Here is a 144,179-nt window from a genome sequence, read left to right on the forward strand (position 1 = left end):
GTTTGGGTTTCTTTGATTTCTTTTCTGGGTTACCTACCCTCCTATATATCTTTCCCATTTCAGCTAGTTTCATTGTTTGATTTCCTTTCCATAAAAATCTTATAAAGATATTATTTGAAAGTTTTGGTAGTAGCCATTTTCTGATTCTAGTTTACTTCAAAACCCAAACCCTAAACAATTATTACTCGACCAAAAAGGTTAAAAGAAGTGAAAACGAAGGAGAATATATAGATAACAAAAAGAAAGGAGTTATTAAGTTTAGAACTCTCACATTTATATTATCGAATTCATACTCTTCCTAATATTATTATTAAGTTTTCATCAATTTTTTTGTTCACAATTTTATTCATATATATATATATATTGATTGATTGTTTCTAATTTATATACAAGGTAGCAATGCATCAATGAACAGTGAAATTTATTTATACCATACCGAGTACGAAAATTTTAGAAGTTTGAAGGTTATATAGTAAAATTTTAGGAGATGTTGGGGGGTACATATGAAAATTTGAAAAGTCTAGCCCCCCTACGTTCTATGCGTGGTTGTATTTAACCTTTTGGAATTAATGCTTTGTAGATCACCATGTCATATTCGTGGTGACACTATCATTTGTAGAGTAAGTGTACAAAAATTCATGTCACTAGCTAGCTAGCTAGCCTGCCTGGTTGAACCCACGCTGCATGGTCCCCACCTCACGTTGAGATGAGCGTTAGTTATGAACCCTATTTTATGGATTATAACATTAATTTTTTATTTCATTAATAATATTTAGAAAATTAACAAAATTATATAAAATAAAATGTTATGTCATCAAAGTCTCTTAGAAGTCAAAAAAAATAAAAAAACTGGTCAACTCATGGATGAATGCCAATTACAACAACTAATCTAAATCCTTAAGTAAATTATGCATCTGAATTATTCGAAGAAGGGCTAGTTGAAAGAACCTAATCCAAATCAAATATTAGGAGTATGTAATTGATTATAATCGAAACGAATCAATTAAAAATACTAACTAAGTCGAATCGAGGCATATAACTAAATCGAATTGACCGAATCATTTAAACTAACCGAATTTTGAACTATTGTAATCGAACTGAAAACTAAACCAAAATTCTTATCAAAAAAATCGAACCGAACCTAATAAAAGAAGGTTGAGTTGTCAATTCGATTTATTTTTTCGGTTAATAATACCAAAAAAATCAAACTAAATAACCAAAATTTTTGAAGGAAATAACTGAACCGAACCGAACTAAATAACCAAAAATTTTGAGAGAAATAACAGAGTCAAACTGCTACCGGTGAAAAATCGAACCAATTGAAAATTTTGATCGGTTAGTTCGATTTACTCAAACTCTTGCTCACCTTTATCAAAGATGGATAACAAAGTATATTTTAGGTCGGGATATTCTTTACAGAACATAATTCAAGTAGAAGAATATCTTGAAGCACTTATCCATTAAACCCTCTTCCAAAGGCAAATTTTATAGGATAACCCATGAACACGAAACAATTCCTATAATATAGAGAATAGATAAATTTAAGTTTGATAGGGAAAAATATAAGAAATAATTTTAAATATTCTTCATGTCACATGTTCTAATTTTCACAAACTTAGGAGACAATATTCTACACTTATTTGACAATTTCAATCCAAATCACTCACAGATCTCGAAACCAACTAATCTTCCACGACGTAGGCGAGGCCAACTAATTCTCATCGTTATTCTTATCATGTAGCTTAACCCAGAAAATAGGGGTAAGATAAAAGTATAACATTTAACATTACTCTTATAATTTTTTACTAACTTAAATATCAAAGTGACATTATCATGATATAGCCTTGAAGTAGTTACTTTTATCTTACATATGCAAAAATTTTAAAGTCAAATCATTTTAGGACGTGGTTCAAATCTCCCCCCCCCACCCCCCACCCCCAAAAAAAAAAAAAAAAAACTTACAAATTCAATTGATCAGTTTCTGTGTCATCACTTATTTAATCTCAATTTATTTGTCTATGTGTGATTGTATCTGATTTAATTTAACAAATGGTGTTAGATTCGTGGTTGTAATTAATAATTGTAATTTGTGTGTAAATTAATATGAATAAGAAACTAACAAGGGAGATTGTTGCCTGCATTGTCACATAGAAAAAAGGTCAAGAGAGGTTCACCATTAATATGTACATGTACTCATAATAGCTATTAATTGTTAATTACCTAAAGCTATATCATGTAACAGTCCACTTTCCAAGTGTGTTGTAATCTTGAAATTTTAAGATTTCTTTAATAATTACATTTTCACTTCAAAGTTTTTTAAAATTTTATTTTTACCACTTAATATAACAATCCCAATAAAATAAAATTAAGTCAAATAATCAAAGCCTAACACGTACCGAGTTTAGTCTAAATTGAACAAAATGAAGTATAAAACTTCAAATAATTAAGCAATATACATATACATTCAAGTTGACTTCAAATAATAATCTAAATTTGTTCAAGATATAACAAAATAAGAATACAAAGACCCACTGCAACGTAAGCTTTCAGTTAAGCTTCAAAGTTTCTAAGAATCACACTAAAATCATGATAATCTTTGAAAATTACACTAAGGCTCCACACTTTGAGAAGTTACATCAAATAAAACCTCTTGAAAAATTATCAAAATATCCCTAATCCAACATAAAAAGGGTCCCAGGCCTTTGCAATATTATGAATATTATGCCCTTAAATAATAAGGAATCATCATTTAAGCGTTTTTTGTTTTTTTTGAAAAATAATAATTCTTATTTTCTAAATTATATTAAGCGGCTCAAGTATTACATATTACCTGAAAAAAGATGTCACCATGACGATCAATATGTTGAATGAGTGACACTAAAAAGTTTGTCCATCATGTATGTTATTAAGAAAGAAAAATCTTAATTACCTATTATATGTTGTTGATCGGTGAAGAAGCAAAGCTTTTGCCTTCTCGACCAAATGGTTGAACCACTTATATGTTGTGCAACGAAATTCGCAAGTGAAAGGTGGAACCAAGCCAACATTAGAGAATAAGCTTGTTGGAGTGCTTGAAAATGAATCCAACTAATGATGAAATTCCCAAGTGAAAATGGAACCAAGCCAACATTAGAACATTAGAGAATAAGCTTGTTGGAATGGTTGAAAAAGGGATCCGGCCAACTAATGATGAAGAGTTGATTGAGTCAACATAATTTGCTTTGGAAATGCGTCTTGACTTATTTTTGGCTTGCATAAATTTGTCATGTGTGATTATGGCGATCTAGAGTTTGATTGACATATAAATTTGGTATGATAAAGAATTTGACTTGGGAAATGGATTGTTAAACAACTCGTTAAATTCAAGTTTGATGCATATCGAGTTTTTTATAAGAAATTTAATCTCGTTGTGTATAAGAAATGTAGATAGGCGTATGAAACTTAATTCAATTAAACTGCTCGCCGATAAACATCTCTTTAGTTTATAAGTTATAGACATCTTTAATATGATACCAATTAGTTATCTAGACTAATGAACATTGAAATAGTTCTCAATTCTGTTCAAGCAAAAATTGCACTGCCAGAAGGTTTTTTAGTTTCACCGTGTAAAAGTACTATAAATTTAATCATTTATCCCTTTTTATTGTGAGATCACGAACATATATAGACATAAAAGTCAAATTATATTAATTTTTTGTGTCTTACTTTTTTAAAAAAGAAAAATTTGTCTGATATGTGTGATCCAATCCTCTCATATATATATATACCCACAAACCATATAAGTCAAATAATCACAAAGAAAAATCTAGCCAACACACACACACACACACACACACATATATATATGTATATATTGCATGAGCCTCGAGTGGGATGTGTGTACGAAGACAGCTTGTGGGTTGTGGTTGTGAACCGCTAACTAGTAGGAAAACAAACCTAGCTAGATGGGGGACCTTAAAATTAATTGGACCATATATAACGTTGCCTTAACAGCCACTCATTCCATTGGCCGGTTCTCCCCATTTCCATTATTCAGGCACCCACTGGTCCAAACTCCGCCTTGACAATATTAGCCAGCAACCTCCCAAATGTCCAAAATCATATCGCTTTGCCTTAATTAATTGGTCCAAGTGGTCCTTAATTAGTATTCATCCATCCAACACGTGGGACGGATCAGATTGGACTAATCATATGCTGCCCATGACCAACATTTTGCTCCAATGCACGTGGCATCTTGTGCTAACCGTGCGGGTTATATATGGTCCATATATAGGCTTGTCCCCTCTGAGAAATCCTCGTCAACTCCACGTGATTGCCGTAGGTCCATCTTGTTAGAAATTCACTAAATATAGAGAAAAATATTTAATGTAATTGTGATATATATGATGCTATTTTATTAATATTATCAAACAAAAATGGTACAAATTACTAGGCTGTGATACAATGTTAACAAGCTAGCTAGCTTCACCTATTGCCTAGAAAACACTTGGAGACACCCATTAATTTAGCATTATCATTAGTATGATCTTTATATGTTTGTGGCTCCGTGTGCTTGACATTATTAAAAGACCCAACATGGGGAAGACAAGACACAACATAGGAAACATATATATATATATATATATGTCCTCCAAGTCCATTGTTGTTTAGGTGAAGACATAAGCAACGCCAACCTCTCTCTCTCTCTCTCTCTCTATGTTCTGCATTGGTTTAAAATAAAAGAAGATACCCAATACAATGCATCATGCAACCAAGAGATGATAATCTGTGAATCTTTGCATGAAATCTTGGCAGCATGGGAGCGAGGAGTAGCCAAAAGCAACCCAAATTGGTGTCAGAATTCAGGAGTCCCAAGGCAATGTCCCATGCTTTGAGTACAATCAGTAGAGGTGGGTTGGGTGGGCCCTCGTAGCTCATTGTGTTTGAGCTTTAAATCAGATGCGCCCGCAGCAGTTAGGTTTGGATGCACTCCCACGCTCTGCGAGTGGCACGTGCCAATGCATCCCTTCTCCGACGGAGTCTGTCCGGTCGTTTTGTCAAGGCTGTTGGTCATCCTTCTTCCTATTATAATAATAAGAAATATGAATAAAAAAAATATTGATATATTGGACGAAAGTGAGGCGTCCACTGAATTAATTAAGAGGTAAAAGGACAATTTTGTCCATACATCACAGCTCAGACGAATAGCAAAAAGGCAAACAATAACAAATAGAAAAATTCTACTTGCTGTCGTATTTTGCTTGTCACAATCATATTTTAATATGATTAAAATAATTTGAGTAAAAATCTATTTTTGCCCTTTACATCCTCTTCTCCTTTCATCGCTCATCCTCTTCTCTTCTTCATTCATCATTGTTATCGATTTATTTTCTTAACAATGGTCATAAAAATTGTCAATCATTAAAAAAAAAAGAGAGAAGATCAACGACCCCATCCTCACAGCCACCCATCATCGCAAAGCTCTCATCAACAATCCCGAGAAATGCAGTTGCCCATCCTCGCACTACCAGCTACTGCATTCCTTGTAACTGCTCATCGTCACAAAGCTTACATTGACGAGTGCGACAAACACGACATCCATCATTGCACTCGAATCCTAGGGTTTTGGGGCTATAAAAGCACTGGACAACTCATCATCGCACCTCGAACGTTGGGGTTTAAGGAGTTTTGCGTTCTTCACAACTACGAGTGCGATAATAGGGACGTCGATCTCCTTCCTTCCTTGAACTTTGTCGTTCATCGTTGTTATGACCGTCAATCTTCTTTTCTCCTTCTTTCTTGACGACAAATAGTCTTTATGATTGTTATTAAGAAAGCAAGTCGATAGTGATAATGAATAAAGAAAATGACGAGACGACTAGTGATTAGAGAAGAAAAGGCTACATAGGGTAAAAAATGTTTTTTTTTTTAAAAAAATATTTTAATTATATTAAAACATACTTGTGAAGAGTAAAATATTAACATGCAAATAGAATTTTCCAAACAAATAAGGGTAAGAATGTGCTGTATGTATAAGATTTTTTTTTTTTAAATAAATGTATGAAGATAAACCTTTTCTGGAGACTCGGTACAATTGACGTGAAAGATTAAATTGCAGAGCGGTGTGCAAAAGGAGCCTTCTTCCCACATGGATGGATAGTTACCCTTTCTTTTTTCTTTTTTGTGATAAAATTATATCTCACTATTATTATTATATCATTATAATGAGGTGTTTTAAGGGGGGAAAAAATTCATAATTAGAGAAGCGTACGTCAGACGCCGCAGACGCGGTAATTGAGTGCAAGGATTAAGGAGAGAGAGTGGGGAGCGTGAATTAAAGGAGGAGTAATCAGCCGACTAAGGGAACAAGTGGGACAAGCTGGTCCGCTGAAAGCCTGGCACTCTCTCATCAAAATCCGGTACGCCCCAACCATCCGAACACACACTCTCCTTCTTGTCCCCTTCCCACGTCCCTGCTCTAGGCTCTATCTCTATATATACCAAAGGCTTCGGACAACATGCCCAGATCCCTTAATCCCTACGCACGCCTCTACAATCTCTCTCTCTCTCTTCCCCAATTAAGCTGGGAATTAACTCTTGTATTGTTGCTGTTGTGTTGTTGAATCAATTCTAGCTAGCTAGCTAGCATGGAGCTGCAACTGGGACTCGCACTTTCAACTAACTATCCCGCAAAGAGATTCGACCTCAATGCCTACGCGTTTAATGAGTCGAGCGAGCCTCGACACAGTCCTTGTTTGTCCAGTGAGAGCAGCACCGACTCCTTGCTTTTCTTGAAGAAGACGAAGAATAAGAAGAAGAAACGCTGTTTTCAGCAAGCCTTTGATGAGCAGCAGCAGGAGGAAGTGGATGCCATTCCCCCCACTTTGCCTCTCTTTTGGATCAATACCAACCAGCCCAATGAAGAAGACGATCCTGGCGAGCTTGACAACAACGATTCCTCCATTCCCAAGTACTCTTATCTATCTATCTATCTTAAAATATTTTTTAAGTTTCTGCGTGGATAGGGACGTTTAATCCTGTCATTTATCATTTATAATAGCTTTGAATCGAAATCTACCTGAATCTGAAATGATATGATTAGAATCCCTACTTTATATTGAGTTGGAAAATATTACTTTACATTAATTGCGCTGTACATACGAAATTGAATGACAATTGAATTGACTGAAATATTGATGCAATTGAAGCAATGGAGACGAAGAAGGCGTTGTAGGGTGGCCACCGATCAAGGCCTGGAGGAGGAAGTTTTGCCACCGGAATCGCAGCGGCCGCCCTGCCGGGAACGAAGCATTCATGGTGGTAAACGTCCATGGAGGCGGCGGCGGCGGCGGAGGATTCATGTCCAGGTACGTGAAGGTGAAGATGGAGGGAGTGGGAATCGCAAGAAAGGTGGACGTTCGACGCCATGATTCCTATGAAATGCTCATGGATACCTTGGTGGCCATGTTTGGGAGAGGTAACAGGCTATATCGTCTTAATTATTCCAATTTGGTCCTTCCTGAATCCTGATTGTTGTTTGGAAATTGGTCACAGGTCAGGAAAATAGGAATAATGCTTACAAACTCATTTACCAGGACAGGGAAGGCCACTGGCTGCACGCCGGAGATGTACCTTGGAGGTTAATTGGAAAATAATTTATCATTTGTTGTTCAGTAACAAAAAATCACTTCTTATAAAATTTTAAAAAAAAAAAAAAGAACTATTTAATTTACAATAATCACTACTTTCAAATAATAATGATTTAACATTAATCAGATCATTACCAAAATACGCCCAGGCTGAAATGGTGGGCTTTTTTTATTTAATAATTTAAAATATGTGTTGGATGATCCAATCCAAGCATTCATATATAAATAACAAATATTGTTATGGTGATGGTTGTGCAGTTGCTTCATCGGGTGCGTGCAACGCCTAAAACTAGAACGGAGGAAGCGCTGAAGATCTATGCACAGACGCCACGCCACGCCACGCCATGCATGCAGACTTATATAATTTGGACGCCTAGCTAGCTATATATCTCTGTTGGAATCTAGCTTAAAAGATTTATTTATAGATTACACCTTTTGTGTTGTGTATGTAGAGAAAGTACGTAGTACGAGTTAACATTTGTTTCAGAAGAAATTAGAGCATCTTAATTAGCCTAATCAAGGTTTTTCTAATTTTCCAGACACGGTCCTCCCCCACTCCCAGTGTGGAATTCTTTATAATATTCATGGGACAAACTTTACGATTACGCACTTTGTTAAAGAAAATCGTGTATAAATTGGGAGAAATTGTTTAATATATTCCTATGAATATACAAGTATATGAATGCTAAAATTTAATTATGTCAAATACAAAAACTTTACAAGTTCTAACTATCTAATCTAGGGTTATATAGTACAATTTTACAAGGTTGGGGGCACTTGTTTTGTTATTTGAATTGAAACTTTATCTATTTATTTAATTTTTACAAACATAGTCAAGAAGACGCCACATTTTTCATTAGCAAAATTTGGACTTAAAAGAGTGAATTAGGTTAGGCAGTGACTAATAGATATGAAATTATAAATTTAAATATCCTTGCATTTTTGTGCGGTTGACATTTACAATTTTAAATCTGTTGAAAAAATTGAGTTTTTTTTTTTTTAATTTAACTTCATCGTAAATAGTATTGTATAAATAAATAGTACCCGTATATGTGAATAGTTCTTGAATAATTGTACAAAAAAATTGCACTAGAAAAATTTTAAGAAAAATTGGAAGGGATACAAGCGATCTCACTTAAAATTCACTTAATAACATAATATATCATTAATGCCACTACAAATATACTTGACAAAAATGATTGAATATAGTAATAAATAGAACATCAGAAGTTAACGAGATTCGGCTAATTTAGCCTACGTCTTCAAACATCACAAAAAAATGCTTCACTAATTTCTAAAATGAGAAACACAAATGAGATAAAAAAAAAATACAATTTAAGATGATTTAGATAAGATGGGAAGGGCTCCTTTTATAATAAAAGGAAATCCTCCCAAACCCACAGCCAATGATGTGAGATTTGGGAGAGTCTCAACAAAATTGAATCATTATTATATTAACAAAAATTAGATAGAGCAAAATCTAGATAATTGAAGTTTTTTTTTTTATTTTGAACAGGCCCACTTTTAAAATTGTTTGTGAGAGTGTAATTCGGGCCTTCCAGTTTGGTTTGTAACCGAAATTGGGTCAAAAATGGGGCAACGCTTGGTTGGAGCAGATCCATTTCAATATAAGCAGCCCAATTCAGACATGGGTGCCATTGGGTTTATGGATTGGGTCTCTTGGTTCATTTCATTTTCCTAAAGCCCAAAGGCTGTATTGTATTGATTAGGTCTAAATTGCCCACTCAGTTGGGTTGAACAAAGAAATCGTTGGGGATGCTTTCTACTTCCAGCAGCAGCAGCAGCAGCAGCAGATGGAATATCTCAATCAAAGCTTCTTGGATTTTGTCTCTATTTTCTTCTATATATACATATATATATATATAACCAACATACTACGTGACTCTACAAAGTTACAATCATAAGGTATGAATAACCGAAAAATATATGTCCCTAATCTAATTATCAGATGGTCTTTCTGGGCACAGCCTCTGAAAATTTCTTTCTCTGTGATTTTGGGTCGTGATTTGCAAATGATAACAGTGAATGAGTATTGCTGCTGATCATAGTCAAGTCTTTTAAGTATATTTTTTCAAACGTAAAAGAACAACCAAACATAATTTTCTGTCTTCTTGTGTGTTCCAATATTAGGTTTCTGCAAATGGTAACCTTGGAGGGCAAAGTGGGTATTTAATCACTCCATTCCTGTAGTTTGCCCTTTGTTAATAATAATCACAAAAGTAAGCTCCAATTTATTTTTCTCAATGAAAACAACTTGCGAAGCAGATGGTTCTAAAATAGAAATTAACCTAAAGAAAATCATAGTCTTATCATTTTTGTTCTAAAATTACAAGAAACCGGCAATTCTATTATTTACATATATAAAGTTCTTAATTAAAGGTTATATTGGACCTGATTTCTTATTTTATTTATTTATTTTATTATCATTACTCTTATTATTAGAGAAATTGAAGATTCTAATAACCAGAACTTTTAGGAATACCATTTTCTATCTTTGTTCCTGCATTTTATCTTTATCATCCTTATATGCAACAGATACTTATATCCAATACTCACTATTTCATTCATTTATATAAAAGTTTGGGTTAATTAAATAAAACACACTAATCTTTTCTTGTGTTTTTAATTTTAGAATAATCTTTTTATTTTGTTAATTTTAGTATTCAACTTTAAACTATTATTAATACGGTTAGATTTCAATCGTTAACTGCTTATGTGATAAATATTCATTCACATTATTATCACATCAATCTCATTTTTTCTCTCTCTTTATACTAAAAACGACAACTATAGCTGAATGTATGGATTTATATATGAATATTCTTTAACTTTTTGTTCTTTTTTTTTTTTTTTACACGTGCCAAAAAAATGATAGTCGTGGCCCAACTAATGGGTTTGGCCAGACTTCCATTTTTCCACAAATGCAAAAGAAAGGTAGAAAATAAGACAAAAACTACAAGGAAAAAAAGAAAAGAAAAAGGAGAAGTAGAGCCAAGTATGGCCAAACTAATGTGTTTGTCCATGGCTACCCTCTTCCGAGAGACAGAGATCAAGAAGGGGGGTAGCATATATAGCATGGCAATCATATGGATAAATATTTGCCACTTTAGCTTGTCATTTTAACAGTTAAAGGTAAAGAAGCAACAGTGTAAACAATAGTCTAAAATTAAAATTAAGTGTAAAGATGAACATTATAATTAAAAAGAATTTATTTTATATTTTTTTATTTTAATTTACTATTAAACATTTTTAAGAAATAAGGCAAATAAAAAATTGACAGGTAAAGGAATAATTTGAATGTTCAAAAATAAAATTTAAAACTAAAAATTAAAACATAATAGAAAATAAATAAATCATCGAGAGAATAATTAATTTTATGCTTATAAACAAACAAAAAAAAAATCTATCAAATAAAATAAAAATCAATTTAAAAATATGTAGGAACAGAATATCCTTCCTAATGTAATGTTTCTTTCATCCCTTTTTCTATTGTCCACTCATTTACTACCTTTTCATCTTTATCTTTTATAAATTTCACTTTAATCTTCTTTATCTTTCTCTTACTTTATCTAACTTTATATACATATATACTGTGTTCTGTGAATTATATAATTTTAAGTATCAAAGAGTCCCCCAAATACAATTCAATTTGATGACTTTATTTGATAGTTATAATTAGCTTGACCATGACTTGTCACATAACACAAGACACAATTAAAATTTCCACCAATTGAATTCCGTCAACACTTTTCTGGTTTATATCATGTTATATTTACTACTTAGTCTTTAACTATTTATTATTTTTCTATGCCTCCTCACCTATAATCATTGACTTTTATATCCATATTCAATACCCTAGCCAGCCACACACACACACACACAAAGAAGGAACAGAGAAATAAATATTTAATAATAATTTATATATATACAATGATGAGAAAATATTTGATCTTATGGTAAATCCCTATACCTATAATACTTTAAATTTAATCTAAAACCCAATGAGATGAGGTTTGAAGAATTAAGTTTGCTCGAAAACTTGATCCGAACTTATTTAAGGAAGAGGTAAAAAGAAGGGTCCAGGCTCAAATGACTAGCTCACTTAATCCATGCAAATGATCAAATCTAATTATTTATGTAGTATCATTCTAACTTATACTAACCTTTCAATTAGCTTATATAGAGGTTTGGTCTCTTAATAGTAATGTATGAAATTTATTATATTGTTGTTGTGTCATAATAACCGATTTGAGTGTCAAAATACTTATTGGAAAACTAGGCACCCTCGGTCTTCATTTGGGAAGTAGTCGAGAGTTGATAATTTGCTCCCACATTAATACCTCGTGCAAGTTTTTTGATCTACTTGTAGAGAGGTTTTATAAATTAACGATTATTAATTCTACATGATTATTTTAGTAAGTATTTCGGGATTGGCTGCATAATAGTAAATTTTGGATGACTAAAGCTAACATAATCCTTAGGGCTTTTATTACTTTATTGTTTGTAGTTGGTACTCGTTTTTTAGGTTAGGGGTATTCGTCGTCTTGTTAATTATTTTTTGGCATTTGCTTGTGACCGTTATATATTCCTGTTTTGTGATTTTTTTTATTTTTTTTTAATCCTCGGTGCTAAGAATTTCTTTAGTTGTTTGGTAGTTTTGCCTCTTTGTTTTGTTGTGAGGCCAATGATATATTTCGGTTAAAGTTGTAAAGTATTTTATGATTTTTTCATTTAATACAATTCTTATTTACACATACAAAAAAAAAAAAAAAGAAAGAAGAGTTAGGTTCTACTTTTCTTTTGTAGGAAAAATCAATCCAAATAGACTGGTAGTAGAAAGTTATTAGAATTAGTAGCAAAAAAGTCATAATTATTACTCAAATTAAGTAATAATAAGCCCCAAAACCCTCGGCACACCTAAATAAAGTATATAAAGAAGGATTTTAACGTACAGAGCTCTGATTGACAGCTTGTTTAATGGATTGGCATGAAAATGCTGTAGAAGAATGAATAGAATAGAGTCGTTGGTAAGATGGGTGACAACACAAATTTGAAGTTTAAAAGAAAGAAATAGATAAAGATGAATGAAATGGGGAGGGAAGAAGTGATGAAGATGAAGCAACACAAGCCACGAGCCACAGGGCCAACACAAGCCACGAGCCACAGGGCGGGGGGGGGGGGGGGGGGCCTCAGGCGAATCCTTTCCTTTCCTTGCCTTTGCTTTAGATGATGATGATGATGAAAATGTCTTTTGGCAATTCCCGCCAATTATCACCGCCTTCTTCCCCAATCACTTACATTACATCTGTGAATTGTCCACCAACAATGAATCATCATTCATGATCATATATGCTCGCCTCTTCAATATTTTCTCCAACGATCAACAATGAATGCTATTTGGTGTGTCCTCTCCCTCCCTCCCTCCCAATGGTAGTAAGTCTAATAAAATGTTTTTATCTTATTTAATTCTTTTATTTAGCTTGATGGGTCAACCAACGAAGGATAGGATACACACACACATATATATATCATATATGATGAGTGAAATTTACATTATATTAGCCCATCTTAATCTTCATTTCTTTGTTTTTTTAACAAATCTTAATCACCATTTTCATAGTCAAAGCAATAGGGTGGGTGCTTCATTAAATAAGCACAAAAGCCATGTAATGACAAATTATCTACCTCAACTCTCTATCTATTATTGGCACTTCTTTTTACCATTAATGTTTATATCGCTTAGTGTTTTTTATTTTATTTTATTATTATTTCCGACTAAGTGAATAGGGAGTTGGCTTTAAATTCAAGTAAGTGTGATGATAATATATAGCTATATGACTTTAAAATAATACGAATTTGTTGGATTTCAGTTTAGAGTAATTGGATTTGCGTTAAAATAAGTTAATATGAAATTTAATTGTGTTAAACTCATGTTAAAAATATTAAATAATTAAAATAGTATTATAGGATAATTAATAATTTGACTGATAATACCATTAGTCTCTTTATTGAAATTTATAAACTTTATAACATGTGATTAAAAATCAAACTCACAACCCGTCGACTTTCAGAATCAATCGACCATGATTCGTATGTCCGCAGTGAGAAGAGTAGCTCAAATACAAAGAGGAAGAACATATAGAGAAAAAGACAAATGGTACGCAAAGAAATTTTTACGTGGTTAAGCCAGGATGATACTTACTTTATGACTGTTCTCTGGATATTTCGACAGAATAACAGTATATCATTTTTGTTCTCCATTTATAATAATATTTTGATCCCTATTTATAGTGAGGGGTGTCTACAATTGTATAAAATGCCAAAGTAAAAGATGACATTATGGAGACAAGACATCCTTATCAATTCCATAAAATTGGGAGTGAGTTCCGTATTATCAGGGATCTGGTTTACTTTAGATAAAGTAAGTGGGTCCATGTTTTTGGTTGTTCCGCAACTTTGTTGTTATGCAAGTTGAAGAATTAGGCCAGCGAACTAGAAGTATTGTTAGGAGCTCACTTGTTCCGTGGCATGAATTTGGGTTTCAGGGCTGTGCGACCTTGTTCTGGCGAACTTGGCTTTGGGCTTATTAAATTTTTAGGACTAGGTCAATCTGCTGGATCATGTTCAACCCATAAGACATGATGCCAGAAATACCATAACACAAGTTACTTAAGATTTGATTAATTGCCACTAAATAATTAACTCAACTCAATATTACCTTATTAGGGAATAAAATATTAAGAAAATCATATTCTGCTTTCCATTACTTAAATCAGTCTCCGATCATCTTTAAGACTGACTTTTCCACCCGTCTCCAAACTTTACCCGACTATATATAAATAAGAGTGAGCATGAAGCCCAAACCACAATTTATACAATTTTTTATTTCAGGAAAAAAAATACAACAAAATGAAGTGGTGGGCACGTGCCACACTATTAGTAGTTGCTGGGGTCGTAGGCATTCATGGTAGGCTAGCTTGCACTAGATCAGCACCTCCCTTGAAAAGTACAAAAGTTTGTATAGAGACGTTAAAAATATGTCCAGCGTCACACCGACTTGACATGTGCCTGTTGAGAGGACGCGAGAAATTCAGAATGAGACGATACGATAAGCTCCTCTGATTACGATATATTGTATGAGAATTGAGATATTATTCCACTCTCGAAATAACCAAATCTCTTCCCTCTCTACTTTACCCATTTAATACGACACAGTCACACCGCACGACTTATTTAATAAACCACGAGACAGAGAGCCCCGCTCCCTTCAACCAATTACTCGGTTAATTATTACGTACATATCACAATAATTATGTGAACTTATAAAATAAAGTTATTATTATTATTATTCTTTTAGATAAATTACCAAAAAAAAAAAAAAAAAACTTGGCTTCCATCCACCTTACTTTTAAGGTAAATTTCGAGTTTTTTTTTTATAATTTACTTTATTATTTTTACTTCCTGTAATAATTATTTTGTTACTAATGGAGTCGTGTAATTTTTTTTTAATTTAATACTATAGGGTTGGTCCGTATTGTATATATATAATAAAAAATAAATAAAAGTAACTTTTAATGAGTATTGGCCTTTATTTTTTAAATAACTCATAATTGATGAAAAGTTTAAAGAAAATTGTAAGGTTTTTATTTTCTATCATATATCAACCGTATTTTGAAAATTAAATTAAATAATAAAGTAAAAAAAATAGATAAATAAGTGAGATGTAACTATTGCAACCACACCCAAAATGATAGGAGCGGTCATTGGAATTTTTCAAAAGGGTAAATTACTCAAAATGATAAACTTTTGCTTTTCTTTCAATTTTATAACTTTCAAAATTTTCAATTGTATATTGAGTTTCAATTTTAATAATATACTAAATTTTGTATTTTGTTTCAATCTGTAACATTTTATATATGAATTATATATGTGCATCTCTATATTTAACGATAAAATAAAAAATTATATTATTATAAAATTAAAACTAAATAAAATACGGTACGCTGTTATAAAATTGAAATAAATAAAAATGTCAAAAAAAATTTCTTTCAATAATTTATCCTTTTCAAAATAGATGGAAAATTTCTGAATTTTACAAACCTGGCGGGGTGGTAGTGTAATTGATCCTAAACCCAAAGTGAAATTTATTTTATACCAACCGCTTGGCTCTAATAATATCTATAAAGATTTTCATAAAATGGGTAAAACAGTAAAATCAAGACAAATTTTGATTTTTTGAAAAATTTAAGTGAAGTATTATTCTTGTTTTAATTTTAAAAACAGTAAAAATAGAAAATTAGAAAAGCAAAGTGGATATCGAAATTAAAAAAAAAAACATGTATTTAATTATTATTCTTAATAATAATTAGCAGCATTGCGAAGGCAATTTAATTCCGAAGGAAGCAAGCAGGTGTGGTGTGGGTGTGGGTATGGCAGTCCCCCAAAAAGGGCGAGGGCATAATATAATTCCCCAAGTAACCTCTCCTCGTAGTCCCCGCAAAACCAGCCGAATATAGATGCTTATTATATGCTTATAAGTCCGTGTACTTATCTGAATTGCAAATGGGAATCTTTACTTATCAGTGATAAGCCACTGTACTTATTACATCCTCAAAATTTCAAGCCGCTTAAATATCTCATCTCGTTTTCGCTTCGAACTGGTATTATTATTGTTTTTGTCTCTCACATCTCTCTTCAAATCCCTAGAGAGAGAGAAACTTCGGGTTATATATATATATATAGAGAGAGAGAGAGAGAGAGTCTCTCTCCGTCTTCGTTCTCCCTTTCGGATCTGCTTCTTTCTCTCTCATTCAGTCGAGGTTTGAGCTCTCCCTCTTCTCAATTTTTGCACCTACAAACTCACACAGATATGCATATAATAGATGTGGGCATATAGACGGATATGCAGTTGATTTGTAGGTTTATTATTCGCTTGATGGGCTTGGTGGCAGATTAGGGGTTGTCGCTGAAGGGGTTTGATTTTATTTTTGCAGTTGGGGGTTGTTTGAAGAGGAACGATGTCGTCTCTGAGTAGGGAACTCGTGTTTCTTATACTTCAGTTTCTTGATGAAGAGAAATTCAAAAGCACTGTTCACAAGTAAGAATTTAATTTTCCGCAATCTTTTCGTTTTCTTTTGTGTATTTAGCCATATTTGTGTTTTCTACGTTTGCTGCGAGAAGGAACGGAAGTGGAAGACATTATAATTTGTTTTTTTCATTTTCGATATTGACTTCACCCAAAGTGAATTCAGAGCAGCTGAATTAGCTTGGTCATTGAGGGGAAACAAAAATCCAGATAGTTAGATTGATGGATGAATTGCATTCTGTCAATTTCCAGAGTTTTTTGTGTATATATCTTCATATGTTATAATTTGGATTGAGCGAAATTAGTTATTAATTTTATCATTCTTTCATGTTGTAGACTGGAGCAAGAGTCGGGGTTCTTCTTTAACATGAGATATTTCGAGGAATTGGTTACAAATGGGGATTGGGATGAGGTGGAGAAGTATTTATCCGGGTTCACGAAGGTTGATGATAACAGATACTCCATGAAGATCTTCTTTGAGATCCGAAAACAAAAGTACCTGGAAGCCCTAGACAAGTAAGTTCTAAATTGATCATACTAGAAAGATGTTATACGTCTTTTGGATTAGTGAACTGATCATATGAGAAGTATCTCTCAGAACATTTCTTTTTCTAATTTTGTTTTGCTTAGTTCTTTTGCAACGTATTTTGACTTAACGGCTTTTGTATTTTCTTTGATTGTAGGACGGATCGGCCTAAAGCTGTGGATATTCTGGTGAACGATTTGAAAGTTTTTTCAGCTTTCAATGAGGACCTCTTCAAGGAAATAACACACCTTTTGACTTTGGAGAACTTTAGGTATAGAGGAAAGTCCTACTGAATTGCTTTTGTCCCTGTCTGCTCCTACATACCTTATTTGTTGAACTTATTTTTTGTTAAGTTATTTGCTGAACTTAAGTCATACTGTTTATGGTTTCTAAAATTAATATATTACTTCCAGACAGAATGAGCAGCTATCTAAATATGAGGATACAAAGTCTGCAAGAAATATAATGCTTGCTGAACTTAAAAAGCTGATTGAAGCAAACCCCCTGTTTCGGGACAAGTTAACTTTTCCCAACTTGAAGAACTCAAGACTGCGGACTCTAATTAACCAAAGGTAATATGCTTGTGCTCCTGCAGACTTGAGTTTATCTTCCAAGTAAGATATTCATCTAGAGCTGACACTCTGCTGCTTTATTTTGCAGTTTAAATTGGCAACATCAGCTTTGCAAGAATCCGAAGCCTAACCCTGACATAAAAACCCTGTTTGTAGATCACTCTTGTGGACAGTCACAGCCAAATGGTGCTCATGCTCCATCACCCGTAACTCATCCACTAATGGGCGCTGTTCCTAAAGCTGGGGGTTTTCCTCCTCTTGGTGCTCATGGTGTAAGTGTAAGTGGAAGTTCAAAGGACTCCTTTATCTGATGTTTTTAACCTTTTAATTTCTAGATGTTTGACTTAATGTGTTTTCTATATTTAAGCCATTCCAGCCAGCACCAGCTCCCATGCCAACATCTCTTGCAGGATGGATGGCTAATCCATCTCCTGTTGCTCATCCATCAGCTTCTGCTGGACCCATTGGTTTCCCTACACCCAATAATGCTGGTACATACATATATAGATTAAAGAGTTTCTGTTAATACTTAGGGGTTATTGATTGGTATAATTTGTTGTCGTACACTCAACAATAAGTAATGCTTGAAGATATTACCTATTATTTACTTTGCAGCAGCCATCCTCAAGCGCCCCAGGACTCCTCCTACAGCTGTGGACTATCAGACAGCAGATTCTGAACATGTACTGAAGAGATCAAGACCTTTTGGAATGTCAGATGAAGTACTGCATAATATATCCTTCATATTTTCTACAAATTTCAGGAAATTATTTTTTCCTGATAAGATATGGAGCCATGTTACTTGGATTTTTGGAGTGTATACTAGAAATGATATACCTCTGCTTGTCTAGTTTGTTTATTTATCATCCGTTAATTGGTTTGATAGGGAGATTGCAGTTGCATTTGGTAGCTTGGATGGCATAACTGATAATACTATTCTTTCTGAAACTGTTTATCATTGGTGATGCTTTCTTGGAATTGGTATTCTTTTTTTTCTTTTAATCTCTAAATGTATGTGTTATGTGTGTCAAAAAATAAAAAGAAGTATATTTATCAATAAGGGTGAAAATTTTAACCTTGTTGCGTCATCTATTATGTCCTTGATTGATCATTTTAACCTGAAATTCGATGCTCACCAGGATGCTTATTGGTTATCGTGCCTGACAAAATGGGATTGCAGTGATGACCTTCACACAGTTTAAATATTTGAGTTCTCATTTTACCATTGATTAATAGTTTTAGTTTGCCTTTAGGAAATTTTGATCACTTATCTAATTGTGTTTTGGCGCTGAGAATGTGGAATCTCTTTCATAGTTGAACTAGAAAGAAGAATATGTTTATTTAAGAATATATAGATAAGCAGCAGATATGACATGCTAGTCTTAGGAAACTTCTTGAACAATTTCTTTAGGAAGAGCATCCATTTTCTATCTACGTTAGCCTCTGCTTTGCAGATGGCTGATTGCATGATATTTCTGGAATTTCCAGTAGGAGGTTAAAGCAATTAAATTAGAGAATGCAAAATGATACAAGTTGATTGAATTGAGGCGTAAAAATAGAAAACAAAGTGAGGGTGAAAGGAACTTGCAGCTGTTTTCTTTTATCTTCATCAGCTTATAAACAGATTTAAGGATTCTCTTTCTAAGGCTGTCTCTCATACTTGCAGCCCAGTTTTCGTCTGGCCTGCTTTCTTTCTTGTGAAATGAGGGTGGCCATCTAAATATGTTATGCCTGTGTGCCTGACTTAATGTTTTTTGTTTTTTCCAAACTTATTTATTTTTGAATTCTATGCATTTGTCTATTGGAAGAGGGTCTAAGTACCCTTTACTCCAATTGGAAGATGAACTTAATTAAATTCACTTGATTTGCTCAGGTAAATAATCTGCCTGTTAATATTCTGCCTGTTGGATATGCTGCTCAGAGCCATGGTCAGAGTTCTTACTCTTCTGATGATTTGCCAAAGGATGTTCTTATGACTTTAAATCAGAGTTCAGCTGTGAGGAGTATGGATTTCCATCCAGTTCAGCAAATTATATTACTTGGTTAGCTCTCACTATTCTGTTTCCAACTTTTTGTTTGTTAATTTGTGTTGGAGGTTTTGGAACAACTAATCCTTGTAATTTTCTTCTCTTTCTTTCTATGTTTTGAAACCAATAACTAATTGTAGTTGGAACAACTGCTGGAGATATCAATGTATGGGATCTTGGTAGTCGGGACAAGGTTGCCTTTAGGAATTTCAAGGTCTGGGACCATGGTGCACGCTCAATGCCTCTACAAGTATGGCCACCAATACAAAAATGATTTGAGTGACTGTAAGTACAAATTTGTTGCTTCTCATAGTCTTGATGTCATTTTTGTTCTTTTGTATCAGCCATCACTGGCCAATGATTACTCTGCATCAATCAACCGTGTCATTTGGAGCCCTGATGGCACCCTGTTTGGTACGTTGAAGAAAAAGTTCTCATATTTTATTCTCAGCATTGTTATTCTTTCCTCTTTTTTTTTTTTTCCTCATGTTGATGATTCAATGAATTAAGAATGTTGATAATGGAGATGAAATAATGGTAGTTTTAACTATACATTTTCCTTCAGGTGTTGCATACTCCAAGCAGATTGTACACATATATTCCTATCATGGTGGTGGCGATGTGAGAAACCACCTAGAGGTTTGTGCCATCCATCAATCATCTGGGATGCCATTGATTTTCTTTTTTGTTGTTCCCTCTATGTCTGCATTGCTTAGAGCTTGTTTTAGATCTCTGCACACTTACTCAAAAGTGAGAGAGACAAAAAAGCTTTCTTGTTATATATACATTTTTTGGCTATCCAGATTGATGCTCACGCTGGTAGTGTTAATGATCTTGCATTCTCTTACCCAAACAAACAACTTTCTGTCGTCACATGTGGGGAGGATCGGCTCATTAAGGTCTGCTTTCTGTTTCAATGCATTATAAGTTATGCAAAAGTTTGGACTGTAGTCGTGAAGGATTCATCTGTGTACAGGTATGGGATGCAGTCACAGGGGCTAAGCAGTACGTTTTTGAGGGTCATGACGCACCTGTTTATTCTGTATGTCCACATCACAAGGAAAACATTCAGGTATTTTCTATCCAGTGTAATATATTAAGCAATCATACAATTGCAAGCTTTATTTCTGCTTTCTTATTTGCAGAAAGATGATGAGGATTTAGGTATTAGGAACAAGCAATGTATACTAATTAATTATGTCATGCATAGCTTCGATCTTGTACCTTTGGATCTTTAAGGGAGATTACAAATTGCAATATTTCCAACTGGATGTCATTATAATTGATTTAGGGTGCTTAAAAATGAAGATTTAGACATTATCATAAAGAATGAAAATGTCTGTTGTAGGGGTGTTCGCGGTTCGGTCTGGCCAGTTTTGAGCCGGTTTAATGCGCTGAACCGCAAGCTCGGTTTTCTACCAAATCAAACCGAGCGGTACAAAAAACTGAACCAAACCGCACTACATTTTGCGGTTTGGTGCAGTTTGGTTTTTGCGGTTTTAGAAAGTGAGAGAGAACATACCAACGACCGGTGATCGGCGATTGGAATGGGAGGAGGAAGAAAATGGGGCGACGGGCGTCGGAGAAGAGAGGTGCTAACTGCTGCGAGCCTGCAATGGTGTGGGGGCTGCCGATGGGTTAGTGCTGATCGGCGATCGTCCGAGGGAAAGGGGAGAGAAAGAGGGTGCAACGGGCGTGGGTGGCTGCAAATGGCTTAGGGTTTGGTTGGGGGGAAAGGGGAGAGAAAGAGGGTGCGGCGTCCGCCCGCCCCTTTATATTTATAATATATAAATTATATATATATTTTTTAAAATTATTTATCATCTATGCGAGCGGTTCGGTTTTGAACCGAACCGTTGGTTTGCCAAATCGCGAACCGTGCGGTTTGGCAGTTTTCCAAACCAAACCGGACTGCCAGTTCAAAAAAACCGGCCGGTTCCGTTTTGAACCGAACCGCCAGTCTGCCAAACCGTGAACCGCGCAGTTCGGTAGTTTTCCAAACCAAACCGGACCGTCAGTTCAAAAAAATCATTCGGTTCGGTTCAGTTCAGCCGGAAACCGCGGTCTAGCGCCTTTTTTGAACACTCCTAGTCTGTTGTCTCATTGAATAGTTACACTTTTGGTTCACCTTTCTCTTCTATTATTTGGGAATATATATGCCTTGGACAAATTCCAATTTTATGTGATAATGGGTCACTCTCACCAGTGTTTAAAAAAGTGTGCTTAAGTGCAGCATGCTTAGCACTTTTTTTATGTGAAGCTCAGGTGACTTTAGTTCAGTGTGATTAAAGCACACTTAAGTTGCTCTTTTACCTAAGCTTTGAAGCACTATAAACCGCGCTTCAAAAACACGCCTTTTTTTTTTTTTTTAATCTGACAGATTGGATGGTTGAATTTATTTAAATTTTTGCGATGGTGTGGCTGCTTTTATGGAATCCTTACCCAAAAAAAGCTGTTATCAGATCTTAATCTGAATAAATCAGATATACATTTAAAGAAAAAAGCTCAGCTTTATTTACTGAGCAAAAAATATTGAAGGAAACATGTGTATTATGAGTAAATGAGGGATTGCTGGGAATTAGGGATTGATGATTGATTCTTGATTGCTGTAAATTAGGGATTGCTGATTAATTGTAAATTAGGGATTGATTGATTGGGTATTGCGGTAAATTAGGGGTTGCCTGATTGGGAGTTGTTGTAAATTAGGGATAATTTTTGTTTTCCTTGTGCTTTTTTGCTATGATTGCATAAACTTGTAAATGGTTGTCAATATAAATGAAAAATGGTATCTATCTTTTGTTAAATTTGTAGCCCTTATTCTTTATCTAGTTTTTTTTTAAACGATTGCTTTTAATAGTTTACATTTTTTTATACTTATAAAAGTTTATACTCTTTATTTAATTTATATGCTCTTTACTTTCTTCGCTTTGCAACTTAAATCTTTGTAGGCCTACTGTGCTTAGGTGCGTATAGCACTTTTGAAAACACTGACTCTCATGATACACTGGATTCAAGTTCATTTAAAATCCAAGATTGGACCAACTTGCCAATTTACTTACGCCATCTAAAGATGAATGGAAATTGACTCTCTTGAGCACCTTTCGTTCACTTGGAGACAGTACACAAATATGTCAAAACTACTGAATACTTTTCCTATTTTTGGTCTATTTGACATGATTTATATTTATATTCAATGCTTAGAATATAGCCACATGTTCCACCTTCATAATTGAAAGGTTATGAAGATATGTTTTAGACAAGGTATGAATGCTGCTTTATTCTATAATTCCCATAATAAGAACCACATTTTAAAATGATTCTTTCTGAATCTAGGTCTAAGCTGACTACATGAGATTTGTCATTGATTTGTAGCTAAACTTTCTGATAACCCATTGGGTTTGTGGGATAGTCCCAATTAGCAAATCTAGCCATAATAGTTGACTTTCTTCTGTCCATATAAGTATTTACAAACTTGAAGATTCTGAACGTTGATCCTTAATCTAAGTGGTTTATGATTTATCCAACCCTGATATGAGTATTGAAATCCAATATGTTTTGAGTATGATGAGCCCCGAAGTTGTTTTGGGTTTTGTTTCAATTATTATTAGTTTTTGAGGTTGTTTTGGGATTTGTTTCAATTATTATTAGTTTTTGCAATTTGTAGGCTATCTGGTACAACACAATGATTATCTTCAACAATTGAACAAGTTTTAACCTTTGTATTCCAGTTTATCTTTTCGACTGCAATTGATGGAAAAATAAAGGCATGGTTGTATGATAACGCCGGCTCTAGAGTTGACTATGATGCTCCAGGTCATTCATCCACCACAATGTCATATAGTGCTGATGGGACCAGGTTGAAATGATAATTTCTATACCATTTTTCTGTTCTTATTTTGTGAGGAAGCAGACGTCTTGGATTAATATTTTGTTATCTTCGGTGTTGTCCAACTAAAGTATTGGTTTCATAATCTAATTGGTACTCCATAGATTGTTCTCCTGTGGGACTAGTAAAGAAGGAGATTCATACCTTGTGGAATGGAATGAAAGTGAGGGGGCTGTCAAGCGTACATATCATGGTCTTGGGAAGCGATCTCCAGGGGTTGTACACTTTGATACTACAAAGAACCGGTTCTTAGCTGCTGGTGATGAGTTTAGAATCAAATTTTGGGACATGGACAATGTTAACTTATTGACAGCTATTGATGCTGAGGGTGGATTACTGGTAATTGGACTTGATGCTTAATGCAGATTTCCTGACACTTTCCTTCTTACTAAAGATTTATCCACATTTTAACTATATCTCTAGGCTTCTCCCTGTATCCGATTCAACAAGGAAGGTGCATTATTGGCTGTTTCAACAAATGAGAATGGCGTCAAAATACTAGCAAATACAGATGGGATCAGGCTACTACGGACGGTCGAAAGCCGTTCATTTGACGCTCTTAGAGTTGGACCTGCAGCTGTTGTGAAGGTAAATTGATTTTTAAGTTTCGCAGTTTTTGGGTAAATATATTGAAGTACTTTTGATATTTGGATTAGGCCCCAACAGTAGGAACCATCGGTGCTGTAAATGTGCCTGTTGGATCAAGCATAGTTGATCGCACTGCTCCAATAGCATCAATAGTTGCAATGGTAAGTCTAATTGTGAGGAACCAGGTTTTGGCTGAGCATTATTATTTTGGTTTTATGTATTTCAATCTTGCATAATATTTTCTGTCTGTGCATCACATACTTGTCTCTGTCTGCTAGAACACCTGTTCATTACTGATCAACATTTCCTTTGTATTTCATGTAGAATGGTGATCGAAACTTGGCAGATGTAAAGCCCAGAATCACTGATGAGTCAATGGACAAATCCAGGATCTGGAAACTGACAGAAATCAATGAACCATCACAATGCCGATCTTTGAGGCTTCCAGATAATATGACTGCAATGAGGGTGTGGATCTACTCTGTTCATACCTATTAGAAATTATTGGACTGACCTTTGTCTCTTTATGATCTTCTCCATATTTCAAAGGATACTTTTGGTTGTTGATGTTATTGATAGCTCTCTCTCTCTCTCTCTCTCTCTTGTAGCGGCTATAACCTTTTTGGTTCATCATATTTAGTGTTTACTGTGTTGCTTCAGTTTATGTGACATGATTGACGTTTGTAGCCTGAGGGAAATATCTTTGAATAACATATCATATAAATCCTTTATTTTGTTTGAATAGATCTTTTGGAAATTTTGATTGGACTTGAATGTAAAATAAATGAGGATTATTCAGGAAGTGATGATTAAACTAGATGATGCATGGACAGACACTTAAAAAATGGCCCGATTATGTCTGACATTATATGACGTGTACTATTAGACATGTCAAAATAGTTTTTAAACATGCCATGTGGCCTGTCTAATGGAGAAAACTTGTAAGCACACCAAAATATGTAACCATAAATGACTCGGCTAATGATGATGACTTGGTTGAGATTAGACCTACTTGAACATTGAAAATTGGGATATTTTTCTTTTTGTATGGTGTATGTTATATATTAATTGGTGTATTTTCTGTCTCATGAACTTTATCTATTTTTGATGGACATTTTATTAACTGGTAAATTGAAATGTTTCCCTTATGTTTGTGGTACAACAGTGCATAATTCTAGAAATAGTAGTAGATGTTTTTATGGTGAATAGTCTTGAAATTTATGAATTGAATTGCATTGCTTTCAGTAAGTTTTGGTGTAAGCTTCCTCATTTTTTCCAGACTATGATGTGTCCATGTTTGTTCCATTTTGTACCCATACTTAGATTGAACTTCTTAAATTTTACAATTTGGATGCAAAAATGGGAATTCAGAAAGAAAAAAGGGAAAAGAAATAAGAATAGAAAACACTAGAAAAGGGTTGAATCCTTTTTGTCACTGGAGCATCTGTTATAGGATTAATTTAAAATGTTTTTCTTTTTGCCTTTAATGTACCAAAATAGGACAATTTAGAGTCCATTGATTCCCTGACATTGTTTGAAAGATCATTACAAAGAAACCTTCCCTGCTATTTCCTGCATCATCCAAGAGGGTATTTCCTGCATTCATGTTCCAGTGTATGTGCAAATGGAATCAATTGTTATTATCACTATCCCTATGCTTCTACATCCCATACCCTGATCTTTATGCTGGACATTTGTTTATTGGTCAGACTTTACTCTTTTTTGCATGCTTCCAAAATAATATAGGAGGTGGAGAGGGTGAGAGGGTGACCTGCACATATTTTCCTATTGTTAGCAAATGTTTAAAGCAATGCCAAATGGTGGATATATGTGAAGGCTTGACGAGTTTCTATAAACCCTCAACCTCATTGACTACATCCATACTTAACCAACTGGCTTACCTAACAAGTCAATGACATATTCATGTTACATGATAGTAGCCTTGACTGAAAGAACTGTTCTGCCTAGCCCATTTACTACATGTCAATGGACCACCTGATTCATCAGTTGAATCAAGGGCATAATAATCAGAATGCATTACAACATCATTAACCAAATGAACTGGTGCAAATACCTTAGTAGGCTCCTCTTTGAAAAGGGTTTGTTGACTGCCATCCGATGAACTGGAATTGAACCAATGACAAATAGATTTTGAGCGGGTCTATTGCTGTTGTCATTTGGGATTCATATATTCATTGGATTTGATCATCGCTGCTATATCTACTGATGTGCTGAAATGACACCTGCACCATAGAAAATCATGATGGGTAAATTCTATCTTTATAGCTTAAGAACAGGCTAGCTAGAGAGTTCTTGGATGTTCCTGTGACCAAAGATAGAATTTTGTTTCTGCAAAACAAATGCAGAATTAGCTAAAAGTAGTGTAAGATTCGAGCTTGAAAGAACAAATAAAATTTAGGGTTTAAGAATACCTCAACATTGAACTGGAAAGGTAAGGCTGCCTGCAAAGTGTCTTAAGATACTTTTTTAACTAGGATTATATGCAGTCATAACCCAGCTGGTAATCACAAATGATGCCTTCCAATATATTAAAAAGTCACATGATAGTCAGATGACTACTTACAAAAGCTAATAATATAAATATTAATCATAAGCTAAACAAATAAGAAGAATAGAAACACTAATAAATTAAAGAATTTGCTCCATCACTCTCTTTTAGTTGGTCTTGCTCAGAGTGTTGTATGGAGATTTAATTATTTATTTTTGGATAAATAAACCTGTCTGTATCTAATCTTCAGTTCCCTAAATGGAAGCCTCATATAGAGATTTATTTATTTATTTTTGGATAAGTAAACGTGTTTACATTTCTCTCTCTCTCTCTAAACCTCCAGGTTTCTAGGTTGATCTATACAAATTCAGGATTTGCCATTTTGGCACTATCAGCTAATTCAGTGCACAAACTCTGGAAATGGCAGAGAAATGATCGAAACTTGACTGCCAAGGTATTGAGTCCTCTGTGCTAGAACCTTGCATTGCCCTTTTGAGCTAGTACTATGCATAAAGTTACAACATTACACTGATTTGCTGGTCTGTTGCAGGCAACTGCTAGTGTTGCACCACAACTGTGGCATCCTTCAAGTGGAATATTGATGACAAATGACATTAGTGACACGAACCCTGAAGATGCTGTTCCATGCTTTGCACTGTCAAAGAATGACTCTTATGTTATGTCAGCTTCAGGAGGGAAAATCTCCTTATTTAATATGATGACGTTCAAGGTAAATGGAAAATGGCTTTATTGAGTGTGTATATTTTCTCAAATAATATCCTAATTGGTTGATTAATTTATTGCCAACTGCTCAAAAGGCATTGTGTTCAAACTTTGATTCTTATAATTTTTTTTTTGCTTGTCCTTATAAGTCTTTCTTTGAAACATAAATTTGGTATGTGTAAAGGAAATGCCAAGTCAAAAGCAAACCATTTCCCCTCATGCTTCATTTTTGTTGTAAAACAAAAGATAATGTTTGTTCTAAAAACACTACGAAATGGTAGTTTCTCATGAAAAGATTAATAAACATTATTTAGAAGTGCCAAAAAAAAAAAAAAAGAAAACAAATACTCTCGTTCTATTTTCTTGTCCTCATTGTTTCCCATGATAACCAAATAAGAAATATTGTTTCCTTTTCTGCACTTTATTCCCATTTTTACTGGCTTTCAAGTCCGAACCACACACCGCCTCAAAAATTTCACCAAGCTCTGTGCAAATTAATTTATTCAAATATTTAGGGCCTGTTCAGTTATGGAAAATATTTTCCAATTTTTCAACTTCAAGTTTGCATTGAATTGTTGAATTTTCAATTAGAAAATAGAAAACTCAATTTTCTAACTTTTTACTTTATATTATGAACTGGAAAACATCAAAAAAGATGTTTTTCTAATTTTTTTAAAAGTGAAAGCTATTCCTTTTTGGAACATAAAATGTTAGAGCATGTTTAGTTGTAAAATTAGGTTGAAAATTAAAAAAAAAAATGTTTTCTAGAACTGAAGGCGCCCATACTTTCTCCAAGAAAAAACATTGGTGCAATGTATTTACTTTCTTCTCAGCAGCTTTTATCATTCATATGAAAATAAACTGTATACGTGGATTATAAAAAGTATAGTACTTGAAGTAATCGCGCAATCCTTTGAATAATAAATAATGAAAAATGGAGAAATAGTGAAAAATAATTAAAAAGTGTGTTTGACTTGCAAACTTTATTTTTGGAATTTCTGTATCTTTTCTTACATTTATTATTCTGTTTTTGTTAATGCAGACAATGACGACATTCATGCCCCCTCCACCTGCAGCAACGTTTTTAGCTTTTCATCCCCAGGACAACAATATCATTGCAATAGGCATGGAGGATTCTACTATCCAAATATATAATGTCAGGGTTGATGAGGTTGTAATTTACTCATTTCCACTTAATTTTCTGAGTTAATTTTGTGTTGTTAAGATGATGCAAATCAGTTCGCTAGTTCAACCTTGACATTGTGTATCAAGTGGCAATGCTTCATAAACTCATATTCAGTTTGCATTAAATTCGTTGTTAAATGAACCTGTGATGTTACATACCCCATGTTCTTTTTTTACAGGTCAAAACAAAGCTCAAAGGCCATGAGAAAAGAATAACAGGGCTTGCCTTCTCTAATATTCTCAACATTCTGGTATCTTCAGGTGCTGATTCTCAGGTATGAAATTGGGCCAAAATGACAAGAAGTACTGAATTATAATCAAGCATATGAGAACTACACCTAATTAGGGATAGTAAGACCGGTAAACTGAACCATGAAATATATGCTAAAATTTTGTCCTGGAGTGCTCATCTTGATCTTTAGTTATTTGGTTCTACATGAGTAGCAGACAGTTGTTGTAACTTTGCTATTTGTTTTTGTGCCATCATTCATAAATTGGCAATTGTGACATGTTGGAATATCCGGTTAACAAGGCCATTTTTATCCACAGCTGTGTGTTTGGAGCACAGATGGATGGGAGAAGCAAACAAGTAAATATGTGCAGATTCCAAGTGGGCGAACACCGACTCCTCTTGCAGATACCCGTGTACAATTTCACCAAGATCAGATTCATTTATTGACAACCCATGAAACTCAGATAGCTATATATGAAGCACCCAAGCTAGAATGTGTTAAGCAGGTGAAGCACATAATATATTTTTTTATTTGATCTTCATAGTCAATATCTTGGCTCCCCAGTAAATTCATGCTATCAATTAAGGCAATATAGTACTCATACTTGGAAGTTTTGAAACTTGGATTTCACTTTTTGGCATTTGGCAAGACATATGCTGAATGTACTAAATTCCCTATGCATGTTTTTTCTTCTAAATTATCAAGCCTATGTACAAATGCTGATATGATCTGATATTGTTAGATAATGCATTAGTTTTTTTTAACTATGTTCTCAAGTATCAAAAGTTGGACTCTGGGATTTTTTTTTGGGGGGCCATGTATTGAAGGACTGATGGTTTGCAAACATATTCTTACCTTCATCATATAGCATATGAGCTACTTGTGTCGACATTGTTTGGTAAATAATTTTGAAACAAACAAAATTTTCTATGTTTTGCTGCACTTGTGTTACCACCTCAGCCTGTAATTTGTGCTAGTCCTAGTTTCTGATATTTCTTAGAACTTTCTCAAACAGTGGGTTCCTCGAGAAGGAAACGGTTCAATTACACATGCAACATATTCCTGCGATAGCCAATCAATATATGTCAGTTTTGAAGATGGAAGTGTTGGTGTTCTCACTGCTTCAACACTAAGATTGAGATGCCGAATTAATCGTTCATCTTATCTATCTGCAAATCCAAGGTCAGTACTTTAATTATTCAGAAGGTGATATTTGATGCCCTTTTCTTTACCATCATTTACAAGTCCCTGCATTTAACATTACAGCTTGAGGGTATATCCTCTCGTCGTTGCCTCACATCCATCAGAACCTAATCAGTTTGCATTGGGACTTACTGATGGTGGAGTCTGTGTCCTTGAACCACTAGAAGCAGAAGGGAAATGGGGCACCTCCCCCCCACATGAAAATGATGCTGGGCCTAGCACCATCTCTGGTGCAGCTAATTCAGATCAACCCCAAAGATAAAAGAACCCAGTACATACATATGCAGTTGATAAAGATGTGGATGGTTGTTTGCACTTTCTTGTGGTTTTACTCCCTGGCCCGGCCCAGCTATGTTTTTCTTTTGAAGGGGAAGCTGAAGGATTATTCTCAAGGGAAAGCTGCTGCAATAGACGTAGGATACCCGATCAAACTTGTTAACAGTTAAGCTTCAGGGGTATGAATATGTTTTTAACTGAAATGGCAGATATAATATGTTTAATTCTCTTTATGATGTTAACTTGTGTAACTTTGTCAGAGGAATGGGGGGCTTCGCAGATGGGGGGGGCGGCGTTTTCTCTTGATTTATAAGTAACTTTGGAAAATGAAATGCTCGGTTTCTTTTATCTCATCAGCTACTCAGAAATGTTCTGGTTCTGGATCTTCTGTTAATTAAGTTCTTTAATTTGTTCTCAACGGGATGCCATTACTATAATTTTGCTTTGCTATGTTGTCATTTAGCCTCTCATCCATCCAAATGTGGGCTATAAGACCACCGCTAATTGGGCACAAAAGGAAGCAACCAAATTAGGCTCATTTTCCTTGTATTTTTCTTTTTTAAAGTGTTGTAGACGTCATCTTTGAAGAAGATGGAACAACTTTCTGGATTTGTTTATGTAATGGTGAAGATGGAAACATCTGGGCTTCTGCTTCTCAGTATATCCTGTTAGTGATTTCAAAACCCATTGTCTATAGAGGGAAAATGGATATTTCCTTAAATTGTAAAAAGCAGTTTTTACGGTGGTTGAGCTCTGAGAACAACGTAAAGTGACTCCAGAATTGGCATGCACATTGCATCATCATCAGATTGTTTAGACAGAGAGAGAGGGAAATAGGTGTATCTGTACGATGGTGGGAAGGCCAAATGTAATCTACCCTAGCAGTCTACTGGGCCACTTGAAGCAATTTGCAATTTGTGCATGGACTAGTTACGTTTTCGACCACCCGGTCTTGCTCGCCTTTTGGACCCGCCAGGAGAGGGAGGACTGGATTGTACTGGTAGAAGTGTTCCTCCTTTGACACCATCTACATCTGTCATGGTAGCAAGCTTTCTCTGGGCTTCAATGTACACCTTTAAATCTCTAATCTGTATTCAACATTTCCTTGTCACCGAGACGAAAGAAATATTTAGGAACAAGAGATGCACACAGCAGTCCCGGTTATAGCTTATACCTGTTCTTCGAGATCCAGTATCGTTTCATCTCTTGACCTCAGGGTCAAAATTTCCCTGTTTTGCTCGGACATACAATTTGAAAAGAAAGAAAATAAGTGATCGGTTGCAAGGGGATAATATATTTTATTTCTCAAACTATAAGACTACTACATTACTGTCCAGCTCAAGTCATTATTACCATAATAATAACAAATCATCTACACAAGAAAGGGGGTGGGGAGAAAAAGATTGTACCTCTCCTCAATTTCCTTAACCAATTTACGCAGGACATCTTGTCTTTTCATAAGATCTTCATTTATCTGAGGAAAAAGTGAATTTATTGGCAGGGAGATCAAGGATCAGAGTCTAGTGAACAAAGGAAACAAAAACTGGGGCGGGCGTCAATTGGGGGAGGGGGAGCTGAGATGGGAAACTTACACTTGCAACAACCTTCTTTTCATGAAGACAGATTTCCAGTTTCTGTTGGATATCCTGCATCCTTGAAGCCAATTCCTTCTCCACTGCTTCAGCTATGGAACTCTCCATTTTGCTTTTCGCCTCTATGAGTAGTGATTCAAAATGCTTAAGGAAAATATGGGTAAAAATGTATTACAAACAATATGGTAAGACCAAATTAACCAACTTGAATAATGAGAACCCCTACAACAACATGCAGCATAAAGATGCAAGCGTGTACATACTTGTCTTTGAGTCTCCATCTGGGTCGCCAGAAGATGGTTATATTCATCCATAATCTGATATAAGGTATATGGATCAAACAATTGTTGCATTCACATCAGAAAATTAGTTACGATATGGATCTAAGACAGAGTAGTTAAATTTCGGGTTAGCCTGCAAGGGTCAAATGATTTTCAGAATGATGATCTGTAACAGTAATATAACCACATATTCTGAGACAATTGAATAGACACGTGGATGTTAAACTTGTTAATAATATTAATATAAACATTTTCTAGTATTTTCTAATGAATATTATAATGTTAGTATTAAATACATTATCAATATGAACAATACTAAAATTACTACAAATAATGTTCTTATACTATCAACATTATGAATATTACGTTGATATATTTATTTCTAAATATAATATTTAAGATATTACAATTATTTTAATATTATTAAAAATTTTAATATTACATTATTAGTAAATTACTATTGCTATATTAATGTTAAATCATAATATTATTTTAACAACTAATATACCAGTCATTAACATTATAATATTAGTGTATGATTATTTCTTTTCCATTTGTTATATCTGTATGAAAATATCTTTGCTTTGTTCCCATCATGTTTGTGGTAAAAAATTTCCATGTCACCATAATCATATTATGCCTTATTATTACCTAGTCCCGTCTTTGTATCCATCTCTCTACTTAATACTGCTTAGATTAATAATTGCATGTGGATTACAACACAACTATAGATATATGCCCATGAATAAAAGTGAACGTAAAGGTAAATGTACCGCTTCAACTTTGCTGCCAAAAAGTGCCCCACTAACTCCAGAATCCTCACTGCATCCACAAGTACCACAATCTCCATGAACTGACATACAGTCAGAGTTCGTCATTGTCAATGATTTGCCATCATTTTTTGATTGGTTCAATCGGTGAACATAGCTGTCACCAACATAATCCCAAACCTGCTGCGTTTCTAACTCAAGAGAGTAGCAATGCTGTGTGTCCTTCCAATGTCTGATAGCATGTCTCTCTTGATACCTAGATATGGGGAAAAAGTTATTTCAATATCTAGAAATCCATCATAAAAGAAATTACCTGATAAAAAACCATACCCACCCAAAAAATGAAAATCTTAAAAGGAATTGACTAAAATATCTGACACAAATGGAGAATAATTTACCTTCCACAACCAACAAAACCACATATCACACAAACCCACAAATTCTTCAATGTTCCACAAATAGCGCAGCTTGGTCTCTCATCCTGCTGCTGACAAAGCCGACAGACCTAGTAGCATACATAACAATGTAATAAATTTTCTCCACAGAATAGTTGCAAGCTCCGTACCTTTTGCTCCATAACATTACCTTCGCATACCATTCATCTACCAGAAACTGAACTATAACAAGATACAACATGGTTGCTTCTAAGGTGATGTCCTCCTATGGCTAAATTGATTCCCTAATGAAATAAAATATTGCACATGGTTTGTAACTGCAAACATGTGAAAAAGATGATCACACAAGTAACATACACTTTCCTTATCATAGTAGATCCAAACTGACAAAGATATCCAATAAAAGTAAAGATACAGAAGTGTCTCTCTTACTTAATAATGTTCACGGGAAATTAAAGTGAGTTACTAGCATAGGTAAACTCAATGAGAATTTGATATGATTTCCATCCATAAATGAGCTATGTGGTTATCCTGCTGCATTGCTTTCAGCCTTTCAGCTTTGCCAACATTTCCCAGTGGTAAATGAGCATTTGCACATGAAAATTAGTCCACTTGCAGCATGTCATACTTCACATCCAACAAGCAACTGATATTACCATTATCAGAGGATGTCATATACATCCTCTTTCAATTTTGACAAGTTAAAAACTTTTACATGCTACAACAAGAAGCCTTAATTACATGGATTCTATTTGGCCAACCATATCAATCCGTGGGCATATCTATAAAGGCAATTATATTTTATGCCATGTCTTAAGAATTCTTCACCTAGTTTTCTTTCATCTTCCTCTCCTTTAACTATTTTCATCGTATCTCTTGCATATATTTTTAATAAGGGACTCCATTCATATTACGGGTAATATAATTTCTAATTATGTCCTCTCTTATATGACCACATTCATCCTAAATCCTTCTCTATTATACTCATATTTTATGCATACTAGTACTTGACTAATAGCTGCAACAAAACTGGTCTTATGGTCATCCGGAAAAACTTTCCTATTAACTTTGAAGGAATTTTACAATCCACTTTAACCACGCCCACATTCATTATCTAATAACATCCTTATTAATCTTCCTTGCTTTGATAATTATTGATTTGAGTACTTAAACTAATTTGTTCTTAGAATAATTTGATTTTTTTATTATCACCCGCGACATTATTTATGTATCTATTTTTGCATAACTTTTTTTTTTTGGATGAGTTATTTTTCCTAAACTTGCATTCCATGTATTTGGTTATTGACCTGCTCAGCTTGAAGCCTTACAATCTTAGGTGTCCCCTCCATAACTTATATGTCATGGTATAAGTCACAAGCAAGGGAATAAGTCATGCAAGTGACGAGTGTCACACGCACATGGGTAGATAGTTATGTAGTTAATTCTAGAAAGGGGGCACTCATGTAAATAAACTCTCCTTGGTGGGAATAGACACACGGTATCCTCTCTATATAAAGGACCGTGCAAACTGTATAGAGTCATGTTAAATTTTTGAATCAAACTCATCTTGAATTCTTCCTCAATTCTCTCCCTCTCAAATCTTTCTTCCCTCTCTTTCTCGGATTCTATCTCCCTTACTCTAGAGAATTCTCCGAATTCTCTGGAATTCACTATCAGATCCGTTAAGGTCTAACAAATCTGGTATCAAAGCTCATTCTAGGTTGAAGACATAAATGGCAGAAGGAACTCGAATAAAGAATTTCGAGTCTTAGGTGCAGCAATTCCATGCGACGGTGACCAATTTGCAAGCTTTGGTGGAACCATTGGAAATTGGATCCAACCGCAACCACGAAGCAATCACGACGATGGACAAAAGGGTCGTGCATCTCTAGGCAATTTGGAGAGGAAGTTGGATGGAATCAGGGATGAAGTGGGAAACCATATACGCGAGCAGTTGCAGAGCTTCATGGTGATGTTTACGCGCTAGAACCAGGTAAGCCTATCACTTGATTTTTTGCCAAGGGAAAGGACGGAACTGGTCCTTACTGGTGTCGAAGAAAGGAATGGAAATACCAGGGCCGAGATTGAGGTAGCACCTAGAGTAGAAGAGGATGTAGACGTAGAATTTAGGCAAGGAGGACCAGTTATCCACAATCAACCGGGGTTCCCTATGCCTAAGATGGAGATTTCCATATTTGATGGGAGTAACCTGCGGTGGTGGGTTAGAAGATGTGAAAGAATGTTTGAGTGGTACAATATACCAAGGGAACGAAGGGCATCCCTGGTAGCCGCATACCTCAATGATGCGGGAGATACCTAGTACCAAGGTTGGTCACAGAGTAGGGGAGAGTTTCAGTGGGGGGAATTCGTGGACAAATTATGCGAAAGGTTCGGGGACAGAAATATGAAGGATGTAGTAGAAGACTTCAACAAATTAAGACAAGAAGGAAGTGTGCAGGCTTATCAAACACGATTCAAAGAGCTGAGATCGATTGTGGTCACCCTGAACCCCCATATGTCCGAAGCATATTTTGTCTTGAGTTTCGTAAGCGGGTTGAACGAAGAGCTTCGACATATAGTCAAGATGTTGAGGTCGGAAACCGTCAAGGAGGCAGTAGAGAATGCAAGGCTACAGGAGGTCATGGTAGAAGCGATCAGGAAGAAATAAAGGCAACAAAACAGGGGAGCTAATGGGGGACCCGTGATGCCAATGATGAGAGGATATGGAAGAGAGTTGGGCAAGGGGGTGACAGTGATTGCACTTGGCAGCCACTCGGTAGGCCAGAGTGGCAATGTGTTAGAACAAAGGAGGCAAGCTAGGCTATGTTTTAAATGTGGTGATCAGTACCACCCGAGACACCAATGCAAGAGGCAATTACTCTTGCTAGAAGGTGAAGAAGAAGCTGTGGGAAACGAAGAGGAGATAATGGAAGAAGAAAGAAGAAGAAGATAACAGAGAAATTTCGTAACATGCACTTAAGGGGTTAACCAACAACAAGATTATCAAAGTGGAAGGTAGGGTATCGGATGGCAGCCTGATGATCTTAATCGATAGTGGCTCTACACACAATTTCTTGGATGAGGGCACTGCTAAGAAGCTCCACTGAAGGATGACAAGGACCCAACCCCTGTCAGTGACCTTTGCCAATGGTCACAAGGTGCTAAGCAAGTTAGCTTGCACTGAGTTTTGTTGGGAAATGCAGGGTGAACTGTTTGAGGCAGATTTGAGACTACTCAAGCTAGGAGGCTGTGATGTAGTGCTGGGAATGGACGGGATGAAACAAGTGAGCCCTATTAGCTTTGATTTTAACCGAATGAAAGTGACTTTTGAAAAGGGGGCAAGAAAATGACTCTCACAGGCAACAAGGAGATCGAGGCTTGTAAGATGATCACATGAAGGAAGCTGCAGAAGTTGCTCAAAAGCAAGTGGGCTCAAGTGACCCAATTGTTCTCAATCCAGGCTATTGAGGAGGCAGAGGAAGGAAATGAGTAGCAAGGAGAATCTTACTTAACAACTCTCAGCCAAGATCAAAATCGAATAGAGGTACAACAACTAGACTGTCTTAATATACTTTTGGCTGAGTATGAGGAATTGTTTGTAGAACCTAACTCCTTGCCACCCCAAAGATCCCTTGACCACTCAATCAACCTGAAACCTAACTCCGAACCTGTTAACATTCGATCATATACCAATACCCCCCCTCACCAGAAAACCGAAATTGAAAAGATGGTGAAGGGAATGTTACAGCAGTCCCTAATTCGACCAAGCCAAAGCTCATATGCATCCCCTGTCCTACTTGTTAAAAAAATAGATGGTGCATGGCGTTTCTGTGTTGACTATCGTCAACTTAATGCTTTGACCATCAAAGATAAGTTTCTAATTCCTTATCATCGAAGATTTACTTGATGAACTAAGGAATGCTTCAATTTTTTCCAAACTAGATTTACATTCAGGTTACTATTAGATTCGCATGAAACCTGATGACATCCATAAGACCACTTTTCGAACCCATCATGGCCACTACGAGTTCTGGGTGATGCCATTTGGGCTCACCAATGCTCCCGCTATCTTCCAATCACTTATGAACCAAGTCTTTGAGCCTTTCCTACGTAAATTCATCTTAGTTTCTTCGATGACATCTTAATTTACAGCCAAACTTACACCCAACATTTGCAACACCTAAGGACTACATTCGACATCCTCAAGTCTAGCCAATTGTATATTAAGTGGTCTAAATGTGCCTTTGGCCAGAAGCAGGTGGAGTACTTGGGCCACGTTATTTCAGGGGCTGGGGTGAGTATTGATCCCAGGAAGGTAGCTGCCATGGTGAATTGGCCAAGACCTACCAACTTAAAAGGCTTTAAGGGGTTTCTTGGGACTCACAGGCTATTTCAGGCATTTTATCAGAAATTATGGCCTCATAAGTCGGCCATTAACAAAACTCCTGAAGAAAGATGGGTTTAAGTGGGGACTGGAGGCAAAGAGAGCATTTGGGCAATTGAAGGATGCCATGTCCAAGGTGCCGGTGCTGAGATTACTGAATTTCAGTAAGCCATTCATCCTTGAGACGGATGCTTGTGGAACGGGTATTGGGGCAATATTAATGCAAGAGGGCAGACCTCTAGCTTATCTCAGTCAATCCTTATCTCCCATACATGCAAGACTGAGCATATATGAGAAGCAGTTATTAGCAATAGTGATGTCTGTGGAAAGGTGGAGATACTATTTAGAAGGCAGTCATTTCATTATACGCACTGACCACGAAAGTTTTAAGTTTCTTCTCTAACAAAAACTACGGACACATCTTCAGCGGAAAGGGATGGCCAAAATTATGGGTTTGGATTACACCATACAATATAAGAAAGGAAGGTAGAATGTGGCTATTGATGCCCTTTCTAGGTGCTTTGAAGAAGGGGCACACTGCCGCCCTCACGATGGTAACCCTGGATTGGTACAAGGAAGTAGAGGAAAGTTATGAAGAAGATCAAAAGATGCAAGAGCTTAAGGAACAGTTAATACTAAGCCCCAACAGCAAGCCTGTATATAGGCCGAGTCATGGAATAATGAGACATAAGGGGAGATTGCTGATCGGGAACAATGAGATCTTAAAGAAGAAGATATTGAGCTCCATACATGAGTCACCAGTGGGGGGCCACTCAAGAATCTAGAACACTTATCACAAAGTGAAACAACTCTTCTATTGGCCCCAGATGAAAAGGTATATAACGGAGTTTGTGATGGCCTGTGATACTTGCAGCCGATGTAAACATGAAACAATAGTCTCCTCAGGTTTATTACAGCTCCTACCTATCCCTGCTCAGGCATGGGAAAGCATCAGCATGGACTTTATAGAGGGTTTACCTAAATCGAAAGGAAAAGACTATATTATGATCATAGTGGACAGACTCACGAAGTTCGCTCACTTTATTGGGTTAACTCATCCATATTCTACTCGGGAAGTGGCCAGAACTTTCCTCGACCAAGTTATGAAGCTACATGGGGTTCCCCACTCAATAATTTCCGATCGAGATAAGATTTTCACTAGCCTATTCTGGTAGGAGCTTATGAGGGCCTTGGGAGTGAGATTGAAGATGTCTACAACCTTTCATCCTTAGACGGATGGCCAGACTGAGCGGGTGAATCGGTGTATGGAAGGGTATCTAAGGTGCCTATGTTTCCTTCACCCTAAGGGATGGCACAGATGGATTTCTCTTGCACAATAGTGGTACAACTCCAATCACCATGCCTCGATTAAACGATCACCTTTTGAAGCACAGTTTGGCTATCAACCCCTACTCCTTCCAGCTATTGGGGAGGGCACTACGGTGGCCACAATGGAGGCTTACTTGGAAAAGAGACAGAATGTATTACAACAGCTCAAGAATGAATTGGCCGTGGCCCAAAACCACATGAAACAATATGCAGATAGAAAGAGAAGTGAGAGGCAATTCGATGTAGGGGAAAAGGTCTATTTAAAGCTCCGGGCAGCATGCCTCAAGAAGATTGCCTAGGTCCAGATAACCAAGTTAAGTCCCAAGTACTACGAGCTCTACTCCATTGAAGCTAAGGTAGGCATTGTGGCCTATAAGCTAAAATTGCCAGAGGAGACCAGGATCAACCCATTTTTCCATGTATCCTTACTTAAGAAGTTAGTGGGAGATCAGCATGTGGCTTCTACTTTACCGCAAATGTCAAGGGAGGCAGATGTTACAACACAATCGAGCTCAATCCTGGGCAAGTGGGTAATCTACAAGCATGGGGCCCCAATTGTTCAAGTGCTGGTTAAATGGTCCAACCTTTCCCATGACAGCAACACGTGGGAATACTTACCTAACCTGCTCAGGCAATTTCCGCAAGCAGCCAATTTACTCACCATTTCTTGAGGACAAGAAATGTTTCGAGCCCGGGGGAATTTGTCATGGTATAAGTCACAAGCAAGGGAATAAGTCATGCAAGTGGCAAGTGTCACATGCACATGGGTAGATAGTTATGTACTTAATTCTAGAAGGGGGATACTTATGTAAATAAACTCTCCTTGGCGGGAATAGACACGCAATATCCTCTTTATATAAAGGACAATGCAAACTGTATGGAGTCATGTTTAATTTTTTAATCAAACTCATCTTGAATTCTTCCTCAATTCTCTCCCTCTCAAATCTTTCTTCCCTTTCTTTCTCGGATTCTATCTCCCTCACTCTAGAGAATTCTCCAAATTCTCTGGAATTCACTATCAGATCCATTAAGGTTTGACATTATACTTACACACCTTCGTCTCATCTACCAAAACATATCGTTTGCAAATAATATACCCCAAAGAACATGTTGTTGGATGTGTTTAGTAAGTTTATCCATCAATAAAACATAAAGGTTCTAGGTCTCAATGCAAATCGTTAATATAGTTCAATTGTAAATGACAAAGTTTCATTGTCTCCACCACAACTCTCAAGACATGTTTATACTTATAATACGTGCCTTTAAACCTATGTATACAAGTAATCCAAACTCCCCTTTTTTCTAAAATATTTTTTTAGAAACACACACAAAAAAAATTGACATCTAACACAAAAAATGGATCTTCACGTCAAGGAGTTAACATTATGTTAGACACTAATGTAGCAAGATGGACACCAGTATCATGGATAGAGGGACTCCCAAGCATCAACTTGTAGATACCTAGAAAGATATATGGGCATGACTGAATAAATATGTATAAAACTATATTTAGGGAGGACTGTATTATTTTACACAAGTTCTATATAAAACCAAGGGACATAATTTTCTTTCTTTTCCACTTAAGTGGCTGCACCTTGTGTAGGAAATTGAGATGAAACTAAACTAGAAAATAAGAATTCCATTGATTCCAACAAAACATAATGAAACTAAATGAAACACTATGAGACATTCTAAAATAAGGACATGTTTTGACAATACAATGAATATCTTACAAGAGTATTCTTTTTAGTTATAGGACTATATTTTCTAAAAAAATTGTATAGAAAAGTTTGAGAGAATTGAAATGGAGTAGGAGACAAATTGCATATAACTATTTCTCTCCTTTTTAGTGCATATAAGTACCTTCTTTATACAATATCACTTAAAACTTTCTTTTTGTGCTACAACTAACACTACTACAATTTGTGACCCTATTCATCAAATTTTTGTGCTACAACTAACACTACTACAATTTGTGACCCTATTCATCAAGTAATAAAGTAACTTGGACTTTATTCTTGGTATTGTTGTAGAAAGAAACTCAAAGATGCCATACAAATTAGGAAAATTGTAGCATTTGTGTACATTTTATACTATAATTATTACCTTCATAATATTTTAGTTTGGGTTGGAACCTTATGTATATTTCAAAAATAAATAATTTTAATTTGTATAATCTGTTATAGCCACATTGATAATTAGCCAAATTAAATAATCATTGATGACAATTTGGAGCCAAACATATACTCTTAAAGAAAATAATTGAACTGTGATTGTATCAAGCAAAGTTAAAGTTCCAATGCATATAAGACCCTTTATCTACTGAATGAAAGTGATGAGTTTCACATATCAAATAAAGATAACAGTAAGTGTCAATATAAATGTCATAAAACTATCAGATGAGATAGCAATACATTGTTTATCTATCTCTAATTCAAGTTGGCTACATGACAATTCAATTACTTTCGATATAGTTAGCCTTGGGAATGTGAATTGGGAAGAGTACCAACAGAAGTTATTTATTTCTCCCAGGGAAGCAAACAGTTACAAGAAATTGAAAAGCATGTTAAACTAGGTACCTAGCCCGCTGTTGTATGAACAAACTGGGGAAAGATTAGTAGATATGCATCATTCAAGGCACGCAACCATTGGGGCATCAGAAAGGGAGATCTTGTTGTAAGTGGTCTCCAAGGTATATTAGCAGAGATGATGAGGAATATAAATTAAATCATTTAACTTGCTAAGCAACCAGCGGAAAAGATCATGCTCCCAGTTTCACTTAAGTGCACCACAAACCCACAATTATTATCTACAATATGAATGCCCCAATCTCTCTTTTTTACAGGGGCTTCCTCGTGCACAATTTTTTTTTTTTTAAAATTTTGTATAATATAAATTATTATTTATAAAAAAAATGAATAGGGACAAAAAGAAATAAAAGGGACGGAAGAATATTGAAGCTCACCTGGCAAGACAAATAGGTCCATTTCAAAACGCAAGGGCATTGAAATGAATGATCGCAGAGTGTGCTCTGTATCCCACTTGTGTCCTGGTCCAGTCTCTCTAAAATTGTCACACAATAAGAACAAATCAACATACAATCATATTCACAAGTCTTTAATCCTGGAAGTTAAGAAAACCCCCAAATTCACTACCATGGCTTGTATCTACTGAAACAAACCAGCAAACAACCAAGTTATACACACTAACCAAGACAAACCGGACAAGTGGGCAATTCGACAAATCCAGGTGGTGGTGAACCAGCTTCTTCAGCGAACTCGTAGCACAAAACCGACTGGGTAAAGTATATATGACAGATCTCGGCCTAACAAATCATCAATAAATTATAAAATAAAAAATGCTGGTTAAAAAATAAAAGAAGATCAAAACTTCTAAGGCAAGTGCACATAAACATTGGAGAATATAAGGCACCTCAGATGGCTGGAACCTCTTCCCGTTAAAGCTACAGTAAAACCCATCCGCAGTCAACTGATTCACCAGCGTGATCAACACACTATACCGATCCTCCATGCCATCGTTCCTGCAACAAACACAAATTTTGAAAAATGGGAAGTGAATTCAAAGATAACCAATGACTGCGCGTGGTTGTGGTCTGGAACCTGTTTTCTAAATTGTTTTGAGAAATTGGCTATCTGATTCGGGAAACAATCAATAAGTTGCTCTCAAATTCACATTGTATAGAAATCAGGGGTAACAGAAACACGTATAAAAAGGCAGGCAATCAAGGGCAGGCGAAGAGTTCAAGGGAACCTGAGAAAGCGGAGATGGGAAAAGTGCTCAATGTGGTGGCCGCAGAAGAGGAGGAAGTCGGAGGCGGAGAGGTAGTTGGGGACGGCGGCGACAAAGAGGGTGGTGGAGCGAGAGCTAGGGCTGGTGAGGGAGGTGGCGGAGGGGGAGAGGTCGCGGAAGAGGTGGACTACGCCTTTGAGTTCAGTAATTTCGACGGAGTTGCTAGGTTTTGGGCCTGGTGCGGCGGAGCTACTGGCGGCGGCGGAATCGGAGATGGGGCGGGGCGTGTCGAGGGTGTGGATCTGGAGGATGAACATTTTCCTGATATCAGCGCGCTGTTTCTGCGTAAAACCGGTGGCGGTGGGGTTGTGTGTTCTATTCTATTTACCGCGGGAGAAAGGCGGTTGGAGCAGCAAACGGCGTCGTCATGTTTTCTGCCCGAATAAAATTTAAGACAAAAATTTCGCTACCGATACGATACTCATTACGCTCACTTCTACACTCATATTAATATTAATATATGCATACCGACCGCTTTTACACGACGCATGTGCTCGTTCCTTCAATTATCCAAATTAAACTCACGATTCATCATATTACATTGACATATCACTCATTTTTTTGTCATCTAATTTATGACTTGAAGGTATATATGCATGCGATTTTATCAAATGTAGTGATTATTTTTATAATTGTAATTTTTTATTAATTAATTATAGTTAAATATTTTAAAATTTTTATATTTTAGAAGTCAATTCTAAGGACCATAAAACATAGATATGCCATTCAATTGTTGTTTTTATAACCATTTAACTCTCCTTAACTTTAAAGTGGACTTATCATGTCTCTTAATATTCAATTTTACCACATACATCATCTCTCATATAAGCGCATGTGAGATACATATGCTCTATTGATGAGTTGCTGAAAGATAAAGGGAGAGATAGGAGAAGGGTTGTCAACTAGGGAGACCAACAACTGGTAGATTGCTCAAGTCGAGAGATGCGATGGCTCTATCAGTTGTTGCAAGCACAGAAGAAGTCAATTGTCGACGCACAAAAGAAGAAGCTTTGTTGGTTGTTGACGCAAGAAAGCTTTGCCAGTCAATCATCGCCCTACCATCTCAAACCTCTGTTTACTTATTCCTTAAGCTACTGATCAACCCACTAGAGCTATCACATATGACTACCAATAACGCCATTGCATGTAATGATCGACCTTCGTTGGATGATAAACCTTTTTTGTGGGTGTGATGACCAATGGAGCCATCGTGTTTCTCAGCTTGATTGATCGACACATAGGTCGTTGGACTCCTTAGCCGACAACCCACTTTTTCTCTCCTTCACAATGACCCACCAACAGAGTGATGTATCTCATGCACACTCATTTGAAATATAAGGTGTGTGATTGTAGCAAAATTGAACGTTTAGGGGTATGATATGTCTACTTTGAAGTTAAGAGAGTCAAATGGGTATAAAAAAGAAAATAATTAGAAGACATTTATGTTTTATGCCACTCTAACGTGATGTGAATGTGTCTATAAGTGAACTAAAACATATTAAATATGGATAAATTTTATTTTTTTAAATATGAAATCCTGCAATTGTCCGTTAATATTTAGTAAAAGTTACAAATTTTATTTATCAAATCAACATTTCATAGTTACTGATAATTTTAAACGATTTATATTTACTTTCTATAAGTAAGTGTGATTATAGAAAAAAAAATTTAAAGAGATTCATAGTTAAATGTCTCATTAATGAGAATAACAAATTGATGTTTTTATTAAATTAAATTAGCACTAATATAAGCTATTTGAAGGGTTTTTTTTTTTTTTTTTTTTTATAATTTTTCGTCATAGATTATGAGAACCACACTTATTTGATGTGAACGCCTCTATAAGTGAACTAAAGCTTATTAAATATAGATAAATTTTATTTTTTTACTATACTAAATCATAAATTCTTCTATCATACGAATGCATTTATAAATTTTTGAAAGCAAGTGATTTACAAAAAAAAAAAAAAGATTTGTACATTAAATATTTTTGGGAATGGAGCAACATCGTTACTTCACAATTATAATAGAAATAACCAACGTTGAACAATGAATAAAAAGCCAATTACACAAGAATACTAAACAAAAAGAATATAAGTAACAACGATGATGGCAAGGTAACACCCAAGAATATATTTATATAATATGGTTTTTCTGGTATAGAAGAAATTTTTAGATTCTTAAAAATGTTAGATTGGGAATTTACATTCTCATATTTAGTATAATTTTTTTAAAAAGAATTTTAAAAAAAAAATTCATAATTTATTTTTAATCAACTTTTCCACAAAAAAATTTCATGGGAAGAGTTGGGAATATTGAATTCCCATAGACTTGGAAAAGTTTTTAACAAATATAAACTCTAAAATACCCCCTTATAACCTCATAGTCTTTTCTCGATTATTTTTATCATAACTTACTTCTTACAAATATATATATGTATTCATACATATATATATATATACATAAAGTGTAAAAAAAATAACATTTTTTAATTTAGTCCAAATAGTTTATATACTAATTTTTTTTTATCATTTTTAAACAAAAAAATCAAATAAGGATAATTTTGAAAAAAAATATGAATTTTCAAGAATGTTACGTTTAAACCAAATATAAAAATACAAAATTTTAAAAAAGAATACTCAATATTTATGAGAATATTTATATCTAATCAAATATAGAATTAGAATCAAAGATTCTTTAAAAATTGTTAAGAACATTCTAAAAAATCATAAATTTTTAAAATTTAAAATTTTTTTCCGTAACAAACGTTCATTGATATAAGCAACAATGATGGCAAGGGTGTTGTGACAGTTTTTTTATTAGTTTGAATAACTGTTAGATATTATTATTAAATATTAAATTTTATTAAAAATACTAAAAAAGTACAACAAACTAAATGAGTTCAAAAAATTTCTGGGGTCGAATACTTTTTCATAGTTTTAACACTTTGAAATAATCTAAAGATAACTTGAAGCCAATGGCGATAGCCAACGGCTGAGATCTCTTGGAATCGTTAATCCTAGGGCTAATATTCACATGCGAAATACCGCTAAGCAAGGTACCATAGCGGGCAGGCGCCTAGGTTGGGTACCCTCCTGCACCTATTTGAATGAAAGGGAGCATATTGGATACCCGCTGGCAGGAGGCAGGACCGCAGGAGGCAGGAGCGACGGATTATCATTATTTTCATAGTTGGCTAGTCAAGCATAAGTTACTACATAGTAGAATCAAATTATCATTATTTTTAACCCAAAAGCCAGCCCCCCCCCCCCCCCCCCCCCCCCAAAAAAAAAAAAAAAAGAGAGAGAGACTCTCTCCTGAATCTACAATTGCAGCGACGGATTGGAAATGGGGAAGAAAAAGTGCAGCGCCACACTTCAACTCCACACCCATGTAGAGACTTGCTTTCTCTGAAGCAGATTTGGCCCTCCCAGATTCGCCAGGAATTGCTGCCGAGGCTAAGTTGCTATGTGAAGATGCCTAGGCCCGGGCCGAGACCGTATGAGTGTGTGAGGAGAGCTTGGCACAGTGATACACACCAACCCATGAGAGGTTCAATCATCCAGCAGATTTTCAGGTACTCACTGGGTTTCGACTTGCTCGACATAGTTTTTTGTTAGGAGGCCGTTTTCTGAATGCCCACCATGTGTTTGATTAGGGTTGTCAATGAGACTCACTGCCCTGCCACCGAGAAGAACCGGGAATGGCAAGAGAAGCTGCCCATCGTCGCCTTGAAAGCAGAGGAGATCATGTACTCTAAAGCCAATTCCGAGGTCTGATATTTCATTCATTTTTTTTGTCACTTTTGTAGAGGGTTGGTTGTCTTTGTTTTCTAGGATGATGTTTTACACCAGTTTTTGTGTTTTGCTACATTCGTTTAAACAATGATGCATTGATTAGGCTGAGTACATGGATCTTGAGACACTTTGGGGCCGGGTTAATGATATGCCATTGACACGATCATTAGGAGAGATGAGAGCACCGAGACTGGAGAGCTCTTGCCGCTCTGTGTTGAAGGTACACGATAGTGAAATGCCCATTTCCTTTTGCTTTGCACATTTTTTGCTTCCAGCTTTGAAATTCTCAGCTAGGTTGTTCGCATTTCGGAAGTAGACGAGCTCATGTTAATGCCATTTCGAATTTGAATCAAGTAGTTTCCTATTAAGAGAGTTCTTCTGTTCTGAATACAGTTACAAAGGTACATGGCTTTGATAAGAAATCATCCTAACTTTTACATTTTGATGTTTGTTTGTGCACCTTCACCATGATAATCTTCAGCTGCCCTTAACTTGGGTTGCATTCCTGTAAGAGCGTCCCGGAGCCAACGCCACGCTAATCCAAGAGGTTACCTTTCTCCAAGAGCTCAAGAACCTGTTGGATAACTCTACTGAGGAGCAGAACCCCCAATTAGCACCACTACCGCTACATTCTGGCAATCAATTAACCTCCCCAAGACCTGTGGCTATGAATCCAATTAGTTTAGTTCCAAAACCTAACAAACATGTAATGTACAACTATAATCCCAATAACCCGATTACTTCCTGCAATTATATGGAAGTTGCCCCTTCTGGGCACATCCCATTTATCGGAGTGGAACTAAGACCTTGCAAAATAGGGCTTCAGTTTATCCTTTGTACTATGGTAGACATTTCCAACCTGAATTGCCTCGGCTGGGCATCCAAGTCCCGAGGAACCAAAATGCTATGCTTGCTGGAACGCCAATTCTACCATCAACTGCAGGGCGTGCCAAAATGGGTTGCTTGCAGGACCTATTATCCTGTGAGAGAGATGAAAGTGCACCAGATAGAACCTGTCAACCAAGCTTCAGAAACAACCATGGAAAGGCACCTGAAATGGGCTTTGATTTATTTTTGCGGTTGGGGTTCTCTACAGACACCTGTACAAGACCAGCAAAAGGTTCGGCTTATGACACTGACAATGTGGAATTAAGCAGTAGTTCTCAAGGCGGGAACAAGTCCGGTAATAAGTTGGCCTACCAAGAAAAAAGAGTTTTTCATTCTTTCCAGAGGAGGAGCTTGCCGATGATCCCTTTAGCCTTTAGGTTCCATGTGAGAGTGGAATTTTGAGGGTGGAGGCCAGAATGTGGAAGCACCAGTTGGAAAGCGTAAGTAATTTGGAGGATGGGCTTATTTCCCCACAACCACGGCTCGAGTCTAACCAATTTACTAGTCGAATGAAAATGCCAGGTTTGTAGACACTCTCTCTCTCACTCTCTCTCTCCCCCTCCTGAGCATCAATGTAATTTTTGAAAAGTAAAATGAAAATTAAGATGCTTTATTACACACACACACACACACACAGACAGATATATATATATATTCATTGAATCATTGCTTCTATATGCGTTTAGATTTGCAACCATTGATGAGTCCCATTTGATGGCAATTCTAGAAAAGCAGATCATGGACTGATTCTGTTAAACTGTTGCTGAAATTTGATAAATAAAAGAAATTATATAAAGAGGATCAAGGCAATAATGCACCTTGAGTTTAAGTAACAATGGTAGTAACGGAAGGGTTGTATGAACAAAAATATAAATCTGAGGGATTTCTAAATTCATTTCCATACTGCAAAATTGTCTTGGCCAATATGCCCTGCAAAAATAAATGGACAAAGTAGATTAATAAAAATAAACGAAAGAATCAAAAGAATGAGATAGCGTCGTGTGGCCAGGTAGGAGCCTCGTGCGCATGGTTGTGACCCATCATGCAGTCGCTATAGCACCCCTGTGCACGCCCAAGCCCCCACAATCGTGCAGCCTTGCTCGCGTGTGCACACCTGGGTGAGGGTCACTCGGGAGTAAGGTACCCTCGAGTGACCCTCATTTAGGGGTGCCATGGGCGTGCCCTTGTGCCCACACTTGCGATCCATACGCCATCACCTCCACGAGACTTGGTCAAAACTACCTCTGAGTTACTAGCTGAGAAAATTGGGTTACCTGACACCTAGTAGCCTTTTCCATCGCTATAAATAGAGAGGTCATCCCCCCATTCGGTATGCTATCTCTCACACTCGCATTTCTCTCTTACATTCGACTACTCTATACTTTCGATATAGTGACTTAGGCATTAAAAGGGCCTATGTGGGGATCCTCACCCCATGCCCATAATCGATCTTTTTTTAGACATGTTATCCATCACTCGAATAGGTCATCCATTGCTCTCAATCCACTCGGGAGACTCATCCACCACCATTGATACCCCCGAGAAGTCATCCATCGTTGCCGCTCCATCTTGAGAGACTTATCCATAACTGCTGCTCCACCCCGAGAGTCATCTATCGCTCCTTATAGTTATCCATCATTTGAATAATTCACACATGAGTCATCTTAAGATGATTTTTCATCTATAAATTTATTGTTGTAATTGAGTAACAATAAATCTAAATAAAAGAGAACATATAGAGTCTGGTGCATTTTGCGACATAGAGGAAGAAAAATCTCTTATAGCAGTGTGATGAATAGTATGTGGGATTTACTTTTATGCCTCCTCTTTCCCCAGACAGCGTCATTGAATTGTTTGTCTTATATTGTTATAATTGTATAGTAATGGCATCACACACCAAGAGGGGGTGGATTTGTTGATTGACAAATTTAAAACTTTTTGAGAGGTTTTGAAAACTAAACAAGAAAATAATGAAGCACAATCAAAATAAAATGCAAGAAAGACATAAGCAATATATAGTGGTTCAACTAGATCAAGCTTAATCTATTACCTTAACTCATTACTAAAGATTTTCAAATCAATCCATTAAACCTTTTACCAAACTTGGTAGGCCCTCTAGTATAAACCGTTAGGAAATACAAATCTCATACTTATACACAAGTAGACTCTATCTTAAATCGCTAGGAATTATAATCTCCTACTAACACTCGGTAGACCTTCTAGCTCACAAGTTAGGAAATACAAGAAATATATAGAAAAGAAAATTTAAGAGATGAATCTCTTAGTTACAATATCTTTCAATAATAAACATAAGTCTTGAACAAAATGATACAAATGATAATCACAACCTTTTGAGAGAAGAATAAAAGTGTAATTATAATGAAAAAGTAAAAATACAAATGTTAACTCAAATGAATTTATTCTTGCTTTTTGGTGGTCTTAAGAGTATTCTTGAATAGTATTTATAGGCATTCCAAGAGTTTCAAAAGAAACTAGCCATTTTAATAGTCATATTGTTCACAATGATCAGATTATTATTCACAATTGTCGGATCACTGTTCACAACGGTCCTATCACTGTTCACTATTCACTATTCGCTGTAACAACGGTAAAAAATCTTTTAAATAAATTTTTACATATTTTAACCAAATAAAGCATAATATTTCAAATGCCATAAAAAATTTATTACAAGATTTTTGATATTGAATTGCATGATGAAATTAATTTTCATTTTAGTGCCTTAATAGAACATATAAAAGTAATTTAGAACACCTAAGTTAATAACCATTAACAAAATAATTTTATAATCAAAATAAAATTATTTTTCATTATCAAAATCATATCAAAACAAAACATAACATCAGTTTGGCGTGATTGATCAATCTTTCACTCTTTCTTCCCTGATTAGAGCTAGGACTTTTGTTATGATTTTATCAAATAAAAATGCTTGATTTTGTAAAGCAAAAGGGATCTGCTGCCTGCAGTAGGAAATGCTTTTCGAGTACACGAATGAGATGTTTGCATTACACTCCTGGATTGGATTTGAAGCATCTCCTTAAGTGCTTTCTATCGACTTAATTCTACGGCCAGTTCATTCAATTGGGAGAAACCAACTAAGAAGTGGAATGTAGAGTGGGAGAGGAAGAAACTAGTAGATTGGTTATTCAGATTTCAGAGGGACTCGCCAGTACACATGGCGGTCGAGTTTCCTTTGACTCTACAACTCTCTCTTTCCTCTTTGATCGGCTTTAATCTAGTTCTATTTAATTAAACTAATTACGTCCATGTAAGAAAACAACTTATGGAGAGGCGTTTGTACAAAAATACTACACCATAGAGAACTTCAAGATTAAAAATAATTAAGCTAAAGAACATCTCTGTACAAATTATTCATAGAGATTTGAAATTAAACAATTTACTGCAAAAAATAAAATCTAAAAATGAACATATAAAATACAAACTGCACATTGTAAAGAGTAAGTTTTGTGAGTATAATAATGAATGATGCATGAGATCATAAGTACTCTATATATTTCAAAGAAATAATAGAATGGAATGTCAACTCGATCGATGGAGTCTTATTTATTTTATCAGTACTACATATAAAATGAAATGTCCATGTAAAGGTAGAATTCTAATCAAACGGTAAGTACAAATTAAGAATGGCGCAAATATCATTTAGAAGAAGAAAGCTATGGCAAGAGACATGAAGCCGGCGACAGAGAAGCTGATCACGGCGTTGGACGGGGCTGAGCTGTCCGGCGGAGGGGCGGTAGTAGGCGCATCAGCTGGCGAGGAAGCCGTGGCCGTGGCGGATGACGACGGAGATGGTGTGGTTGGTTTGTGTGAAGGAGGAGCATGAGCAGGAGCGGGACCATGACTGCCACTCGTGTCTATGACATTAATTCCTAATTTTTGTCCCAAAGCACAATGCCCATCCATAGTGGATATGAAATAATATTCACCGTCGGAGCCAAGTGTAAAGTTTGCTGGACCGGTGGTCTCAATCCAAATAGGGTTCTTGGAGTCGCATGAATTAAATGCCTTTTTGGTAACCCTAGCCACATCTTGCTCCCCAGTTGTGAAGTTGAACACTGAAAATATTATTACATCAAATATCCAATTAAATATATATAGTACTAATTAATTCAACCAACACTGTTGCAAAATAAATAAATAAACAAATAACAGTACTGTTGTTTTTGGCAACAACATGTTTAAAGATAGAATACTCTTCTTGCGATCGATATTGACTTGTCCATACTCTACCCAATTATGTATTTGAAAATATTAATATGTACTATATACATGGTTCAAGTAAATACGAATAAGAAACATCCTTTTATCTTTATAATAAACATATTGTATATTAATAATTAAGCTTGTAAACATTAACGAAAAAAAAAAATAAATAAACACATAATAACTTATAAACTCAATATATATATGAGAGCTAGGGATAAAAAATCTTACAAAGAGTGTCACCAACAATGAAGTTCTTGTAGTAAGCCCAAGTCTCATAAGCAACTGCACCACCTGGAGGCACAATCCACCCCAAGCCATCCCCAACCACGTATGTTGTTGTTGCTCTATGCAGCGGAGGAGGAGGATAAGTAGGAGTAGGAATAGGACTAACGCTTGGACCACTACTTGAACCTGTGACAGTGATGGCTAGCTTTTGCCCTAAAGCACAATGCCTATCCATGGTGGATACGAAATAGTATTTGCCAGGGGAATAAAGTGTAAAATTCGCGGGTCCGATGGCCTCAACCCAAATAGGATTTTTGGAGTTGCATGAATCGAATGCTTCCTTAGTAACCCTAGCCACATCTTGCTCTCCAGTTGTGAAATTGAACACTGAAAACATTATTAGATAACCAATTATTCAATATATTACAAATTCAAGCATATCTAACTCATAATTATAAAAATATTGCTCATTTTTCTTTCTTGTTCTTCTTTTAGCTTTCAATTTTTTTTTTTTTCTTGGGTGTTCTTTGGGTTTGCAACTAGAAGGATGCGTGATTAGCCAACCCTACAACCAAATTTAGGTAAAATAGCATAGTTTCACATCCATATATATTTGGCTCTGTTAGGGACAACATTTTTGATACAGGAGTGAGTATTTCTCTAACTCATTAATTAGTTCATGGTGCTTATTTTTCTTCCTTGGTAATCCTAGCTAGCCACATCTTGTTTTGTTTTCAGTTATGAAGTTGAACTCTAAATATTTGTTACCCAATTAATTAATGAATAATCTTTATTTTTGTTTCTGCCCAACTTAAAGTCATAGCAACCTCCAAGAGGAGGAGGAGGATGCACAGAAAAACTCAAGAGCTTCACAAAGCATTGGCAAAGTCAAGGGGGGCAGGCAAGGGCCATGGGTCCGGTCCCCCTAGGGCTAGGTGCTACTCCCCCTTTAGAGAAATAAACGAACTAGGATATATGTAGTTGTTTTCAAAATTTTTAAATATAGATTTAATTATAGATGTTTTTAGTGTATAGGAAATAACAAAGCATCATTTTACATATCCTGACAATAGATATATCATACATATGAATAAAACTCAAAACATTAACAAAAAAATAAATCAAAGCTTATAAACTGCATATATATATATATATATATATATATATATGAGGAAAAGAGGAAGTCTTACCAAGAGTGTCACCAACAATGAAGTTCTTGATGTAAGCCCAAGTCTCATAAGCAATTGCACCACCAGGAGGAACAATCCATCCCATGCCATCACCAACGATATATGTTGTTGTTGCTCTATGCGGCAGAGGAGGGGCATAAGCAGGAGCAGGGCTAGCAGATGGACCACTACTGGTTCCTATGACATTAATGGCTAGTTTTTGTCCCAGAGTACAGTGTTTATTCATAGTAGATATAAAATAGTAATCACCACCTGAATCAAGTGTAAATTTCACTGGACCAGTGGTCTTAACCCAAATAGGGTTCTTAGAGTTGCACGAATCAAATGCTTCTTTGGTAACCCTAGCCACATCTTGCTCTCCCGTTGTGAAATTGAACACTGAAAACATTATTAATTTAGATATCCAATTAAACTATAATACTTATTCTTGCATTCTATTTATTATGCATGTGCGTGTGTGTGTCTATATATCCATGCAAGATTCAAGAAAGTCCTAAAAACGAAAAGATGATAATAAACGTACTGAGGAGATCGCCGGCGGTGAAGGTTTGCAAGTCAGCCCAGATGGAGTAGGCGGCGGCGCCGCCGGGAGGGACGATCCAACCCAACCCATCACCCACAACATGCAACGTCTGTGCTGCTGTTTCTTGGAGAAGGGCTGCAGCCACTCCTACTGCAATCACCACGATGGCTAAAGCTGGAGTTCTCGTCTTGCCCATTGATTATGTCAAATTTCTATGTATGATTTTGCTTTCTGTTTTGAGAAAAACTAATGTTGAGAGATCCTGAGAGCTGAATACAACTGTGTCAAATATATGCGTGTGTGCGTGTCTATATATATATATATATATAGAGAGAGAGAGAGAGAGAGAGAGAGAGAGAGCTCCACGTCTTCATATGTAAATTACTAGAGCATCGATCAGTCTATTACGTTTTTCACAACGAAGTTGACTTATTTGGGGATTAATTGGAAAATTGCGTGTGGACTGGGTGTGGATTGAAGTTGGTGTTTTGATTGATTTTTCAGTGCCGTGCCTTACAGACCACAAGATCTGCAACGGAAGAGTCAAATCCGTGCTGACATTTCTGTCATTACTTGTCATGCGAAGGTAGTTACACCGTATAAGTTATTGGGGTTTTGAGATTACTAGGTCAAGCAGCCATGCTTCTTTACACACATTGGATAACGATTGTAGTAGTATGCATGGATTAGTCTTAATTTAATTAATAGTCAATTTAATCGGCTCTCTTCTAGAAAGTCACAAGTGTGTTTTATGAATTCTGAATCGTCCATTCGTTGCTCTCTGTTTCTAGAAGAAGACTTCCGGAATTTCAGGTACGTTCTTCGACCCGGTAAAGTTCCCGGTCATATCCAACAGGAACAGGGCCCATTTTTGGTTCTGTTTAATTTCCGGTATTGAAGTTTTCGATAACGACCAGAAGGACCAATCAACAAATTAAATTAGCACATTTCCCCCTACATTTTCCCACTTGCCAACAAAAGAAGAAACTGGGAGCAAATTTTTTATGGGGAAAAATGATTGTCCATATCATAATATTGGATTATATAAAAAAGGTTTGAAATTTGAATAATGCTATTCGGCCACCTTCAATGCTATTCTCAATATATCGCGTTTTATCAACTCCAAAATATCGCGATATGAATAGTGACTCAAAACCTATTATTTCAAATTTGCCTCCTATCTCTTACTTTTTTTTTCTTTCTTTCTCGCTCACTTGTTCTTTCGTGCGACCTTTTCCCTATCTTTTTCTCAAGTTTCGGCCATGCAATCCTTCATCTTGATTCGGTCGTCGCTATCTTTCCCTTCCAGTAGCCCTTGGGTTGTTCCAGACTATACTCGCAATAGTGGGAGGTCGATAAGGCTACTCGCGGTGGTGGTAGGGTGATGAGGGTGCTAGTCGGTGGATGGTGCTCTTTCTCACACACTTTGTCTCTCTCTCACTCACCCACTGCCAATCAAACTTCACTTATTCTCTCTCTCTCTCTATTTATCTATCTATCCATCTCACTCACCCTCGACCTTAAGGGAGGAATGCGTCGTTGCCGCCATCACTGCTTGCATCGTCATTGCTCACACTCGGCCGACCTCGACCTTGAGAGAGAGATCTGCCACCATCGTTGCTCGCCATCTCCATTGCTCTGATCTATAAGGAGGTAAGTCTTTCCCATAATGATTTTCAGCACACATCCATCATATGTATGTATATATGCATTTTTTGGGTTTGATCGAAACTTTAAATTTAAATCTACGAAGATTGAGTCGTTAGATCTTACTGATTTTTGGGAATGTTAGTTGATGGGCCTTTGGGTGTTAGGTGGTTGTCTTTGATTGCTAAAAACCATCGGCCACGATGGTCGATGGTGACTAGCAGTGCATTTTTAAGTTTGGTCAAAAATTAAAACTCAAATCTACTTAAATCTGACTTTTTTTTTTTGTATGTTAACTCTCTTGACTTATGTTTCTAATGGTAGACTTTGATCATGGGAATTTTTGGTCGACGGTGGTCGCCGACGACATTGGTGGCGGCGGCTATAACTTTCGTACATACATATTATTTGTATTTTGTAATTATTTTAGTTTATATTATGAATATTAATATTTAATATGATATTTAATTATGAATTTGCATTGAAGATGTTGAAGTTGAATATTGAACTTGTGATATTTGAATATTGTGAAGGTTAAAATTAAATTGAATTGGTTGAAATTTAAATGTTTATGTTTATTTAAAAATTGAATGGTAAATAGTTATAGCTAATTTTATTTGAATTTAGATATTTATTAATGTGTATGTATATATATTTTAAATTTATATTAAATAGAATTTTAAAATTTGTCAATTTTTTTTTGAAATTTTTAGTATTGTGGTTCACCTCTGAAAATGACTCTTTTCCTGTACTTCCAATTCTTGTTGCAAAGTTATTGACTCAAATGTCTAATGAGAGAGAGAGAGAGAGAGAGAGAGAGAGAGAGAGAGAGAGAGAGAGAGAGAGAGAGAGAGAGAGAGAGAGAGAGAGAGAGAGAGAATTAAGAAAAATTGTTAAACTAGGACGAGGAGGTTACTTACAAAGCTAAAACTAATCAGGACGTTGCAATTGTTGAAACCCTTGTGGCATTATTATTTCACTCTCATTTGAGTATTGCCATTAGATTCTTTCCTTCAAAATTAAACGAACCATAGCAATTACGTTTCATTGTTGAAGTGCTGTTCATGGGTGTTTCGTTTTATGAATGATGCATGGAAAGCAAAATCTTAAAATCGTTCGCCAAACCAAATCAAAATTTGTCAATTTCAAAAAAAAGAAAAGAAAAAAAAGACAAATTTTGAAATTTTATTTAATATAAATTTAAAATATATATACACATTAATAAATATTTAAATTCAAATAAAATTAACAATAACTATTTACCATTCAATTTTTAAATAAACACAAACATTTAAATTTCAACCAATTCAATTTAATTTTAACCTTCACAATATTCAAATTAATATCACAAGTTCAATATTCAACTTCAACATTTTTAATACAAATTCATAATTAAATATGAGTCTACCAGAAACACTAAATCAAGAGAGTTAACATACAAAAATATGAGTCAGATTTAACGGTTGGATTTTAGTATATCTGAGTTTTAATTTTTTTACCAAACTTAAAAATGTACTGCTAGTCGCCACTGACCACTGTAGTTGGTGGTTTTCGGCGATCAAAAACAACCACTCGACACCCAAAGGCCCATTAATTAACATACCCAAAAATCAACAAGATCCAATCTCCATAGATTTAAGTTTAAAGTTTCAACCAAACCTAAAAAATGTGTATATACGTATATATGATGGATGTGTACTGAAAATTATTGTGGGAGAAACTTACCTTCTTGTAGATTGGAGCAATGGAGACAACGGTGGTAGGTTTCTCTCTCAAGGCCAAGGTCGACCAAGTGGGCAACGACGGTGCAAGCAGTGATGACGGCAATGACGCATTTCTCCCTCAAGGCTAAGGGTGAGTGAGATGGGTAGAGAAAGAGAGAGAGAGAGAGAGAAGAGAGCCAGAGAGAGATTGAAACCTCATATGGAGAAGGTCGAATGTGGTCATTTTTGTAAATTGAATTATGGGTAGAATGATAATTTCGTCGAGGTGGCTAAAAGCATCATATGTCACATGAATATGTATATATATATAGAGAGAGAATATTTATATAATTAAAATTATACTGAATCCAGGGTCGGCCCTAGGCATAGGCTGCCTAGGCAGCAGCCTAGGGCCATGCCCATTTTCAGCCAGCAGGGGGCCATGTCCATTTTAATTTTTAAATTTTAAATTAATTAACAAAATAAAATTAATTAAAGATAATAAATTTAAAAATAAAAAAGACGTTAGCGGCCATGCCTATTTTAAACCATTGTAAATTTTTAATTAATCTCAATCTCTCACCTTTCTTTTATCAATAATTAATCCCATGAGTATCAATATAATTTTTAATTAGTCTCAATTTCTCACATTCCTTTATTAATAATCAATTTCATTCCTATGCGCCTGATAGTAGTACCCATCCCCTTACAACTATTTCATGCCTTTTTAATTAATCTCAATCTCTACCTTATATGATTGTATCACAACTATTTCCATGTATTTGGCTGTGGTCGCGACTCTATCGTCTTCCTAAGTTTCACTCATTCTCAATTTTTTATCCATCCATTATCATTGCATCTGCCATCAATTTGCACAGGTGTAGGTCCTCAATCCAGTTGATTTCATAATTATGCATTCTCTTTAGTGATTCCATTTTCGTCCTCATCATTCCGTTGTGTGATTTATCAATTATGTCTTTTGATTTTTTTTATTAGCCCTTAAATTACCAATTAATTTTGTGTTTATATTTCAATATTTGTGATCTCTCTCTTATTAGTGAATCTACACTAATGGATTGACGTTATGTCTATTGAAAAACATATGTTGGAACAAATTAATTATAATTGTTTAATTATTAATTTTTCATCTAAAACTACTAAAAAAGTAAATTTAAAGTGAAATATTGTGAATTTTATATAATAATTTTTTATTCATATTAATTTTATTTTTAAATATAGTCATAGAGGGCCCAATAAAAAATTTAGCTTAGGGCCCCTATAATCTCAAGGCCGGCCCTGACTGAATCTCTTAAACAATATTTTTAATTTTTTTAAGATTAATTATCATAAAAAGTACTAGAATTTAAGACACATGAATATCTTAGAGAGACTTTGGTAATTCTCTTCTAACACCTGTGATTGAATATTTGTTTATACGATCTATGATTCTAGTTGACAATAAAAAAAGTACTTAAAAGATTTTAGAATTTCTACTCGAGATAACCCATGATTGATTTTTCTACCGTGTACTAAAGCTTAGTTACTTGATTGCACCTTGAATAGACTACACCCCCTAATAATGACGCACTTTCTGCTTGTTTTTTCTTTTTTTTTTTCATTTTTGGTCATTATCACATTCACACAATTTTTTTTTATATTTTTGTGCAAATATTCTTTTTATTTAAAGTATACATATGCCACCTCTAACTAGATAAAAAGCCACAGACTAAGGGCAATCCTAAACAACGTCCTTCATCATTCGTCGTTGCTCCTCCCAGTCAATTTAGCTACTATTGTCGTTCAATTTTTTTGAGTTCTGATTATCGCCAAGCAAAGACTAAACATGTTTAAAAGACTTAAAAATGGTTTAAAACAAAGATAAAAAAGGGATAAGTGGAGTGAGAAAGCAAAACCAATAAGTGATCCCAAATGAGCGTTTTTGGACTCTCTTAAGACTAAAATTGGGCTCTAAGGCTGCGTTTGATGCGAATAATTTTTTATTTTTTAGATTTTTAGGATTTATGATTCTTGAAAATATTTTGGAAAATATTTGATTTTTAAGATTTATGCAATTCTATATTTAGTTAGATTTAAACATTTTTAGAAATGTTAGGTATTCTTTTATGAAAATTTTATATTTTTATATTTGGTTTAAGTATAACATTCTTAAGAATTCATATTTTTTTTCAAAACTACCCTTATTTAAATTTTTGTTTAAAAATGATGGATTCTTCTAGTATGAAACCCTTTGGCAAGTTAAGAAGTGATTTAATTAATTAATTGGGCATCGATTGTTGTGGGTTTGTGATTTTAAAAAATCACTTATTATTAGTTCGATGATGTGTTCGGTCTATGAAACTGGGCATCACAAGGTCATGTTGAAGCAAGTTGAGTTAACAAAAGGGACAAGAGACTTGTTTGGTTTCATCTAATGAATTGGGGGGTGAAACTCGAATTACCATTTACTCGTATCTGTGTGCACTTGCGCTTCGAATGGAAACCATTCAATTTCCATAATTTTGATTCCATTTCGGTTGAAATGGAATGGCTAACACGGCAACACCACTGTCTGTTAGGGTGTTACCATTGTAACCTTCAAGATATAGGTTAAGTGATTGAATCACGATAAATTAAGATTCGTACCAATAGATCGTGTATTCGATTCTTTACCCTACACATTGAGATAAAATATTTATCTATGATTTACCTTTTTTACCAAAGTTGAAGGTACAACTGGTAGAAGACCGCACAAGAATAATAATCCCAAGATGTTACCATTTCGTTTGCCAAACAAATTACAAAATTTTGGAAACTATCTATCCTTCCATGTATCAATCCCACCATCTTTAATTTCTGTTCCTCCAACCTCAATTCAAAGGTTGCATCTTGCTGAGTCAAATATTCAAACGAAGAAAGAGGGAATAGATATGTGTTACCCAGACTCAAAACATTCTAAATGAATGAAATTAAACTCAAAACTTATTTTAAATTCTGAGAAGTTGGGATAATGTTCAATATTCTCCCATTTCAAGGAGTTCCCGACACAAATATAGTTTTGTAATTGTTTGATGAGAGTGAAAAAAAAAAAAAACACAAAAATATATACTTTTATTTCAATTTAAATCTCCCATAAAATTTGATATTTACGAAGAATTGTAATCTCTAAGAGATTGTAAATAATATTAGAAAGGTATAGAAGATTTAATTTACAATTAAAGAGTTCTTAACAACAATCTTTCATACATACATACATATATTAATATTAATTTTATGAATTATTTCTTATTTAAACAAATCTCACGGATCAAAGGTTTACAAGATATGGATGATCCCGTCTGTTACTCCAAGAATTTCAACAAACATCTGGAAGGCAAATCTTGGCCAAAACGGCAATGAATATTTCCTGAATAACTGGAAGAAGAAGAAGAATTTTTCTTCCAAACTTTTCTTTTCCTCTCCATCATCATCTTCAGCATCTCTCTAACAGCATTACCACAAATATCACAACTCACGAACACGGAGCAAAGGCGCAATTGATCAGCTGAAAATATTGGCAAATGATCGGCCTGCCATTTATCTCCTACGGTTGCCTCTTCGGTTTGGCCAAGGTAGCAGTACTAGAAGGCGATGTAGATGAGAACCCTTGGAGAAGATTGGCCATCAGGTCATCGAACAAAGTGACAGGTTTGTTTCCTCTCTACAAAATTTCTTCGAAATCTCGCGGGAGGGTGGACCAATAATTGAGCTTTTATTCGCTTCTCATTTTTGTTTTTATTCTGTCTAAGTTCAGTTGTCTGTTCTTGTTTGGTTTCAATTTCAACAGTTAATTCAATTGGATATATCAGATCAGATGATTTAAAAATGAGGCCCCTTGATAATGAAGTTCCTACTTCTACTATTAGGGGATAGAATTCTACTTTATGTGTTCTTCATCATTTATTTAGACGATTTACTTAAATTTGTAGATTTGTATTTTTTTTCTCTATAACAATCCTTTAGAATTTGATGATGAGTCATTATACGAACAATAAATTATTTTTTTTTTGTGTGTTCAGAAAGTCACAAATTGAAATTATAAGAATAATTTATTTGTGAAGTAAAAATAAAATTATATACAAAAATAATTCTCTCAATCTTCGCAAATTAAGAAATCTCATGGATTAGGATTTTTTTTTTTTTTTTTGTTTAAAGATTATTTGGGTATACAAAAGATGACTAACAAAAGTTAATGAAAAGAGAGTAGGTGAAATATGGCAAATATATGGTAGAAGAGGAATGGAAAGACTAGAAGAATTTGGCAAGAGACATTTGAGGAGTATAATATCAACTATAAAGTTTTGCATAAAATAATGGCATAGATCAAAATGAATAGGGACTAAAATTCATATATGAAATAATAGATGTGAAATAAAAAAATTAGTATGATGTTATATGTTATAGGCTTATCACCTAAATTTGATATCAAATTGATCTATCAAAGAGCAAGGCCCATATGTTGCCCGCATTGCGGGCTTGCAGGGAGGGGAGGGGGTGGATCCCAATCCCCCCCCCCCGGACTCACACCCCCTCTCAATTGGCCCATAACGGAGGTGATAAGAAAATTTTCGTATAAAAGAGAGGTGATGGAAAAGTAGTATGGGAGAGAGAATCATTTATGAATAACAAATTTTGATTTTATCAAGATTATATAGTATGGTCTTTTTTAGTAAAAAGCAATTAAGGACCTAGAGACTAGTCAAACTACTAAGTCGACCATCATTTATAAGTCATCTGCCAGCCCAGCGACAGTGCTTCAGAACTTCTCGAGCACCCAATCAAAGAAATTAAGGTCATAGGATGGGGAAGGGGAGGGGAGGGGGTGGATCCCAATCCCCCCATGGGACTCACACCCCTCTCAATTGGCCCGTGACGGGGGTGATAGAAAATTTTTGTATAAAAGAGAGGTGATGGAAAAGTAGTATGGGAGAGAGAATCATTTATGAATAACAAATTTTGATTTTATCACGATTGTATAGTATGGTCCTTTTTAGTAAAAAACAATTAAGGACCTAGAGACTAGTCAAGCTACTAAGTCGACCATCATTTATAGGTCATCTGCCAGCCCAGCGGCAGTGCTTCAGAACTTCTCGAGCACCCAATCAAAGAAATTAAGGTCATAGGATGGGATGGATACCTGAATGCAAATAAGCACTTATTACAATACCAGTTTCAACACTAAAATGTTACATAGCCACTAGAGCTACAAGTTCAATGTTACAAAGATGATCTATGCACTGCACGCCACCACAATACCACGGGCGATAAACAGAAGCTGCAACAGCAAAAGGCCTATTCAACGATTTTACATGCATATGTTTTCATGGGGCAATCAGAACGAACTCTACCAATTATAAGCAGCAATGATAATATACTGGTGTAACCTAAGTAAGAGTTAATACTGATACCAACTTAAGCCTTGGCCTCACCTGCCCCGCCGCCATTCACAGTCACTGCGCCCTCAACTGCCAACAAATTCAGCTCCTCGTTCTTCTTGTCCGCCGCTTCTGTCTCAATGGTGTCCCCTTTCTCCTCGCCGTCCACGCTGGTAAATGGTTTCTCCTGCTCCGCAAGACTGACACTCCCTGCATCCACTGCTTTCCCTTCATCATTTTGAGATACTTCAAAACCATCAGTTACCTTACCAACCGGAACCTCTTCCCCAAGCTTAGCTTCAGGAGCATCTTCAGTTTTGCCATCTGCGGCGTGGGTGTCATCCTTGTTCTTAACCTCGCTTTCCTTCACAACATCCTTCTTGATTTCTTCAGGTGCTGCTTTCTCCGCAGGTTTCATCTCCTTGCTTGTCAACTTCCTTCACCACCTCAGTTTCTTCAGGAGCCGCTTCTTTTTCTCTGTCATCTTTCTTTACCTCTGTTTCTTCAGCAACAGTTTCTTTTTCCTCGTTATCCTTCTTTAACTCTGTTTCTTCAGGACCAACTTCTTTTTCTGCTTCATCTTCCTTTGAAGCCGAAGGTTTCCTGGCACGCTTCTTTGGGCGCTCGCCTTCTGGTGGAGAGGGAGCTGCCCTTACTTTTTCACTAATCCTGGCTGATCTTCTTGGAGTTTCGCCAGTACCCCAATCAAACTCAGATATTGCCGGACCACCAGGATGTGATTTCAGGTACTGTTCCAAATTCCTCCTGGTGGTGATCTTCTCGCCTGTTGGAGCAATGAATAAAATATCATTCTTCTTAGGCGTGCCTCCTTTTTTGGGCATGAACTGCGGATCAAGAAAATGTGTTATACACCTATCCTTTCTGATGGAAAGAACAAAGGAACTAGAAGTACAGGCTTAATGGTCTTGGAGCACATGGGTTGTAGAAGAAAACAGAACTTGGCACTTTAAGCAAAATTACTAAATTTCACGCAAGTGGAACAAACTAACAAAAATCCAATGGATCAGAATCTTGAGGGGCATAAAAAGAACCAAAAGAGAAATAAATACAACAGATTCTTGCCTACAGTACATTTATCTGAAACCAGTCTCATGTACTTGAGATAAATATTCTTATTTGGATATCTAGCCTGACTAGAAAAGACTCGGTAATTGGTCCAGGGATTCAACTGTCGTTGATTTATCAAGGTGAGATTACTTGAACACCAAATATAAAGGGCATATATTTTGACTTCTCTCGTCAATATGCACAAAGCTTGCACCTCAATTGGACTGATTATTCTCTGCCAATCAGGACAAACCAGATTGTTTATGCAACAATCTCTGAAATATAAAATGTAAATGTTGCGGGAACTAGATGTGATTGAAACAAGGGAAAATTTGAGTGCAAAGACAGATCGGTTCCTTTATATCCTTGTTTTCAATTAAACAAGTACTTGTCTACAATTATTTGTATCAGGTCTATTTGGTGTTTCTGTGGAATAATATAAAATAGAAGTTGTATGTTAAACACTATTGTTTCTAGTAAGGCAACATATCAAGCCTGAATCTCACTAGGTGAGGTTAGCTAGGAGTTCTACCTAGCCAATCATTTCTATTTATGGCCATATCTTATGTAAAGCCCTTATACTTCTCATTGTCTAGAATTTATGATGTTTGATCCAATGAGTTCTGTACTAGTTGTCAGCTACCTAACTCAACCCTCCTTTACCCAAGCTTAGGACTGGCTGTAAATAGGAATCTGCAGGCGTAGTTTCTACTAAGACAATATTAACCTAATAACCTGAAAACCTATCACATGGCATCCTTAATAAACTAATATTCAAACAAGCTATTTCTTCAATTCTGCTTTTCTCTTGATCTTATGCATGATTCTCAAGGTAAAACTAAACCACCAGTTCTATCAGGGTTCTCCTCGGAAAACTGGACCTCCTGTTTTGAAGTGAAGGAAAAAAGCTTTTCCCAACATCTCCAGAGTCCAGACTCCACAACTTGGATACAGAAAAGCATGTACTTTAGAGGATATACGAGTAGAGGGATGCACAATGCCCAGCTAGTTCTAATCATGCAACTTATATACTCCTTTGAATCTCTAGAACCCATCCAAACTTCATCCCCTCCTGAAACTTAGAAAATAAGAGTTAAATGTGGCCTTCGAATTTCCAAAGATGTTGTAGCATAAGGCTCCAAATGAACTCCATGTTCTTTTAACTTCTTTTGCCATGGTTTTTGTTTGTTGGGCAATGACCTGAACATATTTTGCTTAAAATCCCATAAAACAGATATAACCTGCTCATAATTAGCTCTCTCACTAAAGCTCCTTTTGAGTCTTGAAGGAAGATCCCATGCAGTCATCTATTTAAAATCTACAACAATTTTAGGACAGTCCTTCAGTTTGAGCACTCAATTTATCAAGTGCTAGTAATCTGCCATATAATAAGCATTTGGCATTTCCGTCAAGTATTTAGAATGAAAATGTGCATTAGGTGGCTACATGGTCTTAATCTTGAGTTTGTACGTTGGCTTCACTGCCATACCAGTCCAATATGCATGCTCTCCCACCATATCTAATCAAAAGTATTTCACCTATGGCATAGAATAACCAATAGCCCAACTTTTCAAGAAATTCCTGTTTCTTGTTTCAATCCAAGCGATCAGTACAAAGAATCATAACACTTGTAATCTTCCCAATTCCCCAAGACATGGAAGTATGAAAGCCTAAAATAACTCTCAGAAAGAACCATCCATCTAATGCCTCCTGAAGCAGACAATTCTGGAAAACTAAGCACAAGGGTCATGTAAAAGATTGGCTGCAAAGGAAGCACCTTACAGGACCAACCCAGCTTGAAAGATTAATCAAATCAAAGCAAACTTCAAATTAAGTTAAAAAATATCCTCAATGAAGATTTTGGATTCTGCTTCCTTGGTGTACCATAACAATATATCGTTCAACATAAACAAAAATACACATATTCCATAACCATTTGAACGGCAGGGCAGGATTATTAAACAAAACTATAGCATCTGGTGTAGAACCAAGAACAAGAACACAAGAACAAACTAAAACTCACAATCTAAACTCAAATTGATATCAATAATCAAAGTCTATCTTCAATTACATCCTAAACAACTATATTTAGGCAAAACTAATAAATATAATCCTACTCTAATTTGGATTCCATAGACGTAACTCTGATCTAATTGGGATTCTAATAGAACTTACTAATTAAAGGAAACAAAAGAACATATGAAATAAACAAAAGAAATAATAAACGATATTGATTCCTCTTTCTACGCATAGAATATTGTTTTCCAAAATATTCGCTTTTATGCCCTCCATCATTCTTTTGCAGTGAGAGAAAATTCGTCCTTCAGTTTTGCAGATTTTCCTGCTCAATCTGGAGGATTCATCAAATGAATTAGAAAACTACAAATTCATCCATCGCTGCCCAGAATATTCTGCTCGCTTATAAATCCATGTTTGTGGCAGAACAGTAATTTTAATGGGCTCTTACACCCTGGAGCAGGTTTAAATAATGGGTCAAGAACAGGTTAGAAAGGAAGGATAAGTTGTGAAACCTCAAAGGGAAGTTGAAGAATGGGTAAATGAGAAATGGGTTTCGGGAGTTTTGCAGGGACAATTTCATTGGACTCTTCAATCTCCTAACAAACTTCTATTTTATCATTCTTAAGAACTTCCTCAACTCCTACAACAATTTCTTCCTATTCTTCTACTATCTCTTCCTCTTCTTCAGAATACTCTTAACGAATCAAGTACTTGAACATCATAAACAGACTCACTAGAATGAGGAGACTCAAATGGCTCATCTAGATATGTTATGTATACCCAATAGTTGGAATTGTTGATTCAACTAGTTGGAAAGTTGTCCCACAATACCCTGTAGACCCCAAGATTGTTCATTTTAGTTTCAACGGCTTTAAAAAAAATTACCAAAGATTGGCCATTAGTGGTTATGATGGAGGAATTCTAGTCATGTTTGCTTAAAGCCCATGGTAGGTCAAAATAGTGATATTGGGAAGGTGAAAAAAATAATATCGATAAAATAACTCTAATACCAATTCATGCAAAATGATCAAGAGAAGATAGCTCTAATACCAATTGATGCAAGACCAAGAACACAAGAGCCCCCAGGGCACAGGTCAAGTGGTTGAGCCATGATAAGCTGGGATTCGTATCAGTAGGTTGTGGGTTCGATTTCTTGTCCTGCGTAGTGAAGCAAAGCCTCTACCTGCGATTTACCATCTCTGCTGAAATCGAGGGCACGAGCGGCGGGGGATCGCGCAAGGGCGGTAATCCCAAGAACAAGAACACAAGAATAAATTAAACTCACAATACTAATTCCTACTTCTGTACCTAGAATATTGTTTTCCAAAATATTTGCTTTTATGTCCTCCATCAATATCATACTGAAAACTTTTCTCTAACATGCTATTTATAATCTGATATATCCTGAATTCATGCTTCCTTCACTTTTTCACCTGTAAAGCTTCAGCCCTACCAATTTTTTGGAAGCCTCGGAAGAGAAAAAGGTGATTATGACATAAAGCTTTAGCCTTGACTAAGGTTCTTGAAAACCTAACTGACATAGGTCACTAAGATGCATCCACTTGAATAGGCATATATATATATAATATTTTTCAGTATAGATATACACAGATCTTCAAGAGCTCAAAACTAACTTATTGTAAGCAATAGAATAAGAAGTTGTCACAAGCTCTTTGTAGACCTTCTAAGGTAATTAAGCTCCATGAGCTAGTTTGCTAATAAGTGGCTACAAGTGTTTGCTAAGAAGAGCTTATTTAATGAGGGTAATTTATAAATTTACTTTATCAACACTAACTTATTTTGAGGTAGCTACCACAAAAAGAATAAAAAAAAAAAAAAAAACCTATACGGTGCTGCCACGACCTAAATGAATTAGGAAGTTATTATTTTTTATTTAGTTGCTATATATTTATTCAGTCTTATTTACAGTTATGTGTTAGGAGTATTTAGATGTAGTGGAGTAGTGGAAATGGTAACTGCTGCAACCACCATAAATAATTGTTGGATAGTTTTATACAAACCTATAACCCATAGTGCCGATTATCTTATGAGAAGTAAGGAATATTAGAATTCTAGTTTCCCCCTCAGTTCTCTGCTTCCCCCTATTATTTTGTCTGTTTCTCCCTACTTTCTATTTCTCTCTTATTTCTCTTGGTTTTCCCTAATATTCTGTCAATTTCTCCCTTATTTATTTCTGTTTCTCCCTCATTTCCAATTCTATCTTCAAAGATAACCTCAGTTAGGACTAGGGTCTTCACAAAGTGGTATCAGAGCAGTCAATTCTCGATTGTGATCTAGGGTATTCAAATAAGAAAAAGGCAGTTATTGGAAGCAAGTCCAGAGTAGTTACTAGTCTCAGATCTAGCTCTTTTCGAATTTTCTCCATGGTTGTTGGTTACCAGACGCTTGAAGCTTCCATGGATAGATCTAAAAGGAACATGGATGAACTCATGATTATGGCGGCCAAACGATATCGGGTTAGTGTTCTAGCAAAACTACTTTATAGGGAATATTCTGATTCGATTATTCAACAAAAGAGACTAGTCCTTGTGACAGTTGGAGATTCCCTCTTGCTAGGAAATGATGTGGTTCATAGAACTCTGTAAGTCAACTTGCTGGAGGATTTTTTGTCAAAGGAGAAGGATGAACTAATTTTGGAAGATAATGAGTTTCCATTGAAAGAAGATAAACAATCGGCCAAAGATATGCAAGAAAGCTGGAAATCAACAAGGTTCAGGGTATGTACGAGTTGCAACACTGAGATTGGTTATGAAAACTTCAATGACATGGGTGTAGTTTGGCATCCAAAATGTTTCAGATGCTATGCTAGCAATCAACCAATTTGCGATGATGAGTTTTCTATGTTTGAGATTGATCCTTATCATAAGTCTTGCTATGAGGAGCTCTATCACCCAAAATATGACGTTTGCAAGCATTTTTTACCAACAAATGCTACTGGGTTAATTGAATATAAAGAGCATCCTATTTGGGTCCAGAGGTACTACCCTTTCACAAATTTGATGGGACTCCTTGTTGTTGTAGTTGTGAGTGAATGGAACCAAGGGAAACCATATGTGTTGCCCTAGAGGATGGTCAAAGGTTTTGCCTAGAGTGCATTGACTTAGCAATAATGGAAACTCATGAATGTCAGCCCCTTCATCTTGATATGCAAGAAATTTATGAAGAAATTGAAGTGGATGAAGGGACGGAAGAAGAAAAAGACGTTACAGGGATTGGATGAAGAACGAGTGGCCAGTTACTATGATTTCTTGGGGACAATAAATCTTTTAAAGGAGAAGGAATGTTATGACCTAGATGAATTAGGAAGTTATTATTTTTTATTTAGTTATATCTTTATTTATTGTTATATACAATTATGTGTTAAGAGTAGTTAGGTGTAGTGGGGTGGTGGAAACGCTAACTGTTGTAACCACCATAAATAACTGTTGGATAGCTTTACATAAAGCTATAACCCACACTGCCGATTATCATATGAGAAGTGAAGTGAGGAATATCAAAATTCTAATTTCCCCCTCAATTCTTTGCTTCCCCTAATTATTCTATCTGTTTCTCCATACTTTCTATTAATTCCTCCCTTATTTCTCTCAGTTTCCCCCTAATACTCTATCAGTTTCTCCTTCATTTCTTTCTATTTCTCCCTCGTTTCCAAGTCTATCTTCAAAGATAACCTTAGTTATGACTAGGGTCCTGATAGGTGCCAACTTACCAAATAAGCTGTTGAAAGATAAATTGGGAAGCTTATAATCTTTCCATGTTTTGCAAAACGTGTAGAAAAATTTAAGCTCGTGAAGAGCTTATAAGCTCCCTCTTTGACTAAAATTCAAGCTAAGCCAAACGTCTCTAATAACTTGATGTTTTCATACACGTGCCATTATCATCATTTCCCTTCCACTTTTTTCCTTTTCTCGCTCTACTTTTTCTATCTATATCACCGCTTAGCAATCTACACACAATGAACATTTGAGTCTATTGTAGCTTCTTCAAGTGTCAAGCAACCCGACTCTTGGTTCTAAACACAACCTATCTATGAAATTAGGTCCAAATGGTTTTAAAGAAATATTTTTACTTGATTTTGTAAATGGTTTTGCAAGAGGAGAAACAAGAAGAATAATGGTAGTGGTGGTGATGGAAGAGAAAAATCAAAAGAGAGCAAAAGGACAAAAGAGAATCATCGTCAGACAATCGGTGGCCACACTTGCAAAGAAAGAACACATCTTGCTAAATGTTTCATTCAACCTTTTGGTGTACGGTCTCAAATCACTTAGTGTCTATTTTCATGAGCAATTTTTCAAAACCTCCTATGTTGAAAATAAAAGCTCCCAAGATAACCCATGCCCTATTTAGATGCAACCTATGATCATCATCTCCTTAACATTGATACACTAATTCAATGGTCAACCAAGCAAGAGTTTGTTATAATTGTGATTCGGAATTCAAATTTGTCTGTGATTCCTATTTATAGATCTAAAATAATCTATGGATGTATACAAGAAATCATATATTAATTAGAAGATGATTCATGAAAATATTCCTCTAGATGAGATAAATGCCAGTCAAAATCGAAGTCATAATCATGGTCAAATTAGGAAATCCAATCACAAATGAATTAGGATTTTGAGTCATAATTATCACAAAGCTCCACCTAGACTCAAAATCCACAAACGAAATTATTCAAAATTCTTTCTTCCAATGAAATCACGGATAATTAATCTCCCTGATGAATGCCAACCAAATCCACGCAATGCTCAAACTTTGCAATAGGAAGGGACTTGGTTAACATATTTAACATTCAAAGCATATGCAATGAGATAAGCTTTAATATATATTTGAGGAGGTCTAATATTTCTTCTGAGTTTATCCTTAGCAATACAATAATCTGATGGATCGGCACTTGCTTTTAGACTTCAGTTGGGGCTTGACTTAATTTGAGATGCTAACAACAGCTTAGATGTTTGACTCTTGTCGATTTCAAGCTCCACCTGAATAGCAAAATTCTGGCGACTTGGAGGGTTAGATTTTTTTGTAGACGAACTACAAAGCATAGCAATTTCATCAAAAATAACATCTCTACTAATTACAACTTTAGACACTTCTGGATCCCATAACTTACCCTTATCACCAGATTTATAACCAAGGAAGAGACACCGTTTAGACCTTGCTTCTAATTTTCCATTATCAACATGAACAAATGCAGGACATCCAAACATTTCCAAATCAAAATAACTTGTAGGAGTATCTGACCATAACTCTTCTGGAGTTTTTTTTATCAATAGTGAATGAAGGAGACCAATTAACTAAAAAACATGCCATATAAGCAGCCTTGGCCCAAAAATACTTAGATAAACCAGAATTAGACAGCATACACCGTACCTTTTCCATCAAGATTTTATTCATCCACTTGACTACACCATTTTGTCATGGCGTACCTGGAACTGTTAAATGCCTTAGAATTCCTTCTTTCTTACAGAAATCATTAAATTCATGTGAACAAAATACTATTATCTATGCGGAGACGCTTAAATTTGTCTATCGATTTGTTTCTCAATCATAGTTTTCCATTGCTTGAAAGTAGCAAAAACATCAGTCTTTTCTTTCAAAAAGAATACCCAGACTTTTCTAAAAAAATCATTGATGAAAGTCAACATGTATCTGACACCACCTTTAGAGGGTACTCTGGTCGGACCCCATAGATCAGAATGGACATAGTCCAGTATACCTTTCGTATTGTGAATGCCTTTATTAAATTTGACCCGTTTTTGCTTACCGAAGATGCAGTGCTCACAAAACTCCAGTTTTCCAATACTCTGCCCCTTACGAAGTTCTCTATTGCTTAATTCAACCATACCTATTTCACTCGTATGTCTAAGATGCATATGCCATAACTGAGTGATATCGGTATCAGATAAGAAGAAGTAGAAATAGAAGCATCACTTGTAATAGTAGAGCCTTGCAGAACAAACTTAAGAAAGAGGAATCTAACCAAAAAAGGAAACAACTAGAAACTTCTGGTGACCTGGACACCTATTTGTAGACCTAAAATCATCTATAGATATACAAAAGAAATCATATCTAATTAGAAGATGATTCATGAGTATATTCCTCCAGATGAGATAAATCCTAGTCAAAATCGAAGTCATAATTACGATCAAATTAGGAAATCCAATCAGATATGAATTAGGATTTTGAGTCATAATTATCACTAGAGTCCTTGCTTTTTTTTTTTTTTAACCCTAGAATTTCAATGAAGACCTTTGAACAAACTACACACACGCATATGTGTGTTGCCATTAAACATGACAAATTAAGGCCCCAGATGATATTACCAAATGCTCGCACATATTTCTAAAGTCTTAATGTTCAATTCACACATGAAGAACTTTATGAAGTTCTATTCCAGGACATCAACAACAAACCATTTCAGCAATGTCAATCAAATAGAGAGAGAGAGGGAGAGAAACCTTCCTTACAACATTCTAAAATGTCGTGCTTGAACTCCAAGGCTATGTTGCAACATTCTAAAAAGATTATAAGTAAAGAGAGGAATGATGAAGTTGATGGTAAGACAGACATGTAACAAACCTCATGAATGGTTATTATAGACTATTAAAAACAATGTAGTTTTCATATGTTAAATAATAGCATTAAACTACAGATTACCAAAAAGGCCTGAGTTAGATAAAAAATAAACAAGAAGGACCTAAAATAACAAAATGAAATTGTAGGAGGTGTTTGCTAAACTAAACGAGGTTTGGGTGTAATTTACCCAATTTTAAATGCCTCTAAAAAATTTTCTTTTAATAATTACATGGCCAATAAAAAGGAATAAATTACATTAACCATCCTATGGTTTGTTTTAAATGCATAAAGTACCCCTCATGTTTTTAAAAATTAGATTAAATTGACCATTTTACACCTAGTAGAGGAAAAGACGCATTTGTCATTGCTAATTGTAGCGAGAAGAGTAGTTGGAGAAGCTTGCACTAACGCTACTATTGCTTGAGAAAGACACCAGTATAGAAGACGACGATTCATGATACTTGAGAAAAGCCAGTGCTGACACTAGAAAGGAAAATCACAATAGACTTCTTCAATCACCATTAATGGTAGGTTATGGTGAGCTGCAATTATAGAGGAACGACAAGTAGGTCTCTCAACGACTTGTGGGGATAGGGCTTTGTCATCCCCAATCACACAACACTGATCAATCTTCTTCTTCATTGCTCTATAGGGGATGGGAAGGCCCTTTTCAATCTCTAACAATGGTAGTGTAGGTCTCTCTCCAAAACCCAATAGCTAAATTGTCTTCAAATAGTGGCAACTAGGCTTCTCCTCCACAAATAGTGAGGGTGGCCAGCTTCCTCTTCACTAACGGACATTGCTTTCATCTTTGATAAATGCTTCATTAGTTGGTAGTGGCCTCAATTGGCTACAATGGGCTTCCCCTCTTTTGGTTGGTGGCCATTCTTGCACACCATCATGAGTTGTGGGCGGATAATTCTATGTGTGGAGTAGCAAGAGGGTCGAGGGAGGAGAGTTTTGATTGCTAATTAAACAAAGAAAGAGACAGAGGGGAGGTAGAGAGAGGAGAGAAAGAATTTAACTGGGGTTAAGTAGCATTAGAAGGTTTAGTGCAACAAAGTTTGTAAAGTCAAGGGAAGTCAAAGCTAGTTCCGAAACCTCATGAGTATAGACCACATTTAGGCCAAACCTCAAGGATAACAAGAGTAATTTTCCCATAAAAAATTAAAGCACTATGCATGTTATCTTTATATTTTGTTTAATACTGCTAAATGTTGTTTCATTATATTTGATATTTTTACCTTTTAAGGGAACACTAAAGAAAAAAATAGGAAAAGAAAATATGGGATCCCTTTAGAGATTCTTTTTTTGTTGCTAATACGAAATTAGGGAAGAGAAACCAAAGCGGTTGCAAAGGGAGTTGAACATAATGCTTTTTGGAAATAAAGGGTTCCCATTGACTTCTCACAGCTAGGTGATTGTTGACTGGTAGGAAAGCGATGGAACCCTATATCCCACACGAACTCTTGCTACAGCATCGATGTGGGACTTATAAAGGTTGAAGACCACCAAGTCTTTATTTATTTATTTTTTTGCTAAGAAATACTAAGTTTGTGATTTTGGAAACAAACTATATCACCTTTTAGATTGTTTATTACAAAATGTAAACAATCATTGTATTAGCATTTTTTTGGTAATACTAAGGCCTTTTATATTCACCTTTTTTCTATCTTACCCTGCATTGACTGCAATCTTAATTTCTTTTTTGTTTCTTGATTCCTTTTTTGATAGCTAAAGAATAGAATGTTAAAAGAATGTAATTTAGTCCCATTCTTATATGGAAAAAGATGACCAAAAGGAGCCATATATTGCCCATACATCAAGTCAAAAACCCTCTATGAAAAATCCAAGGATTGATTTAAGGATGCATTTAATGGTCTCCTAAAACCAAGTACTCGAAAGAGATAGAAGTTTTCCCTTAAATGTTAAAAGGTAGCCCTTGCGCCCGTGAAATGACACATTATTATCCTTGTATACAAAGTCTAGAAAGACGCATATTGACACCAAAAGCTAAGCCTTCTTTTAAGTAATAATTGGAGCTTCTTTGAAAGACAATAAGGCATACATAACTTAGTGAGAGAAAATACAGCACATTGAAACTGAGGAATCGATCACAACTAGACAACCATTGGGCATATCCTTGTTTACACCTTGAAACATATGTTACGTAAATGTTAACATTGCAACAGACCAAAGTTACTTGGAGCAAGAATCGCTCAGAATGGAGAACTAGCAGTGGGAATGCAGAATGCTTCTTGCTTAAAATTCGGAACGCATTTCTCTTATATGGAATGGAATTCATTCTATATTGGAATGGGATTTGTTCACTTAGAATGAGGCTCATTTCCATATAAATTATAAAAGTTAATATAGATATACATTAGAGCAAATAAAATTGGCCTCTGCCTTCAGCAGTGGGACCCACTACTCCTGTACGACTGCTTGTTCTTCATCTTTGATTTGCTTGTGCTTCCTCTCTGTTCATCTCTGATCTACCTGTTCTGCGCCTCTGACCTAGATTGCCTTTGGAATGGAATCATTCCTAAAAGGGAATGATCATTCCCAAAATGCAGTGTGTTGTTAGGAGAGCAAAGCATGGTAACACTGCAACAAGCGATGCAAAGAAAGCGACATTTGTGTTTAACCACCAGGCTCTTCTCCAAGGGAATATATAATATATATAGATATATATATATATATATAGAGAGAGAGAGAGAGAGGACATCCACTAGAAGTCAACACTATGTACAGGGAATTAAATTATAAAAGCAACTTGAACTGGCAATGGACCACAAGGCAATGACAAAGCCTCTAAGGCTTGCAAGGAAGTGAGAAAGCCTACTAAATTTGGGAACTATTCCACTTCCCCGCATCATACCTGGTTCTTTCAAAAGAAATCTCTCACAAGACTTCCAGGCTGCGTAGTTTAAGACAATCACTCACCACTTACACCTTGATTTTGCAGCATCCAAAACATGGGTTGAAGAATCCTTTTTCATTCTAAGTTTCTTGCACCATACATAAATCCTTCATCTTCCACTAAAACTGCTACAGCTGTTGAATTTGCCTTTCATGCCTATCTATGAAGCCCACACCACAAAACAATAGAGGCATTTCGAGACAACCAACTTCCTAAAATGACATGTATTTAGAAACAAACACTATATATTTTGAAATTTTTCCACAACCTTTGACTGCATGCACCAGATAAAAGGATTAAGCCTCTAAATAACCATCTTCCATTTTTTGGTAGCAAACCACATCTCAAATTGCCAAATGGAATTCAAAAAGACCACCTAAGAGAAAGTCACTGATAAATTCTCAAGCCTCCAGGGTCCCTAGGCCCTAGGAATTCCTAAAAACATACAGTATATGGGGCTTAATATGACACTCTTCACCAAAGCAAGCCAACTCCCTTGGATAAGCTTCCATACTCTTGACCAAAGCGCATGATAGTACTCAACTTTTACATATCAAGTGCTAGTGGAATCTCTCTAAAATTGCATCCCTTACTTTACCTCGTATAAGAAGATTTCAAAGGAATGCTCACTTTGATGGGTAAACATTCCATTTTACATTCCAAAATGGAAGGTCTGATATGGTAAAGATGATTGAGACCCCCACGAGATAACAAATGAAGTCAAAATATTTGATTTAGAATGAGTTTCAAGTGTTATAGTCTCATCAAGTCTTTAAATATGCTTATTTAAATATGAATAATAATCATTTAACTCAAGGTGAAGTTTTTTTTTTTTTTTTTTTTTTGGGGGGGGGGGGGGGGGGGGGGGGGGGCCGCTAAGAAAGGGTGATGGTTTTGAAAAATGAACAAAAGTTAAATATTAGCTTAGAGCTCTTCTGTTGCTTCTCTTTTCTTCCTCTCTTTCCTATATCTTCTCCTGTTGCACTTCCGTTCTTCTCTCTGCTTCTTTCTCCTCTTCTCTTTCTATTGTTGCTTCTCCTGAACTATTCTCTCTCTTATTTCTTCTTCCTATGTTCTGTGTTGCTGAATATCTTCTTTCATTCTAATGCTGTGATCTTGTCAAGCAACATCAATGTAGCTGTCACAACTAGCCTCCCAAATTAAACACACCTGATACTGAATTCATGATAGACTTGCCAAGTTAATCTTCAATCCAGAAATTGATTCAAAAGGCAAGAGGGCACAGCTCAGTAGCTTCACTGATGCACTACAAGAGACAAGGATCATTCATTTAAAAACAAATGAAAGAATTCCCATCTGAAATCCTAAATACAGACTTGAATCCATCTGCACCAAGTTTGACCAAAACCAACGTGGTCCAACATATACAAAAGAATCCTCAATTCACACAAGGCACATGAACACCCTAATATTAAACTTGGAACCAAGCCCAGGCATCAGTAGGGACTCTGGAAGCCAAACATCTGTTAGCAACCACAATTATACCTGTTGTCCTAACCAATTCCTTCAATTTCTTCCTCTATCCCACTTCATACTGCTGCTTCCACTCATAACTAATAGAACCTAAGAGGCAAGGACACTTTATTCTGGGTACCAAACCCATGCCTGTCCATATTAGACAATGATACTTCACAACCATGTTGGGATACATGTTCAACATGCAAATGGCACTTCATAATTTTTTGTTAGTAATTTCATTTTTGACACTTCTAAGATACATGATGAACAAATGTGTCAATTGGATGGATTCATGAAGGACACACATTGAGGCACAGTGGAGTTTTTAAAACCTTTTTGGGTTAAATTCTTAAAGGCAAAGAATAAAACAATAAAAATTCAAAAATCCAACAAAAAAAAATGTTCTCCATATTAAATGATGTTTAGAATTTTATTATTACAGATTTCATGGTATCTTTTTTTTTTTTTTATTGGAAATTTCATCACATCTTAACGTTGAATTTGTGATAATTTTTTGATATTTTCATATGTTATTGTTATTATATATTAAACAGTATCTTCATCATGTTAGATTAGTGGCATTTTTTTCAATATTTTACTAGTTTTTAGTTGCTATGTTCATAAAGGTTACTGAACAATACTAAAAAACACTTTTTTGGTCATATCTGTAATTTCATTTATTTATTATTTAAATCACCACATCTCATATCCATTTCCATATTTGTATCAGTGCTTCTTGCAAAAGAACTTTCTATATGCATCAACTTCAAATCAATCCATGTCACCCCCTTTTACACATACCTCTATTAGTCACCCCCCCTATTCTTGTTACTTTAATCTCAACAAAGGTTTTGGTAATCTCTCTCAAAACCAACAAAAAAAGACACCGTCATACTTACTCAATCCCTTACTAGTTTCCATAACTAAGCTGAAACTTCCTTCTTGTTCAAATTCTCTCCTAGCAAGCAATCCCTTGGATCCAAACCTACAAGTAAAGAACACCACAAACAATCTTCCTAGGCTTCTCTACCACTTCAAAAATCATTTAAAGTTGAATGACATACCTCATTCAAAATAGGCAACCCATAGGGAAAATAACCCCTATCCAACCAAAGCCCATGTGTCATCACCTCCAGCAACAACAATGCCAATGTTAAACACTCATGCTCCATACACTTCCCTTGTCAAAGGAAGCTAAGATGCCCTCACAAGAAAACCTCTCCCTACTTTCCCAGTCTCCCAAAGCAACCACCTTTTTGCAAACCCAACGCATTTGTATTCTGAAAGTAAGAACAACACCCCCCCCCCCCTCCCCCACAAAAAATAAATAAATAAAAATGTATATATAAGACCAAAAAATTCATCCCTAACAAGAGAATGCAAGCTCTTGTCCTTGAAACCCTGAACTTTGAAATACACATCACCCGATTTGGGGTATATGAAAAAATAGGGTATGGGGGGGGGGGGGGGGGGGTGAGAGAGGAGGATCCTGCCCCTTCTCTCCTTACCCCCATCCAAACAAGGTTAAGGAAAAGGAAAGCATGGTACACAAGCAAATGTTGGCATACATGGTGTTAGTAAGAATGAAAAAATATCAAGTTTCCTAAATATGCAAGTTACTAAGTTGAAAACAAAAAACAAAAATGGTGTCAGAATTTTGAAACTTACCTCAACAAACATAGCACAAGATCAGCTAATCATGTGGAAATGGTAGAATCCACTGCACATATTGACAGTTTTCTCCTTCGTTCAATAATGCAAACATGTGCTAAATGGTGTGCCATGTGAAACTAATTTAATTCCTCACTAACATTAGGAATAGTCACAATATGATACCATCATCTTAGCTTTTAAACTTCTCAACATATTTAAAGATTGTAAAACAATAGTTTATGCTTTAAATCACCCAGAGATAATTAGTAATCAGTAGCTTCCCCCATTTCCCAAATTACTACATTAATCACTTTCAAGGAAGGGCAGTTAATAGCCGCACACATTTCCACTACGATAGAATCATTTATTCCCATGATTCTACCATTTTGGAATTGCATACTGCTTCAAACTAATATCAAGCAAAAAGGGGCACAGAAAGACCGGCTTACTGCAGTTCCAAGTTTTAGGACCAAATGCAGCAGCTAGTTTCAGAGACAACAGAATAAAATTAATTTACAAGTTCAGCACAGACAGATAGGAAGAGAACCGACACTAATTTGTGAAACCCTAACCCCATAAGAGATTTTAATTTTCCCTGCAAGTCCAATAGAGAAGCGACACAAGACGCCCCAATGAAATTCGATACAAAATAGCACTGAGAATAAGCAACATTTTCCAAAAGTAATAAAATATAATAGTAAGCCTAGCCCTAGCCCCAAAATTTTCAGTATAGGAACAAATTCGACAACAGAACCACACAATTCTATTGAAGACTAAACAAAATAAACAAAACCAAACAAAACGGGGGAAAAACAGCAAGACTTCGAAGAAGTGAATGTGATAAGAGCACGAAGTTGATACAGAAAGATGGAGTGAATTGAAGACAAAAACCCCCGAATTCCAAAAGCCCTCACTGAAGAATCAAATTCGACAACAAGCACACCCACTTCAGTTAAATTCCCCAAAACAAACAAAAAGCCCACATCAGATAAGCAACACAAGTTGAAGGAAACGAATGTGAATGTTGCAGAGAAGAAAAACGAAACCTTTTTCTTCCAACCAGCAGGAGCAGGAAGTTCGACGGTGAAACCTTCGTCTCGAGCAACGCCTCGGGTCTTCTCCACTGAACTCGCCATTCCCGAATTCGCCGACCTACCAATTCCAAAAACCTAGAATTCACAACCCGATTTCGGATTTCTTCTACATATACATGAGTGCTGCTATGAATATCCTCTCTCTCTCTCTCTCTCTCTCGCTCGCTCGCTGTTACCTGTTTCTCGCCTTCTCGCCTTCCAACTGTTTTTTTTATGAATTGTTTCGTGTGTGTGTATATATATATATTATTATATAAAAGCCTGAATCAACCGTTTGATTGTGGAGAGGACACCTGTCGCCGTTACTTGCAACTTGCTGCTCCCAAATTCGGATCTTCCATGCAGGAACCAAGAATTGACCCGTTTACCCCATTGGGATATAGCGCGGCACCCGTTTAATTCGTTTGGATAGGGTACGGGTACGTTTATAAATTGGGCCTAGAAATTATGAAAAATAATATTTTTTGTAAGATCATTTGTAAAATGGTTTGTTTTATTATACGATAGTAGGATTTTCTTTTCTTTTTTTTACAAACTTTTAGTGGGACTCAATACTTTAAAAAATAAATAGATAATTTGAGAAAAACTTTTTGGTTATAAAATATACAAAAATATTTTCATATTATTTTACATAAAAAATAATTTATATGAAAAGCCAAACAGTTCCCTAAGTTGATACAAATTGCATTTGCAAGTTTCAAATAATATTATTCTTTTTCTCTTAAAGAGTGCGCCAATGAGACTACAAACGTCACAAGAATTCAGAAGGGATACATTTGTACAAAATCTCCCCACTCATTTGTATAAAGAAAAAAATTATATGTCAAGACCGTGATGCTCTAATAATAGATGAGTAATTTTACCATTATTACTGAGGTTTAAGGTGTGTTTGGAGGATTGTTTAAAATGGAACTAAGATCTTTAAGGATGTTTTTAAATTATATATATATATATTTGTTATAAATGATTCAAACCGTAAAAACACTTAAAAAGACAATTTATCTAACTTTAACTGGACCCTAATTTGAAATGGATCTTGATCTTGTCTTATACTCATTTGGGTCTAGTTTATAGGATCGCCATCCCAAAGCCCTTATTTAAAATTGGGCTTCACCGGATGGAATTCAAGCCCATTTCTAACCCATTTTAAATCCAATTGAAGTATTTCAACCAAAACTAATTATTTTAGGCCCTAGATAATGGTTGAATGTTTTTTGTAAGCCAAATTAACAACCCACTAATTTAAATTTATTTTTGAACCAAATTTTGGGCACTAAACACTACTAATTAACTCATTTTTCTTCTGCATTTACCCGTAGCCAAATCCATTCTTCTACTAGGACCAACTCAAGTTAATAATTGGAAGATAACAATAAAATCGAGACATTAGTCCAACAATTAAAGTAGTCCATAATTGAGGAGTTGGTCCTAGTAGAAGAATGGATTTGGCTACGGGTAAATGCAGAAAAAAAATGAGTTAATAATTGAAAAGCAGCCCATAATTGGAAAGTAATAGTAAAGTTAAAAAGTAAGTCGTCCATGTGGATGCAGAGTCATGTTACGCCGTGTTGCCCCTTCAGAGGTCCCGTTCGCACGATGTAAATGTGAGATCCACAAAGAGGGTAGTCGTTCTTTGAAAGTCTATTTCGAGTATATATAAGCTGTGATTGTATTTGGATTTAGTCAGAGGGAGAATTAGAGGAAGGGGGGGGGGGGGGGGAGATTGCTCTCTCCATGATTATTTAGACAAAGCTCGGATACTTTGGTAAAAAAAAAATTGAAGAAAATGACAAGACAATTGGGCAGAAAATAGGTCGGATGCTTAATTAAGAGCATTGAGAATCACCAAAAAGTCGCCTTCTAGTACCCAAATTGCTTTCTACCACTTATACCAACTTTAGGTGACTTAATGTTCATGTTTTAAACCATCTTAAATTAGTTGTGATGTTCTTTTTTATATTAAATCAAGTTAAGATATATATATATATATGTGTGTGTGTGTGTGTGCATTAATTTTATTATGAAACAGTTAAGAAGCCTATATGAATAGAAATGAGGGTCCCTAAAATATTTGTGTTTTCTTTTCTTTTTATAGGTAAAACATTAAACCAGATAGCATAGCTACTGATTTTACAAAATTCAGACTCTAAGGAGCTAAAAAAAAAAAAAAAAGGACCCGTAGAATACAACAAAAGATGAAAAAGAAATAACATAGCCAAGAGCTACCCACAACCACCAAGATGAACTAGCAAAGGAGAAAACACTAAATAGACCTAACACCAAGACTGATGTATGACCTTCAAGGAGGACAAGCTTGTAGATCGACTAATTCGTAGTTCATTCATCATAACACAACATAGATAGATTTACATTAAAAAAAGATCCAACAAGCAGCAGAAATTGTCTACTCCAATTTGCAATCCCAATAGCAATCTGTAGATCTTGGACAAACATCTCTGGGGACCAGGGTCGTCTAAAGGGTTGGTGGGGCCATAGGCAAAGTCTGGCGGTGGCGCAAGTGACCCTTTCTCTCTCGTTAGCTCACTACAACAGTTTCGACTTTTCCTGACGGTAGAAAAATCACCGGAAAAAGTTGAAAAACTGCAGGTAAATTTTTTTTCTTTTACCGACGGTAATTATAACCGCCGGAAATACCTCCGTCAAAAAAGTTTACCGACGGTTGAAAACCGCCGATAAATATTATTTGCCGGCGATTTATAAAAACTGCCAGTAAAAATAATAATTACCGGCGGTATTTCAAAACCGCTGGTGATGTCAGACTTTTATCGGCGGTTTAAGAACCGTCGGTGAAGGTTTATACCGGCGATTTTAAAACCGCCGGTTTTTACCAAGTATTTTTTCCGGCGGTTTACTAACCGCCGGGAAAGGTCAACCACCCACCATTTTAAAATTGATTTCAAAAACTGTTTACCTGTACATCATCATCATCTCACGTAGGAGGACTGTTACACTAAGCAACCAGATTGGCTTGGCCTCAAAATCACTCCCAAAAAATCTAAAATTACCCACAATATATACCAACAATTCAAGCCTTTATTCCCACATACTCAGTCTCCTCTACCCAAAGTTAGCAAAAGCAAACATTTTGTAAAAATAATATATTCTACACAAATTCAGCAAAGCAAAGAGGGAGAAAGCAAAATGACTAAAAGAGAGAGAGAGCCAGCCAGAACATCGTCGTCGTCATCATCATCCCTCTTGCACTTACTCCTCTCCAATTGCATAACACCACAAGAAAGAGAAATAGAGACAGTAACTACTGCCTTAAAAACCCATCAAAGAATCATACCCTTGACTCAAACTCAATAAGTATAAGCATAAGCATAAGTTAAATAGTAAATTCCACAAGAACATTCCACAAGAACAGCAACACTCATTGTTGAAATAAATATTATTTATTGTCTAAAAATTAAATAAAATACTCTAATTTAATTATTAATATGAGTAAAAGCCAACTAGAGACAAAAAGCCTAAACAAAAAGTAATTAAATTAATATTTTGCAATGAATATGGTCATGTACATTACCTTGATAGCTAGCAGCTGCCACTTGTCAAAATATGATAATGTGGACTACATAAAAAATTAAGAAAATTTAATTACTAACCCATACATCAACTCCCCGGTCTAGATCCATTGTTCAACAAGCATCTAGTTCCAACCATTGTTCAATATGTTTCACAACTCTCTCTCTCCCTATCTCTCAAGGACCATAAGAACTATTAGTATATATGATAAACAAGCCATGCAGATATGACATGGTTCTTTATCATAAAATCCATAATCGGAAACATCTTGGATCAGAAACATAATTAGATCCTCAGTTTAGAGAGCTATTTTGTCCAAAATTAATAGTTAAGAATGTTGAGAACCACTGATGGTATTCAGCTCCAACGCATCCCTGATGTACTCAAAACATAGCAATCCAATCTTAAAGAGAGAGAGAGAGTTTTGAAAATCCCAGGAGGACTGAACTAGGTGAATCTAATTAGATGAGCTCAATCCAGCAGCAAATCAGCAATAATAAAAGGGAACTGAAAAAACAAGACCTTTGAAAATAATTACCGACCTTTCTTAAACGTTCCTCCTTAACTTGATCCACTTGTTGCAATAAATTCTCCAACGAACCTAGGCATGCAGAAGATAGATAATGCATTACAAAATTATGTTGTCACACGTTGAGAAAAAATTAAAGACAAAGGAAAGAGAAAATGAGCCACAGCAAAGAGTAAACAAGATTATAGCAACTTAATAGCTACATGCTCGAATTAACCTCTGAACTGTATCATGGAATTTTTATTTCATCTAATGACTCGATAGACAATATAATCTTGCAATGTTATTTATTTATTTATTTATTTTGTAGCAAGTTTTAGCAAATGATTAACGCATTTTAGATTGAATCTCAGTCATTTCATTTGAACGTAAATGGTAACAAAGATTGTAAATAGATGCAGAAGATATAACCTGAAAATGCAACTTGCCACATGACACAAAATACAACTGCAAGAAAGACCAGGAGACCGATATTTCATTCTACAACAACATTTCTAAATAAGGGCACTTCCCAATGCCCTTATTTAAAACATATATTTGGGTATCTATAAACAGAGAGGAGGATTAGAAACAAAACAAGAGCGATACGTGTCTGTGCTTGACAGGCAATTAAGTTAATTCTCTTTATGGATATGGTTGGTTTTAACATGGCAAAACCAATTTGAGCATCCCTTTGTCTACTGTGTTAAGTCGTTTTCACTTTTTATTTTTGTGTTAATCATCAAAAACAATTCATTTATAAAAGCTATCTGTTATTATTTGTCTTTTCTTGAAATATATATATATATATATTTCCCCTGACCTTGCCTTTAAGATCTTGTGGCCCTTAAATAGCTTTAAAAAAAAATAAAGGAAAACATGTACTGAAATGAGTAAAGGATGTGCTAAACGTGCGAGCGAGCGAGACGGTGTCACATGAATCAGGCGTAGAAGCAAAGAATAGAAAGGAGCCGTTGACATACATATCCGAAGACAAATTACATCTGTTTGAATTAAAAGATCAAACTTCTGTCCTGTTACGTGGGGATAAATGTACCTACGTGTAGTAATTTTCTTGCCATAAAAATGTAATGTATGAATGAACTTGAGCAAAAACCAGAAGACATACCTCTTTCGCTCTACAGAGAAGAGACCGACAGCATTCAGTAGGTCATATGTCCTCGGGTAAGTGTCAAATGGCTCACACCTGTGGCAAATATGATTTCTCATGACTAAATTCAAGACAATGTCTTTGGCTTTCTGTCAAGAGTTGCCTAATCATACAATAATAACCAACGCATTCTACAGGATCAATAGGATTTGAACCTCACTCAAAGTCCTAATTACATAACAAATACACAGATCGATAAATACCTCAAGTAAAAGGAAGACAAGATGTGGTGAGAGCGAGCGCAGCTGAGCGAGTGAGGGCGAGAGCGATTGAGGGCAAGCGCGACTGAGAGTAAGCGAGCGAGAGCGAGGGCGAGGGAGGCCGCGACTCAGTGGCGTGAGCGAGGGCGAGGGAGCGAGCGAGAGAGACACAGCGAGGCATGAGCGAGAAATGGTTCTAGGGTTTGCAGGGGGGATTTAATTTGGAAGAGAAGGGGGTGAGGGGAAATTTGGGCGGGGGCGGGGGGCGGGGGGGAGGGGGGTGAATTTTGGTGGGATTAAATCATATCCCCGGCGGTTTTTGTAACCGCCGGGGATGGACAAAATTAACCGGCGATTTTCATAAACCGTCGGGGATGTGAATGCTATAGCTAGCGGTTTTTAAAAACCGCCTGGGATGTGTATGCCATATTCGACGGTTTTATACACCGCCTGGGATTGTGTTAAATCCCCGACGATTTTATAAACCGCCGGGGATTGTGTTATATTCCTGACAATTATGAAACCGCCGGGAAAAATTCGCCGGTAATACCCCAACTTCTTGTAGTGGCTGCCGTCTTGGGTCTGTGTGAAACCCTGACCGATGACCACACGTCTGCCATCGTCTCCTTCCTCTCGTTGGCATCCATAGTCTCTTCCCATTTTTGGTGACTGATCGACATTTCCTTCTCTTGGTCCTGGGTGGTCGAGGCCTCCTGAAACAGTGAAGCGTCTGGGTCTCCCTATGAAGAGTGTTGGAGACAAGTGATGAGCATTTGTGTGCTCCATCTTTTGAGCAAAAAGTGGGTCGAATCTTTCTAGTATGTGACGGAGGAAGAAACAGTTGTCCTAATCGAGAAGATTAGAAAGTTGTGATCTTCTTCGTCTTTGGTGGTGAACTTGATGGACTTGTTCATGTCGTTGACAAATAATGTTATGTGTAGGATTGCGTTGGGGAGCAAGAACAATGGGGAAGAAAGAGGAAGGAAGATTGACGAGGTATTGGCGAGGATTGTAGAGCTAATGGGAATGAATCATGTGGGCGATTCCATAGGGCTTGGTTGGATCTGGCCCAATAATTTTTTTTGAGGGCCCTAGACATAAGCCTTAGTGGCCTATGCCTTAAGCTGACCTTGCTGGTGACCTATGAGTAAAGTCTATGGGGGATGGTGCCTAAGAGTATTGGAAGGTGTACAAGAGGAAGAGGAGATGACCAGGGGTGAGCTTTGGTGATCACTACAAGAATTTTAGATTTTAGTAACGGAATATTTTTGTCGCTAAAGCCCAAGAATCTATTGCTTAATCAGTTTAGCGACAGAACATATTCATCGCTGAAGTGCTCATTGTTAAATTTTAGTAGCAATAGATCTGTTGCCAATTTAACGACGGATCAACGACGAAAATTTTTTCGTCGCTAAATGTAATTTTTTTAAAATTTAGCAATATAAATTTTCGTCGCTAAAAATTAAAAATATATAAATAAATAAATTTAAAATTTATTTTAGTGACGAAAAATTCCGTCGCTAAATATATCAAAAAATAAAAAAATTATTATAGCGACAGAATTGAGTCGCTAATTTCGTTGCTAAAATAAATATATTTTTGTTTTTTATTATAATTAATTATTAAATTAACTTAAATAATCTAAAATAATTTTAATTTTAATATAAATTAAAACGAGAATTATTTGTGGCTCAATAATTTTTTTGGGCCCCTCTTTTTTGAAGAACTTAGACATAGACTTGAGTGGCCTATCTATGCTTTAAGACGGCCTTGATGGGACCTATGATTAAAGTCCATGGGGGACGGTGTCTAAGAGTGTTGGAAGTGAACGGTAGAAAGAGGAGATGACCAGGGGTGAGCTTTGGTGATCAAGAAGTGGGGCACATGGTGAAGACGGCGGGACGTACACATTCTACTCTTTTCTTCCAGCGTTTTTTGCTAGAGAGGAGAAGGGGTCTTGTAAACATTTTTTTTTTTCATTATGTAAACCTAGCCTACCCATATTTCCAACTTCATATATGGTTCAATAGGTGCCATTCTAATTCTGCCAACAAAGCTTGGTTCATCTGCTCGAACCTCCTAAAACTATAACCCAAATCCCCTGCTTCTCTTGCCTAATACAAACCACAACAGTACTCCTGCCTGAAAAAGAAAGAGCCTTCACCTTCTAGCTGTTTAGCTTATCCTCCACCCTTTTGGGACAAAATTTTAAGGTTATTTCAAGTCTTGATCGCATTCTAGTGGTCCAAATTTAAACTTTCAAATCATATATATATATATATATTTATGTATGCCTTTTTAAAGGATATATCTACATTTGCCTTTTTAAAGGATATATCTACACCTCTAGTCAATTATAATTCATCAGAGCTTAATTACGAATGTCACAGCTAACACCAAGTAAACCGCATGAGACTGTGTTATTCCGTAGGTAATCAAGCACACAAAGAGACAAGCGACCCGTGTCGAGACATGAAGCTATATATGTCACCAATTATTGAGCCACCACATGTGGTTGCTTTCTATATGTACATTAAAGAGTTAGGCCTCTCATGCTTAATTTTCTTACAGATGGTAATAGAAGTATTAGTGTAGAGATTACCACTATGTTGCATTTTCATCAAATCTTTGTGCATTAAAAGCTCATGGCATGTGGCTTAATTCTAGCTAATCTTTTTTGTTTTTTTTTTCCATTTAACTAATTTGAGGTGAATATATATATATATATATATTTATTTAAGAATATGCTCAGAGTGTAGACTTATGTATCAATCATAAAATAGTCGCCCCTCTGTTCCGCTGTAATGGAATGGGTGGTGAGGAGTGTGGTCACTCTCATCTCTATGATGAATCATACATAATGCAGCCAAAAACCCTTTGTCCTTTTTTTACTCACACACAAACCCTAACCCTCTCTTGCCATTTGCCAAAAACTTCCAGAACCCGGTTTTGTTAAGAACCTTTTTTCAAACCGGTCCTATCGTAGTTTTCTTTCCCGGTCCACCAGTTTCTGCACAACTTTTTTCCCCTTGTCCTGCCATTCCCTACTCAGCTCTGGTTACCACTTTGGATCCTATCCCACTTTTCTTCTTTTCCTTCTCTCTCTCTATAAATATATATACGTATTGCTCCTTCCTTATATATATTCACGCATAATTTTTGCAGTTGTGTTAGATCACAGTAGTCCATCTTTTCTTTGTTCCTTTCATTCTTCTTCTTCTTCTTCTTTGGATTGAAAGCTTCAATTTCTAGACAAACATGTCGACCGGCGGGGCTGAAGCGGTGCCTGAGCAACTCTGCTACATACCTTGCAACTTTTGCAATATCGTTCTTGCGGTACCTGATCTCATCAGAACGACTTGTTAAATTGATTTGTTAGCTGGAATTAAATCTTGTCAATGCTCAGACGTGTGGTTATTTATATATGCTATAATCTTTTATCTGTATCTAAAATGAAATAGAATATGGGATCCTGAATAAAGCTGGTTTAGGTCGCTTCGGTGTTATGTATTTCTTTCTGGGTTTCTTGTTTTTGGTTTAGGTCAGGTCCCCATCGCTGGACTTTCTTTTTTCCTCGCCTCTTCTGCAGTCAAAGTGAAGTCAATACCTGAAGGATTTGAAGTGCAGAAGCCCTCAGAGAGAGAGAGAGAGAGGGGGAGAGAGAGAGAAAGAGAAAGAGAGATTAGAGAGTCGTCAAACGTTAAAACAAGCGTTTGACGATAAACTGATGAGGACAGGTCTTCCGCTTTGTGATAGACCTTCGGTTTCCTGGAAAAGAAAATGCGCAATCAGCAGAGAGCTTGAAACCCTTATCAAATCTAAACTTTTTTTGTACCTGACGTGCCAATTTTAGCACCTGGCCATCTAGTTCCTTCCTTGGAAACTTCCGTCCAGGAGAGTTTAATTAGCTAGGAGTCTTTAATTTGTACGCCAGAAATTTTTCTTCACAACCCATTTCCTTCAAGAAAGAATAATTAGCTGGGTTTGCATATTACAAAGCAATCATGATATTCCATGGCCACAACCATCATCTTCTTGCAGCCTTTTTCTTTCCTCATACTTTACTGTATTTACTCAGAGAGAGAGAGAGAGAGAGAATATGCAGTTTCTGATCTGGGGATTTTTGTATATAGGGGTTAGCTAGATCTTCGATCGATTGAATTTACATAGATTTGGTTTTGCAGGTTAGTGTTCCATGCAGCAACCTATTTGACATCGTGACTGTCCGATGCGGACACTGCACCAATCTATGGTCCGTGAACATGGCGGCTGCATTCCAGTCACTCTCCTGGGAAGATGTTCAGGTAATCTAAAATATATGTATATCAATATGCACAAATAATTTCAGCTTGCTTAATTTTAGGGCGATTATTCTAGGCTTCTGAAATCTAGGGTTTTGCTCCTTTTGAGGACTTCAAAATCTTGCTCATATATATACAGTTCTCCAAAGCATCTGCCAGCCCTAACAGCCGCCATAGCAACACCTATGTTTTGCTTTTTGTAGATTTGTGTGTTTCCGGCGACAGTTGTATATGCGTCAGGGCCTGTTCTGACCTGATCTGACCCATCAAATGGAACCATTTTCGAGTTTTTTAATTGTTTTCCTATTTTACTTATTTTTCCCCTTTTCGAGATGGTTCATCAAGAGCGATCCGATGATTTGATTGACATGTAATATTGAATTCTAACATTCATAGGTTTTCATGATTTCTCTTCGTCAGGTTTTGTCGGCAGCGCAGCCTCGCGTTTTGGGTCTCCCAAATTCTTTCTCTCAGCAACTGTCAATCTGGGTCTTATTTAATTTCTTTCTTTCTTTATGGTTCCTAACTAATTCAGTCACTTCAATGTTGCTTCTGTTTTGCTCACGAAACATCATTTCATCCCTCCCCCTTTCTGTCAACTCCAGGCAATTGTGGTACACTTTCTCAATTTCCTTTTTCTCTCATTGGGCTGCCATTAAACTTTTTATAAAACTGTCATTTGAGATGTAATTTAGTGATAGTTGACAATATTAATAAGTTTGAGGGTTCAGAGTTTGAGGTCATAAGTGGTGTAATCTTTTACATCCTAAGAAAAAAAAAAAACTTTAAAAGTAAGCTTGTTTCTTATTAGAGGCATGTCTTTATCGAACAAGGGTGAAGCTCAAACTATGTTAAATTTGAACATTGTTAAATTTCTACTTGTATGCATAGAGGAACCTTCAGAAAGTACTACACATGGATGAAGTTTTTATTTTTAATATTTCAGGCAGCCAATAATTCTTCTGGAGATTACAGGATTGAGTTTGGCTCCTCCTCCAAATGCACCAACAGGATGAAAATGCGAGCACCGCCAACCCCAAATACCACCGAGCAACGGGCCGTGAATCGACGTGAGAGCGGAAACCTAGCCTTATTAGATGATGATTTGGAAGAAGACCTCTTAATTTGATCCACATCTTCATAACAAATTCTTAATTTCCCGTTTACTGTTTAATTAACACGCCCTTCTGATCCATGACTTCCTTTTTTCAGCTCCTGAGAAGAGGCAGCGGGTACCTTCTGCATACAACCAGTTCATAAAGTAATGAAAATGCTGCCACTCACTAATTACTATAATACCACCTTTTTTTTTGTTTTGTTTTTTTCTTGCACTATAATGAGTATTATTGTAGCAACACTGACGAACTTTTGAAACCCCCCCCGTAAAAAAAAAATTGTTCGTGTAGAGAGGAGATCCAGAGGATCAAGGCCAATAATCCAGATATCACTCACAGGGAAGCATTCAGTACTGCTGCAAAAAATGTAAGTAGGCACGGTATCAAACTGGGACACTTTTTTTATTGGTTTTCACAACAAGCACTAGAGCTTTAATGGGTAATGAAACAATCGACTTTCTCTGCTAGTGGGCACATTTCCCTCATATTCATTTTGGGCTAATGCTGGAGACCAACAACCAAGCTAAACTGGACGAGGTACGTAAGTAATTGTCTTACATGTATTATTATGGTTAGATTCAATCTGCAATTCGTCTTTTTTTTTTTTTTTTTCTTTTATTGTGTTTGTTCCAAGTAGGAATTGATAATTTTCGGCTTCAGGCAGATGCATGGATTCCCAATTTGAGCTTTCCTGTTAACTTGTTTCTGATCATATTGCTCGAGTGATATTGGAGAAAATTATTTTTTTTACTCATTGCCTGCTTCTAATATCCATAAATGGAACATGACTGATTGCTTATTGGATTTAAATTGTTAGTGTCTTTATACGCTAGCTCTTAGCATAAATGTAGCAGTATTAATTAATTCCCTAATTAAAGTTAATGCTTTTTTCTGTAATCGTACATGGAATTAATATTGGAAAAATGATATTAGGTACATATAAGTAAATTTGGATATCTATAAGCCTTGCGTGTATAAAATTTCAGAAGAATTGAACTTCTGTTTCATCAAGGGTTGACTGATTCTAAACTGAATTGCCAAAATTGGTAAAGTCAAAATGCTAGATTGTGAGATGGTTGCCTGATCTCTCTCTCTCTCTCTCTCTCTCTCATTCATTTGCGCTTGCTTTTATCCAGGGATCTGGGAAGCATCTAATGCCAAGGGCTGCGTTACTGAACAAATGAAAACGTTCGATCTCCGAATGACATCCTATCAAACTAAGAAGCGAAGAATGCCTTAACCGTTAGTGTGCTTATAGAACATAAAAAATTATATATCCTTTCTTCATTATATTTACAGGTTGTGTGTGAGATTAAGATATCATGCTACATTTATAATGTCCTCTATTTCTAATTAAGTAAACTATCAATTCTCGTTGACATTATATACATAATCAATCCTCTACCTTTCAATTGTAATTTTAATAGATTGTCTAAATGACAATCATAACAATAAAATTTTGCCAAAAGCATAAGCAAACTCCTCCTATATTTTATGCTACCCTTTTCATTTTTTCTGCACCATATAAATCACATTATGTATTTCCCTTAATATAAATGTGTATAGTTTTTGTGGGACAAGTTTCCAAATTTAAAATAAGATAAAGATAAAATCTTTCAAAAAGAAATTAAAACTTACATTAAATAAGGATAGATATGAAAACCAATGTCTCCATTGGCTTGAGACACATAATTGTCAATATATTGACTCCCTAATATAAAATTAAAGTGCCCTACTAGACTTGAAATATATTGCTTTTATCTATTAATTTGTGCATTTTAGCATTTTCTTTTTCTGTAAATGACTTGTGAATTTTAGTATTGGCAACTTCAATAGTTAATGTTATCTATAATCGTATTTATTGCATGTCTTTTATGTTCCACATTCTTTTGTACTTTGTCCTTATCTTATGTTATTAAAAGTAAAAAAATAACATTTTTTTATATTGGATCAAACTTTTAATTTTATCAATGGTAACATCCAATTTTAATTTTATTTAAATTTTGAACTGAAATTTTAATGTTATCAGTAATAACATCTAATTTTAATTTTAAATAGAACTTTTAATTTATCAATAATAGATCAACTTTAATTTTATATCAATCATATATAGATGATTATTTTTTTTTTGTTAATAAAAATTATTAAATGCTTACATTCAAATTAGATTTGTTGGTTGCCACCTCAAATCAGAAATGTTGACATTGCTAAATAAATGCTAAATATAATATATATATATATAATATGGTATACTAAATGATTTTTTTTGTGTAAAATTCAAGGAACAAAGCCAAATGTACAAGTTTCAATTGTTTTAGGAAATTCATGCCTCATGCATGCCTACTCTTAATCTAATCCCAGCCTAACAAATTGAATCAAACATTTTTGAGTTTATTGTAAATATTGTTAGCGATGTGCAAATGAATTTTTTCAACATATATCTCCCACTTCTTAATTTCTGTCAATATAACTCGTTCCCCTTGAAGTTTAACAACAAGAAGCCAACGCCTACACACACACACTCCAAATTCTGCAATGGAAATTTCTAAACATTCTTTAATATGCGATTTCTTGCTCTATTGAGGAACCCAAGAGACTATTTCGTTTCTTACTCTTTGAAGAAGAAATTTTTATGAGTAAAATAGTAAAGGGTCAAACTTATGTAGCGCTGTTCTTCTAACAAAAAGAGGTTAATAGGAAGAGATTATTCTCATGTTCCAAGCCCACATTATCTGCATTAACAGCCTTGTAATTGCTCAAAGGCTTTTTCCTGTCCTAAGACTACATATATAATTTTGGGATTTTATTTTCGCAATATTATGTATTCCGTAATTAATGTTTTCTGTAAAACTAATTAAGATGCTTTACCACCTAAATCTACCGTTGGACTAATAAGTGTACATCTATACACAGAACTTTAATAATTACTATACCCTTTTTTTAAGCTAAATATCAACTTAATTAATTTTATTAGTTATACATACACACACATATATATATATATAAAGAAACAATTATTCCGACATTCACAATGTACAAGATATATATAAATTATTTGTACGTATGACATGCCCATATTGGACTATAAAGTGAACAAAATCCAATGGAAAAAATCTTCTTTTTCTGCCAAAGCATGAGTGTCTATACCCATCAAGTCATGATATCTTCGATGAAGAGCTTATATATGGACCACTTATTGGTATTGTTTTGTGGCAGCCCCATCTTAGCATCAAGGCAAATAAAGCAACAACAGTCTAAGCATGCATCAATTGCTTGGAAACTTTTCATCTTGTTGGACCCAAACAAAAGGTGCATGGACGTGGTCCAAGTTAGGATTTGATTGTCATGGCTTTCCTTGTACACTCCAAGCACCCTTATGTGGGATAAAAGAAAAAAACAAGAATATGTTTTGAACTAAAGGCTGTTCTCAACTTATCCATCTTGGAAAAGTCTTTATAATATAAGTTGTGAGTCCTCGGCAGAAAATATTAGGTGGTACTTTATTATTAAAAAATCTTTTTCACTAAGTGAAATTATATATATATATATATATATCATTTAGAATTGAATGAAAGAGTAATATTTTAGATCCTCAAAATTCGTACTTGTCCTCAAGCTTACTAAGCCACAACAGTAGCAGTTATTGTTTTGAGAATTGTGCGAATTATTAATTAATATAGTTATAAATCATAACTTATGTATAAAAAATAATTTTCTTATATAATTATTACTATATATAAGAATTGTTACTAGAAATAAGCACGACCAAATAGTCTACATTTATAGTTCATTGTATACTTTAGGCATATATATCACAAACTAATGAATAGGTAGAAATAATTCTCAAACTCGTTATATTTTTATTTAATTCCTCAAAATAATTTATAGTTAAGAACTAGATAAACAATTTGTTACAAGAAACACAATATTTTAAAACATTCTTATAAACAAATATCATCAAAATAATATGATAATGATATATGTTTATAATCATAATTTATTTTAATAATGTGTTTCTTTTTATTATATAATAAATATATTAATATGTAAATACACAAAGAAGTCCTGATCGAGCGTATAGCCGTATACATGCAGACACAGATACATTGTTCTCCTTCTGAGGTGGTCTGCACTCTGCGGGCAGAATCTGAAACGTCAAATCAGAATTGAATTCATTTCATTTTTATTTCACTTCATTTTATATCTGACTAAATTCCCCACATCCTGACATCCTTTTTCCTTAGCTCCTGGACCCATCTTTGAACTTCTCTCTCTCTCTTACATGCATACATACATACATACATATACACAAGCTAAAGGTAGTGATCTGGGATATATATACAGAATAAACAAACATAAACCAAGCAAAAACTAAGTAAGCAAATATAAAATTTTAAATAAAAACTTGTTCATTAATATACATATTTAGGGATGTAAATGGCATTTAATTAACTCATTTGTATATTTATTTTAATAAATTTTTAAATAAGTCTTGTACATGTATTTTATTTTCTTATTAATTTTTATTTTATGTGAGTTACTTAATTTTATTTTAAATGAGGTTAATTAAGATCTATTGGAGATCCATTTAAATCCCTATATATGTTAGAAAAATGGTCACTTTTCTATAAAAAAAATAATTATAGTTCAGTTTTTAATTTTAAACAAAATTTAAAGGAAAATAAGGGTATAATGGCAAAAATTGTTTTCAAATTAATTGTAATAATTAGAAAATATGAGTTCAAATAATATAATTAATTTTCGTTTTTTAAAGTTATGTCAGGAAGGAAATCATTTCATTGCTCAAGTTTTAAATATCAACATAGAAAATTAATTTTTTAATCACAAAAATAGATTGATAAATCTCGTGATTAAGGGTCCATGGCGGGGAGCTGTAGGCTGGGTTTTAGGGGATAAATTCTCTCACCCAAAACAGTGGGAACAAAAATGTACTTTACTGTTCATTCATAAATATGTATGTACGTATACTACTTGCTAACTTCTCTGGAAATGATTTTAATTTGATCTAAATCTTCCCTAAGAGTATCTCATCAGAACAGATTCCCAGCAGAAAAATGAATATTATTGGCCTCTATATATTTCACCAAAGCATGATCAGCATTGGAGTCTCTTTATGCGAAGAGAGAAATTAACACCCTTCTGGCATTTCATAATCAACACTTAATTCTACTTCCTCAATCTATTGCTACAATAACAATTCAACTTCAAATCATGAATTCAAATCTTTTCTTAACTGTTACTACAAATTAACACTGCTACCAGGAATCATTTTGAGCCTCCAACGTTTTTACCTCTTCTTAATTAGTTATTTCAGAAGTAGCCGCTATGGGCATTGGAGTCACCAAACTAGAACAAAGCAACGATGAAGCTTTTATCACGAAGAAGGACCAGCTACATAAATAAATGTTTGGTCTGCAGCTATCTCATGCTATAAAACTAGAGCCCTTTCAGAGTTTGTGCCCACCTGGGAATGAAAAATTAGGCCAAACTGATCAGATAGAACTAATTCTCTTGCATCGCTTTCAAGGATTCTCTAGCTCAACAAATATCAACTCTAATCACGTACAGTTTTATCTGTCAGCTTCTTAAGAACAAAAGGTTCAAAAAAGTCCCACATGCTAAAGCACAGACAAAAGAAAATGCTACAGCCATTACAGTTAAACAAAAAGAATGCTGATATTCGCACCAGCGAATCACAAATTTCCCATTTTGCCCCTCTCTTCTTTATGTTTCAATTTAATTAACAGAAAAATTAAAGACATTGTAGCTGCATTCTGGAGACGCGAAAGGCCATGCATTGGTTTCTGTCCCTTATAAGTGAACACACCATCTACATTAAAGACATTGTAGATCTGAGCTTCTGCGCGAGGTTCAATCAGAGCATTTATATAATTCCAATTAAATTCTTCCCAGATCCCTTTATTTGAAATAGATATCAACGAAGAGGGTATCAACTGGTTAGTTGAGGATTGCTTGAACAGTGATATAGACATGCTATATATTTTTATAAGCATATACTTGAGAGCTCATTCAGTCACTTGTCGAAAGCATCATTTTTTTCATCACAAGTATGTGTCACGTAAACAGCAAGCTTACAGCAAATCTTTTCAATGTAGCAAGAATTAATTGTCACGAATTTAACCAGTTACTCGAGGAAGTGTTATAACTCTTACTTGGTCCCTTGCATGCCTGTATCTATCAAATATGACTAGGGCCAAAAAGATGGCTCCGCAACTGTGGCGAATTGGACAATTGGGCAGCTTGAACAATGTTTGAAGAAGGAGGTCTTGCTTCAAGCTTAAAGAAAAATTTCACAACTTTCATATGGATAAAAGATAGTCCTATTTCAATTTAAATACAGGTCGAAACCATAACACTTATCTTGTTTGTTCTTGCTAGATAAATTTACAAAGAATAGAAACACAAGCAAGAAGCTCGATCCTAGAACATCTTGATGGAGGATCAAAAGCACTACTATGCTTGCTTGTAAGCTCATCTCTAATATCCTTAACAATAACCTAGAGGAGGGGGTTGTTGGTAGCATCTGCAATCAGAGATTTAACCAGCGATAAAGAATCAAAATCCAAGCGTAAAGCATGTATTCCCTATTTCTCTCCCCAAAATCAAATCAGACCTTCCCTAGCTTTTATTAAGCATTCTGCTATTAGACAATCATATAATAAAAGCCTGTTCAATCCTAGTTCCAGCTCCTATAGCCTTCTCCTTCTTATTTCCTTGCCCGGAAAGCATCATCTTGATCTCAGTCCTCGAGATCCCCCATGGATTGATTGGATTGGAGAGTTGAGTTCTGATTTCCGAACGGGGTTGTGTTTCATGGTTTGGCTATCTTTGAATGAAGAGAGTCGGTTAGAGGTATTAAACCCTTTGGGTAGCTCAATATTCCAGCAGGAGCTATTATTCTAACAAGTGGACTGTGTCAGCATGGCCCAAGAATATAGGGTCATATGTTGGCTTAGAGATATGCGACCTGTGGTTGAGCATGGTACAACCCGTGAGCTATCTTTGTAACATGGGCTAACATGGCCCGTTTAAAGAAAATTTTAAAATTAATTACAAAAAAAATTTAATAAATCAAGTATTCTTTGCAATATTTTAAATTTTGAAGTTAATATTATATTTAATATTTACTTATTTAATTATTATTTATTAGACCATTATGCACTAGTCTCGATTATAGTATTATAATTGATTACAATGAATTTAAGTTATAATTTAAGGGCTTAAAAACATTGTCTTGTGAGCTTGAAGTTGTAGGTCCAAATTCTAGTTTTACTAATATATTTGGATGGTCTTACAGCATAAAATTTATAAGTTTAAATTAGAGAAGTTCAACACTAACTCATATTAAAGAAACCAAATACAATATTTTTAATTCCTTTAAATTCAATGTGATTTTTAGTCAATTTACTGTCATCTACCTAGCTAACAATTGATTGTGAGTAAAATTATTATAAATAAAATAAATATAAATAATTCTGAGATTTACTAATTAAATTTCGAAATTGGAAAAATATGAACTTTCAAAATAGTTAGAAATTTATTTAAATTTTTGTAAGCAAATAAAATCTGTTTGAAATATTTTTATTTATATTTTACAATAATTTTTTATTTTAAAATAATTACAAAATAATTTTTTAAATTTATATGGATGGACGCATTTGGGCTAAAATCTGGCCCATTAGGACCAAGATTGGCTTGACACATGGCACCACCCTCTCAGCTTGGCACCACCCAACCTTTTTATTAAGTGCTTAGGGGCTAGTGGGACCCCCCTTTTTCTAATATGGGTCTGGGTGGCATAACCTATTTCAAAAAACAGGCCAAACTTGACATGACCTCAAGGAATAAAGCCAAAATGGGCCCGTGCACCTCAAGTTTCCATGTCTATGCTCTAAGGATTGATGTTGTATGAGAAATTTGACTTAAAAATTGGCGGCCGCAGCTTAGTGGTAGTGAAAGGCCGCCATTGGCATTTTGGAGGATGAGCATTCGATTTGTTTGCTTATTGAGCTTACTAAATTTAAAAATCAAACAACTCGAAGGTAGCTTAATAATCAAACTGAATTGACTTAAATTTTTGGATAAATGAATAGATCGAATTGATTGAAGAAAAATTTGATTCGGTGGGTTAACCAAACAAACCATAGTTTAAATAATTCTAAATGAAAATTTAAAAATTATTATATAAATTACATGAAAATTATGATGTCAAGATCGGAGACAACAAATGGATAAGAGAAAAAAAGAGAGTCAGACAAAGTGAGAATTGGAGATGATGAGAACGAAGAATAGACAAATTAATTAAAAGAAAAAAAAGAAGAGAAAAGAGTTGGCAAATGAAGGATTGGAAATAATAAAGATAATAAAGAATATAAGAATCAAATTGACAAGAGAAAAGATCATAAAGATGACGTAAACTCAAAGATGATAAATGAATGAAGAAAGGAGAGTTAGCGACGGCAAGTCACACCTTCACAGGGAGCGGGCAGGCGATAGAGCAAAGGGATTAAGCTTACTTTAAAATTAAAATTTATTTTTTAAATTTTTAGATTGTATTTATATTTATAATATATATATATATATTACGTTCAAAACAACGTTATTTTATTATATTTCGATTAGTTCAGTTTTTTTATCAAACTAACCAAACCAAACTAAACAATACTAAAAAATTAACCAAATCAATTTGGCAATTTTGATTTCTTCCATTTGTTAGTTGGGTTTACTTGAACTTTTATACATTCTTAGTGGCATCTTTTCTTTGAAGAAGGGGAGAATCAACCCTTGTTCTTGCTCAGTTTTTATTTTTTTATTTTTTAGAGTTAGAGAGAGTTAAAGAGTAGAACTGTATTAATTTTAATTAATAGTGCTAACTTAAAAACTAACGAAGATGGTGTCTAAATAAATAAATAACAAAAATATATAAAAATATTTTTAAAACATGAAAATTTTTTTATGCAAATGACCCACTCGGCAGTACTCTTGGTAATTTGGCTTTGTGAGCTCTCATCAATATTCACATTGAAACGTTCTCACCATGTGTCTAGGATTTAGTAGATTACCTCCATTCTAGGACTCCCAAAAAAGACTGTTATGTTGCAAAGAATGTCTTAGCTCATTGACAAGACAAAATTCAAAATTCTGTACATATGGTTGAAGTCCTTAGCTGCAACTTTCTGATAAAGATCGGATCGACATGGGGGCCTGCAATTGCATTGCCAGGCTTGTATTCCATGGATGGTGCTGGTTGGTTCGAATATTTAGATCGAGTGTATGTATGTCTGTATGGGCGGAAAGGAACTTCCAATGAGTACATTACAAGTTTCATAAGATTCTCGCCCAGCCCAAGTATGGGCAGTTGTTTGTGATAGCTAGCTAGCAGTGTCATTAGAGATGGGATTGCTTGCTGCTGGTTCAGCGCTGTTGGCTGGTTCTGGATCATTTCAGAGATTATATATGTTTATACATATACATGTATATATATATGTAAGACGTAATAGCCATCCAAAACATATAAATCTCAATATAGAGAAATGACAGAATTATACACCAAACTGAAAATGGTTTTTGTTTTATCTGTGGTTCATCCACCAATAATTGAACAACTTGCAGAAATATATATAGTGTATTATGAACCAATAATAATAATAATAATAATAATAATAATAATAAAAAGCTTTCTACGAGTGAATGATTAACTTGGGAGATTGACTTGCATCGTCACTCATGATATCTTAAGAAACATATATATATATATATATGCAAGACTATATCTCCCGTCTCCTTCAAGAAAACACAATTGATCAATATTCACCATCGATCATAAAATCAAATCTAATTTTAAAAATTAATGAAAATGTTCAATATTAGATTTAATTGAATTTAAAGATCCAACTTCTGTAAACTATGCAATTATATATTCACACAACTTAACCTTACATGGAGATCCATCCCCTCAACCAGTGGAAAGTTCAATCGCATTATTATTGGGGCACTCTTATAGTATTTTTTGGTGTAAATATAAAGGTTAAGAGAGATTGGTGCAATAACAAAAGGTTTAGTGTAAAAATAAGGAATAGGAGTGGTGTAACATGAAATAGTTTAATATATAAAAATAAAAGAGATATGGTATATTTTGGAGGTAAGGGGCATAATATTTTAACTACAATTGTGCCATTGTTCCATCATTTGTTGTATAACAATCTTGTATAGCTAGCAAAGCCCTAACAAGGTCAAGAGATGACCATTTTTTTTTTTTTTTTTTTTTGTTGAATACAAATAGTTATCTTAGAGTTAGATTAATCTTAACTTTATAAGAAATTTTAATAGATTTTTGTGGTAGCGTTATAGACCCTTTCACTCTTTAAATTTAGATATAAACATAATCAGAGATCACATCTCTGAAGCTAAGAGAGGTAACTAGAACATGAAAAATGTAATAATAAAGTTTTCATAAGAGAGGAGGTAGAGAGAATGATGAAGTGAGTGACACAAGTCTAGTCTAATCAGAGAAGAAAGGAATCAAGTTCCACATAACATGAACCCACGATTCTTCTTCTGGACGCCGAAAGTAATTCCTAATTTCTTTCACTTTGACAGCCAACCAATCCTTCTCCAAGACGCAGATATAATTAAAAGTAGGTTTCATTGATTTGGCTCTCTATCTGTCCATCATCCCACCCTCCTAAGTCTATGCTAGTTTGATGAGTTTTGTCCTCACTGACCGCCAATTATACCTCCATGTCATATCAACTTGAAAGTCCACATCACTTACTTGGTCATCACCAGTGTATGAATACATAAAAGTTCATTTCAATAATTAGATGCACCCCGCAATTTTTTATTTGAAAATTAGGCTGAAATTTTGTCCCCGTTGCATATACATTCATAGTAGAAGAATATGTATGTGAGGGCAGAGTGGTTTTTGACTACTAACTCTATCAATACAAAACTTGAATAACTCAGTTATATATGACCTCCATCAATACCTTGACTACTAATTAAGATGTGTGACCACCAAAAACTGGACTAATTAAGGAGCATATTATTTGTGGGTAATAACAATATTGTAGGAGTTCCTATTTTCACTTGAAATAGGTTTCACAAATATACCTAGATTTTATTTTCCTTAAAAAACTAATCCCCAGTATATATCCTCACAATCTCTGGTATGCCCAGCCTTTGTGGAGTACTAAACTACCAGCCCCATGGGTAATAGCTTTGAAGACTTTCAAATCCACCCCCCTCTGGCTGCTGAGCTGTTCATGATTAGTGAGGCTCTCCTTTCTAGTGATGGTAAGGATGGGAATCTGATTCTAAGTTAGCAGTAGGACTACTTGTCCTCCACTAGTACGTACATTCAAGTGGTGATTAACAACAATATATAGTATCATTAAACAAAATTCTAGCAAGGGATGTGCAGAATATTAAGTAATTTTGATCAAAGAAGGTAAATATATGGGTACACAAATATATACGTTCTCAAGATTATTTATATATGCATAGGCTACACAGTATAGAATATAATCATTCATTCATTGTCCTAACTGGGAATTGACTAAAATTGTCGAGGCTTTGTCAAAATCCACGTACATATCAAACTATTCCTGAATGATTCGAGAGCCATCGAACACCGACAGTGACAGCAATGGCAGCTCATGCATTTGTACTTTGGAGCAGTCGATATGCAGAAGAGTACTTCTAATACTGCCCATCCGTTTCTCGTCCCCACAAGACCACCATTTTCTGCACCTTTAACCCACTGATGATCCGATTGATGCTAAATTCAAATCCGTCAATCAACTCCATGGTTGTGGAGCTTTCATTTTCACACTCGAGATAATAACACATTTAAAAGGGGCTTCTTCCATCGAAGTGATCATTTTCATGGTTTTCAATATAATTAATGGCGCAGCTTAAAGAACCATCAGGCATGCAGAAGCTCCAAGTCGTAATGGAAGCGGAGCCAATTAGGGACACATGCAGACTCGTTTATGTGATCCATTTCATGCTTGGCGCAGGCAACTTGCTTCCATGGAACGCCTTGATCACTGCGGTGGATTACTTCGGCCAGCTTTACCCGGCGAGGCACGTCGAGAGGGTCTTCTCGGTGGCTTACATGGGATCTTCTCTGTTCGTTCTGGTTCTGATGTTGAGCTGGGGAGGGTGCAGAGGAAAGCAGAGGTTTAGAATAAGGATGAACGTGGGGTTTTGCATGTTTGTTGCGTCTGTCATGGTGACTCCATTGCTGGACTGGGAGGGGAATATTATTGGATCGAATAATAATAATATTAATAATGCAGTCGGCTTTGCTGCAATAGTTGCATCGGTTGTGGTATGTGGTTTGGCTGATGGATTGATAGGAGGAAGCTTGGTTGGATCTGCTGGCAGGCTGCCGAAACAGTACATGCAAGCTGTTTTTGCAGGAACAGCTTCTTCAGGTTCAAACTCTAACCAACCCTCGTGTCCAAATTAGTGGTCATCGATCCCACCTTTTTAGATTTCTTTTTCTTTTTGTTCTTAGTAGATTGAAAGGGTTAAATAGTGATAGTGAGAAAGGAATATTCATACACGTAGTTAATGTCAGCTCATTGAGACTCAATTTAGAGGTTCGGTTTTCACTGGACCAATTTGATATTCCCACATTATATTTGAGGAATTATCAGACTATTATGGATAAATCAACTTACTGGTGGTATTATCCGTCTCTTTACTCTTAAACTCCGTCGAAACATGGCAAATGGCCGCTGAAGTCTCATGCATGCAGCAGGATAGGATGTTCAAACTTGAGACGACTGATCTCTAGGTTGCCCAACTCTCTTGTAGTCCAAATGATCACACTGTACTCGATTTCATTGGTTCCTAGTGTTATCTAAAACATGATAGCTCTCTGTAAAAGCATAGGGAAAATAGTGATTCCCAAATAAAGATGTGGTCCTAGCTGCTTAGTATGTAAAAAGGAAGGGGACTTAAGTTTGCAGTACTAGCTCAAGTAAGCTAGCTAGATTGACCATTTTGGATATATATTTATTGGGAAATTAATGAAGATTTAAATATCATTAATTAATCTTACATCTCATTTAGTTTCCTGATAATTAACATCACAACAGGGGTTCTGGTATGCATCCTGAGGATTATAACAAAGGCATCACTTCCACAAACACCACAGGGTCTCCGAACAAGCGCCCACTTCTACTTCATAGTCACCGCCTTCATTTTGCTGGCCTGCATCATTTGCTGCAATCTGCTCTACAAGCTCCCAACCATGCAACACTATTGCAAACCAATTCTACAGGATCATCACATCCCAACCAGTTCCAGCAGCAGACACTTATTCTGGGACGTGGCCAGGAAAATCCGGTGGCCGGCTCTAGGAATCTTCATGATCTACACTGTAACTCTCTCCATTTTCCCAGGATTCATAGCCGAGAATCTCAAGTCCAAAATTCTTCAAGATTGGTACCCGGTTATGCTGATTGCAACGTACAATGTCGCAGATCTTGTGGGAAAGTCTCTAACTGCAACTTATGTTGTGGAGAGTATTGGAAAGACTACATGGGGCTGCATTGCCAGGCTTGTGTTCTATCCCCTCTTCACAGTGTGCCTCCATGGCCCCAAATGGCTGAAAACTGAAGTACCAATGGCGTTTCTGACAATTTCACTTGGCTTGACCAATGGGTATCTGACAAGCGTTTTAATGATTCTGACTCCTAAATCAGTGTCGACAGATGAAGCCGAAGTGTCGGCGGTTGTGATGGCAGTGTTCTTAGGGATGGGGTTGGTTAGTGGATCAGTACTTGGCTGGTTTTGGATCATTTGAAACTCAGCATCATTGATCTCTTAGTTAGTGTAATCATTACGGGCTGCCTCATCAAAGACAAATCGAACTGGACCCCATCTCTATCTTGTCGGATCAGGGTCAGATTGGGCCAACCCAACCGTGATTTGGACCTCACAGCCCTCGGCCCCTAGGATATTTAAATATTGTCTTTTTTTTTTTTTTTTGGGTTAAAACAATGTTATGGCTTTTGAATTGCTTTGTTAACTGTATTCGACTAAGGAAGCATGGTTTCTCCCTTCCTCTTCTTGATCTTGATCTTTTCAATTCAAAATGCTGAACGTGAAACATAGCAAGCTATTCACACGAAAGAATAATAGCAAGAAAGAGCCCAAGAAAAAGATGTTCAGATGAGTCATAACATATAATAATATATAGATAATTTACAAGAGATGGATGGTGGTGAGCCCAAGAAGCCGCAGCAGCGGCTCTGGGAGGAGGTCCTTGCAAGATACTTGTTGGTGAAAATTCTCTTTCAACGTCACCTTCGCCTTCATCATCTTCTTCCTCGGTCTCCCAAAAGAAACCGAGCATATGAAGCACAAACATGGCTGCACCACCAAGGACAACAATCGACTACTTAATTTCGTATATAAATATATAAAGTTTAAATCAAACTAACAACTGATTCAGGGGAGATTGAATTGAATCGTGATATCCTTACCAGTCTTTGTCCAAGTAACTCTGGGCACGACGCGAATCGCCGTGGCTCTCTGCCGTATCAAATCACCATAGACACTTGGGTTTGCCACTATTGCTCTTTCAAAGTACTTTTCAGCCTTCACGAAATCACCCCCTACCTGGCTTGCATTATTCCAAATCAACCCATTAGAAACAGAGAGATTCTCTCCTTATCAAGATGCAACCTCATTTAATCACACTTCCAAGCCTACAATTTTCTTCTTTTTTTTCTTTGGCTTCAAAATTATTTTCCTTGAAGTTGGAAGTGGAATTAAGTTAAGCTTGGTTTCCGAAACCAGGACATCACGCATTTGCCTGGGTTCTTTTCTCAGGAACCAGAAAACTTGATTCTCTGCCAAAATATTTTCATCAAGAAGGTGATGCATAATTTTCCTGAGTTCTTTTCCTAGAAACCAACACAAATCAACTGTAGTAAATCCGGGTTTGTAACCGGATCGGTCCGCCCATAACGGACTCCGAATTCAGACAGGGATCCTGATTCAGATCCGAATCTACAAGTACAGTTGCTGGGAGAACAACTGCAATTCGGCAGATGAACCCCACTTCCTCCAAGTGTGGAGGAAGTGGGCAAATGGCAGGGGAGGATGCTCGTGCATGCTAGTATATATATATTGACGAGGAGAATGCCTTCGGTCTCATAATTATGCCAATGCCTCAGACAGATACCTAGTGACAGTCAAGAGATACGTTTCTTAATAGGGAGTCTCGTATGTGATCTTCTTGTTTAAATCTAGAAGACACATGGCAGATAAGCATCGCCACTTCAATCGGATAGGCACTCAGTAAAGAAATCTCCGAGGCCGTAGGAACAGACTAACTCACCGAAGGTCACGGAGGCAGCAGCTATCCCGAACTCCTCGGAGATGGATACTATCACGAAATCCTTATCAAGAAGGTTCTGAAGAAGACAGAGGGGAGATCCCGAAGATCCCTCCATGATCCCTATCCCGAGAAAAGGTTAAAAGGGGAGGCAAGGTAAGAGAAAGGGGATTCCTTTTCTTTTCTTGAGCATATAGTTTGAGTAAATACACTTAATCCTCAATAGAGAGATATCTGACTTGATCGTCGGAGGTTGACTGGGGGAACAAGTCCCCGTCTCCATTGCAGGTACCTCTGAAGAGGCAAGAAGGGAACGTGCGGCTACCACTTCATAAAATTAATCATCAATTGGCGCCCACCATAGGGCCGACATTCTTTTCTTCTGTCTCTCTAGTGCAGCAGACAATCTTGCCTTTTTTTTTTCCTTGAATAGCAACCAGAAGACAGCCGTCTCGGGCCGTGGGGGGCAACCCTGTTCCAAAGCCGAGTCAGCAGAACCCTCCCCGAAGCCCGCCGGGGAGGGCTCGGAGTCCAGAGGGCCCTCCGCCTCCGGCTGATCGGATAGCACTCCTAGAGGGTCAAGTGCAACGATTGACGGAGTTACTCATGGGCTTTTTGGATCGCCAGCATCAGCAAGCCCAGCATTCTCGAGCGGAAGAAAGGCACGAGCCCCCGAGAGAGAAGGAGTCCTATCGGCGGGATGAGAATCCGCAGAGGCCGGGACAAGATGATGGCCATGGCGAGGTGGCCGAGTCTTTTGACTTGTCGTTTGTGCAGCAGCGGGAGGAAAAAAGATTGCGACAGCTAGAAGAGGAGATGGCCGCCCTATAGCCGAAGACCGGAGAGGCTCAAGGACTAAGGATAAATCAGCCCCTCAGCCTAGATATCATGGCGGCCATACCACCGGAGCGTCTCCGTATCCCGGCCATTAAGCCTTACGCAGGGACCTCTGACCCGATGGATCACCTTGATCTCTTTACCTCTCACATGATGGTACAGGATGCCTCAGACGCGATGTGGTGTAGGGTTTTCTTGGCCACCCTGGAGGGGCATGCACGGGCTTGGTATTCAAATCTGGCTCATCATTCCATCGTAAGTTTTGCGCAACTCCGAGGCAGCTTTCTAGCGCATTTTGCACCTCTCCGGAGACATCGAAAGTCTACCATGGCCTTGGTAAGTATGAAGCAGAACCAAGGAGAGCCCTTGAAGGATTTCGTCTCACGATTTAATATGGAAGCCTTGAGCATAGAGAACTTTGACCACAGCGTAGCTATGGTGGCATTCCAGAACGCCCTGAGGCCTGGCCCTTTCGCCCAATCATTAGCCAAAACACCTCCGAGTACGTTCACGGACATATTGGGCCGGGCCACGAAATACATAAATGCCGAGGAGGTCATGCAGGCTAAGATGGCGGAGCATGTGGAAAAGAAGGATAAAAAGAAGCATCCGGAGGAAAGGAAGAGTGACGACCGAAGGGAAAAACATCGTCCTAGGTGGGATTCGGGGGGCTTCACTCCTCTGAATGCCCTGAGGGCAGAGATCCTTGCTACTATTGAGGGTAAAGACTACTTGAAAAAGCCTCGATCGATGAAGGCACCATCCGACAAAAGGAACCGAAGTAAATACTGCCATTTTCATCGGGATCATGGTCATGACACGGAGGAATGTCACCAATTAAAGGAGGAGATTCAGGAACTCATCAATCGAGGTTTCCTGAGGAGCTACGTAGCCAAAGCAGGTGATTCTCGTGGAAGGAAGGATCAACGATCGCGATCAAGGAGCCCCCCCAAGAGGGACCGCACGGAGGATCGAAATCGGGCTCAACGGGAGAGATCGCATCGAGGGGAAGACGATCATCCTCAGCCTCCGGTATTCCATACACTCGCAGCAGGGGAGGTCCCGGTCATGAAGGGTGAAAAAGGTGGTGCCGTCCGGCTGAAAAGATCGAGGAGTGTGGATCCAATCTCTTTTTCAGATAGCGACCTCCCGGGATACCCGAATCGAAATGACCCACTGGTGATAACAGCTGAACTCGGGAAGTGGGAGCTTCGGCGGATCCTCGTGGATCCAGGGAGCTCTTCGAAAATCTTGTATCGGCAGGCCTTCTTAGGCATGGGGTATGAAATGACACAGTTGAGGACAGCGAGGGTCCCTTTGGTGGGATTTGATGGTGAAGCCGTATATTCAGAAGGGATCATTCAGCTCCCATTGACGGTAGGGAGAGATTCTCGAACTTCTCGAGTTATGCTAGACATCCTGGTAGCAGACGTGCCTTCGGCTTACAACATGATTCTAGGAAGATCTGGTCTCAATGCCCTTCGGGCTATTCCAAGCACATATCATATGATGATGAAGTTTCCCACAGATAGGGGGACGGGCGAAGTGCGGGGAGATTTGCGCTTAGCCCGTGAATGTTACATGGCCTCTATAGGCATTGCGATGGGTAAAGAACCAGGGCCGCAAAGGGACGCTGACCTCCCGAAGGAGGTCAGTTTTTTACTAGAAGGACTCGAAGATCCCAAAACAGCAGAGCCGATGGATGAATTGGAAGAAGTACCTTTGGAAGAAGTTGCCTAAACTGATGCATAAGAGTGAGTATGGAGTTAAAGGACCCGTTGAGGAGTTGGATAGTATCACTCCTTAGACAGTACACAAACATCTTCGCATGGACAGCCCGGGACATGCCAGGAGTAGATCCAGAGGTAATGACACAGACTAGGGATCCGATCAGGCTTTCAGCTTGTCAGGCAGAAGAAGCGAAGCTTCGCCCCAGATAGAGCTCGGGCAATCGAGGAGGAGGTTGCAAAGTTGACAGAAGCGCGCCACATTCGGGAGGTGGATTATCCAAATTGGTTAGCAAATGTCGTGCTGGTTCCCAAAGGGCAGAGCAAGTGGAGACTTTGTATCGATTTCACCGATCTTAATAAAGCCTGCCCAAAGGATAGTTACCCACTCCCGAGGATTGACGCCCTAATTGATGGAACTGCTGGATGTTCACTCATGAGTTTCTTGGATGCTTTTCAGGGATATCACCAGATTCCGTTGCACCCAAAGGACCAAGAGAAGACGACATTTATTACCAACAAGACAACCTACTGTTACACCGTAATGCCTTTTGGTTTAAAGAACGCAGGAGCCACTTACCAACGCTTGGTAAATAAGCTTTTTCAGCACCAGCTCGGGAGAAATATGGAGGCATACGTTGACGACATGCTGGTAAAAAGCCTGGTGGCTGAACGTCATCCAGAGGATTTGGAGGAGTGTTTCAAAACCCTTCGTAAGTTCCATATGAAACTTAATCTTGTCAAATGTGCTTTCGGCGTTTCTGCAGGAAAGTTCTTGGGCTACATAGTACACCACCGAGGGATTGAGGTGAACCCTGCGAAGGTCAAAGCTATCATGGATATGCCAGCCCCGAGGAGTGTGAAAGAGGTACAGAGCCTTATGGGTAGGATGACAGCCCTTGGCAGATTCCTTTCTCGTTTGGCAGAAAAAGGCCTTCCTTTCTACAAGGTCTTATCAAAGGCAAACAACTTCGAATGGAATTCTGAATGCCAGCGAGCTTTTGAAAAGCTGAAGGAGCACCTGGCCACGCCCCCGGTTCTTACCAAGCCGAAGCCTGGAGAACCATTATATATATATATATCTAGCGGTGGCCAATGAGGCCATAAGCTCGGTGTTGATACGAGAAGAAGATAAGATCCAGAGGCCTGTTTATTATGCGAGTAAACGATTGTCGGGAGCTGAGGTTCGGTATCCTCCTATGGAAAAACTGGCTTTCGCCTTAATAATATCGGCGAGGAAACTCCGACCTTACTTTCAAGCTCATACGATTATAATGCTTACTAATCAACCTTTGAAGCAGGTCCTTAGCAAACCAGAACTTTCAGGACGGATGTTGAAGTGGGCAGTGGAGCTCACCGCCTTCGACATTGAGTATAGGCCGCGACCGGCTATTAAGGCGCAGTCGTTAGCAGACTTTATTGTCGAAGGGACAGGAGCTCTCGAAGGCGCCGAAGAAAATCAGAGACCATGGCTGGTGGTAGTAGACGGAAGCTCGACCTCGGGGGGTGGAGGAGCAGGATTAATGATAAAAGTCCCGAAGGGCAAATATGGCCTTATGCTTTACATTTTGAATTCCGAGTGTCTAACAACGAAGCAGAATATGAGACCTTGTTGGCTGGTCTGAGATTAGCTGAGCAATTGGGAGCTCAAAATGTCGAGGTGAGTTCAGATTCTAATTTAGTGGTGCAACAGGTGAATGGAGAATATAAAGCTCGAGAAAGTCACATGGCGCGATACTTGACCATGGTCAAAGAGTTGATGGCGCGTTTCCAACACGTAAAGGTGGAGTATGTCCCTCGGGCTATGAATACAGAGGCGGACCTGTTGTCCCGAATCGCTTCTTCCTCTTTCCCTACGAGCTCTCGGGAAATTTGGATCGAATCTCTTCCACAAAAGAGTATCGAAGAAGTCGCGGACCAGTTATGTGTAGAGGACGAGCCTAGCTGGATGGACCCTCTGTTGTCATATTTGAGAGAAGAGAGACTCCCCGAAGATGACTCAGAGGCACGGGAGGTCAAACGAAAAGCCCAAAATTTCGTGTTAGTTAGTGGGGAGCTATACAGAAGGTCTTTTTCACAACCACTACTCAAATGTATCTGACCCCGCGAAGCAGATTATATCCTACGAGAGATTCACGAAGGAATATGTGGAAACCACATCGGGGCTCGGGCTCTTAGTCAAAAGGCTCTGCGGCAGGGGTATTATTGGCCAACGATGGTACGAGATTTGGAGCAGCTAGTCAGGACTTGCGATCGATGCCAGAAAACGTCTAATTTGGTTCATGTGCCGGCAGTCACACTGGCTTATCTCGCTACGCCATGCCCCTTCGCTCAATGGGGTATTGACATCCTGGGGCCTTTTCCCCCAGCAGCTGGACAAGTCAAATATATCATGGCTGCTATCGATTATTTCACAAAGTGGGTCGAAGCTAAGGCAGTGGCCTTTATTACTGCCCGGCGGGTGAAGCAATTTCTATGGAAGAATGTAGTCTGTCGTTTCGGAGTTCCTCAGGTGCTGATCTCAGACAACGGCACTCAATTTTTCGATCGGTCTATTCAGGAATGGTGCCGGGAGTTGGGAATCAGGCAGCAATTCACCTCGGTAGCTCATCCACAGGCTAATGGCCAAATTGAGCTCGCCAACAGGACTCTGTTGCGCGATTTAAAAGCGAGAGTAGATAAGGCGAAGAGTAGCTGGGTGGAAGAACTATCGAGCATCCTGTGGTCTTACCGAACCACGGTGAAGGTTTCCACGGGAGAAACTCCTTTCAGTCTATGCTACGGCTCGAAAGCGTTAATCCCAGTTGAGATTGGAGTACCTACGCTAAGAGTAAAGCTGTTCAACCCTGAATCCAATGAACAAAGTTTGAGGGACAACCTAGACCTCCTTGATGAATTTCGTGATCAAGCGAAGATTCGACAAGCTGCTTACAATCAGCGCATAGAGAGATACTACAATCGACGAGTAAAAACACGAAATTTCCTACCGGGAGATTTGGTATTAAGGCGAGCAGATGTTCAGGGAGCCCGAGAAGCAAATAAGTTAACACTAAATTGGGAAGGTCCTTACAAAGTGACAGAAGTTCTCAGCCCTGGGGCATACAAACTACAGACCCTCGAGGGTGCACCGGTGAAAAACGCGTAGAACGTGCAAAACTTGAGAAAGTTCTATCAGTGATAACTCTTTATTATTTTCATATGATCTGTTAGTAATAATTTTTTATTACATGTCTTAGCAGTAGTATTTTTCTTTGTTGCTTTGCGTATGCTATCCAGGAATAAATTCATTTTTTTTTCTCCTATGCGTAAAAACTCATCGTTTTCCAAAGACCTGGGAAGGCACATCAGAGCAAAAAGAAGGATTTGACATACTCGCAATGGGGCTAGACCCCTCAACAAAAACAAAGGATCAGATGTGATCCTTGGGGGGTCCGAACCCCCGGCAAAGACAAAGGATCAGATGTGATCCTCGGGGGGTCCGAACCCCCGGCAAAAACAAGGGATCAGATATGATCCTCGAAAGGCTTAAGCCTTCGACGGATATAAAAGGGTTAGATACGATCCTCCCAAATCTCAACCCCTCAAGGACGATACGGGGATCAGGCGTGATCCTTGGGGGGCCGGAGCCGAACCCTTTTGAGCAAGTGGCAAGATCAAGTCCAGCGATAAGCAGGGGTGGCAAAAAGGAAGGATCAAGCCTGATCCCAAACGGTCTTTTCTTGTTTTCGACAAAAAGCAGAGGAAACAAGACAACAAAAAGGCAGTAGCAAAAGAAAATTGTGCGAAAAAATCTAACACTTTTATTATTACGATAACAGGTTTGAATACAAAAATATCTACTCTAAAGAGGACAAGGCGGCAGCAACGTCGAAGGGGATGGAGTCTACATCCAGGTTTGGGAAGCGCTCTTTGACGAGTTTCTTCATGTGCTCGAACCCGCCCCGAAGAACTTCTTCTAGTTCCGCGGTATAAGCTTCGGAGCTTCGGAAATCCTCGCGACCATTTTGAAAAGCCACTTGAGCATCCTTGAGGGCGGATTGGAGTTGGACATGAGCAGTGCGAAGGTCTTCTTTGCACCGGGAATAAGACTCAAACGCTTCGACTTGTCCCTTCTTGGCCTCCTTCAGCTCTAGAGTAAGCCTTTTTATATCCTCCTGAAGTTGGTGATTAACACCCTTAGTGGCTTTCAGTTCCTCCCCGAGCCGAGAATTGGCCTGATTAGCCTCAAGCATGTTTTTTTGGACCAACTCCAGATCCTCGCGCACTTGAGCTTCAGCTTCGTTGGCGAGTCGGGCATTTTCTTGCGCCAGCTCAACAAACTTAGTTAAAATGTGAACACGGTGTTCGAGACTCGATAGTTGGGAGGAAAGAGACTCAAGCCCCCGAAACCTTTCGACCTCAGACTCCAGGGAAATAATCCGGGCTCGAAGTTCGGATTCTCGCCGAGAGACCAAACCTTGGAACTCTGTAAGGTTCTAAGGAAGTGAAAACAGAACATAGATTAAGACTTACTCGCATAGAAAAAGGGCGAGGTCAAAAGAGAAAGGAACACGGTTGTACCCTCAGAATCTCGGCGCAGTAGTTGGTTTCGTTCGGGGTTCGTAGGGGTCCCCGATAGGATTAAAGCTGTTGAGGGAACATTAGTGGCTTTAAGAGCCGGAGGCTCGGAGGGAGTGGCAGCCGGGGAGGTGGTCTCCATCCTATGACATTTCGTCTGGCGTGCTAATATTTCCTTCGTTGATAACGCCAAAGCCTCTTCCAGCGAAGCCTCCCCCATCAGCTCTGAACGCCCCGCTGGTGCTAATGGCGTTAAAATTCGTTTAAAAACCGAACTGATAGGGATGTTGGGAGACGTAGCACTGGACTCCGTACCTGCCAAGGTTTGTTTTTTCTGGGCCTCTGTACGAGCTGCAGCAAACACCTGTGCGATAGTTGCCGAATCATCTTCATGAGAGATCGGCGAGGGCGCAGGCATGGTGGAAGTTTCCTGTTGCGCGTTCGGAGGGTCTCTGGTATGAGAAGCGAGGAGTTGGGAAGATGGGTCCCCCGAACCCCTAGCGACGTCGCTCTTGGAAGCCTCTTGGAAGGTTCGAGGATCTCCCTCCACCGCTCTTCGCGACCTAGAAGGTATTGAGTTTTTTTTATTCTTCCTGCTCTTTGGAACTCGCTCGGGAGGTACAGCCCTCTCCGACATTCTCTGGTTGCTGGGAGAAGCCGAGGGACCCTTACTCCCGGGGAAGTCCAAAATCATTTCTCCGGTGATAGAAGAATACGATATCTCCCAGACCTCTTCAACTAAGAAAGAGATAACGATGAAAATCATTTAACAAACAAAGGAAGAAGAGAGAGTAAAGAAGAGGATGAAAGAAGAAGAGCTCACAGTTCTCGCCGTCCAAGCCCGCTTAGGTAAGGCTAAGATTGGAAAGCCATCATTCTTCCCAGTTCCGGCTGTTCTTCATAAGTCGGCAGGCGAAATCTTCGATGGTCTCGACGCTCGGACGCTTGTGCTTGGTATCTAGAGTCCACTCGTTGCAGACAGACCAGATTTCTTGAGAAGAGCCGGATGGCCTGGGGCGGACGAAGACGAAGCGCTCTTTCCAATCATCAGAATCTTTCGACCGGCCAGATTGCATGAGAGTCGAGGCAGAAATCTCAAGTCCGGAGTACCCCTTGCAGGCGAGGAGGCGGCCATCTTTCACGATTCGGGGGGAGATGGAGATCCACCCTCCTGGGTCGCGGTTGGTCGTGAAGAAGTAGTCGAAGAGGTCCCTGGTTGGCTCAATTTTGCCAGTATGGCAAATAAGGAGGAACCCCATCAGGTATCGCCATCCGAAGGGGGATAGCTGGGCGGGAGCGATGGTAAGATGTTGAAGTAAGGACATCACTCTTCTTCGGGGGAAGCCAAAAGCCCCTATCAAAAGCACACTTGTAAATGCAGAGGCGACCGGCGACGAGATGACACACTCGCAAATGGCTATTGAACTCTACTTCCCACTCTTCAGGGACATTGTATTTTTCTCTGAACTGCTGGCATTCCGTCTGGCTCATCCATTGGCATGGAATTGAGGCAGCAGGGTGTTTTTCCCATTCAATAAGCTCTGCGCCGGCGGAATTGAACCTCCCAGAACCAATTATCGCCATAGCAAAGAGGTAGCAGAAAGAGATGCGGAAGAAGGGGAAAATGCTTACTGGCACTAGAAGAGCTAAAGCTGAAGGAAAGTCGAGTGGAAAGAGAAGTAAATGGGGTAAAGAGTTCCCATTTAAACTGCAGGAGTAAGAGACCAAAGGGCGAGCAATAATGGGCATTAATCACCCTGGATTGGCAGAGCTCGAAAGACGAAAAGGTCTTGGACAACGCATAGGGAAGGGATATCGCCGTCAAAACCAATCGATTCTCGCTCCCTCCAGACACGCGCAAAAAAAAAAAAAAAAAAAAGAGAAGAAGAAGAGAAATACGACCAACTCTCCGGACCTCATAGATATCAATCAACAAGAAGTTAGAGGGAGGAGCATCGGGAGCTTTACCACTCATCTCGCCCTTCAAGCCGAAGAGCTCAAGAAGTGGGGGGGCAAGTGATGAGGAGAATGCCCTCGATCCCATAATTACGCCAATGCCCCAGACAGATACCCAGTGGCGATCAGGAGATACGTTTCCTAATAGGGAGTTTTGTCTGTGATCTTCTTGTTTAAATCTAGAAGACACATGGCAGACAAACATCGCCACGTCAATCGGATAGGCACTCAGTAAAGAAATCTCCGAGGCCGTAGGAACAGACTAACTCGCCGAAGGTCACGGAGGCAGCAGCTATCCCGAACTCCTCGGAGACGGATACTATCACGAAATCCTTATCAAGAAGGTTCCGAAGAAAACGGAGGGGAGATCCCGAAGATCCCTCCATGATCCCTATCCCGAGAAAAGGTTAAAAGGGGAGGCGAGGTAAGAGAAAGTGGATTCCTTTTCTTTTCTTGAGCATATAGTTTGAGTAAATACACTTAATTCTCAATTGAGAGATATCTGACTTGATCGTCGGAGGTTGATCGGGGGAACAAGTCCCCGTCTCCATTGCAGGTACCTTTGAAGAGGCAAGAATGGAACGTGCGGCGACCACTTCATAAAATTAATCATCATATATATATATATATATATATATACAACAGAAATGGTTGCTGAAAAATTGGCTGGAGAGAAAAGGGGCAAAAGAAAAATTGAAGTGCTCGTGTGCATTTCAACTTGTGTAGAAGGCAACGAACTCTCAAAACAGATTCTCTGTGTGACTTTTAAGCTGTGGCAAACAAACGATTTCCGATTTTGTAATTTCATTTTTGAACTAGTAATTCAACTTACAAAGATCCGACCTAATTGGGCTGAGCAAAATCAGATAAGTTCGGTTTCAATTATTGATAGTTTTGCATATACCATTTGATTTCAATATTCTAACGTCAACCAAAAAAACTTGGAACTTTAGTCGTGTGCATGCAAATGCATTCACCTCTTTCAAGAGTACTGCAAATTGCTAAGGAGCAGAGCGTTGCCAGGATTTGCCTCAAGTCATATTCTGATAATGCACATCCAAATTGCCACTCCCATGACCTCAATCCCAGGCACCAGAATTCTCATCTCCATCACCACCGTCTGATCCTCCTCCGCCGCCGCTTCTGCCACCCACAGGAAAGCTCTCCAATTCTCTCTCCAACCCCAACATCACAGCACCCTCATCCAACCCGGAACCTAAAAGCAGAACCCGATTCCACATCTCCGCCCTCCTCCTCCTCGCCTTCCTCCACCGAGATCGGCGGCAACCCACTTAAGCTCCGGCTGAGCGGGCGCTTCTTGGAGAAGGACAGATCTTTGAGGTCGCTCTGCGACGGCATTCTGGACCTTCTGGTCATCTTATTCGGCAACTCATCATCTTCCGGAGGCAATGAAAGCACGGACAGCGATCTGGCCTTTTGTGATCTGAACCGCAAATTCGGGCTCCAGCAAAGCGCTAGAGTCTTTACGATTGCGAAGCCATGAGTTCAGTACCGGCGTCGACCAGCTTCGTAGAAGCATTGTGTGGTTCGCCGTTTCGTTGGGAGAGGAGGGAAGAGGTCTTGGTCTTTGTGTCATAGAAACTCAGCCTCAGATCAGACCTCAACCGTTGATCCTCCTATATAAAAACAAATTCCAGTGCTGCTTTTAAAACAAAAACTAATAAAAGAAAAGGTAAGTCGAGAAGGGTTTGCTTGGGTTCGACTTTCGCCGACAGAACTAAACAATGGTTTTGGTTTTAGCGTCAGAACCCATCCTGTGGTTCCGGCAAGGGTTCCAAGGCCAGAAATCAGATGGGTTTCAGCCATCTCTTACCCCATCGCCAATTTGGCTGGCAGTTAACAGCAGGCTTTCCAGCACCAGAACCCAAATGGTTCTAGGCATCACCGACATCTTAGTCAGTGATGGGCGGAACCCACCTGAGTTTTGGCCATTGAGACATTTTATTTTTTACTTTTAGTTTGAGGGAAATTAAGTTTAAGCTTATGTTAATTGTAGTATAGAGGAGTATTTTGGAAATTTAATCAAAGTGCATTAATTAATTCGGCTTAAAAATAATCATAAGAGGGATTATAAGGTCAATTTATCTTAAAAAATTGCAAACGTTAAACTTCTTGTAGGATGGTGATATTGTTTCCCTAGAAAGCAAAAAAATGCCCAAAATAGCATTGCTTTGTTTTCAAAATCATAGCAATTGTAGAACCAACAGGCTTTAGCAATCACAGCAGCAGCAGAAAGCATAAACAGCAATGGACTGTTGATGATTTTCTTGATTAGACAATTACAGAATGGTTATTGTGCTTGTTCTGAGTCCTCGGAAGTTTTAAGAGGAAAATATGAACAGTACAGAATTCATGGTGAAGTTGTTATCAACCCGGAAATAATATATATGAGAAATCAACTTTCATGGTCTCTCGGCAAAGGCACACGCAATTGGTGTCCCGCCCAAGAAAGAGACCCAAGTCCTAGTTGCCCGCTAAATGGTAAACAGGACATCATAATTCAGCAATGCTATGTTGCCCACTGCCGGGCAACATAGCATTGCTGCATCATAATTTACCTCAAACATCCTAGCTAATAAGTTTTAACCCAATCCAAAACCATGTGTAAAAATAGGACCAAAATTCAGAAGACAATTTAAGAAAGGGCCGGGGATAAACAAAACAAATAACAGGGAAGGTTCATCACACTCCATTGTCACGGTGTGTAGTTGCAGGATAGAATCATTCACCAGCGGAGGCGCCCTGCAGATATAGAGCTTGAATCATCCCATCAAACACTAGGACCCGGTTTACAAAAACAACCAACAAAGTCAAGGTTGTCATGGCAAAATAGACAACACAACATCCACACTCTTTTGACACAACATCCATAACAAGACTCGGACAAGCTGGAAACTGACACCATCCCGGAGAAAAAGTTTCTTACATTACTCGATTAAAGGCAGATCAGGAAAGAAATCAGGACCTTCAACCTCCCGATACCTGGGCTAAGTAACTGTATCCAGAGAACCATGGCTGTGACAGAGGCCGTCCCCCCCCCCCCCTTCAATGGGAGGCTAAAATATTCAAAAACAGGCTTCCCCAAGTAGGAAACCTGCAAAAACCCGATGGAACAAAGATCTACAAAAGTCTTCTGGAAAACAACCAACCTACTACTGATGTTTTAAACATGTAACTGTTGTATTTCTACTTGTCTGAGCTGCATGTACCAGCTTTAGAAGACGATATCGCATCTCCACAAGCTCCTCACAAGTAGCTCTATGGCACTGTTGCTGATTGAATTGCAGCTTACAAGATTTAGTCCCACCAGATGTTTACCTAATTTTTTCAGGGAGAGAATACTCTTTCCGGATATCTTAAAGCAGCCAGACAGGGAAAGGATCTGCAACTTCAGCTGCTCTGCGCAAGACAAAACAGCAACTCCAGAATCAGAGATCGAACACTTCGACAGATCTAGATCATTCAGTACCAGGCAATTGTCTGCAACCGCCACCAGGCTTGCATCTGTAACCTTTCCGCAGCCATTAAGATCCAGGACTTGAAGGGTTCCACCGTGTAGCCTAACCAATGCGGAGACCACTTCATCCGTCAAATTCAAGCAACCGCTGAGATTGACCTTAACTAGTCCTGCCTCACAGCTCTCCACAAGTGGAAGAAGCCCAGAATCTGTAATTCCACAAAGCCCAGTCAGATCTAGCTGATGTAGCTGAGGGCACAGTTTCCCCACCTTTGCCAAGCTAGCATTTCCAAAACCCGGGCAGCTTCTTATGGACAAGGAGCGAAGCGATTCACAAGGGAAGAGGAAAGGTGTTTCCAGAGATACATCTCTGATTCCCATGCATTTAATGACAGCTAGAGACTTCAACTTTGATTGACAATTTGAGAGTGTATCCAAAATCCCCAACTGGGTGATCCTGTTGCACTCCTCCAATTGTAAACTTTCAAGAGACCCAGTGGCTTTGGCAAAACCCAACAACCCACCATCAGATAGAAAGCAACACTTACGAAGCCACAAATGTTTCAGGTTACGGCAACCCTTCCCAATTGACTCAAGACTTAGATCTGTTGTCCCCCAACACGACGAAATGGTCAGAGATGCCAATTTCTCCAAGCCCTGGGCTTTACCCATGACCCAAAAACCCCTCTCGCTCACTCTTTGGAGGCCACTAAGAACCAGACTAGCAAGGGCCTTCCCGTAATGCCCAATTACGGCGAGAGAGAAATCTGTTATGTTCAGGGCCTGAAGTTTAAGCTTTGCCAAGACACAAGAGGCTGATGACATGAGGCCCGCAATTCCCAGATCCCCAACAAGCGGACAATCCTTGATAGTGACGCATTGCAGCTTTGGGCAGCACCTTCCAAGTTCTTGCAAGGTCTCGTTGCCAATATTCGGACAAGATTCAATTTCCAAAGAAGTCAAGTTTGGGGAGTTCTTTGCAACTGCAATTAAACCCTTGCTGGAAATCAAAGGGCATTGGCAGAGGTCAAGCTTCTCCAAGGAGTGGCATTCCTTGGCCATCTCAAACAAACCTTCATCACCAACGAAAGGGACATTCCACAGGGAGAGAACCCTCAGAGAAGGGCAAGCACGGGCAATCGCCGAGAGTCCTTTGTCGGTGACACTACAAGTAGAGCTGCCTCCCCTGATTAAAAGCTTGACGAGGCCCCCACAGCTCAAAGTTCCTACTGCAATAGCAGCAAGTCTTATATCCGTTGCTTTCTTCCCTTCCAAACTCCTTGTAAGGCATCCATCATTCTCAAACTCCATATCTTCCTCACCAGAGATTGCGCCAACATGATCTGATCCTCCCTTAGCATTCTTGTTCGTGCAGATCTCAGAACTACGAAGACTGCTTAAAAGCATAAGCCACCTCTTGGACACACAAGCAGAGACACTCCTTGCTTCATCTCCGGGGAGGCGTCTGAAAATCTCAAATAAGCATTCATCTGGAAGTACTTCAATGGATGGTGTCCCTTCCTCGGACCTTTTATCTGAGCAAGACAATGAGGAACTAACCCGAGCCCTCTTTCTAGGAGGACCATGCCCATCCAAATGGGAATCAATCGAACATGAGAGCCTCGAATCCTTCGAATAAACTGGACCCCCAGAAAAGATTTCATCATCTCCTGAAAATCCAGCAACAGAAACTAACGTCAGTCAAGTTTCTTAAAACTCTTACTTCTCCGATTGAATCTTTCGAGACTTCCATTATATAGCTATGTTAGAACCACAATATCAGAAAGGAACAATTCCTATTTTTCTTTCTAGAGAACAATTTCACGAAGATCAGAAAGAGAGGAGCAACCTATTTTTCTTCCGGAAAATTTTGACAAACTTAAAATGGTGAAATAAAAGGTCTTCAGACGAATTTGGGATTTGTTCACATGACACCGTCAAATCTTATCAAGGACGTTCAGTCCAAAGATTGTATCACCAACAATGAAAAATGGAAGAATGGTATTCCATGTTAGAATCTCAATCCGAATCTCAGAAAAGTATGTTTAAATAGAAAGGTTTTTCCACATTACAATCCCAATCGGAATATCAGAAAAGCGGGCTCAAATAGAAAAGTTATTCCATATTACAATCCCCGATCAGAAAAGCGCATTCAAATACCAATAGAGAAGTATGTTTAAATAGAACCATTCTTACTAACAGATCTGCATATCATTAAAATCCGAGCTCAACCCAGGTACCAAAATCAGTCAAGTTAGCAAGAAAACTCATAAAGATCCAAACATACCACTGTAATTGACAAGAGCAGGCATGGCTGGTTCCTAGTCCAAACCCCGCGACCAAAAGCAGAAAAGAAGAGACCGATCACCAAAAACCCCGCAACCAAAAGCAGAAATATGGGTAGATGTTCGAATATCGATTGCATTACACAGAACAGAGGTCCAAAGTCATCAGCAACTCATCTCAGTAGAGCAAAAATGGCAGAGAGAGAGAGAGAGGGTTTGCTTGTCTTCTGAAGTTTTTGCTACACAGTAGGGTAGATATTCAGTTTTATATATATATACAGATATACATATGGTGGGTGAGTGCATGAATGTACATATAAATACATGCATGTAATTTTAATATGTTTGGTAGCCCCCAGATTCATTGTTGACGCCTCTCCTGCAGTGTTCAATGAATTCTTCCATGAAGCCGCTTTTTGGCCGGCAATACTAATTCTTCGCCCTTTCCCGTTGTACAAAAACCGGTTGCTGCAAATTGATTACTTTTCTTCTTTTTTTTAAATTTGTCCTTTTTCAATTTTATTTATAAAGGCTGATTTATTAATGTAATTACTGTTTTTTATTTAATAATTTTGTTATATTACATGCATTTGAGTAATAGTGAACAAACCACGCGTATATATATTAGATCAAATAAGCACGTAAAAATATTGAAAATTTGTCTTATTTAACGTTATTTAAGAGGCTGATTAATGTTAAGAAGTCACAGTTCATGCATTTGACATATATAGTGTTGTTTACTGATGGGAGTTTGCTATTCTTTTCGAACAAATAATAATTCAATGAACAAACTAAATAAAGTATGGATCATGCATATATATATCATTAAGCATATATACAAGAATATATATGCATGTATTAAGCTGATTAGGAAAAATTAAACAAAATTCATGCATTATCATTAATTACCAATGCGAGAAAAATAAACACTCCATACATGCAGTGGACGCAAGCCTAGCTGGATTAAGAATTATTGTATCTTCCAATTTGGCTATTTTTCTTTCCCCCTGCACCCACTAATTCTGCAGAGGGACCAACAGTCTTGAATAAATCGATCAGTATTGTTCTCTGTGTGAGATATGAGTAAATGTAAGTGTTGGGTTACACTATCATATATAGAAGCACTCCTGGGTACCATGATAACTTTTTATGTAAAAATTCTTTTAAGTTATCGTGTGTGTGTGTGTGTAGATTTGAAACATATATAGTAACAAAAATAATATATCAAACTTTAATCTTTTCATATGAGGTCAATCTTTAATGAGATAATAAAAAATATAAGAAAACACCCAAAAAGCATAACCATTGATCAATTGCTATTAAGTGTGTCTCTCTTTTCTCTATAAGATCACCACTACTAATTAAGAATGTGAATGTAATTTGATGGGAGAGAAGAGAGGACCTACTCTATTTAAATAATTATATAATTAATTAATAGCAGTCTCATTATCCAGTATTAATATATAGGCCCAATTAACCAGCTTAATCTATCTTTGATTCACACCAAATTTATAAAATAACTCAAACTTCTAAGAATTCATGAGTATATATATCTCACTTCAACCCATCTCTTAAAACCAAAAGTCTTACAATCAATTAATAACAACCCACTAAATGTAAAATTCTACCATTTTACCTTAACCACAAGATAATAAAAAGGTAATTATTTTTAATAAATTAACTATCAAATAATGGCACTTAATTGTGGCATTTTTTACATCATATGAATAAGCATATATATAAAACAAATTGTTTAACTAAAACTTAAAAACAAAACAGTGGATTAAAGTTATAAGTAGTTTATGATCAGGATGATATAATTTATTGTATTTAAAAATCCAATTTTGATTTATTTATCACCTAATTAATTTGCATGGTTAGGAATTTGCATTCAATTGGGAATTGGCAGAAGAATGGAAGCGAATTGGTTGAGCCGTGACTGAATCAGAGACAGAGACATAGGGGAGAGAGATTTGACTATGAGAGAGCCAATGACCAATGAGGAAGTAGAAAAGAATTCTGGTGACCCACGTGTCATGAAACATTTGCTGCGCTAAATACATTGAACTTTATTTTGCCTCCAACATATATATATATATATATAATCCAAAAGCATATATAAAAAAATGTGTAAGGAAACCTCTACACACATATCCAAAACCTTACTCCTATTTCAACCATTTTTATTTTTATTTTTATTTTTATTTTTTAATCACAATTATCATTTAAGTATTTATTTGTTTTTATTCAATGTTATAAATTTAATTTTCTATATCAAAGAGTCTGGCAGTGACTAGAAATGAAAATTGAGACAAGGCAGGCAGGCAGGCTGGCTGGCCGGCCGCCTGGCGCCTGCTTTAATTTTGGGATTCATTGTAGGAAAAAGATATGTGGTTGGATTCTTATATCATTTTAATGGATGTATTTAATTAATTATAACATATTATCACGTATGTATTTAGAATTTGCCTTCATCGTGACAATTGGCGATGGCGGAGGCATGTACCTCTATCTATCTGTCTATCTAGGTAAGTTTGGGCGATGCATGAATGAATGAATGAATGAATAATTAATAATAATGAAGGATGAATGAGGAAGTTAAACTAAAGAAAGAGGTGCAATGAACATGATGATGATGAGATGGTATCATGAGATTAGATGGTGATGATAAAGGTGAAAAGTATATGGGATGGGCACCAAGTAGGAAAGGACAGGATAGGATAGGATGGGATCATCGGATCGTTGCACCTTTCATTCATTTCTATGCTTCTCTCTCTCCAGTCAATAATATATATATATATTTATGCTTCAGTTCAGCTTGCTTCACAAACCAACCATTTGTTTTTTGTTTTTATCCTCCAAGTAAGTAGTCCAAGTTGTAAGTAGTCCAACTGTGTGTAATCAATCAACTTCGATTAAATAACATCTGGCTTTCAGCCTTTCAGTCCATCCATCTAAATAATCAATCCTTAGCTGTTCATCATCATTGCTCTCTCTCTCTCTCTCTCTCTCAATCGAAGATATTTTCATACAAATCCACACAAAGCATCCACAAATTTTAGGGCATCTTCAGATATAGAAATTTTAATTTTTTATCAAACGATTGAATGAAAAACTTACACTACGAATTAATAAAAAGTATTCTTTTAAAACACACATAATATTTCTATTAAACAACTATAGGCTACTTGTGGCAAGTGCACTTGTGATGGAGTTAAAAGGATTTTAATTCCTATTATCAAATGGAGTATATTATGTTTTTTTTTCATGAGGTTACATGATTCTTTTTCTCAAGTTCAAGGACAAGTATTTCTTATGAATTTTCTGTCACCTATAAATAAAGTGTTTGCGCTTATTTCTCAAGAAAAACATCAACGAAAGATTAGGGTCAACCTTAATTTGAATATTGATTCTGCTAATAATATGATATTTGCTGTTAAATTTGATGTGTCCAAAGAAAATTACAGCCCTGGAATGCATAATCAGGGTAGCAGATGGAGTAATAATACGTGGGATTACAAAGGTCCTTGTAATGCCTCACTTTTCAATTACACAATGATGTAAAATATAAGTTAGCGGGCATTATTGAAAATCCTTTTTTAACAAAAGCAATAATCGAACATGTTATGCTAAATAACTAGTATTTCCACTAAATAATATAAGCATCGCATCTTTTGCTCGTTGTTTGTAGTACAATTGTAGAACGCACTCATATTCATACATCCTTTTATTAAGTATCGTAGCTGCTAATTACAATACAACTCTTTGAATTATAAGTTCGTACAAATGAATCCAAGAAAAGAAAACTAAACGCCTGCCATCTCTTCGCCTTTGTTTGCGTTAGAGCCTAGAGTACCTGTCACACTTTGACATACTTGGAACGTTGAATATTTCAGGGGTATGAAACACCCAAATTAGATAGTTATATCTAAATAAGTGGTACAAGAAAGGAAACAATGCATGCAAAAACAATATGCAGTTATGCCAAGAAATATACAGAAATAAGTATGAAATCCCTCAAGATCATGTTAATATAAAACTTCTCATATGATAGCCATGCTAGGATATTGCCATGTTTGAACCTCTCGGCCCCCTTACACAGGCACGAGATAGCCTTCTTACTTGCCATGTTTGAACCCCTCGGCCCCTTTACACAAACTCGAGGTAGCCCCCTTATACACGCCCATGTGGTCAGTCCCCTTACACAGGTCTCGTGGTAATTCACACATTACAAGCCACCAACTAGCCACGATCACCAAACAACATAATATATGACAAAGCAAAATGAATATGATATGTATGCCACAAGTCACGCACGAGAGTCATTGTGTTCAAACATAATGCAACAAAGTGGAAAGAATATGCTTGAAACATAAAAAATATGAGATGTAAACAATAAACCACCCACAAATGAAATCAAGAGTGATCAAAAGGAAGCAAGAAGCATGCATAAATCACTCACCTTGACTGTTTACCTCCTAGGTGTATTATTCATAGTTAACAAATCTAGCTTTCTACAGAAAATACTAATTTTTGTAAACCAAACATCAAATATTTTTTATATAGGGTTGTAGGTCATTAAAAGATGAGTTCATATGCAAAATTTCAGGCAAAAAGGGGTTATTCACGCATCGAGAGAAGAGGCCCCACGCGTTGCTATGCGTAGCCCCTGCTGGCGCGTGTACTGCACGTGCCTTTTTCTTCTCTAGCGATAACAAGTGGTCATTCTTGTTTTTTAGCCATATTTCCCTTGTTTTAGCTCTGATTCAACTCCCGTTTGAATCTAAAGGTCCATTCCTTTCCCCTATACTAGAATATAACAAGAAATCAGACTTACCTCATGGTTTTTCTGACTATTTGACACGAACTCCGAGGAGAATCCAAAAATTCCAGCGAAGCCCGTTCTCTCTCATTTCTCTACTGATTTCTCTCATTATTTTTGCATAATTGTTCCCTTACTCTCAAGATCTTATCTTTCTCCTCACAACCCCTCAAACCCAACATAATTTTGGCTTAATCTTCTTGGTATGGCTTGGGATGCAATCCTTGGTCCTATTTATAGAAATCTCGGGCCAATCTCGTGTCACCACATACCCTGCCACTTATCCCTCCATGTGCGGCCTTGATTCTTTTTCCCAATCCTATGTCGTCACTTGTCCAAAACTAAATTGAATAATATTTGAAATCCAAAACCATATTTAAGAAGTTTTAAAATCCAAAGTCATGTTGGAATGAAGTTTGAAATTTATTTCATTTAGGTCCCTGAACTTTCCTTGAATCTCATCAATTCTTAAATCTTTTAGTAAATTAAAGTTGTTCCTGGGTTTCTTTTTCAAGAATTACAATTTTACTCAATTTTTAAAATTACAATTTTACCCTTAGTTCAAAAATTAAATTTTTATCTTAAAACTTTCATAATCCTTTGCAATTTCTTGTTTTCTTGAATATTTTAAGTCTAAAAATGTCAGGTATTATAGTCCTCCTAGGAAAGATAGACCTTTATGTACTCATTGTCAAATTCATGGTCATACCACTAACAAATGCTACAAGCTTAATGGGTATCCTCCTGGTTATCAACTGAGACAAAGAAATAATAATCTCTCATTCTAATAATAATATTGTCGTCAATCAAGTCTCGCATTCTAAGCCTAAATCTGACTCTTAGGATGCGATTGGAACTTAATATTGAGTCTTAACACAAATTAGTTCCAACAAATGATTTTTGTATTATCTGGCTAATTCCCTCGAGCCTCCTGGTGACACTGATGGTGCAAGTATTCCTTTCACCATAGGTACTTGTTTTTCAGTATCTCTATGTCCTATTTTATCCTCTCTTCCAAGGTTGTTAAAATCGTAAAATTGTAAAAGGGTGTTCAACATGTAAAATCGTAAAATCGAGTGCGATTCAACTTCAAAATCGTAAAATCGTACCCGTAAAATCTAGTGTTTAACAACCATGCTCTCTTCAATATTGGATAGTTGATTCAGAAGCTACTCAGCACATTTGTTCCAATGTTAATGCTTTTGTTTCTCTAAAGTTAATTCGGAATTCCACTATTAGATATTGCCTGATCATTCTTGCATCCTTGTAAATTTTTCTGGTGATGTTAGACTTCAAAAATGTGTTGTTTGTACCACACTTCAAGTTCAATTTACTCTCTGTAAGTGCCCTTACGAAAGATTCTCAGCTTACTATTAGTTTCCTTCATGATTGGTTCTTCTTTAAGGATCTACACAATAAGAGGATGATTGGCAAGGGTGACAGATTGGAGGGCCTATATGTGCTTAATTCTACTACTCTAAGTTTCAATAATGTAGCATGTAATTCCTTAGTTTCTACCCATGTAAACACTGTTTCAGCCAACATTTGGCATAATAAATTCGGGCATTTGTAATACTCCAAATTACATGAGTTGTAAGAAAGGTTACATTGTGATATAACAAAGTTTAATAAAGTCACTCCTTGTTATATTTGTCCTTTAGCTAAGCAAAGAAGGTTATCATTTGAGTCACACAATCATATGGCTAAGTCTCCTTTTGACTTGGTTCATTATGATATTTGGGGGCCTTATAATGTTACAGCTCATTCTGGTCACCGATTTTTCTCAACATTGGCGGATGATTGCAACCGTTTTACATGGATATTTTTGCTTAAACAAAAGTAAGATGTTATTTCTGTTATTCCCAAGTTCCTTAATATGGTTTCTACTCAGTTCAAAATTACCATCAAAAGCTTCAAATTTGATAATGCCCCAGAATTAGCATTCGCTGATTTTTTTTTTAATGAAAATGGAGTGTTGCATCAATTTTCTTGTGTGGAAAGACCTCAACAAAATTTTGTGGTAGAAAGAAAGCATCAACATTTGTTGAATGTAGCTCGTGCTCTTTATTTTCAGTCTAGGGTCCCTCTTGAGTTTGGGACTGAATGTGTCCTCAGCTACATTTCTCATCAATCGAACATCTTCACTTTTGCTTCAAAATAAAGCCCCTTGTGAAATTTTGTATCAATCTGCTGTAGACTATTCCCATAGATTTTTAGGTGTTTAACCTTTGCTTCTACACTCACTACTCATCGCACCAAATTTCACCCTAGAGCACGACTGGGTGTTTTCCTTGGTTATCCTCTAGGCATCAAGGGCTACAACTTTATGATCTCCAATCCAAACAAGTCTTTGTTTCTCTTTTCCATGAAGACATCTTCCCCTTTCACACTGTGGTTCCTTTTGAAAATTTAGTGGACCCTTTTCCTGACATTGTTTTACTTGTTCCTTTTTTTGATCCTTGTCCTTCTTTTCCTACAATTCCTACTGAACAGGCTACTTTTTCTCTTGATCAACCCATTGATTCTCCTCTGCTTAATTCCTCTATTCCATTGCCTCAAGTTCCTTCTATTCGCAAGTCCTTGAGAATCACTAAACCTCCATCTTATCTACGTGACTTTCACTGCAATTTATTGACTCAAACAACCATGCCTACATGTAATACCTCTTATCCTTTGTCTAAGTAACTGTCCTATGATTCTCTTTCTTCTTCTCACAATAATTTTGTGCTGAATGTTTCCACTCAATATGAGCCATAGTTTTATCATCAAACTGTTAAGTTTCAGCACTGGAGGTATGCTATGCGTGATGAATTGGCTGCTATGGAAGCCAATCATACATGGTCAGTTGTTTATCTTCCACCCGGAAAACACTCTATTGGTTGCAGATGGATTTATAAAATCAAATATGGGTTTAATGGTACTATAGAACGATATAAGGCTCGGTTAGTTGCTAAGGGTTATACCCAATAAGAAGGGCTTGATTTTTTTAACACATTTTCCTCTGTTGCTAAGTTTGTTACAGTTAAAGTTTTGTTGGCATTGGCTACTAGTCAACACTGGCAACTTGTTCAACTTGATGTGAAGGATTTTCCTCTTGGTTACCACAAACAGGGGGAGTCTTCTCTTAAGGCTGGTACCTTAGTTTGCAAACTCCACAAATCTATCTATGGCCTTAAACAAGTCTCGAGGCTGTGGTATTCTAAATTCTCTCTAGCTTTTGTTGCATTTGGGTTTTCTCAATCGAAAGCTGATTACTCTCTGTTTACTAAAGGGTCTGGTTCTTCTTTTGTTACTCTTTTTGTGTATGTTGAGAATATAGTCATCACAGGTCCAAGTTCTCAAGTTATTGACTCTTTAAAGTCCTATATTCCTATCTTAGTAGTCAATTCAACCTCAAAGACTTGGGTTGTATGAAGTGTTTCCTTGGACTTGAAATTGCTAGATCTGCCAGCAACTTTGTTCTATCTCAAAGAAAGTAAGCTCTGCAGTTACTTGAGGACACTGGTTACTTAGCTTGCAAACCGACTTATGTTCCTATGGATCCTAAGGCTTCCATTAGTGCTTTTGAGGGTGATTTACTCACTGATGTTTCTGCCTACAAACGTCTTATTGGCCATCTTCTCTATTTGACTTTAACACGACCTGATATCACGTTTGTTGTTCATAGATTGAGTCAATTTTTGGCTCAGCCTTGCCTGCCTCACCTGCAAGCTACTCATCATTTGCTTCGCTATATCAAGTCTCATCTTGGTCGGGGCTTATTTTTCTCCTATTTGTTTAAAGGCCTTTTTTGATGCAGATTGGTGTTCTTGCTTGGACATGCAACGCTCAGTCACTGGCTTTTGTAGATTCCCTTGTTTCTTGGAAGGCTAAGAAACAATCTACTGTATCTCGTTTGTCTTGCTGAAGCTGAATGCCATGCATTAGCTTCCACTGCCAATGAATTGGTTTGGCTCCAATAGTCGCTTCAGGACTTTCATGTAACTGTTTCATCCCCGCCATTTCTTTTATGTGACAATCAGGCAACGGTTCAAATTGCTTCCAATCCCATTTTTCGGGATAAGGTTTCTCAAGGGTTGATCAAGCTTATGCCCATACGCTTTTAAGCACCAGTTAGCCGATGCTTTCACTAAAGCTCTGCCTTTTTCTATGCTGTTTCCACTCTTGTCCAATATATATGGCTATCAAGGATATATTCAGAGTCCATCTTGAGAGGGTGTATTAGATATTGTACATATTTTTACTATTTGCGTTGTATAGCTGGCAGGTGTAGGCGTGCCTGTTTCTAATTATTTTTGTTATAATTATTTATATAGCTTGTTTGATGTACCTGTTATTTGACTGCTTCTTGCAATAAGAAAGTCTCTCGATTTTCTTTTCAATCAATGTCTATGTTGATAGTGAAGCCCCAACTCAAGGCTGCTGGATGGAAGGCTAGTGGGCTTGACCCACTTAGCAACCTCCAGGAGTCTCTTAAAGGATGGATGGCAATTGGGCTTGGCCCATTCAGCAACCTCTTGTGATCCGTTAACTCGATGGCCCATCCAATGCTCTCCCATATATAAAGCTCGGTCTTCGTTTGTTACAACAGCATTCGTCCTTAGTCCTAAATCTGCCGATTTTCTCTCAGAACCGATCTTCTCTCTTGGCTATTTAAAACCCTAGCTGCGACTCATGGAGATACACTGGCGCTCTCAGATCTCTTCCATCTACTGCTGTCAACCTTACCTTTGGTGCTGTTTGAGTCCTACAGATCTTGTGTGTTGGCTCGTTTATGGTTGTAAGCTATTTCTGTCACTGATTTACATATTTATCTTGCTGTATTTTGTATTGAGCGTTGAGGAGTTGAGGGTGTATATCTATCATCATTATTATAGTGCAGTGAGCTCCCTTAAACCGGAACTCAACGTGGATGTAGCCCTATTTTAGGGTGAACCACGGTAAAACCTTGTGCCTCTTCTTTTACTGTTTTTATGCTTGTGTTGCTTCGATTTATCTTGTGGGAACAAACTGTCATTTTTCTTCCTGTGTTAGAGGTGGTTGGGATATTTTGTATGTGTGTATGTGTACGCCCCAGCCCAACAGTGGTATCAGAGCCCTAAATCGATTACCTTGTTTATCTTGCTGTTTGTTTTCTGTTCGTGTTTGGGTAACTGTCCTCTAGGGTTTTTTATGAGAGATTCAGTCAGTGAGGGTTTACTGAGAAAATCTCTAGTAGTGACCAGGGGTTAGGGTATCCGATTGCAAGATGACTACCACTAGGTTTGATATTGGGGTTTTCGATGGTAAAGGGGATTTTGGGAGTTGGAAGAAAAAGATGAGGGTTCTGCTCTCACATCATAAACTGGCAATTGCCCTAGAACCAGATGATAGGAAATGGACTAGGGAACAATTAGCTCAGACAGCTGAGATTAGGGAAGAGGCTTATAACCTTATTTTTCTGCATCTAGGTGACACTGTCATTCGAAAAGTAGATGGAATAACCTCACCTCTTGACCTTTGGAATAAACTAGAATCTTTATATGCTGTTATGGCTGCCCCTAATTTAGTTTATCTCAAAGGTCTGTTATTTAATTTCAAAATGGACACCTCTAAGTCTATGGATGAAAACATAGATGAGTTTACTAGGTTGTCTCTTCTTCTAAGGGGAACTGATCAAGCATTAGGAGACACTAGTGAAGCAATGATCTTACTAAATTCTCTGCCTGATGATTATAATGTGGTAAAACATGCTCTCCAATACACTGGTATAGTCCCTACACTTGAATTAGTTATTTCAGGGCTAAAGGCTAGAGAACTAGAATTAAATGCCTCTAAGAAACATGGTAATGCCCTATTCACAAAAGGGAAATTTCATAAGAAGCAATTTAATTCTGAACCATCTAATGGATTTAACTCTAAGGGCAAGAAAAAGGATAACAAAGGAAAACAAAAACCTAAATGGAAATGTTATCATTGCGGTAAGGAAGGCCATATTAAAAAGTACTGCTATGACTTAAAGAGACAAAATCAAAAGGCAAACCCAACTGATCCTGTAGGAACCTCAAATTGTTTAGCAGAAGTCTAAACTGTTTCTGAAACTTCCTCTAGTGAATGGATTATGGATTCAGGATGTTCTTTTCATATGAGTCCTAACCTAGAATGGTTTCATAACTTTGATGATAATGAAAAGGGAACAGTTTATATGGGAAACAATCATTCATGCAAAGTAGAAGGCATAGGGGACATATCACTTAAACTTCATGACAACAACTTAAGAATTCTCACAGGGGTAAGATATGTGCCAAATTTAAAAAGAAACCTAATATCACTTGGTACTTTAGATGAACAAGGATTATCTTATAAAGCTGAAAGAGGTTCATTGTTTGTATTTAAGAATGATAAGTTAGTTCTTTCTGGTACCAAGAAAAATGGTTTATATATTTTGAATGGTTGTTGTTCTTCATACTTGCCTGCTGCATACACTGTTAAATCTGAGGGAACAGATCTATGGCACTTGAGACTTGGTCATATGAGCTTGAAAGGTATGCAGGCTTTATCAAGCCAAGGCTACCTAGGTTCTCTAACACCTGACTCTATAAATTTTTGTGAGTCATGTATCCTTGGCAAGCAACGCAGGTTGAGCTTCCCTAAAGGAACTCACCTTGCGAAGGCATGCCTAGAATACTTACATGCAGATCTTTGGGGTCCATCTCAAACACCTACTCAAGGTGGAAACAGGTATTTTCTCTCTATTATTGATGATTATACTAGGAAGGTCTGGGTTTTCTTACTTAAATCTAAAGATCAGACATTAGACAAATTTAAGTCATGGAAAACTCTAGTAGAAAATCAATCAGAAAGAAAAATTAAAATTTTAAGAACAGATAATGGGTTAGAGTTTTGCAGCAAAGAATTTAACAAATATTGTAGTTCCCAAGGCATACTTAGGCATAGAACAGTAAGATATACACCCCAACAAAATGGGGTAGCTGAGAGGATGAATAGAACTTTATTAGAAAAAGTCAGATGTTTATTACTTACTGCTAACTTGCCTAAATCTTTATGGGGGGAAGCACTAAACACAGCTGCATATATAGTAAATAGGAGTCCTTCAACCGCATTAAAACTTGTTTGCCCAGAAGAAAAATGGACCAAGAGAAAGCTAAACTACAATCACCTTAAAGTTTTTGGGTGTGAGGCCTTTGCTCACCAGTCTGAGGGTAAGTTGGACCCTAGATCTAAGAAGTGTATATTCTTAGGATACCAAGAAGGGACTAAGGGATACCGGCTATGGGATAGGACTTCAGGTGGAGTAAAAATTATAATAAGTAGGGATGTTGTATTCAATGAAGATAACTTCCCTTGCAAATCCTCAAATAAAATAGAAGAAACTTCAGAACATTATGAACATAGAGGTGGAAATTATATTGAGGTGGAGCACCGAGCTGGTACCCATGACCAGCTGACAGTTCCTGATCCTCAGGAGTCTGATCCAGTATTAGACAGTAACTTAGGAGGAAATTTTGAGCACTTAGAAGAAAATCCTGAGCCTAACCATAGTGAAATTGAAGTTGAAGAGGTGGCTGAAGACACCCCTCAATCAGATCTCAGCAACTATCAGCTTACTAGAGATAGAAGTCGTAGAGAAATAAGACCACCTGCTAGGTTTGGCTATGCTGATTTAATCTACTGTGCTCTTATAGCAGGAGCTGAAATGAAATCTACTGAACCTTCTTGTTATGAAGAGGCCATTAAATCACATGAACACCAAAAATGGAAACAAGCCATGGATGAGGAAATGGCATCTTTAAAATTAAATGGAACGTGGAAGCTGGTTGCAAAGCCTAAAAACCATAAGTTGGTAAAGTGTAAGTGGCTATATAAACTGAAAGAGGGAATGAACAAATCTGATCCTATTAGGTATAAGGCTCGCCTAGTTGCTAAGGGGTTTACCCAAAGGGAAGGGATAGATTATACTGAAATTTTTTCACCAGTTGTAAGGTTTAAAACAATTCGATTGATGCTAGCTATTGTTGCTCATTTTGACCTAGAACTAGAGCAATTAGATGTTAAAACAGCTTTCTTACATGGGGACCTAGAAGAACTTATATATATGGATCAACCTGTTGGATATGTAGATCCTGCTCATCCAAAACATGTTTGCTTACTTAAAAAATCTCTATATGGATTAAAACAATCCCCACGGCAATGGTATAAAAAGTTTGATGATTTTGCATTAAAAGCTGGTTTCATTAGGAGCAACTATGATGCCTGTTTTTACTTTATAATATCTGATGAACCTGTATACTTGCTTCTTTATGTTGATGACATTCTATTGATTAGCAAATCTAAGGTTAAAATTAAAAACCTAAAGTCTCAATTAAATGACAATTTTGATATGAAAGACTTAGGTCCTGCAAATAAAATTCTTGGCATGAAAATTGAAAGGAATAGAAGCAAATATTTTATGAAAATTCATCAGCATAATTATTTGGAAAAAACAATAATCAAGTTTGGCATGGCTGGCTGTAAACCTGTAAACACCCCCTTAGCTGGACATTTTATTTTATCAAAATCTCAATGCCCTAAAACTGATGCTGAACATATTAAAATGGAAGATATTCCTTATGCTAATGTAATAGGGACTATCATGTATTCAATGATAAGCACTAGACCTGACCTTGCATATTCTATTTCATTGCTTAGCCGTTTTATGTCTAATCCTGGAAAATCACATTGGGATGCACTGAAATATGTTCTGAGATATATTAAAGGTACAACCGGAGTAGGGTTAAGTTATATGAAGAGAGGTGAAAATCTAGATCTTGTTGGGTATGTAGACTCTGATTTTGCAGGTGATCGTGACACTAGAAAATCCACAACAGCCTATATGTTTTCTCTTGGAGGCAATTGCATCAGCTGGAAAGCACAGCTGCAGCCATTGGTTGCACTGTCTTCCACTGAGGCTGAATACGTGGCTTTGACTGATGCATTCAAGGAAGCCATTTGGCTTCAAGGTATACTATCTGAAATCCACTTACTGGTAAGAAATGTTGACATATTTTGTGACAATCAGAGTGCTATACACTTGTGTAAAAATCCGGTGTACCATGAACGATCAAAACATATAGACATAAAATACCATTATGTCAGAGATCAGGTTGCAACAAGAAAGGTAAGCATTCAGAAAATTCCTACTAAAGAAAATCCAGCCAACATGGGGACTAAGATGGTGTCAACAGCAAAATTCAAACACTGTTTGGATTTGCTGCATATTGATGTTGGTTGACCTAAAACCAACTAGAGTGATGAAGGTAAGAGGTTGAAGCATGTTGCACTATTAGACAGGTTTGTGTTGAGTCTTCAAGGTGGAGAATGTTGATAGTGAAGCCCCAACTCAAGGCTGCTGGACGGAAGGCTAGTGGGCTTAACCCACTTAGCAACCTCCAACAGTCTCTTAAAGGATGGATGGCAATTGGGCTTGGCCCATTCAGCAACCTCCTGTGATCCGTTAACTCGATGGCCCATCCAATGCTCTCCCATATATAAAGCTCGGTCTTCGTTTGTTACAACAGCATTCGTCCTTAGCCCTAAATCTGCCGATTTTCTCTCAGAACCGATCTTCTCTCTTGGCTATTTAAAACCCTAGCTGCGACTCATGGAGATACACTGGCGCTCTCAGATCTCTTCCATCTACTGCTGTCAACCTTACCTTTGGTGTTGTTTGAGTCCTACAGATCTTGTGTGTTGGCTCGTTTATGGTTGTAAGCTATTTCTGTCACTGATTTACATATTTATCTTGCTGTATTTTGTATTGAGCGTTGAGGAGTTGAGGGTGTATATCTATCATCATTATTATAGTGCAGTGAGCTCCCTTAAACCGGAACTCAACGTGGATGTAGCCCTATTTTAGGGTGAACCACGGTAAAACCTTGTGCCTCTTCTTTTACTGTTTTTATGCTTGTGTTGCTTCGATTTATCTTGTGGGAGCCAACTGTCATTTTTCTTCCTGTGTTAGAGGTGGTTGGGATATTTTGTATGTGTGTATGTGTACGCCCCAGCCCAACAGTCTAGCAATTTCATTAATTTTCTATTGCTAAGCATGAGGGATATATATATATATATATATGATTATGGTTATCAAGGAATTCATTTACTAATGAAAAAAGTTCCTTTTACTACTTGACTTTTCAATTTTCATAAGTGGTAACACACGAACTTTTTAAATTTGCTTATTTTAGGCGTAATTTGTGATAAAATTTAAACTGCAAGTTCTTATACATTGGCAATAAACAGATCTCAAAGCAGAATCTACAATGACAGAATGAATAGTCATTAACTAATAAACTGGTCAAATGGGTATCTCTTAAATTTCAAAAGATTGGAAGGCCAGATTCATTGCAGCTCCCGACCCTCGAATGGTCAATAAAGCAAGATAAGAGACTCTTATCTACTTGCGGTAAGAATTTTCAAATGAATTTTTATCTTCTTAATTTCTTTTGGTTAATTTGTTTATTCTCATTATCATTGTTATTATTATATATTATGCACTCGTTTTTTTTATGAATATTATTTTTATTGCTTCTGAATAGTCAAATTTTGTTAGTTAGTTCAATGACTAAATAAAATAAAATTAAACTGATATTTTTATGGTTATCACCAAATAAATATCATCATATTAGAGTCAACAACCTCCGCTAATTAACAAAGACAGGTATATGGTGAAAGCGGAGCAACCACTCTTTCATTTTTTTTTTTTTGTCTCCAAGTAAGAGAACTTTCCTTCAAGTTCAACTATCTAAAGAAGAGATTCATGCATCTGTAGCCAAACAGCAATCTGAGGAAATTTCTAACTTCCCACCTAACCTACGACTGGCCCCCATAAGGCTGTACCTGTTCATATTGATTGATTTCAAGAAAACGACTACCCATTTTGGGAAATACATATGAAATTCTCATGAAATTACAAGAGAAACAAATTTGTAACGACCCGTTAGTGGGTCTAGGTGTTATGGGTATTTTAGTTTGTACATTAGAGTTGTTGCCTTTATTAATTAATTGTTAAAAATATTATATGAGTTGGTAATGGGGTAAATTAATGAAAATAATATTTGGTGTGAAAAAGTCTCAAAGTTGTGGGCTAAATGGGTTTGGGCCTTATTTGAATTAGACCATTGATAAATAATTAAATCTTAAGTGTAAATGAATTGGGTTGAACCCAAATCTCAAGAAAAGTCCATTGGGCCTTAATTGGATTGGGCCATATATTTTGACTTGGGCTTGGGCTATATATTTTGACTTGGGCTTGGGCCATGGGCATAGAGAATGGTATCTTAATTAAAAAGAAAAAAAGATTAAGAAAATGGTAAAATGACCAAAATGGGTAAGAGATATGTGAATTGTGTGTGTTAGTATGAAGGGTAAATTAGAGAAAATTAAAAGGGAGATGGATTGAAAGGAGTTGGGAGACAAGTCTCCCACATTTTTTTTCCTCTTTTTCTTTCTTCTTACTTTCTTGTTCCCTTCTTCTTCTCCCTCTCCCGATTGTCTCTTCTTCCTCCATTGTTCTTCTTCATTGAAGCTTTAAGTGGAGACTATGGAATTTTCAATTTCAAGGGGTGTCTTCATCTCTTTGGATTGCAACCATCTAAGGCAAGTTCCCTTCCTTCTTGTTTCAAATTCAAGATCTTCTTCTTCTTCTTCTCCTTATGATTGTGTAAGTTTTTCTTCTCTTTTTTATCTTTTAATGCAAGTTCTTGAACCTTGTTTCCATCTTAGAAGGCTTGTTTCCTTCATTTTTAAGTTGTTGCTCTTAAATTCTTATTCTCGGATTCACTGACCATGTTATGTTCTTTGGTCTATAACTCCTTGTGTTTATATCCAAATTGAGATCCATTTGTTGGGTTGTAAACTAGACATCTTAAGCTCAATTTTAGACACAAGAATCGATTTTTTTGACTAAGATTTGATCATGTTATAGCCTTGTAAATCCCTGCTAAGATCTGGAAATTTTACTGCTTTCGAGTAAACTGACCTTGTTGTACTCTTTAGGGTATAACTCTCTGTGGTTATATCCGATTCAAGATCCGTTTGTTTCTATATAAACTAGACTTGATAATCTTCATTTGGTAAATTTTTTAGAATTTTTGGCTATGTTTTGAGCCTACAGTATCCTTGTAAATTCTTGCCCAGAATCTGGAAATTTTCTGCTCTGTTTTTGAATAATCTGTTCTTGCTTCGGTTTTTGGGGTATAATGCTCTGTGGTTATATCCAAATTGTGATCCATTTATTTTTTTCTATAAAATATACTTCATGGGCTTCGATTCGGTATAAGATTTGAAATTTTTGGTTATGATTTGTACCCATAACAACCTTGTTGAATTCTATGTAGAATTCTGTAAATTACTGTTACAAATTCTGCCTTGTTTCGGTTTTTGTGGAATATCTCCTTGTGGTTATTTCCGATTTCAAATCCAGTTGATGTTCCAGAAACTAGACTCATTAGGCTTTGATTTGGTATATCGTTTGTGGTATTTGACCAAATATTGAGCCCAGGTTGGATTTTTGAAAATATGCTTGAAATCTGGAAATTTCTGAAATATGTTGTTATTCAACTCTTCCTATGTAGTCTATCCTTCCTACGTTTAAAATTATGATTTTTGTATAGTTATTCCATTGTTTTTTTGAATTATTCTTGATAACCCTCATTGTTGGATAAAAGGGTTTTATTTTCCTTATTTCGATAAATCTTGCAATATTAATTCGTTTTCTTGTTGAACATTGCAAAAATCTAAATAGGGTTTTGTGTCACCCTACATTTCTTAAGGAATGACATTTATTCATTAGGGTCTAGTGTCATGCAAGATTTAGTGTTTCTTGCATGTATAAATTTTGATTCCTTGCGATTATTATTGGGGTAAAAATATACCGTAAATATTGGTTTGGGCATTTCTATAAGTATGAGTCAATAAATGTATTAAAATTTACCCTGTGATCATAAGATAGTGCACACTTTAATTTATGTAATTGTGCATGTTAAGCATGATTTGAGATTTTTCTTAATCATTGAGGATTGACATGAAATGGGGATATGCATATGTGATGCATGATTATACTGATTTGCGCACCTATTATTTTGCGCGACGGCTAAGTCCGTGGATGAGAAAGGATATCCTATGAGCGCTTGACGCGGGTGAGGTGGCCATCAACCCAGAAGGCGTGGCTCAAATTGTTATCATTTGTTGATGTATTTTCATGATGCATATATATTCATGAATGGATATATATATATATAGGCTGTGAGAGCCTTGAGAATTATGCAAAAAAATTCCCTACTATTGGTGCATATGCATGAGCATGGGAACGAGTGCATAATATATGTAATAATCACGGCATGGGAAATTAATGTAAACCGAGAACTTATGAGTCGCGTTATACTAATATCTCCTCATAGAGTTGTTTATTCTATCTTGATTATCCCTGCCTTTGATTCTATATCTCCATGCTTTATAAATACACTTGCTGAGCCTTGTGGCTCACCTTGTTTACTCTCATGTCATTCCAGGTACAAGTAGAGCAGTGGTTGAGGGCGAGCCCAGTGGGGCTAAAGCCCAGGGTTAGAAGTGTACAGAGACCTTCCAAATTAGATGGTCTATGTTAGCATTTGTGATGAGGGCAAGTGTGAGGAAATTTTATGTTGTAAAATTTGTTAGTGCCCTTGTATTTCATTTTGTTTAGACTATGGTCTAAGATGTTGTAAACCTTTATGTTAGCTTCCGCTGAGTTTATCTAAGGATAGTATTATGGTGTTGTATGTTATTGTTCTATATCACACTTGTGATGACCTCCTTTCGGATATCCTATGCTAGCGGGACTATCCGGTAGTGGGCCACTACAAAATTACACCACTTCTTAGATGTAACAAGCCAATCCCCAAGCATATGCAACAAACTGGGTAGATTTTATCTGAATCATTGTTTTACCTTTTTTGATTTTTGGAGTGAATTCTTTATTTTATTGATAGTATATATTATCTAATTTTAATTTTAAATTAATTTTCTAATTTTATCAATAATCACATTCAATTGTAGTTTTGTTCTAAATTTTAAATTGAAAGAAAATTAAAAGTTGGAACTTGTCCTAAAATGTGTATTCAGCTCTTTTGGTTGCTTAAGAAATTTGAGTTTTGAGGAGTGGAGGTTCTACGTAATGGTTACTGAAGACTGAAGTGGGTGGCCAATTTTTCAGTTTCATGTGCATAAATTGCACTTAAACACATCTTAATCTTTGTTTGGTGGCTAGTTTACGTAACTAATTCTAACATGTAATTCATTATACAATGATCACATCTAGGGCTGACAATGAGTCAAGTTACTCGTGAGCTAGTTCAAGATTCGACTCGAAAATTGACTCAATAACCTACCTCATAATACAAATAAGTCAAGTTTAAACTCAAATATTTGGTTCATTTAGTAAATGAGTCGAGCTTGAGCTATCATTAGCTCGACTCATTTGGCTCACGAGCCAGCTCGATATACTTATATATATATATATTAATTTTATAAATTTATTAAATAAAAAATATTTATTACTTAATACTCAATAATATAAATATATACTTAATAATTTTATAAATATATTATTTAAATATATATATACATAAAAATAAGGTAATAGTTAATTTCGAGCCAAGCCGAGCTATGAGCCAAATTAAAATCAATCGAGCTGAGCTCGAGCTAGGCCTAGCTCGGCTTATTGTCAGCCCTAATCACATCTTTCTTAATATTATTATTATATTATTTACATTTATTTCCATATATAATAAATCAAACTATAATTATCAAACATGGGCCCTTCCCCCTAATGTTTATAAGTCGAATGAGAATAACCTGATTTGATGGAACAGAAGTCTGGATTGAACTTTGGACTTCAACGCTGAGTTGCTAAACTGGGTAGTGTAAGTACTTGCCAGGTGATACTGATGGGCTGGGCTTGAGACTTATGGCCAAGGGCCAGTCCTCAAGGCTTAACAGAAAATAACCATATCATCAAGCCCGTCAATTCCTAATTTAAAGGTTGGACAACTTGTGATGAGGTTAAGATGGGTAACTTTGCTCCTAAGGCATAGGTTAAGTGGTTGCGCTATCATAAGTTGAGATTCGTACTAGTAGGTCGTGAGTTTAATTCTTTACCCTGCGCAGTGAGACAAATACTCCACATACGATTTATCTTTTTTGTCGAAATTAAGAACACGAGCAATAGAAGACTTTGCAAGAACAGTAATCTCAAGATAGAATAACTTTATTACGTGATAATTGCAGACAATTTGATTGTTGTTTACATGGAACAAGGCATTCATTAACTTTTCAATTTGTTGAATCTAGTCAATATCTTACGAGTTTTAGCAAAATCAAAATAATGTGAGGGATGATTACATGCAAGTCTTGAGAGTTCTCATTCCTTTCTACCAAATTTTAGCAAACATCAATACATATGCAAACAAGATTTGGAAAGGGCCTTTTCCCTTTGATATTCTGTCTTTTGCAGTGCCTTAATTCGGTTGAGATTGTTCTAATTTTTTGTTAAATAAAATTCCTTTGCTTTGTTGGCACGAGAAGAGTGAGGGGAGTCGCTGGGTGATCTAAAATTTTGGGAGGGTAAACGCTGGCTTGCCAACCGTTGCCGTTGCCATTGCCATTAGAAAGCAGCTAGCTAGGAAACAACAACCGGCGAGCAGAGCAATTCCCACTGAAACAACAACTAGGTAGCATGAAAAACAGCTCACAGCTGGTGAGCAGTTCCCATGGGAACCGAATCGTTGGTTACCATGTCATGAGTACTGATGATTCCCCCAAACGGCAACCGTTTCTCCCTCACCGATTTAAGTCAAGAGACTCATCAGCCAGCTGTCATCTTAGCTCTTCTGCCTTGCCTACATCGTGTATGTATGTCCTATAACTTAAATGACAAATTTTATTTTACTTTATTGTTATAAAGAATTTTAATTATTTTAAAAAATCCCAACGTTTCTCACTTGTAAAATCTTTTTTTACAATGTATTCATATCATTCGTATGAGCGCTTCAACAACAAGAAAGGTAAACGAAACACTGGAAAGAAGAATACATGTATTATATATATATATATATATCTCCCGATTAACACTTCAGCACAGTTCTAACAATCATATCATGTGAGCTTGAGAAATCAAACTAATCCCTGGGGGGTGGGAGAGTAATTTGCACAAACTAGAGGGGCAAAATCAGAAACTGTACAGAAACACCAAGTCCAGAAAGACAAAAAATCAGAAGCAGTGCCAGTATGCCAACCGGTGATGAACCAAGCAGCGGTCCCTCAGAATCCCATTGTACAGAGCCATACGGTTCGCCGGCATTCCTCCGACGACTTCTTGCTTCGACGACGAATTTGAAGGCAAACTGTTGCTATTTCTACAACGCCGCCGCCTCCGGAACTCTTCACTGCTCCCACCTGTGTCCACCACATCCTCCGCAAACCGCACCCTCTTCTTCTTCTTCATTTTCTTGTCTTCCCTCTTCTTCCACTCTACAAAACCCAGAAAGATACGTCTGTATGTATATATGTATATTGAAATGTACCCAAAATTGCGCATTTTCGCTCATGGAAGATATGTGGAGAGAAAGAGAGAAAGTGGGGGGGGGGACCTGGAGTGAGGCAGGAACGGAGAGATTGAGGTGGCGGGGACTGGCTGACGGGGAATTGGGCGGTGGCATAAAAGGACTTATGGAGACGTAGAGCAAGGAGGATGACGGTGCCGGAGACCGCCATGGCAGCGGCGATCACCACAGCTTGCGAATTCAAGATGGGGCACATGGGCAGAGATGAGGGAGAGAGAGAGAGAGCTTGGCCTTTTGGTAGATGTTGGACGTCTGCAACCAGACAAAAAGATAAGTAGTATTTTGTTCTGCAGAAATCAAATTTGATTCATCCACCATTTATTTTGTCTGGACTACTACTAACTTAGAAACTAAATTGCTATAAGAAGTTAGCATTTAAGTTTATATTATTTTTAAAAAAAAATAGAAACTTTAATAGAGCATACCTTGAGTCGATATAAATGAGTGCCTAAAAATACATTAAGTGATAGAATTACGATAAATTAATATTTATATTAATAGGTTATAGGTCTAATTTCGTGTAATAAAATAAAATTTTTATTTATAATTTATTTTTTTATTGAAATTGAGAATACTGAACGTTGAAAAATCGTATAAGAGTGATAATTTATTAAAAAAAAAAGTTAAAAATTAATGTTTAATATTATTGAGAGTAGTGGTGTGATGTGTGTGAAAAGAGGGTACGACGCGGTGGCCACTTGCTTCGAAACTTCCAAAGGCGTGGATGCCCAAGCACTAAACAGAACATCCCCGTGGCGCGTGAGAAACACCGTCACGTTTGACGGCACACATTTTTGTTTTTTGTTTCCCATTTTCTAAACAGCTTCTTCACCGTTATCATAATCTTCAACCTCCACCACACATACATAAGTTTTTTTTTTTTTTATATATATATATATATATATTTAAATTGGGGGTTTTCGATGGTGTGTCAACACTCTCTTTACTTCAGTACTTACTTCTAATGTGAAGAGTATAATATAAAGTCAATTAAAATTTAAAAATATATATATTTTTATATAATTTAAATGGATGATAATTATATCATATTTTAAAATATTTAACTAGCTAATAAATCATCTTGGAATTAAAAATAAAGTCAATAAATATATTTTATTCGAAATAAGGTATATTTACTGCATCTTCACTATTAACAATAATTAGCATTATTATTCTATTTAAAATAGAAAAAGAACAATTCAATTATAAAATATTTATAATGATAGGTGAGTTGGATATTATTGATGTAATTTCAATTTTTTTTTTTTGTAATTAATGAATGATTTATAGTATAATGGTAATTAATAAAATTTTAAGTCTATTATATATAATATTGTGTCATGAACTTTATTGGTTTTATTTTTTATACCTAAATCCTAATTATTACATATTTATTTATGAAATAAAAATAAATCACAATTTGACCATTAACCTTGATGCTTTTTCTTTCTTTCGAATTTCAAAACATTGATGATCAAAATATAAAATAATAATAATGAGTAAAATATTGTATTTGAAAACAATGGAGGCTGAGCCTGAAAATGTATATGGGCTTCAGCTAAGAAATTCAAAAAGCCTGCAGCTATTGGGCCTAAAAATCATCTTCAAGTAATAAACACTCTCTATTGCATCACTATTCACTGCAGAAGCATATATATAGACCAATATCAATATCCCATGCTTCTGAATAAAAATATTTTTTTCTTTTTTTCTTTTCCCTTTTTGTACAAATCATAATTCTAAACTCAAAGTTAACCTTCATGAATCCTTGCAATCCTGAGAAAAAGAAATTAATTTATAGAGAGCTCCAATTTTATAAAATTAAATAATTTCCAAAAAAAAAAAAAAGAATCAAAAGTTTACAAAAAAAAAAAAAAAACTTTTACTGTTATATAAAATAAAGTGTGATCTCAAATTTGTTGGTCGACGGAGGACAGTATTCAGTAAGATGCTTCACTTTGGTGAAGGGTCATTTTCAAATTCTAATTTCCACGCACTTTTTTTATGTGCATGTGGGTATGTCTCAAAAATATATATTTAATCTTACCTCTTGGATTAGTTTAGTGGCAGCATGTTCTGGTATTTAATTTTCATGGCACCCTAACCTAAAAGTAAGGGTCCCAAATATTTAATATTAATAATGGAGCCATAACTCCA

The 144,179-nt window shown here is 36.8% G+C and overlaps 9 protein-coding genes and 1 pseudogene across 18 annotated transcripts; 5 read left to right on the top strand and 5 right to left on the bottom strand.

The window, feature by feature from the left end:
• The first annotated feature begins 6,475 nt into the window (after window positions 1–6,475).
• Window positions 6,476–8,168, top strand: LOC127794186 (auxin-responsive protein IAA29-like). Its single transcript, XM_052325117.1, has 4 exons — window positions 6,476–6,949; window positions 7,188–7,456; window positions 7,534–7,618; window positions 7,887–8,168. Exons 1-4 carry the CDS (start codon window positions 6,627–6,629, stop codon window positions 7,936–7,938), a joined length of 729 nt encoding a protein of 242 aa, XP_052181077.1. The 5' UTR covers window positions 6,476–6,626; the 3' UTR covers window positions 7,939–8,168.
• Window positions 8,169–16,329: 8,161 nt separating this feature from the next.
• LOC127794313 (topless-related protein 4-like) lies at window positions 16,330–30,810 on the top strand. 9 transcript variants are annotated; one of them, XM_052325296.1, is made up of 26 exons: window positions 16,330–16,468; window positions 16,643–16,746; window positions 17,071–17,250; window positions 17,418–17,531; window positions 17,674–17,832; window positions 17,921–18,110; window positions 18,200–18,323; window positions 18,448–18,554; window positions 19,706–19,874; window positions 20,000–20,109; window positions 20,204–20,273; window positions 20,425–20,498; window positions 20,663–20,758; window positions 20,836–20,931; window positions 23,588–23,715; window positions 23,850–24,084; window positions 24,169–24,333; window positions 24,402–24,494; window positions 24,658–24,801; window positions 27,186–27,296; window positions 27,393–27,572; window positions 28,608–28,736; window positions 28,930–29,025; window positions 29,300–29,488; window positions 29,999–30,165; window positions 30,250–30,810. In XM_052325296.1, exons 2-26 carry the CDS (start codon window positions 16,667–16,669, stop codon window positions 30,446–30,448), a joined length of 3,405 nt encoding a protein of 1,134 aa, XP_052181256.1. In that variant the 5' UTR covers window positions 16,330–16,468; window positions 16,643–16,666; the 3' UTR covers window positions 30,449–30,810. The 9 variants fall into 9 exon arrangements, with proteins under 9 accessions (XP_052181256.1, XP_052181257.1, XP_052181260.1 ...); XM_052325297.1 differs by having other exon boundaries at window positions 18,451–18,554; XM_052325300.1 differs by having other exon boundaries at window positions 18,209–18,323.
• Window positions 30,811–31,232: 422 nt separating this feature from the next.
• LOC127794315 (BRAP2 RING ZnF UBP domain-containing protein 1) lies at window positions 31,233–43,345 on the bottom strand. Its single transcript, XM_052325305.1, has 11 exons — window positions 42,985–43,345; window positions 42,646–42,754; window positions 42,424–42,538; window positions 42,179–42,276; window positions 33,504–33,610; window positions 33,109–33,361; window positions 32,318–32,371; window positions 32,055–32,198; window positions 31,872–31,936; window positions 31,637–31,691; window positions 31,233–31,550 (listed from the first exon to the last, which is right to left on the bottom strand). Exons 1-11 carry the CDS (start codon window positions 43,278–43,280, stop codon window positions 31,389–31,391), a joined length of 1,458 nt encoding a protein of 485 aa, XP_052181265.1. The 5' UTR covers window positions 43,281–43,345; the 3' UTR covers window positions 31,233–31,388.
• A 2,774-nt stretch (window positions 43,346–46,119) lies between these two features.
• Window positions 46,120–48,380, top strand: LOC127794020 (uncharacterized; annotated as a pseudogene).
• Window positions 48,381–51,251: 2,871 nt separating this feature from the next.
• On the bottom strand, window positions 51,252–54,186 carry LOC127794007 (uncharacterized). The gene is made up of 4 exons (XM_052324861.1): window positions 53,889–54,186; window positions 53,366–53,743; window positions 52,179–52,562; window positions 51,252–51,799 (listed from the first exon to the last, which is right to left on the bottom strand). Exons 1-4 carry the CDS (start codon window positions 54,082–54,084, stop codon window positions 51,384–51,386), a joined length of 1,374 nt encoding a protein of 457 aa, XP_052180821.1. The 5' UTR covers window positions 54,085–54,186; the 3' UTR covers window positions 51,252–51,383.
• An 8,199-nt stretch (window positions 54,187–62,385) lies between these two features.
• LOC127795544 (methyl-CpG-binding domain-containing protein 10-like) lies at window positions 62,386–79,700 on the bottom strand. The gene is made up of 2 exons (XM_052327303.1): window positions 79,435–79,700; window positions 62,386–63,494 (listed from the first exon to the last, which is right to left on the bottom strand). The coding sequence occupies exons 1-2, from the start codon at window positions 79,522–79,524 to the stop codon at window positions 63,039–63,041; spliced, it is 546 nt and encodes a 181-aa protein (XP_052183263.1). The 5' UTR covers window positions 79,525–79,700; the 3' UTR covers window positions 62,386–63,038.
• An 8,199-nt stretch (window positions 79,701–87,899) lies between these two features.
• Window positions 87,900–91,727, top strand: LOC127793954 (axial regulator YABBY 5-like). 2 transcript variants are annotated; one of them, XM_052324782.1, is made up of 7 exons: window positions 87,944–88,243; window positions 89,092–89,211; window positions 90,155–90,278; window positions 90,421–90,469; window positions 90,615–90,690; window positions 90,792–90,860; window positions 91,460–91,727. In XM_052324782.1, exons 1-7 carry the CDS (start codon window positions 88,166–88,168, stop codon window positions 91,505–91,507), a joined length of 564 nt encoding a protein of 187 aa, XP_052180742.1. In that variant the 5' UTR covers window positions 87,944–88,165; the 3' UTR covers window positions 91,508–91,727. The 2 variants fall into 2 exon arrangements, with proteins under 2 accessions (XP_052180743.1, XP_052180742.1); XM_052324783.1 differs by lacking the exons at window positions 90,155–90,278; window positions 90,421–90,469; window positions 90,615–90,690; window positions 90,792–90,860; window positions 91,460–91,727 and adding an exon at window positions 89,629–90,147 and having other exon boundaries at window positions 87,900–88,243.
• Window positions 91,728–102,147: 10,420 nt separating this feature from the next.
• Window positions 102,148–104,425, top strand: LOC127795218 (equilibrative nucleotide transporter 8). The gene is made up of 2 exons (XM_052326756.1): window positions 102,148–102,805; window positions 103,475–104,425. Exons 1-2 carry the CDS (start codon window positions 102,271–102,273, stop codon window positions 104,182–104,184), a joined length of 1,245 nt encoding a protein of 414 aa, XP_052182716.1. The 5' UTR covers window positions 102,148–102,270; the 3' UTR covers window positions 104,185–104,425.
• A 110-nt stretch (window positions 104,426–104,535) lies between these two features.
• On the bottom strand, window positions 104,536–120,819 carry LOC127795217 (EIN3-binding F-box protein 1-like). Its single transcript, XM_052326755.1, has 4 exons — window positions 120,566–120,819; window positions 115,778–119,948; window positions 104,867–105,002; window positions 104,536–104,753 (listed from the first exon to the last, which is right to left on the bottom strand). Exons 1-2 carry the CDS (start codon window positions 120,588–120,590, stop codon window positions 118,036–118,038), a joined length of 1,938 nt encoding a protein of 645 aa, XP_052182715.1. The 5' UTR covers window positions 120,591–120,819; the 3' UTR covers window positions 104,536–104,753; window positions 104,867–105,002; window positions 115,778–118,035.
• A 20,754-nt stretch (window positions 120,820–141,573) lies between these two features.
• LOC127795403 (uncharacterized) lies at window positions 141,574–142,280 on the bottom strand. The gene is made up of 2 exons (XM_052327058.1): window positions 142,050–142,280; window positions 141,574–141,930 (listed from the first exon to the last, which is right to left on the bottom strand). The coding sequence occupies exons 1-2, from the start codon at window positions 142,216–142,218 to the stop codon at window positions 141,671–141,673; spliced, it is 429 nt and encodes a 142-aa protein (XP_052183018.1). The 5' UTR covers window positions 142,219–142,280; the 3' UTR covers window positions 141,574–141,670.
• Between the last annotated feature and the right edge of the window lie 1,899 nt (window positions 142,281–144,179).

The sequence above is a fragment of the Diospyros lotus genome, chromosome 2 (genome assembly GCF_014633365.1).
Source record: "Diospyros lotus cultivar Yz01 chromosome 2, ASM1463336v1, whole genome shotgun sequence".
Classification (NCBI taxonomy): Eukaryota; Viridiplantae; Streptophyta; class Magnoliopsida; order Ericales; family Ebenaceae; genus Diospyros; species Diospyros lotus.

Bases quoted from the DNA above. Each gene is read 5' to 3' on its own strand.
- LOC127795217 (XM_052326755.1), bottom strand. From the start codon at position 120,590: ATGCCTGCTCTTGTCAATTACAGTG. The intron at 119,949-120,565 runs GTATGTTTGGAT...CTGGATTTTCAG, and splicing joins TGCTCTTGTCAATTACAGTG to GAGATGATGAAATCTTTTCT.
- LOC127793954 (XM_052324782.1), top strand. From the start codon at position 88,166: ATGTCGACCGGCGGGGCTGAAGCGGTGCCTGAGCAACTCTGCTACATA. The intron at 89,212-90,154 runs GTAATCTAAAAT...TTAATATTTCAG, and splicing joins TCTCCTGGGAAGATGTTCAG to GCAGCCAATAATTCTTCTGG. The intron at 90,279-90,420 runs GTGAGAGCGGAA...TCCTTTTTTCAG, and splicing joins GCAACGGGCCGTGAATCGAC to CTCCTGAGAAGAGGCAGCGG.
- LOC127795544 (XM_052327303.1), bottom strand. From the start codon at position 79,524: ATGGCGAGTTCAGTGGAGAAGACCCGAGGCGTTGCTCGAGACGAAGGT. The intron at 63,495-79,434 runs GTTTCGTTTTTC...CTTGATCCGCAG, and splicing joins CTGCTGGTTGGAAGAAAAAG to TTCATGCCCAAAAAAGGAGG.
- LOC127794007 (XM_052324861.1), bottom strand. From the start codon at position 54,084: ATGGGCAAGACGAGAACTCCAGCTTTAGCCATCGTGGTGATTGCAGTA. The intron at 53,744-53,888 runs GTACGTTTATTA...TAATGTTTTCAG, and splicing joins CACCGCCGGCGATCTCCTCA to TGTTCAATTTCACAACGGGA. The intron at 52,563-53,365 runs GTAAGACTTCCT...TAATGTTTTCAG, and splicing joins CATTGTTGGTGACACTCTTG to TGTTCAATTTCACAACTGGA.
- LOC127795218 (XM_052326756.1), top strand. From the start codon at position 102,271: ATGGCGCAGCTTAAAGAACCATCAGGCATGCAGAAGCTCCAAGTCGTA. The intron at 102,806-103,474 runs GTTCAAACTCTA...ACATCACAACAG, and splicing joins TGCAGGAACAGCTTCTTCAG to GGGTTCTGGTATGCATCCTG.
- LOC127794313 (XM_052325296.1), top strand. From the start codon at position 16,667: ATGTCGTCTCTGAGTAGGGAACTCGTGTTTCTTATACTTCAGTTTCTT. The intron at 23,716-23,849 runs GTTGAAATGATA...GGTACTCCATAG, and splicing joins TATAGTGCTGATGGGACCAG to ATTGTTCTCCTGTGGGACTA. The intron at 30,166-30,249 runs GTCAGTACTTTA...TTAACATTACAG, and splicing joins TATCTATCTGCAAATCCAAG to CTTGAGGGTATATCCTCTCG.
- LOC127794315 (XM_052325305.1), bottom strand. From the start codon at position 43,280: ATGTTCATCCTCCAGATCCACACCCTCGACACGCCCCGCCCCATCTCC. The intron at 42,755-42,984 runs GTTCCCTTGAAC...TGTTTGTTGCAG, and splicing joins TCCCATCTCCGCTTTCTCAG to GAACGATGGCATGGAGGATC. The intron at 33,611-42,178 runs GTGAGCTTCAAT...GTATGCTACTAG, and splicing joins GGACCTATTTGTCTTGCCAG to GTCTGTCGGCTTTGTCAGCA.
- LOC127794186 (XM_052325117.1), top strand. From the start codon at position 6,627: ATGGAGCTGCAACTGGGACTCGCACTTTCAACTAACTATCCCGCAAAG. The intron at 6,950-7,187 runs GTACTCTTATCT...ATGCAATTGAAG, and splicing joins AACGATTCCTCCATTCCCAA to CAATGGAGACGAAGAAGGCG. The intron at 7,619-7,886 runs GTTAATTGGAAA...ATGGTTGTGCAG, and splicing joins GCCGGAGATGTACCTTGGAG to TTGCTTCATCGGGTGCGTGC.
- LOC127795403 (XM_052327058.1), bottom strand. From the start codon at position 142,218: ATGTGCCCCATCTTGAATTCGCAAGCTGTGGTGATCGCCGCTGCCATG. The intron at 141,931-142,049 runs GTCCCCCCCCCC...TGGGTTTTGTAG, and splicing joins CCGTTCCTGCCTCACTCCAG to AGTGGAAGAAGAGGGAAGAC.